Raw genomic sequence first — 144,179 nt, 5'->3', positions numbered from 1 at the left:
CCCTCTTGCCAAACTTTCACAAAAAACTCATCTAGCCAAAACCACTATCAATAATTTCCCCCACACTTTATCTGTGCCTAAACCTAAACGTAGATTCCATGAACAAAGCTTCTTAGAACTGCACGCCTGTGGAACTTTGTTCTGTTTGCCTGCTTTCCAGATGACTGCAGTTTGTCTTCAAGTCCAACGTAAACAAATTCTTGATGAACTGTCCCCCTAAGTAATTCAATTTAAAAAATTTCCACTACTTATGATTACTATGCTATAATCCCATTGACTACTGTACACCCATTAACCCTTATCCTCGAGTGGCCTCCAGGCCTTGATAAGTAGTGACTCCTATGTAAAAAAAAAAAAAAAATTATTAAGGAGTCCCAAGCAAAAGTCAAACTGCAAACTATTTTTGTTTTTTACACCTTGAAAGCAATTTGTTTAAAATGTTCAAATTTTTTTTTTTTTTTTTTTTTTTTGCAGGGAATTTTGTCTTTGTTCTACCTGATATCATCTGATATGTACGCACTCATCAACTACGTGTCATTTGTCAATTGGTTGGCCATTGGCGTCTCCGTTCTCTCACTCCTCTATTTTAGATATACAAGGCCTAATATGAAGCGGCCAATTAAGGTAAACACATTTTTTTGTTGGTTTTTGTTTTATTGTTATGAAAATGCAGTTATGCTAGATTTATTCATTAATTAAATTTCTTTTTAATTAAAAATTAGTACAATTAATGCATTGAGGATTAGGGTCGATAATCGTACTGGTCTTTTGCTATTCCAGATTAGACACAATCACCACAATACCGCATGTACTCTATCACCTAACCTACTGAAAATATACAATGTTTGCAATGATTTTATTTAGGAAAAAAAGGTACATACGAGTTGGTGAAAAAAAAAGATGAGGAATGGAGTAACTAAATGCATTCAACAAAAAGGAAAGAAAACAAAGAAATTAAAGAACAGGTTATTATGATCCTCTCAACCTTTTCTAAAAATAGATCTCCTACGATTTCCTGATATGTTTACAGCTGAAAAGAAGCAAATTCATTTCTAAATGAAGGTGCTGTTTAAGTGATGGAGTTTGGATAATGTCTAATATTACAAATAAAATGGGTCATATAATTTGAATGATAAGGTATGACCTGAGGGTCAAATTAAGCCATGATAATATTTTCCATTAGTGTACAAATTCATAATAATACAAATAAATGATAAATGGTTGCTTATACAATAGCATTTATAAAACTACTTACAAAGGATTGATACATTGATTGATTAATATGATGATGATGATGTTGATGATAAATGATAATTGATAACTGGATTTAGAATAAGCATGTTGAGCTGAGCAGTGTGATCATAGCATCCGTCTTGAGCAATCTGTCTCAATTTAATACGAGAAATGTTGGATATTTTTTAATACTCACAAAGAGTTATTTCCCTTTGAATGCTTGTCGTTTTTTTACTTAACCGAATCATATGAAGACTAGCTTGTTTTCTTTAAGTTTTGTTTTAATATATACTGATTCACTTCTTGTCAAGGTTCAAAGAAATTGTTAATTGAATGATGAACAATACTATGAGAGGACTGAAAATGATAGCTGCAAAATGCAGGAGTAAATTACTTAAAGAATGGCTCAACAAGTATTTGTTAATATTTGCCTTAAAAGATAATCATGTTGTAGTCTGCAGTTCTATGATATTGTGTTCAACAGATGGGAAGTTCTTGGAAAGAAACTTTCTTCTGTGTTGTTTTAAGTACATAGTGGAAGAAAGGAAAGTTCTTCACAGTGCTGATAGATAAATGAGTTCTTGCCATGAGTCTTTAACAGGAAAAACCGGAGATTGTAGCATCTACCATGAAAATAATTATATATTAAGAACAAAATGACAATATAAAAGATTTGAAGTGGGATTTCAGTTGCCGCCAAAATGTTAGCCAAATTTCATTTAAAATATGCTGACTCTTAAAATGTATTTCAAATTGTAGGGTTAAATTTAGTTTTTGAGACTTGTCTTACTAATAAATTATTTTTATAGTGTGACATGTTGAGAATAATAATTTAAAAAAAATGAAATGAATATTAAGTTTGAAACAGTCAGGAGAGAAAGGCAAAACGAAAGATCAGATTTTGAAAATAAACAAATGTGTGTTGGCTAGGAGAGGAGGAGGGCAAGACACACATAATGTATCATGCTGTCTACCTTTTCTCTTTACTTTTCTTAGTTTTACCAAGCAAAAAAAAAAAAGAGAAGAGGAAGAGGATTGGCAAAAAGATGTGGCCTCGATCATATCAGCTGCTGTATTTCCTTCCTTTTTTTTCGCTTGTGTTCATAAGGACATAACAGTAGTAAGAGGAGAAGAGGAGAGTATGTGATGTTATAAAAACGAAAAGAAAGTTAAAAAAAAAAAAAAAAAGAAAGAAATTGGAAGAATAAGCAGATGATAATTTTGCTTAGCAATTTTTACTGATTTTGGACAGTTGAATTTCGAGTTTTGGAGCAAAAAGATTGGAAGGTCAAATTCTGAAGTTTGATTTGCGATGATGTGACAGAAGAGATTGAAAGAAAAGAAAATTGATTTAATAATAAAAATGACAATTGAAGAAAAAAAAAGAGATGTCCCGAAGAGAGAACTTATATGCGTGAACTTTAAAACTTTTTTTTTTGGGGGGGGGGCGATATTTGATCACCCTGGGAAGAAATTATTTGTATTGAATTACATGTTTGTTGCATTATAATATTAACTGTTTTTATTTAATTAATTACTGCTTTGTGTCTATATTTGTTTTGCCAATTGTCTTTATTTTGTATGTTTCACTGTCAAATGTCATAAAATTCTAGAAACTTCATTTCAAGCCAAATTCTGGTAAAAAATATAAATGTTAATTTTGTATAGTGTTGGTATTAATTATTATTCACTATATTACTCTGTAATTACATGTCACATAATTGAAATACTCATCCCAGGTTGTAACATTATTTAGAATACTCATTGGAGGTATTGATATGGATTGTCACTCATCCAGCCATTACAGTCGTAAATAAAGTTTTATAAAGAAATATTATTTATAATTTTCATAGCCTAAAGAAAGTCTGAATAATTATTCTTCTCTTTGCATTTTTATAAATTTTTTGATCCCCCAATTTATGAGAGAAAGACCTATGTTTTCAATGGCATCAGTACGTCCGTGTTTTCTGTGTGTCCGTTAGTCCAAACGATTGCTAGATAATAGTCCATTAATTTTTCCTGAAATTTTGCCACAAATTGTATTTCATTAAATAGATGGGCACAGTAAAAAATATTTTTTGCGAAAATTCCCGTTGCATTCCCAGGGTCTCAAAAGAGGTCAAAAATACCCCAAAAATGGCCAAAAATGACACTTTTTGCCCCAGAGCGTTTGATCTATCCATTAGATTTTCCTGAAACTTGGTCAAAATGTGGAGGCCATTGTTTTTAATATAAATTCAGTATGGGTGACCCTGGCAAAATTCTGGTTTGCATCCCTTTGGGACTTTTAGGGCAAAAAAAACATGCCTTTTTGGATCTCTTTTTTCATATTCCTCTAAAACTTGATATGTATGTCTATATAGTGGTTTTCTATGGTGATGAATTCAAATATACATGTCTTAAGGTGTGAAGCTGCACCGTTTGTCCATTTTCACTGGGATTCAGTATTTCACAAATGCCCCAAAATTGCAAAAAATGACACATTTTTACCCCATAACTTTTGCCCCATCCATTAGATTTTTCTGAAACTTAGTGAAAATGTGAAGGCAACGTTGGCCCTTCACATTTCTCACATTCATCATGTATATGTTACGTTATCGGATGAGTTGGTTTGTCACTATGTTTGTTTCACATTGCTTGACTAATCATCAGCAAAATTTGTTAAAATATCAGTGAGCGTCTAACGTAGAACTGATTTAATATTTGAACATGTGGTCAAAGGTCAAATTCAAAGAAAAGATGAAAGTTATACTTTTGGTGATAACTTCAGTTCTCTTTATCATAGAGTCTAACTATGCGGCTCATATTATAGTCAACAAAGTAATCCCGCATCTTATATGAACTGAACCATGACCATGAAAAAGTTTGATCATGGTTGAAATTTTGAGGCAATTTCAACTTCCGATTCTTGCAAATTTCATTATGGATATGGTGTTCTTGTAACGTTATAGATGGCGTTCTCATTTCGTTCTTCCTCTCATCTGTCGACCCCATTGAAGTCCAAACAAATAAAAGAAATACTTTTAACTCACTTTTTGGAGAGACACTTGTATTTCCTGTCTGTGCTTTCCATTTTACATAACAAATTTTGACAGAGCTGTCACCGGAAATTTATTGTTGTCTGCACTCTTTCCACCTGCTGTTCATGCCATCACGTCTCTCCCTGTCTTACTGTCCCTGCTGCTGCCCCCGCATGACGTCACCAGTTTTGCTACCTCCTACTGTTCCTCTCTCTCTATTTCACTGCAGCGACTGTTGTCTACGCAACGTCACAGCACATTATGGTACATTCTTTTATAACCCTAACCACCATCCAAAATTTCAGTCTGATCAGCATAACTTTCGGAATACTTCATACAATATGGAAAAATAAGTCTAAAATAAGACTTTGGCATATCCTTACATTGTCAGGTGGAAGTATGCAGTTTCACAACAAACTTATGTTCTTGTTATTCATAATTTTATTTGAATTTTTAAGATAAGGAATTTTTATGCTCATTATTTCCAATCCAATCTGAATGTTCTTCTGATCTTGTTTTGCATACAAATGCTTTGTAAGTTTTCAGTTCAACATTCACAGAAACTAATTAATCAATAATATATTTATCCTTTGTTGTTCATGACGTATTCCCAATGTTCAACAAGAGTTTCAATACCTCATTAGTGGAAATTAAAAAATACCAAAAAAAAAAGCAAAAAGAATAGTATTAATAATGATCATTTTTCTTAATATAATGATTTGAATATTAACTTAAAAAAATAGATTACAAAATAAATAGAATTTACAAAAGAAAATCAAATGAAAGATCCAAATTTAAAAACACAATAGATTTCAACATAAAAGATGGTGGGAAGTTACTTTCCAACCCAATAATTCGATTGTCTACAAGAAATGAACATAAAGAATGAACATATAAGAAATAAAATGGCATAACAAATATGTACAATGATTTGACTGAAAACAAACAATCCTAACTTATTTTTATATTTGCTTTTCTGGTACTTGTACAGTTTAATAAAGACATTAAAAAATGAAGATATCGAAAAAAAAAAAAAAAAAAGGTTCTATTGTACATATACGTTTTGGACTGAAGATCTCTGAGAAAAAAATTTCATTTAATTTGATCGAGTAGGTTTTTTTTTTTACAGCGGAAAAACACGTTCTTATAAGAGCGTGTTGAAGTCAGCTATTATGGAATTTCTTAAACATGCCATGGGGAGATAACGCCAGTTAAAGCACCGATACTCCCTCCCCATCTTTAATACTAGCTTTTCTTCCTAAAAATCAAACCTTTTGCTCGGTATCATAACAAATTGTTTTTTCACTGTAAAAAAAAACTACTTGATGAACTTAAGTGAATTTTTTTTTTTCAGAGAACTTTGTTCCATAATGGATACGTGCAATATAACCTTTTTTTTTTTTTTTTTTCGATATTTTCATTTTTTAATGTCTTGATTAAACTGTACAGGTACCACTGTCTTACTTGTAATGAAAAAATTCAGATTATTAAAAGAAAAATAACATTGTTTACACATTTAGTTTGATATGAAACAAATAAATCTGTACTTGTTCAGAATCCCTCCATGAAAAAACGTACCTGTGATAAAAGGGAAATATTGTCCACCAGAAATTAAATAAATTCATTCAGTAGTTTTATTTTTTAATATGAAAATCAAATTTTATCGCTAAACAATAAGCAATGATCTTGTGACACAATCTTGAAAATAGTCTGAAGGAACAAGGGAAATACCTGCAAATCAAGATTTAAAAAAAAAAATTCTTAACGTAGAGAAGGGAGAAAATTTCAAATGTGATGAAAAGTTATTATTTTTCTAAAAAATAAAACTCCTTGGTCAATTTACATGATTTTTAATGTACAATATTTGTTTTTCTTTGTTAGGGTTACATACATCATACAGATTTTTTCTTCATTTTTGTTTCTTCATGGGAGGAAGGAAGTTCAAAACAAGCACCAAAAATTCCCTTAAACAATCTTTTAAATTTTTAAATAAAAAGTAAAATCATTTCTACATTTTATTGATTCTATGATTTTGAAATATTTTTTATGTTTCATCTAATTTTAATAGCATTTTATATTCATGGTTCAATTTATTCTTTTTAGGTTAATTTGATTTGGCCAATCCTTTATACAATTGGATCAATTTTCCTTGTTGTTTTACCTCTATATGCAAAACCTGTCGAAACTGGTAAGTCTGAAATTAATTAAACCACATTTTTTTTTTAATTTTGTTCACGCCATACAAGATAATTTGCCACTGAGGTGTAAGGGGTTACTTTGGTAAGGGTAGGATTTATAGAGGGAAATCGTTGTGGAGAGTTGGGCAGCAAGATATTTGTTAACATTACATTTAAATTTCTGCATGTTAGTACGCTACACAGAAGGGATGAGATTTTACTTCTAGTTAAGAGTATTTTCTTTGAGGAGGTACAAGGGCAGCAAATTCATCAGAATGTTCAACAAGAATGGGAATATTTGTAAGAAATGCACAGAGATGCAACAATGCAATGCAGGACTTGTGAGGTTAGAGACCTTTTTTGCACTTTGTCTAAGATGGAGAGGCTAGTGGTTGATGCACCAACCAAGATGTGACAACAATACTCCATGCACAGGCAAATTCCTAGTCCACACAGTTTCCAGGAGATTTGAAATACCTGCCACTTGACAGAAATATTCCTCGAAATATATTATGATACACTGTCACATATAGTACATCATTGTGTAGAAGTTTGACTTTGCAAGTAAGATTTATTATTGATAAAAAAAATTATATATATATATATATATATATATATATATATATATTTGTTTTTTTTGAGAGACAGAGATAATATCACTTGATTTTGTCTTTCTTTCTCAACTTTATTGTATGAATTGTGTTTTATGTTTTGTGTTTTACTTTGTTACATTATCAAGTCAATAAGGGTTACTGAAAGACAAATACGGGAGAAACTATGGCATTCTGGAGCTAAATGCTTCCTGTCAAAAGACAAGAAAAAGCTGGCATTATACAAATGTAAAGGTAAAAAGATAAAAGACTTTGAAAGCATTCAGATTAGAAATGAAAAAAATTTTTAGGGCGAGGGGTAATTATGATAGGGATAAAAGAGAGAAGAGACAGAAAAAACAGTAAAGGCTAAAATATATAAAAACATATTAGGTACCTCCAACCCCGTCCCTTTATATATAACACGATGTAACTAATTTAATTTAATATAACTTTTATACCATTTAAAAAAAGAAGCTTAAAATAGTAATATTTAAAAAAATTTTTTTACTGCATATGAAAATAATGAGAATGCGAGATCCAAATCATGAATACATTATTGACGTCTTAAACAATGTTCCTATGTTGTGGTCATTTTGAAGCCATAAACGCACCTATGTTTAAAAAATCTAGAAAAATCAACTAATGGTCAGATTTTCATAAAATATTTGATAAATATTCAATTTTAAATTAACTTATATTTTAAAAGCAGTTGTCATTAAATATGTGAGGGGAATTTTTTTTTAGGCGTTCTAACCCCCCCCCCCATATTTTATATTACAAAAACTAATCAAAATAAATTTAAGTTCATAAAAATTGCAACATTTCTTTTTAAATCTGAAGAGTTTAAATAATTAAAAAATAGTTATTTTGTATGTATGTATGTATGTATATATATATATATATATATATATATATATATATATATATAAAAGTGGTTCAATATATATATAGAGACTATATGTTGTTTTTTCAGAATTTAAAATTGAACCACAAAACTTATATATATATATATATATATATATACATACAAAATAACTATTTTTTAATTATTTTTTAGCATGACATATATTCGATTTAAGAATTTATTGCTTGACAAAGGAATATATAGAAGGGGGTTATTTTAATTTCCTTAATCCATGGATTTTCAACAATGGCTCATAGCATCAGAGGAAATGAAATGCAGTTAGCAAAATGTTCAGCTGCGAATGGATGCTATTTTGCTTTTCAGCACAATTATTGAAAATAGATTTTTTGAGTGGTTGTGGATAATTATATGGAGAAAATTATACGAAAAGAGAAGTTGATACAACCTGGGTAGTCCATTATCGGAAGGAGTCCAATGTCATTCGGGGTTATAAATCCGGGTGGGCAGAAAATAGGCCCATGGGAGAAAGTGATATTCCCATATAGCGAAAGCGTACTGCTCCTTATTGATATTTCGAAAAGTATATCGGGCAGCCTTATTCGTTGTTGCTTTGATTGTGTGTTATTTGCTGTGGTCCAAATGCTTTCTCGGTGTTGACAAAGTATATCCGAAATTGGGGGTATATAGCATTCCATTGTAATTATCACCATGAGTAATAGAATTTAAGCATTGAATTAAGTGTCCAATGGACCTCGGAATTAATAGTGTAGTTATCAAAATACCAAATATGGCAAAATAATCCTGGTGATGATATTTGGAAGAGTACGCTGGAACGGCTTGCTTGAGGTATGAGTCTATCTCCTTGAAAGTATTACTTCAAGTAATATCTATCAGGATTTTTCATCTGAATTCTATCGGTGTCTTATCTCGCTTATATATATATATATATATATATATATATATATATATATATATATATATATATATATATATATATATATATATATATATAGACTTATATGTAATATACTGAGTGCGTGTAATTCAGTAAATTTTCATATACCAATAGGTTTTAAGCCAAAAATGGTTGACTTAAGGGTTGAGCTACAAAATTATCACATTTCATAATTGAGCATTAATACACTTTTTGTTGCCATCAACACATTGTCTTGAAGTCTGGATTTTGCACACACAATATATAATATATATATATATATATATATATATATATATATATATATATATATATATATATGTATATACCCATTATTATTTCACTTATGTTGAAGTTGTAAATAAAAAATGGAACAATCAACATTTTTTTTCTTAATAATATATATCATAATTAGTTAAATTATGACAAAAAACAAAAACAAAACAGAATTCTAAAATATAATTAATTTTTTAAAGATTTAAATAGAATAAAATTCTAATATTGGAATAATTTTTTGGGGAAAAAATGGGGATAATTTTTGTATTTTGTTAATTAAACAAGAGAGAAACACATTTATCAACTTTAAATCGGTATTATGTTTAGCATTTGAAAACATTTAGTTAAGAAATTAAAGTTTGGTGATATTTTTTGTTCATCTTTGTTTGTCATTATATATTTTTACACCATTATTCTTCAGGTTTTGGTTGTTTAATTATTGCAAGTGGAATCCCAGTTTATTTAGTCTGTGTTACTTGGAAAAAGAAACCAGCTTCCCTACAGAGATTATTTGGTAAGATTTTATTTTCTAAGCATTTGGTTCAGATTTATAGCAAAGCCAGACATTTGAGAGACAGAAGAAGAGCTTTGAATCAGTGTGGAACTCGATAAATGAAGTACACTTTTTTTGAGAAAATTATTTGGTGCTTCGTTATTGTTAGTCACAATTGAAATTCACATTTCAAGTAATGACACTTTGATGTACTTACATGGCATGCTAAAAAAAATATTGTCAACATAAATTAGGAAAAATAATCAAGTAGAAAATGAATACATTTCTAAATTTTTGAGATGAGGATTAGTTATGTGTATTATTTGGATTCTTCGGACTACTGTTTTCATCTTGAGTGTCAGTTTCACAACGTTTCTGTTGATGTAACCTTCGACCTTCTTCAGGTGTAACTTGTGGTACTCGGAAATGTTTCTGTCACACGGTGCAGTGGTTAGAGCACTTGGAAAAAATAAATTGAAAAAGTTATATTCTCTTAAAGGTTGAAAGCTCAATTTTCAGTGTGGGTGACCCAAAAAAAACAATTGCAAATTACTTAGGAATGAAAGCATGCTACACCTTTGAAGTAAATAATGGTTTCATTCAAGATTCTGTCCTGATTCCCAAATTTGAAAGAAACATTCCCGAGTTAAAAAAGATATACCTGAAGAAGGTCGGAGGTTACATTAACCCAAACATTGTAAAAATGACACTCAATATGAGAACAGTGGTCTGATAATAATATGAATAGTCGATTAATATTAAAAAAGTAATTAATTAAAATAGTCAAGTAAAAGTCAATTTTGTCGTAAATTGTACTTTTATCATATTACGTTGTTCATTTTTATTTGTTTCAATAAAAAACTGATTTATCTCCCTTGCTTTACAACAATTTTTGATATTTCCTCTTTTATCAAAGGTGAATCAAGAAAATACAATAAGACCGATTTTTATTTTTAGCATAAAGTTCTATGTCACCTTCTACTCGACTATTTTTTTCGAATTTTTAGTGAGGATACTTATTTCAGCATGGCACGTGAAATCATCATTTGAAATGTGAACTTCAAATGATGATTTTATAGTAAAGAAGCACCAATTATTTTCACATTTTTTTGATAAATTATTTCAGATTTATCAAATGATAAATAAAATTGTGTATTTTTTATGTCCTTGAAACTTTTTTATCCAGTTTAATTTTTCATTAAAATACGATCTAGTTACAATCAAATTTCAACAAAACTGACTGATAACTTTTTTTTTTATCTTCTCCTTTCAATTAAACAAAAAAGTAAATTCTGTTGCTTTTGGAGCAGTTATTTGTATATTTGTTTGTCTTTTTTCATCAAAAAAGATGAAAAACTCATACCATCACATTTGATTAATCATCTGTTTTACATGCTGACATGTGTTTGACCAATGCAATCTGTATTTAATTCAGATGCAAATAAACCAGCATTCACACTAGGTTGGTTAAATCGACTTGTCTCAGGAATATTAAATTCACAAGCAATACCCAGTCACATGTATATCCCAATACAGAAAATGGCAATGCTAGGTTTTTGAAGTTCTTTGTCGTCGTCCTCCTACATACAGCGCCTGGTATTCCCAAATAATCACCCATCTGGTACTGACTATGCTCAACATTGCTTAACTTCCGTGATCTAATGAGAACCAGTATGTCAACATGATTACACCGTATGTACCATATGAATAATTGAAGAATACATCTTGAGTTGATGTGCTGGTGTCATTCACTACTTTCAAGACTTCTAACATCATACCAGTATAACCAGTTACCAGGCTGTTCAAGTTTTATCAGAAATAATAAAGATACCCCCCTCTTTTCCAAAATAAATAACTATTCAACAAAATGATGCTTTTTTTTTCATGTTTATGTCTAAGATTGTCAGTGTGATCCCTGTCCTCCCACATCCTCTCCTCTGTTGTACCCTAGGAGTGTTTACATACCCATGCTACTCTCAATTCCTTCTTCCTACATATTTTGTCTGGTTCTGGTTGATCTTTAAGTCAAGCATATTTGTGCATGTAATCTCCTGAGGGTAGAATGCCTTGGTGCAATCTTTCACAAATTGTGACAGAAAAACGAAAATCCCCGATAGAATTGGAAACGTATGTCCAGACCATGGAAGTAAGGCAAAAAAAGGTTAAAATGATGTTGTAGGGCTTGAATTTTTTTCAATGCTATTTTGTGTTTGTTTCTCAGGTTGCATACATACTAAATTTAAATGCGTGCATTTTTATGAATACATGCGTCACATTCCACGGAATACAACATATGAATCACAACATATGAATCACAACATATGAATCACCTAATGAATCACAACATATGAATCACCTAATGAATCACAACATATGAATCACCTAATGAATCACACCATATGAATCACAACATATGAATCACCTAATGAATCACAACATATGAATCACCTAATGAATCACAACATATGAATCACCTAATGAATCACAACATATGAATCACCTAATGAATCACAACATATGAATCACCTAATGAATCACAACATGAATCACCTAATGAATCACAACATATGAATCACAACATATGAATCACCTAATGAATCACAACATATGAATCACCTAATGAATCACAACATATGAATCACAACATATGAATCACCTAATGAATCACAACATATGAATCACAACATATGAATCACCTAATGAATCACAACATATGAATCACAACATATGAATCACCTAATGAATCACAACATATGAATCACCTAATGCAAAAAAAAAAAAATTGTTTCATTTAGATAAGACATGTTGAATGAAAAAGTCACAAATTATATAAAATGTAATATTCATTTTTTGAGAAAAATAGATACAAAATCAATGTGAAAAGATATATATTGCTATGGATTTTTTTTTTTTCTGATGACGAATTTTTGGATTTTCTGATGAGTGCATGGAAGAAAAATCTGGGATTGATATCAGTTTTGCTTCTACGAACATAACAGATCTGTAATCATACCAAAGATTTTTATTTTGAAAACAATGATTGGTACAACTAATAAAATTTTTGTCCTTGAAATATAGCAAAATGTTTATTTTATATATGCTCTATTGTTATATGTTAACAATCATTAAGCTTTCGCTTTGGAAAGGTTGGTATATGTAAAGAATAGAAAGTAAATGCAAAACATTTTCACACACACACATATTATATATTACAAAGCAATGTATGAAATGAAGGTATTACTTTATCTGTTACAGTTCTGAATTTTTTGATGAGGTATGAATGTTTTTATTATTTAGATTAATTTGACACTTGTTCTCATCTTAAGTGTTATCTGAACAACGTTTTGGTTAATGTAACCTCCGACTTTCTTCAGATGTGAAAGTCACCATGTTTTTTTGTTTTAAAGAAAAAGAACAATTCTCCATTCGGAAAATAATTATTATAATTGCACATTTGGGATAATTTTAATCAAAATATTGTAAGTGAATTCGTGTTTGAACTTTTATTTTTATTGGAGAAAGTCGAATATTTCATTTTATTTATTTTTTTGTTTACTGCAAAACAAACAATTTTCGGGTTTGTATTACTGTACACATAGATTCGAAAAAGTTGTCAAAAAACGAATGTATAACAAATAAATGTTATCAAAGGCAAGATAAGTTACTTTTCTACCAAACTGGATATATTTTTCGTGTTTTTATTCAATGTAACATGTTTATTCAGCTCGAAAAACATACATTGTTTATCGATGTATCGAAAAATTCAAAATGGCGCCCGACTCTCTCTTTAACACGGTAAGTTCGGGAAAAGGTGTTATAAATAATAAACTAGACAAAATACTATTAAAAACCATTGAATATATGTCAACCTATATCACGGTAACATATATTGAGCGAGTTTCTAACAGTATGTTGTCTAGTTTTATATTTATAGCACCTTTTCCCAAACTTACTGTGTTAAAGAGAGAGTCGGGCGCCATTTTGAATTTTCCCATATATCGGTAAACACAGTATGTTTTTCGAGTTGAATAAACATGTTACATTAAATAAAAACACTGAAAACATATCCAGTTAGGTAGAAAAGTAACTTATCTTGCCTTTGATAACATTTATTTGTTATATATTTGTTTTTTGACAACTTTTTCGAATCTATGTGTACAGTAATACAAACCCCAATTTTTATATAATATTTTTCAGTCCGTTCTTTTAATAATAAATAAAACTTTTCACTGAGTATTTTCAAATATTTTAAAGTAAGCATTTTTCACGGCAGTGTTTTTTTTTGTTTTTTTTTACGATTGGTGAATTATCAATATTTTAGCACGGGGCGTAATTCATTTCTTTGAAATATATTTAAAACTTAAATTTTTTGTTTTTTATAACATTTTAACTGTAAATGATTTGCATAACTAGTTTGTTTTACTGTACACATAGATTCGAAAAAGTTGTCAAAAAACAAATATATAACAAATGTTATCAAAGGCAAGATAAGTTACAAACATGCCAACATTTTTCTTTTTAAAATATATTGATAAACATTGTATGATTTTCGAAGCGATTACACATTTTAAAGTGAGTAAAACCACTAAAAACCTTCCCAGATAGGTAGAAGAGTAACGTATCTTGCCTTTGATAACATTTATTTGTGATATATTTGTTTTTTAACAACTTTTTCGAATCTATGTGTACAGTAATACAAACCTAAAATTTAATTTAACTTGAAAATAATATTTAAAATACACGTGCATACACTGCACAAGCACCCTTATTTATTATAATAATAAAAAAACTGGTGTAGATGACATCGACTGGTGCCACACCACACCAACTAGTTGTGAAGGGTCAGGGGGGATGGAAAGACAAAGGTGAGATAGTACTGACCAAATCTCCACTGGAAGTGTGCAGTTCAAATCTGGTACCTTGGGGAGGCAGTTTGTCACCCAAACCCCAGGAAACCCCAATGGCCGATGCCAACGAGAAATCAGTGACAACGGCTGTTGCGATAACATGCAATCATCTGCACAAGTGGTCAAAAGGTGGAGAACACTGGAAATCTGGGGAGACTTGTTGTCACTTGGTCTCCAGGGAACACCACAGGTTACTGCCAGTGAGCAATCACTGATGATGGCTTGTGAGACAACTAATACGCTACACGTTTTGATGAAAAACATGGGAAAAAAATGGACATAGAAGAACAGAAAACCAAAACTTTAAATATAATTTCTGTATTTAAAGTAATAGTTATTTAAATATTTCAACATATAATCTTGTGGAGAAAATCCAGCTTCCCAATAAGGGGCACTCTGGATAGGAACAAAAATAATCTTAGTCATGAAAGATTTCTGCTCCACCGGCCGAAGACAGAAAAGGTAAAGTGTAGTATCAAAACAGATACTACACTATGATCTTGTTCCGAAGGCCAAAAAATATTTGTTTAATGTTTCTTTAATTGTTTGTTCCCTAAATTCATAATTCAGTTTTATCAGTATTAAATTGTATATTGCTTTAAAATTACTTAATTTTACATAAATAATGTTTATATTTTATATTGAATAAATTCAGTTTAAGTAGGAATCGAACTGTGTTCCTTTTTCTTTTTAAAAATGTTTATTTGCTCTTTTTCAAATGGCCCTCATATAGTACTGACAGTCTGACAAATCTTACCTACATTGCCTGCAGACATTTTTCAGTTAACAGGCCTTCTTCTTACTCTCGGTGGCCGTGGTTTGACAGACCAATAAAAATAATGTTTCAAACTTGGATTCGACAGACCAATGAAAATGATATTTCAAGCTTCAGTGTGGCAGATCAATGAAAATGATATTTTAAACGATAAAAATGACATTGTAATTTTATTGTGATGAATTTCAAAATGTTTATAATTAATGTGATATTTTTTCTTTCTTGCAGATCGGATTACCACAATGTTGCAGAAATTGCTGATGGTTGTTCCAGAAGATAAGAAATTTGGTTAAACTCAATTATCAAGTACCTAATGCTTTGTACATGTCAGATGAGAAGACAAAAAAACAAACAAAAAAAAAAAAATGATCATCGTTTCTATCTTCTGATCTCAGCATTCTTTAAAAAAATTTTTTTTTTTAATATCATTCATTATATACTAATATAATGTATACAATGAATATTCAGTTTGTACACATTTATTTAATCTAAATTATCACCCTTGACTAGACTACATGCGTATACATAATATACATACATATGCCAGAAAAAAAAAAATCTTACATAGGCATTTAAAAGCCTTTACCTTTTCTGTTACAAAAACTTGCATTCCAAAAACATACATCTAACATTCTATACATTTTCATAAATTTGACTAAATCTTTAACTTCTATCACAAATAATTACTTTTTACTTTAAAATAATAAATTTATCATTTACAATGTTTAAAATCTGTTGATAGCTGAAAGATAATTACAGAATTTTATGAATTAAATGTTAAGATTTTTGCAAGAGGAAGGACGATAGATGGGCAGAAAATCAATCTGTAATCATTTTAAATATCTTTTAAGCCAAATGAGTTCTATTTACCTGGCATTGCCCAGGTAGAGACATATCGCTAGTGGAGGGCTTAGATAAAATAATTCAAAATATAATTTTCTTTGGTGATTGTGCATGTGGGGATAGATGAGTAAAAGTATTCAAGATTACCAAATGAAATAAAAATTACTTTTCTACCTACTTATGTCCTTGAAACCGTTTTTTTATCCAGTTTAATTTTTCATTAAAATACGGTCTAGTTACTATCAAATTTCAACAAAACTGACTTCAATTACCAAAAATCGTTTAAATCTGATAACATTTTTTTTCTATCTTCTCTTTTCAATTAAGCAAAAAAGTAAATTCTGTTGCTATTGGATCTGTTTGTATATTTGTTCATCTTTTTTCATCAAAAAAGATGAAAAACTCATCAATCAAGACTTCGGTGATTTCTGGAAACTGGAGTCAGTCATGTTCAAATTTGACCTTGCAGATCGTATTCTAACAAAAAATAAAATTAAATAAAAACAGTTTCAACAAAAAATTGTGCATGTTGGGAGAAAAGCAACTTTTATTGTGTCTGGTAAAAATTATTATTGAATATATTTTTTCACCCTTTTATTCCTAGCATATCGCCAGATATGTTTTTGCTTGTATTTAAAATAATTTTTAAAAATTCATTTTTTTAAATAATAGTAAATTAACAAAAAATAATGTAATCCGTATTTATCAAACGCATACAGAAATAAAATATTTCCAAAAATCCAAGGGAGATAATAAGCGAGATAATTTAAATTCGAACTTCTGCTGCATTTTTTTAAAAAAAATTTTTATTTTTTACTTACCTGTTTTTATGGCTGTAGATTGAAAAGCAAATATAGATTGGAAAACAGTTTTATATATTTAAAACCAGAAAATATTTTGCCTTTCACTGTCTCACAAAAAATCTGTTTGGGAAAATAATTTCATTAATATACATGAAGCCGAAATGATGTTACTGAAGTGCACTTGTATGGCATCAGGAGAGACCATTCAGTTTAATTTTAGATTTTCACTAATTTTTTTTATTTCCATGGTAATTATTAAAATAAATAAAAGGCGCATATGTAGAATAACACTTATTAAAAAAAAAAAAAAAATGGAAAAATCTTTATGGTATACGTACTTGTTACATAATGGAGATATTATATTCCAAAAATCATATCAATTGATCAAGTATTTTTTTTTTTTAAGAAAATCAAATTTTACGCTTGTTAGTGATTTTTTTTGGCAGCCATTGATGATAAATCTCATCAGTCGAATTGAGTTGTCCACCCTTGAATTTTAATGCAACTTAAAAAAATATGGCGTCTACTGCCTGTTCCATCAGGTAGTCATAAAATTTGATTTTCTTAAATACAAAAAAATAAAAAAACTACTTGATCAATGTACATAATTTTTTTAAATATGACATCTATGTTCTTGTGATAAGTACGTACATCATAAAGATGATTCTGTATTTTTTTTGTTTTTTAAAATGTGTAATCCTAAATGAGAACCAAATAAAATATTTTATTTTTTGAAAACATTTTTTAAATTTGAGAAAAAAAATGAAAGCCTCTATATTGGCCTTTGATCGATATGACCAGCCTTTTAAAAAGAATTAAAATACTGTAAAAGAACCCCCCCCCCCAAAAAAAAAAAATCTGTAAAAAATCTCATTTTCTTTGGAACTGAAGATAGATATACAAGCACATTAAAATGCTATTTAACGTAATGTATAAAAAATATTTGGTACTTGTGCAGTTTACAGATCATGCTGAAATAATAATATTATTATTTAGAAAACCATTCTTACAATGGAGAGGTGTGGGCCTTTTAAGTATCCTGTACTTTCACCTAACAATGAAATAAACAAAAGATATGATAAAAATTGAATTTAACTTGAAAATCCGATCTAAAAGAATAAATCTAAAATGCACAATCAACAAATATTCTGATTTCAAATAACTGACACCAAAAGCATAAAAATGTGAACTTTTTTTTTTTTACCAATTGTTTAGGAATGTCTATGTTTATTGTCCAAATTTCTTTAATCTGTTTAATCAACCATTATAATAATGAAAAGATGGTCAACGACTTATTTTTTGTTTTTTAATGTAATTGCATCTAATGAATTTTGATACTTTAATCTTCCAAAGATTTAAAAGTAAAATATTTGGGTTCTTAATTAGAATTCGACTTCATTAAAAAAAAGAATACAGAAGAATCTTTGAGTACATACCTGTCACGGAATGAACACGTCATATTCAAAAGTCAAATTCATTAAGTAGGGTTTTGCTTTCTTTTTTACAAAGGCAAAGTTAAACACAGGTTTTAATTATTTTTAATACAAACAAAATCTCAGTAGTCGAATTGAGTTGTCACCCTTGAATTTTAACATATTCTGAAAGAATATGGCAGCTCCCAGTCTCCATTTCGCTTGACATAAAATTTGATTTTCTTAATTATAAAAAAACAAAAAAACTACTTGATCAATTCACATACTTTTTGGAACATGGCGTTTTCGGTCCGTGACGGGCACATACATCATAAAGATTTGTTTGTATTTTTTTTTTTTTTTTTTATTAAGTTGAATTCTAAATAAGAACCAATATTTGAAAAATGCTATATAGCCAAATAATATTGAACACTTTTTTATTTGATAGTAAATTTTACAAAACATACATTTTTTTTTTTGGAGATTGTAAAATGTCACTATAAATTCATATTTTTTAACATTGATTAATGGAATTTTTTCACTCTATAAACTAATTCACTTGTTCAATTAATATGCACAAAATTTTACATGACATAGTTTTAGGTTTAATGACATTTTTATAGGTTTAATGACATTTTTTATAGGTTTAATAGCATAGATTTTTATAAGTTTAATGGCATTTTTGTGTTCTAAGCATTTTTATCTCATCTAATTAAAATCTAATTTATTCAAATATAAAGTTTGTAATCAATTTTCACTTGAACTAAAAATGCTGTACATGTTATTGTATTTGAATTTAATTTCTTCAATTTTCCTTGTGTGCTTAAACCTATAAAAATGTCATTAAACCTATAAAAAGAACTATGTCTAACCTATAAAAAATGCCATTAAACCTATAAAAATTATGCTATTACTAGTTCGTATTTGCTCTCCTTCTGATACGGGCAAAGTTAAACACAGACATTTTTTTTAATGTGGAGTATATTCAGCTCCCCAAAAAGGAGTACTCTGGATGGGACAAAACTTAAAATTGCTCCATTCAAGAATAATGACTCTGACCAAGAACAAAAGAACAAAACAAATACTACATTTTGGTCTTAGCTCGACATAGAGGAAATTAGTCAACCAAAAAGATTTTAAAAATAGGTTCTTTTATTCAAATTTTTTAGCCATTCTATAAAGCATTCGGTAGTGAAGAAATGCTGAAATTTTCATTATATTTTGTTAGTTTTTTTTGTAAATCAATGTCTTTAGTTGGGCAAATTTGTTAAAACACAATTATTATATTCATGTACTTAGGTTTTACTTGGAGAAATTAAGTATAAAAAAATAACATGCATAGTAGCCTGTCGCAAAACTTGAATATTATTTGAACGTTTTTACATGCACACTAGCAAAATTAATGAAATTATATTCAAATACAACAGTAGGTAAAGCTTTTTTTAGTTCAAGTGAGAATTGATTAGGAAGTTTACATTAAAGTAATTTTGGGGACTTATTGAGCTCTCATTGTCTTATGTGTGAATATGCTATTTGTACAAGTTTGTCTGCTGAAAAGTATGTCAATGTAGTATTCACTTAAGCAAAGGCTTTTTGCAAATGCTTCACACCTAACAGACAAAGCTGTCAAAATTTCCACTTGAATTTATCGGCATGAAATGTCAAAGTTCAAATATCCAGTGGAATTAATTTTACTTTTTTTTTTTATCGATGGAAAATGTTTTGTGATTGGCACAAAATGATGACTCAACAGAAATAAGTAAATGTTACGCATGAAAATTGTAGCACGTTTGAACTCTGAGTAAATCTAATCAGTGCATATAGATGTTTGCTTGTTTAGCTACATTTGAATATTCCAATTTGTATGCACACTTCTCGTATAGTTTGCGTGAAATTTAAGGACCATTAGAGGGCAAATGATTTATTTCCAAATTCATAATCTTTGAGTATCACAACATAAGCCTCATACCCCTCAATATTTTAGCACTCTAGTCCATAACAAGGGCAGAGTTAGACACAAAGCCAGTTTTTAATGTGGAGAAAATCCAGCTCCTGCCCCCCCCCCCATAAACATTGGGTAATAGATTGGGAGAAAAAAATCTCAATTGCCTCAGTCTAAAAGGATTTCTCCCTCATTAATTGAGGATGCTAGTCATTTGAAATATCTCTGCATTTTTATCATATTAAACAGTGCAGTCATATGTGCAATATAGTGTAAGTACTAAATTATATCCATCAAAGGAAATACACTTCATCGTTTAGAGTTAGAATAACCTGCCTTGAAGATGTTATTGCAATAAATTTAAAAGAAAAGGTTTATGTGTGTAGATACTCTTTAAAAGAAGATATATCTTCCGTTCATACATTTTTTTAAAATTAAAATAAACTGGTTCTTGTTTTCAAAAATATACTATTTTAACCGACATTGTATCAAGCCATCAATCAATGTATGAACAAGAATCAGATATCAAATAGCAATAATTGTATGTATCAATACATTGGTGCTTGTCCAGAGTTCCCTCTATTTAAAAAACCCAAAAAATACAGAAAAATATTTATGATGTATGTACCCGTGAAAAGATCATATTACTAAAATCACATAAATTGATCAAGTAGTTTTTTTTTTTTATAAATAAAATCATTTTTTTAGCAATTTTAAGTGATTAATAGGTATTACAAGGCTGATCTCACAAGTTAGAATTATTGTGAAGTTATCTGCCCTTGTTTCTTCAATATGGAGACATGAGAGTCCCTTTTTACTTACTCATAAATTTGATTTTCTTAGTTAGAAATAAAACTACTTCATCAATTCACTTGATTTTTGGAATATGACAGTTTCATGTACATCATACAATTTTTTTTTTAATTTTTAATATAGAGGAAATTCTGGACTCAAACCAATAAATTTTTATTTTTTCAAACAAGCAAAATGTTTTTTTTTATATTATAAAGAAAACCAATGTTGATTCAAAGAAATTCCTTATTTTGTGTTTGGTGATGTATATTGAAAATTGTATACAAACAGCATTACAGAGTCGGCTTCTGCATTTGTAACATATTTGTGTCATTTTTTTCTCTTAGAAATTCAGACACAATAAATAGCTGATCATCTAAATAAAACAAAGATGGTTAAAATAACTTTATTATTTGAATTTTTTTAACGAATTTAATATTTTTGGAAAGTCTTTATTGTTTTCCTTCACGTTACACATGTGAAAAAAAAAATGTTTTCTTCGCAAAATAAATAAAAAAATAAAATAAAATAAAAAATAATCTCATGTATTTTCTACCAGATTAAAACGTTTTTTTTTTTTTTGTTTTTGTTTTTTTTGGTGGGAAAAGAAATTTCACCAAATTGTTTTATCATTTTTTTTTTTATCTGCTAAATTTTAATCCAAACAAAAGTATTTCACTGAATATGAATATTTTCAAAAAAAGTTAACTGAGCTCTCATGCTCTACTGCACGATGAAGATTATTTATATTTTGGTCACTTGTTGATGCTTGATGTGAAAATCAGTCAGTTGCTGTTTGCATGTAATGATTGGACAAACTTTGAAAGCGGCTTTATTCAATTCATACAACGTTTTACTAAAATACATTGGGTACACAAGAAGTGCAGTTGAATTACAGATAGGTGGAGAGATGATAACCAATGTGTGTGTGTGTGTGTGTGTGTCTGTGTGTGCAAGAAGCATGTGACAATGGAGATTGATGAGAACTCCGATGTGAAGAAAGTATATCTGAATGACGAAGCTGTTGATGATGTCAAGATGTTAAAGTGTGATTGCAAGAATTGGAGGCGGATCGAGTAATTTCAGGAAATTACTAACCAGTAGAGTCAACTTGGAATGTGTGTATGCTAGGTACGGGCAAAAATGGGCAGACAACGATAGGGGGACCTAGTTTTGAAAGCCGGTTTATCATATTTTTTTGTAGGTTTCCGACTACTTTTTGATTGTATTTGAAAGATTAAAGACTAAAGTTAATTTCATAAAGGAAAAAAATATTGGTACACTTGAAAAAAAAAAGTTATGAAAAATGTTTTCACGGTGAGAAGATTAAATTTGGTCAGTATAGAGAGATGTGTGTTGAACAGGAGGCTTTGATGGTATGGTCCTGTTTAAAGAATGGTTGAGGGTTTTTAGGTTAGTAGATGTAGAACAGTTGAGGTAGAAGGTTCAGTTTAGAAGAAAATGCCAAGGAAAACATATGGGAGGATGCGATAAGAATGGATTTGAGAGAAAGAGGGATGAAGACCTAATGGGTTAAAGTAGAAATCAATTTCTAAAAGTCATCTAATGCATGTCAACATATAAAACGGACATTAAACCGAATATGATGATATATACCTTGTTTTTCAGATAAATAATGGATGAAACAAATTGGTGACGTTAATTCAATCAAAATATATTGCAATATACATTGAATTAATACCACTAATGTCTTGTCTTTTGTAAACAAACAAATTACACATTTTACCAAAATATCATATGAATTAAATAAAGACTATTTCGCATAAAGAATTTTTAAAGTCATTATTTATGATACTGTCACATATGTCCCCCATCTGTTTTTAAAAAGGGGATAAAATTTTTTGAAAATCCTAAACTATATCCATTTACTGGATATATGTTCACTGGTATTTATGCAGTATAGTTAATACAGCAGAAATCAAAAACAAATAAAATATACATGTAACTTTTATCAAATGCAAAAAAATAATAATTTTTATTCTGACCTGTATAATTTTAAAGTGTGTAAACTGATTTTAAGATTTATTATCTCGAAATTTATCATTGTTATTTTTACTTAGCTAAAAGTGAGTAAATAAAAAATGGCAGTCAAAAGTAACACAAAAAAAGGGCTTACCCTATCACAAAGTCTAAGTCCATGTGGGGTTGCCAGTCAGACTTAGGGTTAAGTGATAAAATAATTCATTTTTTTTTAAAACATTTTTTAAGGAATGAAACCTCAACTCGTGCATCGGCCATATTGACTTTTTTACTGTCTCCAAAAAATGCGATAGCGACAAAATCTTATATTGAAATAAAAACTTTCAGAAGTTTAAAAGTATGCAGGTAGGTAGAAAAGTAAATTTAATTTCGTTTCATAACAGTTATTTGAAGTATATTTCTTTTTAATCCCTGATTTCTGCTCTGTTTACCAGATTACATGATTACCTTTTCATCTTTAGCAGAGTTATAACCCTGAGAAATTTAGATAGTTTTTAAATTCTGAATTTGTCAGTGCTTAAAAAAAAAATAACTGACAAGAAAACTTGATGAAACCAAACAATTACTTTCAAAATGTTAATTTTCTTCTCAAAAAAAAAAAAGATGAGAGGAATAATCACTTATGCTTATTGCAAAACAAGTCTTCTTTAAGGTACAGTTTGCCTTGAAATGCATGGTAACTCCATACACCCTTTAAAAGTAATTAGCATTTCTTATTGCAAACATTGGTTGACAATCTGTTCTCTGTGGAATGCAAATGTTGAGTTTCTATTTATGTGTCACCCCCACAAGCACAGAGATAGACATATGACCCAATTTTAATGTGGGGAGAAAATCCACCTCTCCAGAAAAGGTCAGCGGACAGAAGTATAGTATCAGAACAGATGCTACACTTTGCTTCTAGCCAAAAGGTAAACAAGGTAATGTTGAATTATGTATTTTGTTAACAAAATTTTTCTACTTATCCTCAAATTCACAGTCGATCAGCCAATGCAATAAACGAGGAAACAAAATCTTATATTTAAATGGAGGAAAATAAAAGACACTTATCTAGAATTTCACCCCAGTGATGGAAAAAAAATATCGTACACCAAAAATCATGTAAATTTATCAGGTAGTTTTATTTTTTTAACAAGAAAATCATTTTTAAGCAAATTTGACTTTTCCAATGTTTCCATCCTCTCCATGTTAAAAATGGTTTTAATCTTGATTCAGAGTTATTCCTCAAATTCCTTCAGAAAGTTTTCAAGATGACGTAAGATTGTGAGTGAAAATTTATTTAGTCATAAAATTTCATTTTCTTATTTAAAAATAAAACTACTTGATCAATTTATAGATTTTTGGTGTATAAATTATTTACATCATACAGATTTTTAAACATTTTTGCTCTTTTCATGCAGGGGATTCTGGGAAATTTACTTAAATAATCCTAATTATTTTTATTCATATTAAAGCAAAATACAATTGACAGTAATTTGAATAATATTTAAAAGAAACAAAAAAACTGTTGTCCATAACAGAAGTTAATTTCAGCTATCAATATATGTTAAGTAGATTCGAAAGGACTATTCTAGATGTTTAATTTGATATTAAATATTTATTCAAACATGGGCTAAAATGATGAATTCATATTCAAGATAATCTTGAAATAGATTTATTCAGATATCTGAATTGGATTCAGTACCGCAATCGTATTCACTCCCGTCATTTTGTGCATCAGCCTTACTTTTGTGGTGGAGTACAGCATTCAATTTAAACTAAATCGTTTGATGCTAAAACAGTTTTTTTTTTTCAAATACTGCTTGCAATAAAAGATTTTTTTTACAATTATTTTTCAGACAATGTTTTTATTCACCTCTCCTCTACACACATTAAAAATTATTTTTTTAATGAAAGTTTTATTTCAATCTGCTTGATTGGTTTAGCCAAATATGTTTTGATTTATTATTTCAGCGTGCTTTTGATTGGTTTAGCCAAATATGTTTTTTTTGTTTTAATATTAATGAGTTAACAAAAAAAATGTTTTAAAAGTCAAAATTTTTTTGTTAACACTTGAAAAGTAAACATTTACAGAAGATCGAAAACAAAACTGAAAAAATTCTTCTATTGATCTTGAATAAATTTACTTTCAATTTAATAATTGTATTTGCCTTATTTATTTAGACATTAAAACAAGTTTGACATTTAAACTATTTCCTTAAACATTTTAACAACTGCAGAAGTCAGCAAAAAATAAAAATTAATTGTCATCACATAATTATGACAGGAAGAATTATTTTAATGTGGATTTTCTTTTTATTAAATCAATCACAGCTTATTAAAATAAAGAGTCACTCGAGGATAAGGGTTACTGAGACAGATGGATTGTCAGCTAAATGATAAAGAATATTATGAGAGGATTAAAAATAATGAATCAAATAAACAAAATCTGATTACTTATTTATTTGCAGACTGTTATCCTTATCTTTATAGTTGTTGCTGTTTCACCACGTTTCGGCTAACCACTCCTCTTGCCTTCTTCAGATGATTAACTGCAATGGGATAGGAATGCTGAGTCTCTTAACTTATACACTCATTAATTACTGCCTTCCATAGTTGTTGTCTCACAACGTTTTGACCAACTAATCCTCTGGCCTGCTTTAGGTAGGATTGAAATTGCTATCTTCAGATAATACTCACCTAGAACCGTAGAGAGACTCAACGCCTTTATCCACTGCACCATGTTTTCCTATCCCATCGCATTTAATCACCTGAAGAAGGCCAACGGAATGGTTCGCCGAAACATGGTGAAACAACAACAATGAAGATGTGGATAACAGTCTGTAAATAAATAAATAAATATACAAATTATTCAACTCAAACGATTCCAATAATTAAATAATATATAAAATCTGATTTCTTATGAGGATGGCTTCTGAGAAGTATTTGTTGATATTGGATTTGAAGAACCATGTTTTAGCCTGCAGCAAATGTAATGTGTTTCACAGGTGGAAAGTTCTTGGAAAGAAACTTTGTTCATGTAAATTCTGCCTGACGCTAGGTACATGGAAAGTTCTTTTCAGTTGTGGTATTGAGACGAGTTCATGCAGTTTTATAGGAGCCAATTGCAAAAGAAATTAAGATAATTTTATTTTTTATTCATTTTGATGCTAACGTTATTCTGATACTTTCAATATCAACTATGGTGTGTTCAGGACATCCTTTCATTTCAGAACCATTTGAAGTATGTAACAGTGGTAAAATGTGATGGCTATTTGTTTTGGTGCATCATTGGTGGATTGAAGAGCTGAAGACTGGAATATTGGAAGAAAGTGACTTGCATCATCATGATGAGTTGTGGAAGCAGAGATAGGCATTCTGACAGTTTGTCAAAAAGCTGCAAAATCCAAGCAAGAAAGATGGGCATCAAAATGGTGATTATGGAAAAAACGCTGAACAGGGATCACATAAAAAAGTTACAGGTACTAACTAATCAGCACCAAGGCTCAAGACAACCGTTTTACAAAAACCATGAAATTTCTCAACAAGATTAACACCCAGTTGAGCCGTGACCGCCTTGATTCTTGGACAAGTTACATAATGCACAAAGCAAAAGGTATCTAGCCTACAGTTCACCTAAAGTCCCATACACCATGAAGATCAAGTACCTTTAAACTATGATGGTCTTTGGGTCTATTTTCCCACTCTTCAAAATCAATTCAGTTGCTGTCCATGGAAGTGGAGGGAGTAGATGTGGGAAAGCCACATGCATGGCAAATCTCAACGCTGTCACACCGCCAGGAAAACCCAGGAGTGACTGAGAACATCCATGACTTTACCAGTCCCATGTCCCCTTCCTCTAACTTGCAACATCATGGCCTGATATGTGTGAATTTTGGTTGTAAAAGACCAAGTCTACTACTTGCAACACCAAGGACAAGAAATAATTACCAGGATCAAACTCATGTTCAAGCATCTCTCAGAAGATACCAAAGAATACATGCTCAAGATCCAGCTTGGAGGCTGATGGCAACTTTTTCAAGTGACCAAAAAATCCTCTTAGAGATTCAAAAAGGAAAGAAAAAGTTATTAAAGTAGATATACTAAGACATAATGAGAGAGGCAGCAGAACCAAGGTCAATAAATATTAATCAGAAACTCTAAGTGGTGCATGATGACTATGTCAGTGTGGAATGCAAGTTTACCAGAGCTTGTAAACCAACCAATTCTGCCCAGATAACTTAGAAAGAAAAGTTAAGTTGAAAAAAAAAAAAAAAAATCTCTAGCCATCCAGAAATATTCCTTAATAAAAAAAAATATAAGCTATCCATTCTAACTTTCTTTGTATATGGACTATATATATATATATATATACTTTTGCAATATTTTAACTGAATAATTATTTTCATATTAGTGACTTGTTAATAATTTCTTTTTTTTGTGTGTGTGTCTTGAAAGTGATTCAGTTTTTTCACAGACATCCCCAAAACAAATCTTTCCAGCGATGGGGGGCTTTTAACCGAATAATGATCCTCGGTGAAAGAAGAAACCATTAGCATGGCCGTCAATAAGATGACCAACCTCAGAGAAGTCCTGGAGAATGAAATTAGTACCACTGAAAACCCGTTGGTGTGAAAATCGTGTTGCCACACAGACTTAAGGTCTACACATATTTGTGCACCTCTGAGCTAAATTTGACAATATATGTATGGTTCCAGCGTCCAGCGAATGCCAGAATACTTTTAAAGTTGTCCAAGATTAGATGACATAACATTTATGACCCCACAGTTTGAGATCACATTTAATTTGCAACCTACCACTACTGTGGACAATAGTCTGTGATAGGTATGGTTACATTTATGCAGTACAAGGACTTGAGTGTTGTGGTCAATTTCTCCTTTACTCCCACTGTCCAATGCATTCAGGCAGAAAATAAGAGTTGCAGTATGTTCTTTCTTATCGTGCCTTCACCACCATATCAGCCGATATCTTCCTTCTGCTATACATATCTCTGGTGCAAGCCATGCTGGAATATGGCAGCCAAACTTCATTCTTTTATTTTGTTTGGGATATCCAATGCCTAGACTGGGTTCAGAAAATTGCAACACTGATAGACTGTGGACTCAACATAAAGTCCCATGAACAACAATTGGAGGCCCCCAACCTTTATTCACTGTAGCATAGGTGGCGAACTCATTCTCATCGTTAGCATCATATGCTACAATGTGCCTCATGACTTTTTCATATCAACTTTGCAGAAGGCTTTGTAGAAACTATAAAATACACCTAAGTCACGTCATGACCATTTGAGAGTCAAACAAAATTGAGTTTACAATGATCACATATCCAGCGACTTCTACATTACCATTTAATCTGTGAGTTTTTAAATAAATATGTTAAAAGTAATTTTTTCTTCCAATTTTATTAATATATATATATATATATATATATACACACACACAGGCGGCAAAAAGAAAGTCTGCACTTGTAATTTTTTCAAAAACTGCAAATTAAAGCTAAATTTGATGTAACTGTTTAAACAAACTATACCTCATTTGATCAGCCTTTTATCCTTCTATAATTTTACCTGTTCATATTTGACTTTAAATTGAAATATTCTAGTGTTCACGTCAATTTAAAAAAATAACTTCAAATTGAGGAGGCAAAAAGAAAGTCCGCACAATGAAAAATCGTTATTTAAATGTAATTTTAGGACATTAATGCAACACAAATACAACAGGAACATAATGAACTAGTTAATATTTAGTAGCATAGCCCTCCTGCTAATTGACAGGCTGCAATCTTTTGGGAATTCCTTGAATTAGACTACAGCAATACTCTGGGGAAAGAGCATCCCACTTGAATTTTTGTCCAAAGTTCTTTCAAATTTGAAATGTTATCATTGCGTAGCTGTTGCTTGATGTAATGCCATACGTTTTCGATAGGATTGGGGTCTGGAGATTGTGAAGGCCAATCCAAACACAGAATATCATGCTCTTCCAGGAACCGCTTGACATTGCCAGCTGTGTGAATGGGAGCATTATCCTGCATGAAGCTGGGATTATCATCCAAATTCTGACCAAAGTAGGGTTGAAAATTCTCAGTCAACATATTAATGTACTTGGTCGAATTAATTCGACTTTGCAAGCGAACTATAGACCCTGGATCATTAGTACTAATAATGCCCCACACCAAACCTGAACATCTACCACTTTGCAGAATTGAAACTGAGCACCTAGGATTAAATTCTTCGTCTTTTCTCTGACGGACGTACTACCTACCATCACTGCCTAGCCTATTGAACTTGCTTTCGTCGCTAAAAAGCACTTTTGACCATTATGAAGAGTCATGATCTTCATTGCATCTGACGAAGTTCAAACAGCACTTTTTGTTCTTTACAGAAATCATTGGCTTGCGTCTTGCAACATATCCATGCAAATTAAATTCCTGACAGTAGAAAGAGAGCACTTTTTAATAAGATTGCACTGTTGTTGGATTTGGGGAGCCGTTTCAAGTCTGTTTCTTAGGCTGCGGATCTTGATAGCATTGCTTTCACGGTTAGAAGTAACTCTAGTACGACCAGATTTAGGGGCATCACGAACACTGCCGGTGTTTTGGTGCTTTTGCACAGTATTTCGTACCGTTTTCTCATCAAATTTCAATCTGCGGCTGATTTCTTGATTGGTTAAACCAGCAAGGTGAAGATTAATGAGCTCCTGATGATCACTAAGAGAAAGTCGTGGCATTATGGACTAAATGTTACGTTGTATAACCTGGAACAACAACAATTACAATTAGAGATGCTTTGTTGCCTGTTGGTGGATATTTTAAATTGATTTAGGGGCGATAATTTAAGCTGGTTTCAAGCTTTGTGTAGTTCATTAATAAAAATCTATTTGTTTTACAAAAGGTAAGTTCTATATTGTTTGCTATCCATAGCAAAAAAAAAACAACAAAAAACGTTACTCCCATTAATTATTATATTGCGAATGTCCATCGATAGAAATTGACATAAACACACGAAATGATGACATTGCTATTAATGTGTATAATGCTGACATTTTACATAACGTTGTGGAGATACCTAATGTCAACCCTTTCGATTGGACAGCATGGAGAGCAGTCATAAGTCATGATCTATTTATAGATGGAAGTTGGCTCTTTGGCTGCAACATTATTAGGTGTTTATAAGAATGTCATGTATCAAAGTATACTTGGCATAAAATTAATTTTCCTCTGAAAATAATTTGACAGAAAGTTATTTTCAATAAAAAATTTTTTTAAAAATCACAGAAACAAAAAAAGACTGCAATGAAAATGTGGACGGAATTTTATTTTTGTCAAAATATTTTTTTTTTTTTCATTTTTACAAATTCTCTACTTTTTCTGCTATCCATCAGGATCCATTTGGTGTCGAATATCACATAAAAATAATATCAAGTAATGATATCATCATCGTCATCGTCTTCTACAGTTAATTTTTCAATATAAGGAAGTTCCTCTACTCGATTCCATTTTCTTGAAATAGCACCTGGAAAAATAAAATACTTTTTCAAGAATTTTGAATAATAATAATAAAAAAAAATGTAATTTTTTAGAGGGATTACTAGGCAAAAAGAAGAAAATTTTTTATCTTAATTGTGCATAGAGCTGTTAAGGCTGTATTTATAAGAAAAAAAAATATCAGTGTTGTCCAGAATTGAGTAAGGAACTGTGTCTCCTGAACACAGCACGGAATTGTATTGCCAAAATTTATTCTCTACTCAACAAAATGTTCTCAACCGTGTAAAATTTATTTTTTAATCTTTGTAAAAAAAACATAATAAACAAGTTAATTTCTTTGTTATTGAAATAAAAAACAAAACAAATTGAGTCACAGGCACCACTTTCAGCCGAGAGTTTTTTTTTTTTCCTTTTTCAAATTAAATTTTACAAGTGACCTTTTTTCTTAAAAATTTGAATTCTGTAACACAATAACAAGATAACACTAGAAAATCTTTGTAAAAAGTAAAAATCTTTATCATTATTATTGACTATTGCTTGTTTTTGTTTGTTTGTTTTTTAAATTAAACTTGAAACTGTCAAAGTTATGTTGACTAATTAAACCGTCTGTATTTTTGAGATGAGGTGTTTTCATTGATTGAGATTGTTGGACTGACTTCCTCATCTTGGTTGTTATCGTCACAACGTTTCAGCCATTTTGCCCTCCGGCCTTCGTCAGGTGTTTTGTATCGAACTGGGGAACCGTTTGTTAGGAGTCTCGAACCCAACCCTTTATTATTATTACGGGGGTACCGTGTTTGGACTCGTGGAAAGGGCAGGGCATGCCCTCGTTCGAGAAAGGATCCAACACACCCGCTGGAATAAACAAAAACTAAGGAACAAAATCTCCGACACCATAACATCGTTCCTTGTCAAAGTGACTCAAGAGGAAGACAGGGTGAGAATCCAATCAGATCTGGATAAATCGTACAGACAAGAATATGAGAAGCTCAAAGAACGCCAAATCAAGAAGCTCACAAAGCTCAAAGACCAGAGGAACGTAACATCAAAACACCGCTCACCTGTGAAAGCGGTCATCAACCTCAGCAGCCGCCAACTGAGTCACTCAGAGGAAGCAGTACTAAATAAAGGTCTCAACTTCGCAACAACAACCAAACACGTTCCATTCTTAGATATCATAACCGATGTGATGAAATAAGATGGAAAGTGAGACAAGTACTCGAGAAAGCCAAGCCTCCAAAATCAAACATCTCTCGGGAAGATAGGCTGGCAATAAGAACTCTACAGGGTGACAGCAGTATAATAATTCTGCCAGCAGACAAAGGCAATGCTACTGTGGTGATGGACATGTCGGAGTACTCTGAAAAAATGGCAGGCCTAATCGCAGATGGTAGCTACGGTAAAATAAAGAAGGACCCAACTTTGAAAACCGAAAGAAAGCTGTTACAAATCCTTACCAAAAACAAGGAACACATCGCTCCGATGAGATATAGACAGCTGTTCCAGCATTACAGTAAGCTACCACATATGTACGGTCTTCCCAAGATACACAAAGACGGTATTCCACTCAGACCCATAGTGAGCTACCGAGGCTCAGCATGCCACCCACTGAGCAGGTACCTTGTGGATATAATAAACCCATTAGCAGGCAAGTCAGCAACACATGTAAAGAATTCTGCCCACTTCACGGAACTGATCAAGGGAGCAACCCATCAGTACAAACCAAATGGTAAGCCTAGATGTGGTTAGCCTGTTCACTAAAGTCCCAACTAGTGAGGCACTAGCAGTAATTCAAGACAAACTAGCTGCGGACCTCTCCATAGAAGAGTGCACATGTGTACCATTGTCAAACTTAATGGAAATGCTGACATTCTGCATAGAAACAACCTACTTCAGAATGGGTACTGACCTATATCGACAAGAGGAGGGACTAGCTATGGGCTCGCCATTATCACCAGTGATGGCGAACATATACATGGAATACTTCGAAGACATGGCCTTAGGTTCAGCTCCCTTAAAGCCCACCATGTGGCTAAGATACGTTGATGACACCTTCATACTCTGGCCCCATCAGGAAGACATCCAGGCTCTCCTAGACCATGTGAACTCAATAAGACCATCGATACAGTTCACAATGGAGAAAGAAAAAGATAACCAACTGGCCTTCCTTGATATACTCATATCACTTACAGAGCATGGGTTTAAAACATCCGTATATCGCAAGCCTACCTTCACCGGACAATACCTAAACTTCAACTCCCATCACCCATACAGTATCAAACATGGAATCGCACGCTGCTTACAACATCGAGCAGAGACAATAAGTAGCGACACCATTACATACCACCAAGAAATGGTCAGGTTGAAGAATACCCTCCGTCATAACAACTACCCCGATAGCATACTATCCACCAGACGTGTTAATAGTATAAGAGAGGAGAATGAAACCCAAAAACCTCCATACATACGAGGCATCTCCGAAAAGATTCAGAGAATATGTGCCCCCTACAACATCAGGATGGTATTCAAGAGTGAGTCAACACTCAGACGACACCTGGTATGAGTGAAGCCCCGCATGGAGGAGAACATGACCAAAAACTGCATATACTCCATCCCATGCAGTTGCAGAAAGGTTTACAAGGGTGAAACATGCCGCCCCCTTAAAGTAAGGGTGGAAGAACACCGAAAAGCGGTAACTAAAGGGGAGACGGAAAAATTGGGTATAGCCAACCATGTCTGGATGGAGAGGGGGGACCATCGCCCCCTATGGGATGAAGTAAAAATAATAAACAGACCCACTGGAAAGTGAGAAAACTTAAAGAAACAGCTCACATGCTCGGACATAACAACCTACTGAGCAAACCAAGCATAGAGCTGAATGCAATTTGGACACCTCTGATAGAGAGAGAAAACCTTGAATAACAACATAGGTTTAACATTAACAAAAACCAACTAAGAATTGTCCTAGTGACATATGGCCGAGTGGTCCTAGACGTTGTATCAAAGTTTACAGTTACCCAAAGGTGCTGAGTTCAATCCTGAATGAAGGCAGTGAAAAAGTAACATTCAAAACAGAGAATCAGCAACTATGTCCGAACACGGTACCCCCGTAATAATAATAAACGGATAGAAAAGGTAAAGCTTTCAAAAGAAAAAAATAAACACAACATCGAGAGGAGACAATGAATCAGATCAAAACAACTAATATCTATATGCAATAATGCGGAAAACAACAAACTAAAGGAAATTCTATCTAGCAGACTGCGAGTATATAGAAAATAATAAACATAAGGATGAAGGTTGACACAGGTACTAATAATGGAAACCAGTCAGAATATACAAAAAAATATATCCACGGAAAAATAAACAAACCAGAAAATGGACAAAGGGAGCTAACTCCTGGATTATCAACTACCTTATGGGCTGCAAACGGTACAAAGCTAAATGACTATGGGTCGATCATTTTAAATATAAAATATAAAGACTCTACAACTATCAGAGCAAAGTGTTTTATATGCGATAGTAACATCACAATACACCATGCATCTGACTTGGTTCAGTAATCGTCAAGTGCAGCATGACCAAGGTGCACACACTGAAATAAGTGTAAAACAGAGAACCTCACAAAAGAATACCTTGATAGATTTCAAGGCATAGAGAAATTCCCACGTTTTTAAAAGAGACATCTTGTTGAAGATGCAACATCAGTAATCAAACCGCCAAGAAAATTTCCAGTTCACCTTAGAGAAGAACTTAAAAAAGAATTGGACAAAATGGATCACATAGGAGTCATTAAAAAGATTACAGAGCCTATGGAGTGGGTCAATGTTATTGCATGCAGCAGAAAGAAAAATGGAGATGTACAAATTTGCCTGGACCCCAAACCACTAAATAAATGCATCAAAAGGACGCATTATAAAACTCCAACATTGGAAGAAATCTCACATAGATTAGCAGGTGCAAAACACTTTCAAATTTTCAAATGCAAAACATGGTTACTGGGTGATACAACTTGATGAAGAATCAAGCCTGCTCACGTGTTTCAACACTCCACTTGGGAGATACAGATATTTGAGATGTTCTTTCAACTTAAAGGTGTCACAAAACAGTTTCCAACAGAAAATGGACCAAATATTGGAAACATGTGAGGGAGCCATCGGTATATCTGACGATATCTGCATATACAGTAGAACAATACCTGATAAAATGACCAAAACCTGATAAAAACAATGGAGACAGCCCCAAAATATGGCCTAATCTTTAACAAAGAAAAATGCACCATTAGACAAAAACGGATAAAATTTTAGTCTCATCTGAAATGAGAATGGCTCTCATCCAGAATCTGACAAATGTAATAAAATAAAATCGAAGCCAGCATGAACCAACAAAGAACTCCAACAACTTTTAGCTATGATCTAATACTTAAGCTCCTTAATACTAGATCTCAGCACCAAAATAGTCCCACTACTCAAAAAGGATGTAGAGTTTCAGTTAAACAAGACACACATTAAGACTTTTCAAACATTAAAAGACCACATTCACGAAAAAGTTTGTTTAGCATACTTTGATCCCAACTCACAGTTATCTAAGTCGATTCAAGCATGTTAGGACTAATTGCAGCACTTATCAAGAATAACAAAGTTGTCGCCTTTGCAAGAAAAAGACTAACTGATATGAAATCGCATTATGCAAACATAGAAAGAGAGCTATTAGCAATAGTATTCAGATGTGAGAGATTTCAGACATATTTATGGAAAAAAAAATATGGGTTGAAACAGATCATAAACCTCTAGAAAATATCCAAAACAAGAATATATTGCAGGCAGCCCCATGGCTACAAAGAATTTTATTAAAATTGCAGCCATATGATGCACAAATTGTATATAAACCTGGAAAAGAAATGTGCATCCTGGACTACTTGTCAAGAATCCAACCAACTTCAGGCAAAGAAATCAAACTCGACCTAACCATATACATCGTAGATATAACAGCTTCGAAACAAATAGAACTGCAAAATACAACCGAAGAAGATAAAGGGCGGAGAATACTTAAGCAGGTGATATTGAATAGATGACCAGATGATATAGATGACCAGATGATATACAAAATACACCTAAAATAATTAGAAACTACTGGTCGCTAAAAGAATGCTTTTTGGTACAAGACGGTATGGTCACAAAGGGACAGTTCATAATCATACCAAAAAGTATGCAACTCACAGTACTACGGATAATCCATGATGCACACCAAAGTATCGAGAAATGTCAACTGAAGGCAAAAAACAGTGTGTTCTGGAGATGAACACACAAAGATATAGAAGCACTAGTAAGGACATGTGAGATCTGCAATGAACATCAGAGGAAAAATTCTAAAGAAACAATGATCGTTAAGGAACATGTAACGCGACCGTTTGAGAACGTCACAGCAGACATTTTTTAATTTAATGGTCTATAGTTCCTACTGATCGCTGATTGTTATATAGTTAAGACACTGAAATGCACAACTAGCACCAGTTGTATTGAACATTTCAAAGCAATCTTTGCTGTCCACGGCATACCTGAAAGGCTATACGTGGATAATGCCAAGTACTTTGTATCTAACAAATTCCTCAATTTTGCCACAGTGTAGGAGTTCACTCATGCTATATCAAGCCCAAGGTATCCACAATCAAACGGGTTTATAGAACACACGTTCCAAACTGTAAAGAAAACACTTATGAAAGCCAAACAATCAAAAATGGATTGTCAAATGGGCCTTCTGTGCTTCAGAACAACCCCACTTAACAGCCATCTGCCATTTTCGGCAGAAATCCTATACAATAGGAAAATAAGAACAAGACTTTCAACCTTGTTAAACATGGACACTCGAAAAGATTATGATACCAGAGAAAAGCAAAAAACAGCAACAACACTACAACAAAAATGCAAAGGATCTTCCGAAATTAATTGTTGGTAATTAAGTGTCTGTCCTACAGGAAAATGACAGTTGGCAACTGGTAACAGTGATTGATAAAAGCACTGAGCCACACAGCTACATTGTCAAAATGCACAGTGATGAAAGATTACCAAGGCGCAACAGTGGACAAGTCACTTACAAGAGTTATATAACCCTCAGAGACAAACCACCTCCAACACACCCATTCAAGAGACTAATTGGGATGACATAACACCACTGTCCTAACAACACACTGACCCACTAGAAGTCAGCACTCCGTCTAATAACAATGATGGATACATCTCATCAGACAACCCAGGGCAGCCAGTCGAGTCGAACCAACAGCTAGAAATACTGACCCAAGACCGATCAAAAAAAAAACATGGCGAGCCCCTCATCCCCCAAATACAAGGACTTTATATTATTCAAGTAGATAATGAATAAATAAACAAACAAAATAATAATTTAAAAAAACAAAAACAAAAAAAAACAAATATAAACATCTTTAAAAGACATAATAAACACTTTTTTCTCAACAAAAGAGATGTAACAGTCTAAGGAACTCTTTAATGTATTGAGTTACTTCCCCTTGATCATTCCTTGTATCAGTAGTAGTCAGCTTATGAAAATAAACATTGTAATCAATCGTGTCTCTAGTGTCTTCATATTACACTTTCTCCATTCATTAGAGGTAGGAAGCAAATTTCCAAAACACTCTTTTACAGTTAAAACCCAAGAGAAGTAGAACGGACTAACTTATTTGCCACATCTCACTCAAGATTTCTGTAAGTGACGTCACTTCATCTGTTAACTTAAATTCCTAACTTGAACTTCGAGTAGAAATTTTCTATTCTTATAGAATTTATTTCCATTTTTTATGCAATCTAACAACCCACATATCATTACTTCATTAAATTGTGATCCAAAGAAATAAAATCCAAGTCCATTGTTCCTTTTTTTTTTTTTTAAATAAAAATATATTTTTTTATGGAAATTACTCCAGACAAGACGTAAAGCAACTTGATGTATGAAGCTAAAAATAACAAAAAAAAATGATTTATGCAAAAACAAGAAATGCCTCGGGATCTTAGTTTTTAAAAGATAGATAGGAGGAAAACAGTCAGCAGGAAAAGAGTTCCACAAGATTGCAGTTCTGAGAAAGAAGCTACTGGAATAAAACGATGCATTATAACCAAGTACTTGAACAGCAAATTGATGAAAATCATTAAACAAATGAATTAAGCTGGAACAAAGCAGGCGAAGAATAAATCAGACAATTGTTATTATTAGGCATCGGTTTTCAAAAAGTAATAAACCTAAAACACTATGAGGAATCAAAAAATAAAAATCAACAAAGTTTTTTTTAGATTTTTGTCAATTAATTTGCATACAATATGAACATGGCTCATCAACTTTTAACCCATGAATAGTTTTCTTTACGGCATATCTTACATATTGCTGGTAGTAATATGCTCTACGAGTCAAATATTGATATAAGATTTTTCATGCTACTTAGCGATAGGAAAACAAAAGCTGTGGGTATTACAGTTCTGAACTTTTGAGATGAGGACTGCCTATTCGTATTATTTGGATTCTTCTGACAGAAGATTAAATAAAGGGTTTCGTTTGGAATTCTGTGCAAATTCTCAAGTTTGACAGAAAAATTCCAAAGTTCGACAAGATAAAAAGATACACCTGAAGAAGGTTGGAGGTTACATTAATCAAAACGTTGTGTAAATAACACTCAAGATGAGAACAGTAGTTCAAAGAATCAAAACAATAATAAAAAAAACTGTTGGTTATTCATGAATGATACTTGGTGGACAAGTCATACTCAGACTGAAGTTCATTTGAACCATACATGGTTGGATTGCAGAAAAGATTGTGAATTTTATTAGCAATTCTATGGGTGGCATTTTTGGGGGAGGAGGGGGTCACCTTATAGAAAAGAATCTGAGAAATTAATGCCTACAGAATCAAACAAGCCAAAAAGTTGTAATATGCTATACAAATTATGCAAATTATTTTATATCCGCTTCTCGAGTGGGGTTACTAGAGAACCTAAGTATGTCGATTTCCATTTTTACTTAGCTTTTACTACTTACAAGGAAAAATATTTGTGAAGTTTTATGGAAAATCTATGCAATTTAGTGTTTGCATGAGAAAGTTGGAAGCAACAACGAATGTAGTTACTCATTGTTTTTATTAGCAAAAAATGTTAGAAATGGTTTTCAGCTTTCAACTTAGATCAAATATCTTTTCTGCCTGTTTTTTGTAAATTATAAAAAATATATCACTTATTTAAAAAAAAAAAAAGTAATTCTTTTTAATGTTATTATCTTCTTTTGCATTAATTCCAAGCTACAGCAGAGTTCACAATGATGAATTTTTGTCTGCATGTAGCACAATGGCAGGCTTTGTCTGTATGAAAACCAGTTTTACAGAGACCATTGTGCAGAGTATCTTCCCATCACATCATTTGCCTTCCTCTCACTTACTTTTTGGTGACTTTTAATGTGAGAGGAATGTTATGTTAATTTTTCTTTAATTTATAAAACACATATTTAGTTATACAATTCAAACTCAAATGATATCAATTTATAAAACCCATATTTAGTTATACAATTCAAACTCAAATGATATCAATTTATAAAACCCATATTTAGTTATACAATTCAAACTCAAATGATATCAATTTATAAAACCCATATTTAGTTATACAATTCAAACTCAAATGATATCAATTTATAAAACCCATATTTAGTTATACAATTCAAACTCAAATGATATCAATTTATAAAACACATTTAGTTATACAATTCAAACTCAAATATTGACATCATAAAAACCATTCTGCCTATTCCTTATTTGTCAATTAATCACATATTCCTTTTACAGACTAGCAATCTCTAAATGCACTGTAACTTTTTTATAGTATATAGATTGCTCCAAAATTAATGATAAAACCAAAATTAATATTGTTTTATTTATTTTTTATTTTACTCACGTGAATCCGTAAGGTCATTTCCTGATGTCTGCTCACTGGTCTGTGTACGAGTATCGTTGCTGCTAAAAGGTTGATTTACAAAACTAAGATGTGTTGCATTTTTGACCGTTGTTGCATCCAAATTAATCTTTTCATCCGGTTCATTTTTAATGGGAGCCACATGGTTTTTCTTCAATTTCTTTTTCTTCTTTTTAACTGGATTCGTTTGAGGTACGCAATCTAAAATAGAAACAGAAGGCAGTTGTAACACTAACCAAAGGCAAGAATAAAACATCTGCTTTTTTCAAACATCATAATCAAATTTTGCTTTTGTATTATTTTTTTTTTTTTTTTTTCTCCTTTTTATGTTATCAATGGAATATTTTCAAAGTTACAGTCAAAAAATATAAAAAAATAAAAACAACACAAATTTTATTTGCTTGAGCTCAGTGTGGATGGAGAAGCAATGAATTTTGTGTGGCATCAGTGAAATAATAAAAGAAATGAATTCTGTAACTATTTACGCATTAATTCGGAATTCTCTTAATTTGATTAGATGAGATTACAAGAGAAAAGCTAGAAAGAAGGGATTGTTTGTTCCCTAAGCAGAGTGAAAAAAAAAAAATCACACTGATGTGAGTATTTTGTTTTAGCGAAACCCTTGCTTATGTCTACAAGAAAGGATTATTTGCTAGTAAACAGCGGACCAATTAATTTCAACTGAATTATAGATGTGAAGGAACTGGTATGTATGTTATTTTTTTTTCGTTCATATCAGGTTCAGATTGTTTTTTTTCTTAGAGTTGCCAAACCCATCCTTCCTTTCTTTCCGTTATGTCAGAAAATTCAATAATAATGTTTGTGTCATCACATCATAACGCATTAGGTCACAGTTTCAATAACAGAGTTCTTACGTACTGCAGCATTTACCCTGGGCAGATTGAGTTTCTTCATTCAAGGATTTAGTTTCTTGGAAATACTAAATTCACAAACAATCTCCAGTCGCATGTACATCTTGATCAAGGAAGACGATTTTTGACAAAATTAGTTTTTCGTATTTATTTTTTATTTTTTTGCAAGATTTTGATATTTTCATTGAAATAACATAATTGTTTTACATATACAATGCCTGGTATACCAAAATAGTCACCCATATGGTACTGATCAAACTTAATGTCATGTAACTTCAGTGATCTAACATAAATTGGTGTGTCAACCTTCTTATAGATATGGATCAAGGGAAAAATGTGTGTTTGTGTGTCTTGCAAAAACTTTCAACAGAGGCAACGGAACCTGACAAAGCCGTTTAAACCATGACCCTTCAGACGACAAATATCAAAAAATTGGCCCAAAACATTAATTCCTTCACCCTCAACTGGGCAGTTTTCTACAAGGAGAGGTCGACATTTTTTTTGCATCGCAATTTTTGCAAGTCATCGTGTTGGTTGGAGTGACTTCACTTAATTTCAACATTCCGAATTTCTGGTCGGAAGATGGAGATATCGACAAAGATATCACTTTTTTTTTTCTCCTTCACGTTACGTGTTCAAGCCTGCCTGCCTACTACCACTTTTTTTTCTCTCCACCTAAAGTGCCTACTATTGTTTTGCCCCACGCGCTACTACCAATTTTTTTTTTTTTTATCTCCCCCTTTGGGGTTCCTTACTCAACCCAAGCAATGCCAGGGAACCCCATGACACTACCACTTTTTTTTTAACACCTCTCTTCAACCCCCCCCCCTCCCCCCCCAAAAAACAGGTCCTTAATACACCTCCACACACTCGGGCATTATAATAAGTACGACTAACAGACATAGTCAGTTATAGAGATGTGACATGCATCAGATATAGTTAATTGATTACTTAATAATAATGGAATAAAAATGTCTTGAATACATTTATAATAAAAGTAGAGGTATGTGTGATTGGTTCACTTCTATAATCATGTAAACAAATTTAATTTTTATGAACAAAGAAATGGAGGCTTGATCTCAATAACTGATAATAATAATAATAATAATAATAGAAAAAGGAAAGAATTTATTTCACTTTAATACTGATACAAAAACATGCCCTTATTATTAGTAGTAGTATTTTTAGTAATATTATTATTATTAGTAGTAATAGTGTTAGTCATTTAATTTTGTTTTCCTTTTTGATTAGTTTCGTTTTAATAATTTCAAGTAGTGAATAGTTTTAATTGCAAAAGTATAACGAGCAAATGAAGTTAATTCCAAATATTCTTGTAAGAATATGTAAGACACTGAGATCTCATCTTATATTAAAGTAGAGTCAATTTTTTTTTTTTTTACCAAAACAACTTTTTAATACCAGATATACACTTAAATCTGTTTTGACATTCATAGCAAGTATTGGTTTGTATTTAAAAAAAAATTGTTTTTCCAATCCATTTTAATATTTTCATTTTGACCAGTATTTTATTTTACATTAGTAATAATTAAAGGAAATGAGTGGAGGAGTGTACTCTCCCATTCACATTTACTACAACTGCCACTCATAAACGCCAGAAACAAATTTAGTAAGAGATATTTTAAAAAATTCACCAATAGTAATATAGAACATTGTAGTCAATTATGGCCATCAGTTTGCTGAAATTATGATATTAAAATTAGAAGGTGTACAAAGAAAATTAAATAAACAAAGGAATAAGAGATTTAATAATAAAAACAAATAAAAAATTTAGGTTTAACTACTTTACTTGAGAGAAAGATGAAAGGATGATTTAATTAAGAAAATTTCTAAATATGGAACAGTTATATGTTTGGGAATTTTTAGATAAAGATTGATAATTTGGATATTATTCTTACGTTTATGTTGCTGCAACCTCTGAACTTCTTCAGGTGCATCTTGTCAAACTTGAGAATTTGTACAGAATTTAGAATGGAGCCATTTATTTAATCCGGTCAAGAATCTGTTGCGTAACAGATAAAAGTGTTAAGTATTTATCAGTTCTAAGTCATAGTCTTCTGTAAGTTGAAGGTTCAGTCTTCAGTGTGAGTAATACTAAGAATACAATTATGAATTACTTAGGACTTCTGTACAGTCATGGCTGATTTCATTTGAAATACTGTACAAATTACAGAGTTCAACAAAAAATACCCGAGGAAGATTGGAGGTTACATAAGTTGAAAAGTTATAAGAAAATCCAAGATGAAAACAGTAGTCCTGAACTATCCAAATAATACATAGAACAGTGTTTTTATTTTTAACATTCTTGAACAGTAATTTATTGGCAAAGCAAGATTTCAAGAACAAAATCTACACTTAAAATAATTTCAATGATTAATATTTTTTTCTAACAAAAAGAAGCAAATCTAATAAAATTTTAAATAGCACTAATGTAGAAAATGTGTAAACTTAACTGAATGAATTTAAAAATTGAAGAAAAAATTTACTAGGATTATTTTGGGGTCTATCTGATGAGATATTTAAGATAGTTTGATCAGTATGTTCTAGGGATGAGCAATGAAAGTGAAAGTACTTTTTTTTAAACTAAATCAGCACCTTGATAGTAAATATGAAAAAAAAAAAAAAAATAAGACAACTTTCAGTAGAAAATGATACTCAAAAAATCGGAAATTTAAGAATAAAAAAACGTCCTAAGAGTTTTGAAAACTGATTGTTTTAATTTATTTTTTAGGTGCTTCTACAGAATTGGGACAAGATTTTATGGCCGATAAATGAAGTTTCCAGATAAGAAACAATGATTTCAACTGATTTTTTTGTCAATTCTAATAAGTTACAATGGTAGTTTCCAAATTATGCAGTCGGAATTACCTCAATATTACTGAATCATTAAACAAAACAACTTTAATCGTGTTAGTAAGTGAAAAATTATGACATCTTGTAAAATTACCTCCTTTTTTGAACTCTTACAACCGTTTTCATCAAATTCTATTTTGTATTTTCTTGAATAAACAATTTTCTACCTTATCGATTTTCGTCATTTTTTGGATATAATCATCTTAAAAATATGAGGAATACGTAGATACCATTGTTTTCATGTGAAATTCAGTTTACGATTTCCGAAATTTCGTCCCAATAGTGTAGAAGCGCCGATTTTTGTTATAATGCCTATAAATTCCCATTAATTATTTAAAAATTATTTTATTCATAAAAATAAAACTAGATCAATTTACGTGATTTTTAGAATATAATATTTTCTTTCTGTCATGTATGTACATTATGCAGATTTTTCTATATTTTTTTCTTTTTTATATATTCTAGACAAGTACTCATGAAACATGGAACATGCTTTAAAGTTGGTAAGTGCTTGTTTTCGTCTCTTTTGCTACAAAAAATAAAATACTTTTACTTTAATTCCTTTTACCTATTCTTTAAGTAATTGCGTATATGCATTTGTTTTCTTGGAATTGGATTACTATTGAATAAAATAAGAGATGGACAAATAAACAGAACAGAAAAATTGGTACAAAAACAAGAACCGATCTTGAAAATTCAATTCTAACTCACCAATCATGTCTAATGGTTGCAAGAAATTTTTCTTTAAAAATGCATTTTTTTTCATTGGCGTCTGACTAGGATCCTCAATTGCTGCCAATAAAGGTTTGCTGTTTGCTGAATTATTTTCAGACAAGTCTGGTAACGGCCTATTGGGCCATTGACTAGATTTCTTGGAGTCTAAATCCTTTGGTGGTGCTAAAGTGTCTTGTCTGGAACTAACTACAGAAATTGATTTTGTTAAAAATACAGAGTTATTTTGATTAGCATTGGACGGCAAAAGACGTTCAGTGTCTCTGACTGGACTGGAATAGAAATGAGATGGTGACGGTACTGATTCTACTGCTGGAAGATTGGTCGGGGTGTTTTCTCGGATACTGTTTTCTTTCTCCTGCTGAAAAAAGACATAAGAAAATATTTGTATATAAAATAAAAGTTTTACTTACAAATTTGTTTTCACATGTAATCTGATAAACTGGCAAAATTCATGCAATTTTATCAAAATTTAAAAAGTTTTGCCACTTTTGCGACAATATTATCAATCCCAAACAAAGTCAACCTACCTTACAAGTGGATTCTCACAAATTATCATTGAAAAAAGCAAAACTAATTCTCAACACTAGCTCGAAAAACCAGCTGGTAAAAATAGAAGATTAGCTGAGGTGTTTCTGATGAATTCGTGAAAGATAAGTTTCACAAGTGAGCCTGGCATTCTCTATTACATGGGAAAAGTTGGTTTAATGATGAGAAGAGAGAAGGGAGGAAGAGAAATGAAATTGATTTTTTGGAGAGGAGAAAAAGAAAGAAGAAAGCAAAGTTATTAGATATACTGGTCGTAATAAGAGAGGAGAGCAAATGATGACTGAATAAAAGAAAAGTTTTTTGATGATTAAACAGTCTCCTTGTCCCAGCCTGAGGAATCCACGTTGGTGTGGGCGTATGTTACTGGGGCTTGCAAGCAAACCAACTTTGTTCAGACAAGCTTAGAAAAAAAGTGTTTGATTAAAAACAGACTCTAACCATCCATAATGTATTTCTTAAATCATAATCAAATATTTAATTCGAATATTTAACTAAATAATTTTCTTTATAAGAAAACAATTACCAATGACTTGTTAATCATTTTTTTTTTGTTGCTTTTTTTTGTGTTTTGAAAGTGATTCAGTTTTTTCAGATGAGGGTTTTTAACTGAATGGTGACTTTTGGTGAGAGAAGAAACTACTAGAAACGATCAGTGACCAGACAACCAACTTTGGAGACAAACTGGAAAGCAAAAGTACTGTTTTAATATCTCTGAAAACCCGTTGATGTGGAAATTGTGTTGCCACATGGACTTAGAGTTTGTGCATTTTTGTGCACCTTTGAACTAAAATTAATGATGGTTCCAGTGTTCAGTGAATGCTTGAATATATTTAAGGTGTCTGAGACTAGACAATGTTACATTTATGATTGCACAGTTGGGGATCGCATTTAACTTGTAATCCACTGTCACTGTGGACAATACACTTTACCAAAGTATCTTCTCGATTTATAAATTTATACACTTTATCACACTGAAAGTGACATTAAAATCCTAATCACATATACAAAATAAAAGAAATTTAACTACTGAGTATTTCCACATGATTGACATATCTCTAACTATCAAGCTAGAAAACTAATCACACCTGAGAGTATCTTATATCTCTACAAAGCCAGCATTCGCTCTTGCATGGAGTATTGTTGCCACATTTCAGTTGGTGAATCTAGAGTCTAAAAAGAGTCTACAACCTAATAAGTCTAAAAAGAGTCTACAACCTAATAAGTCTAAAAAGAGTCTACAACCTAATAAGTCTAAAAAGAGTCTACAACCTAATAAGTCTAAAAAGAGTCTACAACCTAATAAGTCTAAAAAGAGTCTACCAACCTAATAAGTCTAAAAAGAGTCTACCAACCTAATAAGTCTAAAAAGAGTCTACCAACCTAATATAATAACATAATATGAACCAAGCTCAAACCCATGTCCCATCAACGCAATGTTGCATTCCTGTGTTTTACAAGTAATTTTGTTGAATGTGCCCTGATGAACTTGTAGCACTAATGATTCCTTGGTAGAAATGCTCCTGACGAACCTGACATGTAGCAAAATATGCTGTAAAATTTTCTACTCCGAAAGTTTCTTCCCTCAATCTTCTAGACTTTGGAGTTCCTTCCCTGTCTCCTGCTCCCCTGACTATACTAACATACAGAAATTTAAATGTAATGTGAACAGACATCTCTCTGTGCAACTCCATACATATTGTCCCTATAGACATGGTCTCAAATACTAGCCCTTTACATGCAAGTGGCAATATGCTATGTTTGGGGTGAATAAGAGTTTTAAAAAAACAAATCTAATTTGCATATCGATTTGAAAAATTACATCTCATTAATTTACTATTACTTATTAGTGTTTTCTAATTCAATGACTGCAGAGATTCTATTCAAGCATATTTTTCAGATTGTTGATATAAAATTTGCATTTTGCATGGAAGAAGTTGAAAAAACTCTGAGGGTTGTGATTCTATTAGACATAAACTCACAACACTTCTCCAACTCCAAAAGATAAAAACACACACAGAAACTGTAACAAATGAGTTGGTGAGTATCTCTCTTCCCACGTTAATTTCAGTACAAAATTAAATTCTACCATAATGCCTTTCACTTCATTTGAAGGTATGATTCATGGCTTAATGCAAAGGCAATTTACGGACAACTTTTACTTGAGAAAACACAATCTTATTAACCAACTGTACTAACCCAATGTTGCCCGGGAGTCGTTTTATCTTTAAATCTTGTTTCACTCAGTGGCTTACATTCAAATTTTTTACTCTTTATTTTGCAATAAAATCAATTTGAACATCTTTAAATTACATGAATATTTTAGATTTTTTTTGTAACTTTTTTTTTTACCAAATTATTTTCTTTAAATAGAATTTTTAACAGATTTAATTATTACTGTATGATTGTTTGGTTCTTATTTAGAATTTGACTTAATTAAATAAACAAAAATACACAAAAATCATGATGTACATAGTCATCACAGAACAAAGATGTCATATTCTAAAAATTATGTAGATTGATCAAGTAGTTTTTCTTTTTAACTAAGAAAATCAAATTTCATGACAAGGCAGCCAGGAGCCAACATGTTGTTTTAGAATATGTTAAAATTCAATAACGATGGCTCAATACGACTACTGATATTTTGTTTGCATTCAAAAAAATTAATTACTAAAAAATTGTAAAAAATTATTTTCTATATTAAAAAAGACTACTTCGTCCATTTACATGATTTTTGAAATATGACATCCTTGTTTCATGACGAGTTTGTATATCATAACGATTATTTCTATAGTTTTTTTGTTTTTTTTAATGAAGTCAAATTGTAAATAAGGACTAATAGGTGGCTGGATTATCAGTTGAATGATGAAAAATATTATAAACAGATTGAAAAATCATGAATGGAATGAACAAAATTTGATTACTTTAAGAGGACAAGGAATAATATTTGTTGACATTTTCTTAACATAAATTTTTGAATGAAATCAAAGTGAAAAAAATGGTGGTTCTGACCCAACGGGTCGCAAGTATGTCTAGTCTGAATAGAAATATGTCTATAAATGGAAGCTCACCTTGGAGAAATAATCAGAGTTAAGTCTCTGAAAAGGATTGCCGTTGCCATTTTTCAGATTTTCATCTTCCTTTGTATTCACTTCTTCTGCATTCTGACCGCATTCAAGTCTTTGTCTTTCTCTGGTAATAAAAACAATATAGAAAAATAACTCTTTGTATTGTTTGATTAGTTGAAGATCGAGGTGATATTTTTATCAATTGAGATCAGTGAACCTGAATATAGTTTTTCAAAAATAACCTTTCAGTAATGTTACTTAAAAAAATTCAAAATAAAACTATTTTTTTATTATCATTATTGTGGCGATGGTGTAGAGAGTCTGAGGGATAAATGACCATGACTAGCATGTGCCTGCTGTAAGGTAACAATGACCGCACAGACACGAACCTAAACCCATTTGATTATGCGAAATAGATGCTGTTGGCTGTTAGCTTTTTTTAAAGTGAGTAAGCTTTATCTTGAGAATCAGTTTGGATGCCATATCATTCAAATGTGTTTTGAATGGATAATGATTATCTCCTGTTGTTTTGGTTATAGTCAGCTAAGTACTTCCTAATTTCTGTAATGTTACCAAAAGTGGTGACAAAGCAAATCAGTTCCTTCACTTTGTTCTCTCATGCCGATATCTCTCTTGTGCATGTATTCTTTTTTTTATTACATTTTTTTTTCAATCGTTTTTTATTTTTATAGTTTCATAAACATGTATTTATGATATAAATTCAAATAAAAAAAACTTTTATTTTAAAATTCAAAAGAAAATTTTTATTTTTTATAATTCCATAAACATATATGGCTTATAAAATTTCTAATAAAATAAAAACTTATTTTTACTTTTTTTTTATTAAAAGTGCAAATAAAGACAAATTGTGTTATTTTTATCTTTTTATAATTTTGTTAATTTTTATTGTATACTTTTCAATAATATCCTTTTCTTATATATTTTATTTCAACAAATCGCTTCACAATAGAAATATTAAAGAAGAATAAAACTAAAGAAACTGATTTGCCTTGTGACCGTTTCCAATAGCGCTATGCCAGAAAGTTAGGTATGTTAGCTGACTATAACCTCTGTTTTTGGGCTGTTGTTTGTGAAGAGAAAGAAGAAATACTACAGCTAGTGTTAAGAGTGAACAAGGAAAGTAGAACTACTACTGCTGCTGCTGATATCAAGAGCGAATGCTGTCTCTGTTGTTGGTGAAAGGAAACATCGCACATGAATACTAGCATTCTGCATTCTTTTAACATGTAAATAATTTATGTGACTTAAATAGGAATTAATTAACCAAACACATCTTTCAATTATGCTGTTGCTATGAGAAGTTTTTCACCCAAACATGGTTATTTTTATTTGTTTGTTGGTTTTCTGTCAAATCAAATGAAACAAATAAAAATTAGCGACTGTATCTTGCTCAGACTTGCGCACCCATTTTAACAATATAATATGAAAAAAAAAAGAGCATTTTATGCTAACTTTGTGCATCTGATGCCCGAAGATGCTTAGAATGCTTGAGTGGCATGGGTGGAGTGAGCAGGAGCATGGTCATGCATAAAAACAAAGTTTCTTAGTAGAGCAACATTTATGTCATCTAGCCAAGGCACCAAAGATTCTCTCAAGAAATTGCAATGGGCAGCAGATGTCACTTTTATTCCTTCGGATACTTTTATAGGACCAATAAGTCCATCTCCAATGATACTTGCTCATATCATAACTCCTCCACCCTGTTTTTGTCTCAAGTAATGGTGACTCATCTCTGGAATAAACCCATCCTTTTGTCCAGTCATCAAGTCCATCAAGGGTTGCCCATTTTCCGCAGTAAAAAAACTTTACTCATAACCATCTTCATATATTTCTTTTTCTATTCCACCAGCAGTTCAGCCCGGCTTTGCTCGGGCCTTATGTACTGTTCATAACTTGCCCTATGTATGAATACACTTTATGTAAGATTTCAAATGTTTAGACCAAAATTTGTCTGAGTAATTTCATAGAGAATGCAGAGGTAAATATTTTAAACTTTGACCCCAATTTTGACTTGTTAACATTTATTATTTTGGTCTCAAATCAAAATAAAAAGTTTTACCCATGTCCAAGTTACTTACATCTAAAATTTCAAATCTTTACACCCAAAATTGGCAGAGGAATTTGGTAGAATCTGCAAAGGTCAACTCTTTCAACTTTGACTTTTTGGCAGCCAAATTTTCACCCAAAAACTGATTAAAATGCACGTCTGAATACCCGTTATGTATAAATTTAAAATGTTTAGACCCAAAATTGGCTGAATAGTTTGCTAGACCTCACAACGGTCAAATCTTTTGAACTTTGACCCCTTGGCAGCTCAAATTTTTGATCCAAGCCAAATAAAAAGCTTGCCCTATCTCTGAATACTCTTTATGTAAAATTTCAAATGTTTAGACCAGAAATTGGCTGAGTAATTTGATAGAGATCGCAGAGGTCAATTTTTTAAAACTTTGATGCCGATTTTGACTCCTTAACATTTATTTTTGGAGGCTCAAATCAAATTAAAAAGTTTAATTCATGTCCAAGTAACCTACATTTAAAATTTCAAGTGTTTAGACCCGAGTTTGGTAGAATTTTCAAAGGTCAAAACCGATTACAAAGATTTTCCCAAATCTCAAGACTCTTTATGTCAAATCTCGAGTTTCTAGACCGAAAATTGACAGAGTTAATTGGTAGGGAAATATACACAGACACACACACGCACACAGACAGAAATTTTCACTTTTATAGATGTATAGATTGTCACATTTTTGTGTCTTAGTGTAAAAGAAGGCTTTGTAAGTCATTGTTTGAGGAGTTGCATTTCTTACTTATTTTTAGTACACTAAGAGATTCAGTTGCTGTGAAGATTGATCTGCTTGAATATCCAGATTTTCTAAGGAGTAGAATTTCTATAAAAATTACTAAAATTGGTTAACAAATAGATAAGTAAATTTAATTTTTATTAAAAAGCTATTATCACAAGTCATGGTGTAGATTATTATTGCAAAATGTTTCTTTCAAAAATATACTTTCAATTAGCCAATGAAAACACTCAAAATATAAATTACTAATGGTGACTATTGAAAAATTGTCTATTAATAAATGTGTTCCTGGTGTTATGGTTGGCAAAGTTAGTAGATCCAGTGTGAGGGTAAAAACTTCTCTTCCCCATGGTTATGACTAACCAATTAACATATCAATCAGAATTAAATATTAAAATCAACTAGAAATACAATTATTAAAAAATAAAACACAAATCTCTGTATATATATATATATATATATATATATATATATATATATATATATATATATATATATATATATATATATACCTCAATAACTAATAGAACATGATATTTATTTGAAGAGCTAAATCTGATAATGGTAAGTTCAATCATGGAAACATTGGAAATTAAAAATCTTGACATTTTTATGATGAAAGTTGAAAGCAGAATTTCTTTATGCAGTATTATATATGGCATATATCTAAACTTCCATTTCAATTCAAGATCCAATAAACATAAAGACAAATATACAAATCTTTGTTATTATTTTACTAGAAACAAAGTTTAGATTGGCATACCAATTTAATTCATAGTTGAATATCTCTAAGACTCCGAATGTCTTAAAGGTTTCAGACTATGTAAGATGCTGCATATCTTCAATATTAGAAGATGAAATATGGTACTCCATGATGACAGTCCAAAATCATCAGATAATCTTCACATTAATTTGTTTTCGGAAACAAAACCCACTCTCTTCACCAGGTAAATGACAACCGATCATAGCTACAATATATGCCATGCTGCAGATATTATATCAGTTTTTCTTCTCCTATACTAGTTTGTCTATCAAGATTTCACCTAAAGCTGGATGGAGATGTAGCAAGATTAGAAATGGGTTTGTAAAGATGTTAAAAAATGTTAATTTTCCACATAAAGCTAGAGTAAGCATAAAATTTAATATTAGAAGTTAATAGACTAGAGTCATGATTATATCACAAGATATGATGGTGTGGGAGGAAGTATGTGGCAATTCTGCTTTTTGAGCACATGATGTCAAAGTGAACAGACATCTTTTTCAAGATTCACTATCCCTACGAAGGGGGTGAGGATCAGGAAATTGCAGCTCATCTAGATGTACATTGTTGTAAATTGCTCAAGGAAATAAACTGAATCACAGAACCAAATAATGGTGTTATTTGTTGTTCTTTTAAATTGCCTTGATATCTGACCAGCCCATTTAGCATAATGATAAAAGTGTTTGCTAATGGGCCGACAGACTAGGATTCAATCATCTGTCAAGTTATATCAAAGACTTAAAAAAAACAATGGTACTTGATACACTATTGCTAAATACTCCGCATTATAAGAGGAGGATCAAGTGCGAGTCGAGTAATCTTGGAAATGGAGTGGTACCCTCTCTTACCGCTGGATGTAGCAGCTAATGAAAAGGAAGCCTTTGGGTTACCCTCAACTATAGTTAGCCACTTAGTTTTTAATTGCCTCTATTATTTCAAAGAGAAGAAAGATCGCCATCAACTACTTTAGAGGTGAATAGCTGCTTTTTGTCCACAACCATTTATTCACAATGGAGATTGTAAAACAATCTATATTACTATGCAATAGAGAAATGGGTTCATACCTTCCCAAGTGTATTAATGAAAGTGTGATAACATTAACAAAAGCTAAACAGTTTATGCTAGGCACCATTCTATATCAATAACCATTGTGAAAATATCGGAAACAATTAGACAAACCTTTCCTTTCGAATCTGACGAACTCTTTCTTTTCGCTCAGCAGATTCTTTTTCCTTCTGCAGGTTCAGCTCTTTCAACTCCTTGGTCATACGTGCAGAGACAGTATCATAATTTTCATCTATCACAGTACACAGCCACATAAGACCATCAACAATATTGGGATCCATTTTTTTTCCTGTACCAAAAGATGCTGAACAAGATTCCTATATATAAATAAAAAAAGATATATAGCCAATCTCTACTGCTTACTGTTAAGTAATACATATCAAAGGAGTTGATTCTCTAAAAATAAGTGGATTATATTTTATGTATCTAAAATATTTACAATGATTATTCAAATGTATTTGTTAAATCAATTTAATCAAATTCGAGAAAAAATTTTTTCTGCAAGTGATTAAAGCAAAATAAAACAAAAGTAACAAAAACAAAACAAATAAAAACACAAAAATAATTCCTACAAATAACAAAAGGAAAAATGTTTGTTACCACTCGGCATGGACAACGGTTTTTATTGACCAATGTCTCAATGGTGAGAACTTCACAGACTTCCAGTTCATCCAAAGCCCCCATTTTGTCTTGTTTATTGGCAAGTCTAAAATAAGAATAAAGATACTTAACAAGGATTCGCCTTTTATATACACAGGGAGATATTAAATTGTGATGTTATCAATTCATACATAAATTAAATTTTTCTTAAAAAAATAACATTTTTGCATGCAAAAAACTAAAAAAAACTAACATTTTTGCATGAAAAAAATTTAAGTAAATCAACAATTTTAAATCATCATCACTTTAACATGTTAGCAAGTTATAAATTGTCTTCCAAACTAACTCATCTCTGGCCAGGTCTTCATTTATCACTTATTTTCTTAAGACTGCACAAGCAAGTTTGGGGCCAAGGTGGAAAGTCATGTGGTGATGGAGTGAGACTATGCCAACACCGAGGGATAAAGCACTGAGGCCCCAACTAGTCATCGTCAAGATTGACGGACTGCATGATGATGATGATGATGATGATGATGATGATGATTTTATTTAGTGCATCCTTATCATATCTTCTTTGCTGACCCATCTACCTTGATTAACCTAAGAACTCTCATCCATTCTATCAATGCATCTTGTAAAACTGTTTTGTAAAAATCACGCTTATTGTAGCATATTTACACATTTCAAACGTGTTTTTCTTAGATTACATGTATTGTACTAAATAGTTTTGAAGTCAGAATGGTTCAGCAGCATTAAATATTTAAAAAGAAACAACATAAAATTATTTTTAGTGCTTACTAGCTCTATATATATATATATATATATATATATATATATATATCCCATTGTCCGGTTGAAACATATTGCCGAGCAAGGGATTAATCACAAAATATTTAAGATACACCGAATATCCTAAGTTGTTATGAAAAGTGACACGTGGGATTTAGGGAAGCATAAAACACATTCATTTTGGTCTACGAAAATCAAACGTGAAGTAACTTTCATAGCTTTAATAAATAAGTCTACTTCTTGCTTTAAGCGCCAACGTTATCAGTCAGCTTTTAATAATTGAAAATAAATTAAATATAAATTAAATTAAAATAAATTAAAATAAATCAAATTTAAATAATATTTCTAAATAGAACAATTGAAACGATTCTATTACGACAAATAATTAATAACATCGAGCTAATTATTAAAATAGTTTTTTTTAATGTAATATGCAGATGAGGGTACTCATTAAAAGTAGATTTCTTTTGAATACAGAGTATATATATATAGAAATCATGTTGAAATGAATTTCTTTTGAATACAGAGTATATATATAGAAATCATGTTGAAATGAATTTCTTTTGAATACAGAGTATATATATAGAAATCATGTTGAAATGAATTTCTTTTGAATACAGAGTATATATATAGAAATCATGTTGAAATGAATTTCTTTTGAATACAGAGTATATATATAGAAATCATGTTGAAATGAATTTCTTTTGAATACAGAGTATATATATAGAAATCATGTTGAAATGAATTTCTTTTGACTACAGAGTATATATATAGAAATCATGTTGAAATGAATTTCTTTTGAATACAGAGTATATATATAGAAATCATGTTGAAATGAATTTCTTTTGAATACAGAGTATATATATATAGAAATCATGTTGAAATGAATTTCTTTTGAATACAGAGTATATATATATATAGAAATCATGTTGAAATGAATTTCTTTTGACTACAGAGTATATATATAGAAATCATGTTGAAATGAATTTCTTTTGACTACAGAGTATATATATAGAAATCATGTTGAAATGAATTTCTTTTGAATACAGAGTATATATATAGAAATCATGTTGAAATGAATTTCTTTTGAATACAGAGTATATATATAGAAATCATGTTGAAATGAATTTCTTTTGAATACAGAGTATATATATAGAAATCATGTTGAAATGAATTTCTTTTGAATACAGAGTATATATATAGAAATCATGTTGAAATGAATTTCTTTTGAATACAGAGTATATATATAGAAATCATGTTGAAATGAATTTCTTTTGAATACAGAGTATATATATAGAAATCATGTTGAAATGAATTTCTTTTGAATACAGAGTATATATATAGAAATCATGTTGAAATGAATTTCTTTTGAATACAGAGTATATATATAGAAATCATGTTGAAATGAATTTCTTTTGACTACAGAGTATATATATAGAAATCATGTTGAAATGAATTTCTTTTGAATACAGAGTATATATATAGAAATCATGTTGAAATGAATTTCTTTTGAATACAGAGTATATATATATAGAAATCATGTTGAAATGAATTTCTTTTGAATACAGAGTATATATATATATAGAAATCATGTTGAAATGAATTTCTTTTGACTACAGAGTATATATATAGAAATCATGTTGAAATGAATTTCTTTTGACTACAGAGTATATATATAGAAATCATGTTGAAATGAATTTCTTTTGAATACAGAGTATATATATAGAAATCATGTTGAAATGAATTTCTTTTGAATACAGAGTATATATATAGAAATCATGTTGAAATGAATTTCTTTTGAATACAGAGTATATATATAGAAATCATGTTGAAATGAATTTCTTTTGAATACAGAGTATATATATAGAAATCATGTTGAAATGAATTTCTTTTGACTACAGAGTATATATATAGAAATCATGTTGAAATGAATTTCTTTTGAATACAGAGTATATATATAGAAATCATGTTGAAATGAATTTCTTTTGAATACAGAGTATATATATAGAAATCATGTTGAAATGAATTTCTTTTGAATACAGAGTATATATATAGAAATCATGTTGAAATGAATTTCTTTTGAATACAGAGTATATATATAGAAATCATGTTGAAATGAATTTCTTTTGAATACAGAGTATATATATAGAAATCATGTTGAAATGAATTTCTTTTGAATACAGAGTATATATATAGAAATCATATTGAAATGAATTTCTTTTGAATACAGAGTATATATATAGAAATCATGTTGAGATGAATTTCTTTTGAATACAGAGTATATATATAGAAATCATGTTGAAATGAATTTCTTTTGAATACAGAGTATATATATAGAAATCATGTTGAAATGAATTTCTTTTGAATACAGAGTATATATATAGAAATCATGTTGAAATGAATTTCTTTTGAATACAGAGTATATATATAGAAATCATGTTGAAATGAATTTCTTTTGAATACAGAGTATATATATAGAAAACATGTTGAAATGAATTTCTTTTGAATACAGAGTATATATATAGAAATCATATTGAAATGAATTTCTTTTGAATACAGAGTATATATATATAGAAATCATGTTGAAATGAATTTCTTTTGAATACAGAGTATATATATAGAAATCATGTTGAAATGAATTTCTTTTGAATACAGAGTATATATATAGAAATCATGTTGAAATGAATTTCTTTTGAATACAGAGTATATATATAGAAATCATGTTGAAATGAATTTCTTTTTAATACAGAGTATATATATAGAAATCATGTTGAAATGAATTTCTTTTCACTACAGAGTATATATATAGAAATCATGTTGAAATGAATTTCTTTTGAATACAGAGTATATATATAGAAATCATGTTGAAATGAATTTCTTTTGAATACAGAGTATATATATAGAAATCATGTTGAAATGAATTTCTTTTGAATACAGAGTATATATATAGAAATCATGTTGAAATGAATTTCTTTTGAATACAGAGTATATATATAGAAATCATGTTGAAATGAATTTCTTTTGAATACAGAGTATATATATAGAAATCATGTTGAAATGAATTTCTTTTGAATACAGAGTATATATATAGAAATCATATTGAAATGAATTTCTTTTGAATACAGAGTATATATATATAGAAATCATGTTGAAATGAATTTCTTTTGAATACAGAGTATATATATAGAAATCATGTTGAAATGAATTTCTTTTGAATACAGAGTATATATATAGAAATCATGTTGAAATGAATTTCTTTTGAATACAGAGTATATATATAGAAATCATGTTGAAATGAATTTCTTTTGAATACAGAGTATATATATAGAAATCATGTTGAAATGAATTTCTTTTGAATACAGAGTATATATATAGAAATCATGTTGAAATGAATTTCTTTTCACTACAGAGTATATATATAGAAATCATGTTGAAATGAATTTCTTTTGAATACAGAGTATATATATAGAAATCATGTTGAAATGAATTTCTTTTGAATACAGAGTATATATATAGAAATCATGTTGAAATGAATTTCTTTTGAATACAGAGTATATATATAGAAATCATGTTGAAATGAATTTCTTTTGAATACAGAGTATATATATAGAAATCATGTTGAAATGAATTTCTTTTGAATACAGAGTATATATATAGAAATCATGTTGAAATGAATTTCTTTTGAATACAGAGTATATATATATAGAAATCATGTTGAAATGAATTTCTTTTGAATACAGAGTATATATATATAGAAATCATGTTGAAATGAATTTCTTTTGAATACAGAGTATATATATAGAAATCATGTTGAAATGAATTTCTTTTGAATACAGAGTATATATATAGAAATCATGTTGAAATGAATTTCTTTTGAATACAGAGTATATATATAGAAATCATGTTGAAATGAATTTCTTTTGAATACAGAGTATATATATATAGAAATCATGTTGAAATGAATTTCTTTTGAATACAGAGTATATATATAGAAATCATGTTGAAATGAATTTCTTTTGAATACAGAGTATATATATAGAAATCATGTTGAAATGAATTTCTTTTGAATACAGAGTATATATATAGAAATCATGTTGAAATGAATTTCTTTTGAATACAGAGTATATATATAGAAATCATGTTGAAATGAATTTCTTTTGAATACAGAGTATATATATAGAAATCATGTTGAAATGAATTTCTTTTCACTACAGAGTATATATATAGAAATCATGTTGAAATGAATTTCTTTTGAATACAGAGTATATATATAGAAATCATGTTGAAATGAATTTCTTTTGAATACAGAGTATATATATAGAAATCATGTTGAAATGAATTTCTTTTGAATACAGAGTATATATATAGAAATCATGTTGAAATGAATTTCTTTTGAATACAGAGTATATATATAGAAATCATGTTGAAATGAATTTCTTTTGAATACAGAGTATATATATAGAAATCATGTTGAAATGAATTTCTTTTGAATACAGAGTATATATATAGAAATCATGTTGAAATGAATTTCTTTTGAATACAGAGTATATATATAGAAATCATGTTGAAATGAATTTCTTTTGAATACAGAGTATATATATAGAAATCATGTTGAAATGAATTTCTTTTGAATACAGAGTATATATATAGAAATCATGTTGAAATGAATTTCTTTTGAATACAGAGTATATATATAGAAATCATGTTGAAATGAATTTCTTTTCACTACAGAGTATATATATAGAAATCATGTTGAAATGAATTTCTTTTGAATACAGAGTATATATATAGAAATCATGTTGAAATGAATTTCTTTTGAATACAGAGTATATATATAGAAATCATGTTGAAATGAATTTCTTTTGAATACAGAGTATATATATAGAAATCATGTTGAAATGAATTTCTTTTGAATACAGAGTATATATATAGAAATCATGTTGAAATGAATTTCTTTTGAATACAGAGTATATATATAGAAATCATGTTGAAATGAATTTCTTTTGAATACAGAGTATATATATATAGAAATCATGTTGAAATGAATTTCTTTTGAATACAGAGTATATATATATAGAAATCATGTTGAAATGAATTTCTTTTGAATACAGAGTATATATATAGAAATCATGTTGAAATGAATTTCTTTTGAATACAGAGTATATATATAGAAATCATGTTGAAATGAATTTCTTTTGAATACAGAGTATATATATAGAAATCATGTTGAAATGAATTTCTTTTGAATACAGAGTATATATATAGAAATCATGTTGAAATGAATTTCTTTTGAATACAGAGTATATATATAGAAATCATGTTGAAATGAATTTCTTTTGAATACAGAGTATATATATAGAAATCATGTTGAAATGAATTTCTTTTGAATACAGAGTATATATATAGAAATCATGTTGAAATGAATTTCTTTTGACTACAGAGTATATATATAGAAATCATGTTGAAATGAATTTCTTTTGAATACAGAGTATATATATAGAAATCATATTGAAATGAATTTCTTTTGACTACAGAGTATATATATAGAAATCATGTTGAAATGAATTTCTTTTGACTACAGAGTATATATATAGAAATCATGTTGAAATGAATTTCTTTTGAATACAGAGTATATATATAGAAATCATGTTGAAATGAATTTCTTTTGAATACAGAGTATATATATAGAAATCATATTGAAATGAATTTCTTTTGAATACAGAATATATATATAGAAATCATATTGAAATGAATTTCTTTTGAATACAGAGTATATATATAGAAATCATGTTGAAATGAATTTCTTTTGAATACAGAGTATATATATAGAAATCATATTGAAATGAATTTCTTTTGAATACAGAGTATATATATAGAAATCATGTTGAAATGAATTTCTTTTGAATACAGAGTATATATATAGAAATCATGTTGAAATGAATTTCTTTTGAATACAGAGTATATATATAGAAATCATATTGAAATGAATTTCTTTTGAATACAGAGTATATATATATATAGAAATCATGTTGAAATGAATTTCTTTTGAATACAGAGTATATATATAGAAATCATATTGAAATGAATTTCTTTTGAATACAGAGTATATATATATATAGAAATCATATTGAAATGAATTTCTTTTGAATACAGAGTATATATATAGAAATCATATTGAAATGAATTTCTTTTGAATACAGAGTATATATATAGAAATCATGTTGAAATGAATTTCTTTTGAATACAGAGTATATATATAGAAATCATATTGAAATGAATTTCTTTTGAATACAGAGTATATATATATAGAAATCATGTTGAAATGAATTTCTTTTGAATACAGAGTATATATATAGAAATCATATTGAAATGAATTTCTTTTGAATACAGAGTATATATATATATAGAAATCATGTTGAAATGAATTTCTTTTGAATACAGAGTATATATATAGAAATCATATTGAAATGAATTTCTTTTGAATACAGAGTATATATATAGAAATCATATTGAAATGAATTTCTTTTGAATACAGAGTATATATATAGAAATCATGTTGAAATGAATTTCTTTTGAATACAGAGTATATATATAGAAATCATATTGAAATGAATTTCTTTTGAATACAGAGTATATATATATATAGAAATCATGTTGAAATGAATTTCTTTTGAATACAGAGTATATATATAGAAATCATATTGAAATGAATTTCTTTTGAATACAGAGTATATATATATATAGAAATCATATTGAAATGAATTTCTTTTGAATACAGAGTATATATATAGAAATCATATTGAAATGAATTTCTTTTGAATACAGAGTATATATATAGAAATCATGTTGAAATGAATTTCTTTTGAATACAGAGTATATATATAGAAATCATATTGAAATGAATTTCTTTTGAATACAGAGTATATATATATAGAAATCATGTTGAAATGAATTTCTTTTGAATACAGAGTATATATATAGAAATCATGTTGAAATGAATTTCTTTTGAATACAGAGTATATATATAGAAATCATATTGAAATGAATTTCTTTTGAATACAGAGTATATATATATAGAAATCATGTTGAAATGAATTTCTTTTGAATACAGAGTATATATATAGAAATCATGTTGAAATGAAATCATATACAAGTTTGTTTTCAGTATGAAAATTAATTTGTGAAACAGTGCACCTTTTGTACTTATTAATTACATTGTGAACAAACAAACAAACAAACAGGTAGGAATACAACTTTATTATAATACAAGAAGCAAGAAAGGATGCCCGCACGATCCACAGAGTTTTATAATTTTATAGATAAGCATTTTTTTTTATTACATTATATTTACCCCTTTGAACTCATCGTTTACCAAAATGCGTTTTTATTTTTAAAAAATAGATTTTATTCTTTGATATTTTTTTTTATCATAATCAAGCAGATACTACTTGCAACAATTGAATTTACTGGTATACTTTTTAAATTAAACAAATAAAAAAATATATATCTTCTTTGAATTCTGCTGGCTGATTTTTTAAATAAGCATTCTACTATAAAGAAGTTAAAGGTGAAGAGTTGACCTCTTTCCAGCAAGCAATCTGTGTTCTATGATGAACCAGAATCAACAATAACCTAAGAATAAAAAAGGAAATATAAAAGACAAAAAAAAAAAAAAAAGCAAAGACTCACAGCAACATTGGTTTTCCAGACATAGACGGATGCTCTAGAAGAGTTTCAAGAACTTCTTTTGTCTCTTCCATTCTAGTAAATGTACTGGCATCAACAACAAAGATTATTCCATGTACTTCAGCTAAGTAATTCTTCCAAATGTCTCGGATCTTTTTGCCTCCACCCAAATCAAACAGGGTGATCCCATATTTGCCCAATCTGATGTCATCTTTATCAAAGCCGATAGTAACAGTTGTGTCTGCGTGGTCAGCCTCTACAAACATAAACAAACTTTAGGAAACAAAAAAACTCTTACTTTAAACAATTGCTTACAAATAAACTTTTAAAACAGGGTTTTAACCTTCTAAGCAGGGTTGTGTACGTATATATTTGGGCTGTCAAAAGAATCAATACTTCTATATTTTTCAATACTACGTCTGTTAAAACAATACATGTTATTTATACGTTTGATACTGAAAGAGTAAAGAATATGATACCGATTTTGCATAGCTTAATTTTTAACTTTTTAAATATTTTTCCTATTTGGTTACTTTCACAACAATTTAATTTCTCTCCCTCTCTCCTGAGATCAGATTTTTGATCTAGGGGTGTTGTTATGTAGCCGGTGAATGTGTGTGCGTATATATATATATATATATATATATATATATATACACACACACACACATATCTGTATTTCTTACTTGTGTTAATCATCTAGTGGTGTATATCACAGTGTCTTTGATATCTAATGAATGTTTGTATACATAGTATAGAAATATTCATTGTTCTGCATGTATATATATAATGTTCATTAAAAAATTATAAATACACCAAGCCTCAAAGGAAAAGAAAACAACAACAATTGCTCCTGACGATAATTGGATGCACCGATAGAAAGCGCTTGAGAAAAAAATATGGCCGAACAACAACCTTTGGGTGCCATTCTATAGAATATGCTTGCCGAAATTAAAAAGACTGCTCAGCAAATGGAAAAGATATCCAGAAAAATCGGAAAAAGGAATAACTCTGTCATGTTCAATCAGCCGTATCTAAATAATGTTCACTGTGTGTGCGTCCACTTCTCCACAAATACATACTGTGTTGCAATATTTTGGATGTGTAATGGGGTATGATCCCACACAGTCGGACAATTCTATTTATAAACGATGCTGCTAGGAACTGACGAATCGAATTAATTCACGTTCTGCTACCAACCAATCAGAAACCAGAATTGCTCCATAAATATTAAACCTTTTCTGTAGCAATTTTGCATGTTTTTTCCGTCTCGACACGGTAAGAATATTTTGCTCTGTGGAACTGTCTACTGCAAACCAGTCACCTCTCAGGACTTGTGTGTAACAACGAACCATCAGAAACTGTTCTGTCTACTACAAAACAGTCACCTCTCAAGACTTGTTTAGAACAACAAACCATCGGAAACTGTTCTGAAACTAAACATGGCTTCTAGAAGTTATGTGCCCATCGTGCGTCTTTATTTCGATGGATCCGAATCAAAATTAGAATTGTGGCAAGTTAAATTTCTAGGATATCTACGAATCCAAAAGGTACACAAAGTACTTCAAACACAACCTGAAAACAGAAACGACCCCGACTGCATTGAAAAGAACGCAACTGTCTTTATGGAATTAATACAGTGTTTAGATGACCGAAGTCCATCACTGGTAATGAGAGAAGCCCTGGATGATGGCTGCAAATCATTGAACATATTGAGAGAGCATTAGTTATCAAAAGGAAAACCCAAAATTATTTCTTTATACACTGAACTGACCTCTCTTAAACGAATGGAAGCCGAAACTATTACTGATTATATTATAAGAGCCGAAACGACTGCAAATTCTTTAAAAATGTCTGGTGAAGTTATAAGTGACAGTCTGTTAATTTCCATGGTCCTTAAGGGATTACCAAGTGATTTCAAGCCATTTACCACCGTGATAACCCAAAAAGAAAAACCCATGACTTTTAGCCAATTCAAGGTAGCACTCAGAAGTTACGAAGAAACTGAAAAAATGATCACAGAAAAAAACGAATCCACAAATATCATGAAATTTAAAAATACACACATAAAAACACCAAAATTAAATTATACCCATGCCAGGAATAAAAACCGCAACTTTGCCAAAAACAATTTTTCTCCTAAGAAAAGTAAAAAAATTATTTGCTATAATTGTGGACGACCTAATCACAAGAGTTTCTCGCTAAAGAACAATAAAGGTGAACTGTGTTTCTGTATTATAGAAAATGCTCTTCTAATCCCAAAATTTAAACAAAATATATTTTCTGTACAAGCTGCCACAAAACAAGGTGCAAATATAAACTTTAGCCCCAATAAATCAAAACTGGTATACTCGAATGGAACTGTATTCGACATTAAAGAAAATAGAAGACTATATTATTTAAATAGCGTAGTCCCATCGAAAACCGCCTGCCATGATCTATAGACATGGCATAAAATTCTTGGACACTGCAATATTCCTGATATCAAAAAAGTTGCCGACTGTAGTTGATGGAATGAAAATACAAACATCAAAATTATTCAACTGCAACGTCTGTACGCAAGGGAAAATGACAAACTATCAAAGCAAGATACCAGACAAGAAGGCCAAAAAAATCCTATCAATGGTGCATTGTGACTTGAATGGTCCTGTGGAACCGATGGTCAGAGAACATTATAGATATGTGTTGAATTTCGTAGATGACCATTCAGGTTTAATAATGGTTTACTTTTTAAAGAACAAATCTGATACCCTGCTAGCAACTAAAAAATATCTAGCCGACATGACTTCCTACGGTGAAGTCAAGTGTATTCGCTCTGACAACAGTACGGAATTCACCAATAAAGACTTTGAACTTTTACTAATTAACCATCATATCAGGCATGAAAAATCAGCTCCTAGATCGCCACACCAAAACGGGACTGCTGAACGTGCGTGGCGGACACTTTTTTGAAATGGCAAGATGCCTACTCATTGAATCAAAACTCCCTAAAAACCTCTGAACGTATGCACTTATGGCGGCAGCCTATATACGCAACAGGTGCTTTAACAAAACACTATCTAAAACTCCATATGAATCTTTCTGTGGTAAAAAAACAAATTTAAGCAGAATGCATATATTTGGTTCAACTTGCTTCGCATACATAGATAAAACGAGTAAATTGAATATTAAAGCTGACAGAGGTATATTTCTTGGATACGATAAAAACAGTCCAGTCAATTTAGTATTTTTTCCAGAAAAAATAAAATAAAAAGAATCCGATGTGTAAAATTCACAGACACGTTTAAGTTTACAGACGAAAACCCGTCATATGAAGAAGATGAAATTATATTCCCTCAAATAATTAAAACAAACGAAGACAATAAAAATGACGGAGACAAGAGTATCCATGATGATGATGATGATGATGATGATGATGATAAAGACGAAAGATATCCCAAAAGAAATAGAAGGCGACCCGATTTTTTGTGGTCGACAATATAAAAGATTATCAAATCGACTATTGCTATTCAATGGAAAATGCGCCAAAAAGCTTTAATGAAGCAATTAATTCAGAACATCGTGATGAATGGAAAATTGCCATGAAAAAAGAAATAGATGCCTTAACCGAAAATGATACCTATACGGTAGTGCTTCTCCCAAAAGATAAACATGTTATTTCTACAAGATGGGTCTTTACAAAAAGACTACAGTATCAGGCGTAGAACAGTACAAAGCTAGATTTGTTGCTAGAGGGTAATCTCAGATTTACGGTATAGAATATTTTTCTACATTTTCACCGACCACAAACCTAACGAAAATCAGAATTTTACTGCAAATCGCATCACAAAATGACCTAAACATCCATCAAATGGACGTAAAAAATGCTTATTTGAATGCCCCAATAGACTGTGAAATTTATATTACTCCTCTAGAGGGATTTATAATGAAAAATAAAAATAGCGTGTAGCAACTTAACAAGTCATTATATGGTCTAAAGCAGAGTGCTCAGTGTTGGAATACAGTATTTCATGATTATATTATTAAACAACAATTTAGACAATGTGCTGTAGACCCTGTTTATATACCCAACACGAAGACGATAAACTACTGATTTTGGTTTTGTGGGTCGATGATATATTAATCGTACCAAATTGTGACATAATGTTAACCGATGTTAAGAACAAATTAAGTAAAAGATTAAAAATGACAGATCTTGGCAAAATATCATGGTTTTTGGGGATAGAATTTACTCAAAGCAAAGGACTTGTTACGATGAATCAATCGAGATACATCGACAAAATACTATTAAAATTTGGAATGGGAGAGTGCAAGAAATGCTCTACACCGGTCGGAAATTATATTAATAAAAATATACACACAGAATCTAAAATAATAAATGACAAACAATACTGTGAAATTATAGGTAGTCTTGTATACTTAATGACTGCGACCAGGCCCGACATATGCTATACAGTAACAAAACTGTCACAAAAATTATCACGACCGACAATGAAGGATTTAAACAGAGCTAAGCAAGTCCTGCGTTATTTAAAAGGAACTAAAGAACAGAAGTTAGTATTTAGAAAATCAAGAAATCCCCTAAAATTAGAAGGTTTTTTGAATTCAGGTTGGGGAAACGATGAAGATCAAAAAAGTATATCTGGATATTATTTCAGGCTCTCAGAAAATGGGCCTATTCTTTCATGGAAATCTAAAAAGCAACAGATTGTATCTCTCTCTACGTGTAAAGCAGAATTTATCGCGATCACACACACAACCCAGGAAAAAAATATCCTGAAGACTATTTTAGAGCCAGAATTGATTACAAGCCCCGTAGTAATTAATTGTGATAATCAAGCCAGTATAGTCTTAGCACAGAACACGATAGTCAACCAAAGATCTAAACATATAGATATAAAATACTATTTCATAAAAACGAAGTGAAAAAGGAATCCATTATTTTGAATTACATATCATCAGAACAAAATATCGCTGATGTATTCACGAAACCCGCAACAAGAATAAAGTTTAAGCGTTTTTTCTCAAAACTTGTTGGGGGATTCGACTGAATAATTTTTTTTTTTCACGGTCCTGTATGTACATAAATTTCTAATAAAAAAAAAAAAAAAAAATTGGTCCTGGACAAGACGTTAAACTGTATCCATTTTATTTGTATTATTAACACTTTAACCTACTAATGTGTAACTAATACTTTTGCTGAAATAAAACAAAAAAAAAAGAAAAAAACTAAAAAAAAAAGAAAAAAAGTCACTTTTTTTTAAAAACACCTTTTTAATTTTCCTTTTCAACAAAATACTTTTTGTATGCTTATTTTAAGGCGCGCAGAAATTACAATTGACTTTTATTTATTTCTTTTGTGCCCATTAGTTTTCTTTCTTATTTTTCAAAAATATCCTATCTTTTTTTTACATTGTTTTAATTAACAAAAAAAACAAAAAAACAAAACAAAAAAAAACTCTTTAAATGGGTACATATTGCATGTATGTTTATTTTTATGTATATTTATTTATATGTATGCGTTTTTTTTTCTTTTCATTTTTTTTTACAAAACTGCATAATCAAATTTAAGAAATGGCTTCTTTTTCACATACCCACCCCTTTTTAAGGTAAAAATACCTTCCATTTCTTTTATTTCTCTTCTCTGTACACATATATCTGTTTTGACATTTGAACACAATTAAAAATGGCATCTTTTTACATGCTAAAATTCTAAGATCCAAATGATTTCTAATTTTTGTTATGTATAATTGAATATAAAAATATATATTTATTTTTGAGCAGAACGAACACAAGGGACTTCCCCATTATAAAAAAAAGGGGGGGAATGTTGCAATATTTTGGATGTGTAATGGGGTATGATCCCACACAGTCGGACAATTCTATTTATAAACGATGCTGCTAGGAACTGACGAATCGAATTAATTCACGTTCTGCTACCAACCAATCAGAAACCAGAATTGCTCCATAAATATTAAACCTTTTCTGTAGCAATTTTGCATGTTTTTTCCGTCTCGACACGGTAAGAATATTTTGCTTTGTGGAACTGTCTACTGCAAAACAGTCACTTTTCAGGACTTGTGTATAACAACGAACCATCAGAAACTGTTCTGTCTACTGCAAACTAGTCACCTCTCAAGACTTGTTTAGAACAACGAACCATCGGAAGCTGTTCTGAAACTAAACACGGCTTACACTTCTAGATACTGTTAACAAATGTGACACATAAACTTTTACAGACAGCTTTACATACAATCAAATGATAACAATATGTCTGCTTGTCTCAGACCAAAAGAACCGCATACCTTCTTATATGTCCAAACCCTAAAAGAACGCCATAACAAGTTTTTACGTTTTACATGCGTTCTATTCGTCTTATGGATTCCTTTGTCAGAGTTTGACACATTGGGTCTCTTTTTACATTCTCACTCATTGTCCGTTCGATTTAAAATAGGATCGTTCACATGCCTGTTCGCTAACGCATTTCTCACCAACGCATTAGTTTGATCTCTACTAACTATTACGTCAGCAAAACAGACCAAATCACATGTCGTTCACATAAGCTAAAATCTTGTTTACTTAACCAAATTCCAATTTATATCAAAATTTCTAAATCGATTTTTTATTTTTTATTTTTATTTCTGAGTTAAATTCCTGACTAAACATTCCAGGTTGTAAATACACATTTTCCAAAATCTAATTGTTTTATTTTTCTAATAATAATATTAATAATAATCGACCAGGTTACCTGGCGTTGTCTGATCTGTGCTATCACTCACACACACACACACACACACACACACTCGCGCACAAATAAACAAATGTTCATTGATTTTAATTTCCCTACGCATTTGCACAGCAACATAATTTCAAATACGCCCACGTGCTTTTCTCACAACAGCAAAAGCAAAATGGACATATTTCTGGCAGACGTAGGCGAAGACAATACCACGCAACAATATCAACCAATGAGAAATTTTAGAAGATTGTTTTTTAATGCTTTTCCAAACCAAATATCAGCAGCAGCAATCTTGTGCTGGAATCTGATTAAAAAAGTATTTAAACGCAATAAATATTCTTTCTCTCTCTCTTTTTGCTCCAACTTGACATGAGAACAAGTCTCTTGTTTTCATCTCATCGTTGTTTTCAAATCTGTTGAAACCATAATTGCACACACCACGCGGGCATCCATTTTTGTTGAAAAATAATGTGGCGCATTTTAAATGAGAAGGAGGTGTCATTGTGTTTTATTTCTTTTTTTATTATTATTTTGTTTGGGGCAGAGGAATTTAATTTCTCTAAAATTTCTTTTACCCTACTGGTCAATATCTAACAATGTTAACGTTCTCCTGTTATACCAAACTGTTTGATAATTTCTGAGAAGTGGAATGATGTAAATAATTAGAAGAGAGGAAAGGGAAATGAGGATTTTTTAAAAATCAACCTCAATATTATTGTATTATTTAGACTACTGTTCTCACCGTGAAGGTTATTCTCAAAACATGTCAGCTAATGTAATCTCAACGTCTTCATGTACATTTTTTGAGTTCAGGAATCTACACAGAATTTCTAACAGAACCCTTTATGACAATAACACTCAAGATGAAAACAACAGTCAGAACAATTCAAATAATCCAAATTATTAATCCTCATCTAAAAAATTCAGAAACTCATTATTATTTATAAGTTTTTCAAAAAATTATTTTGAAAGTTACAAATTCAAAATGTGTTTACTTATTTATATTTTTTTGAAAATAAAGTTTTGGGTTTTCATACCAATTGAACAGCAAAAACTCATTATTATTTATAAGTTTTTCAAAAAATTATTTTGAAAGTTACAAATTCAAAATGTGTTTACTTATTTATATTTTTTGGAAAATAAATTTTTGGGTTTTCATACCAATTGAACAGCAAAAACTCATTATTATTTATAAGTTTTTCAAAAAATTATTTTGAAAGTTACAAATTCAAAATGTGTTTACTTATTTATATTTTTTGGAAAATAAATTTTTGGGTTTTCATACCAATTGAACAGCAAATACTATTAGTAAAGGCATTTTTTTTAATAAAAATTTACTGTTCAATTTTTAGAAAGCAGATCATTTTGCTATGTAAATTTAATGTAACGTTTCACTCCAGTGAATTTTTTATGTTCTTAAAACTAACTCAAATTTACAAACCTTTTATCAGAATTTCAGTCAAAATAATTACACTTACATGGCCAACTGATCTCCCCTCCAAAAATTGAAAAGTTTTAAAATGAAATCCTCCTGAAAGTCTTTGATTTGATTTGTTCTAGTATGCATGCCATTTTTAAAAATAATTACTTCCACTTTTTAAGTAAATATATTTATTGCTAATTAAACATTTTGAAGATTATTTAAGCATTATTTTTGACTAGAATATTGATTTTTCAAGCCCACAACCCTTTTAATGGCATTTTTGATAACAAGAAACGCCTATATTATATTTATCCCTCATTTTCTCAAATCCAACTTTATAACTTCTACTCCTGTTTTCCTTTGCTCTTCTTTACCAACTGACCCTGCTACCTCAACTGTACTACATCTTTTCACCCAAAAGCTATTATCCGCTCTTTCAATGTGATCAAACTAATAAAGTCTTCTGTTCTACACACATCTCTCTAGAAATGTTAAGATTTAATCTATCTTTGAGAGCTAAGCCTATCTTTAAAACTCATTAATTTCCTCTCATTTCTATCCATGCAAAACATATCCTCAACCATCATTGGACAAGCTTTACGTCCATACATCTAATAATAATATATAGTGACACAAATTTGAATGTGAAATTAATAAATTGTAATGCAATTTCACATTCAAATCGAGGCAATATACATATATATACATCATATGTTTGTTATATTTTATAGCTTTTATTATTTACTCATTAAAATTTGATTTATTATTTCGAGTACCAAAAGATGTTTATTCATTTGTATTATTTGGAATACACGAATTACTGTTCCCATCTTGAGTACCATTCTCACATTTCAGCCAATGTAACCTACAACCTTCTTCAAATGTATCTTGTCAAACTCAGAAATCTCTCTGCTGAATTTGAAAATCTATACAGAATTTCAAACAAAACCCTTTACTTAATCCACAAGGGTAGCATGTATTTGTTCGAGCAGTCATGGCTGGGTAGAAATCCGCAAGGACCACTGTCATAACAAAAAAGATACTAAGTAAAATTCAATTCTAAGCAACAGTCTTCTGGAGGTTGAAGGTTCAATCCTCAGTGCAGAATACACTTGTGAATTACTTAAGACTTATACCTAGTTATGGCTGATGGAACTAAGGCATGCTACAACTGTGGATTAAATAAAGTTTCATTTGAAATTCCATTTCAAAAATTCAGAAACATGCTTATTCGTATTATTTCCCAATAAATTAGTGTAACATAATGTCTTTGTCAAGCAAACAAAAATTTTATATTCTAGCTTTTATGTCTTGGTATGGGTATATCTTTCTTGAAAATGGCGGCACCATTTTGTGTGTTGTGTTATCCTTGGTAAGACACACGTGCGTTCAAATAAAGATGAAAAAAGCTAATCATTAAGAAACACTTGGATTTGCATATCTACATACATATGCTCAAATAAACAGTTTGTTGACGACAAACAGAAGAGGTTATAAAAACACGTAAAGTGATGTGCAAAGGGAGAAATGACACTAAATAAAGAGTACATCAATGTCCCACTACAATAAAAAAGACATATGTTGCCAACGGCAAAGATAGAAAACATGTATGCATAGAGAGCGTAAACAACTGCTACCAGAACCTGACAAACACGACATCAGGATTTGTGAAAGATGTCAAACTGATCAAAGCATATCCGATGGGTTTAAAGGTCCAATCAGAGAAAGGATATATCATTCTAAATTTCCCACATGATTGGAATGATTTTCAGATGGGAGTCCACCTTCTCTTTGATGTTGCAAGAAAAATTCAGCAGATATAACTTGGATAAAATATAAGGGAAATCACTCAGATAATTTTACCATCAAACCCTGACCCGACAACCATTTGGATACCCTTGAGGTAGACTTAATAGAAAATACACATGCAAGTAATTAGAAACCAGTAACCTTTAAAATATGTTTAAGAGCTGGGGACTGAATGGTTGATAAAGAAAATAAAGAAATAAAACCACAACTCCAGTTTTCAAAAGTCCCTATTGCATAATACCATAGAAAACTGCAGACACAAAAGAGTTGAAAGCAGTTGAATAATGATTCACCAACTAAGAGAGGAACACTAGCCTTTTCTCTCCAACAGAGTACAGTCCTAGTATCACATACCAGCTATAATAAAGAAACTCTTGATAGTATACATCTTCTATAATATAAATCTCAACTGTCTGTTTAAATGTATGTATGTATGTATGCCTTGCAAAAACTTTCGACAGTGGTGATGGATTTTCAGGAGATGGTATCATTTTGAAGTCCAACCCTTCGGACAACATTTATCAAAAAAATTGGCCAAAAACATTTTCTTCGCCCTCAACTGGGCACTTTTCTACAGGGAGGGGGAGGGGTCGCTTTTTTTCGACGATATTTTCGAAAGTACTCCGCTCTTTTCGGTTATCTAGCCTTACTTTAAACCTACGCCATTTCCGGTTTGGCGATGGGCATAACAGCAAACATGTGCTTTTTTTTTTTCACATTTTTCCTCCTTCGTGGTACGAGTCCGAGCCTGCCTGCCTATTGCAATTTTTTAATTTTTTTTTTGTTTCTCAACACACACCTCCAAACACCCGGGCAAAGCTGGGCACCTAGGCTAGTCTATTATATAAATCTCACCTGTCCGTTTGTATGTATGTATGTATGTATGTATGTATGTTTGTATGTATGTATGCATGTCTGTTTGTATGCATGTCTGTATGTATGTATGTTTGTATGTATGCATGTTTGTATGTATGCATGTTTGTTTGTATGTATGGTTGTATGTATGTATGGTTGTATGTATGTATGGTTGTATGTATGTATGGTTGTATGTATGTATGTATGGTTGTATGTATGCATGTTTGTATGTATGTATGTTTGTATGTATGTATGTTTGTATGTATGTATGTATGTTTGTATGTATGTATGTTTGTATGTATGTTTGTATGTATGTCTGTTTGTATGTATGTTTGTATGTATGCATGTTTGTATGTGTGCATGTTTGTATGCGTGCATGTTTGTATGTATGTTTGTATGTATGTCTGTTTGTATGTGTGCATGTTTGTATGTATGTCTGAATGTATGCATGTTTGTATGTATGCATGTTTGTATGTATGCATGTTTGTATGTATGCATGAATGTTTGTATGTATGTATGTTTGTATGTATGTATGTTTGTATGTATGCATGTTTGTATGTATGCATGTATGCATGTTTGTATGCATGTATGTTTGTATGTATGTATGTTTGTATGTATGTTTGTATTTATGCATGTCTGTATATATGCATGTTTGTATGTATGTATGTTTGTATGTATGCATGTTTGTATGTATGCATGTTTGTATGTATGCATGTTTGTATGTATGTATGTTTGTATGTATGCATGTATGTATGTATGTTTGTATGTTTGTATGTATGCATGTTTGTATGTTTGTATGTATGCATGTTTGGATGTATGTATGTTTGTATGTATGTATGTTTGTATTTATGCATGTTTGTATGTTTGTATGTATGTATGTTTGTATGTGTGCATGTTTGTATGTATGTATATCTGCCTAAAACTTTCAACAGAGGCGACAGATTTTCATGAGATCGGTATCATTTTGAAGCTTGACGTCTCGGACGACAAATATAAAAAAATTGGCTAAAAACATTAATTCCTTCACCCTCAACTGGGCAATTTTCTACAAAGAGGGATTAATTTTTTGCGAGCCATTTTTGTAAGTCATCGTATCGGTTGGATTTTTTTTTTTTGATCAACACACACTTCCAAACACCTGGGCAATGCCGGGCACACATGCTAGTCTATTATATAAATCTCACCTGTCTGTTTAAATGTATTTATGTATGTATGTTTGCATGTCTGCCTAAAACTTTTGACAGAGGCGACAGATTTTCACAAGATCGGTAGTGTTTTGAAGCTCAACCCTTCGGGTGACAAATATAAAAAAAAATTGGCTAAAAACATTAATTCCTTCACTCTCAACTGAGCATTTTTCTACAAGGAGAGGTCGCTTTTTCTGCCGATATTTTTGAAAGTCACCCTATCTTTTCGGTTGACAAGCCTTAATTTAAACCTTCACCACTTCTGGTTTGGCAATGGATGCAATGGCCAAGATGACACGTTTTTTTTTCACATTCTTTTCCTCCTTCATGGTACGGGTTCGAGCCTGCCTGCCTATCTACCTACTACCACTATTTTTTTTTTTTTTTTGCTCAACACACATCCCCAAACACCTGTTGTGTTCTACGAAAGACTAGCGGGGGATACCTGGCGTTGCCCGGGTGTTTGGAGGTGTGTGTAGTTTGGGGGGGGGTAAAATAAATAAAAATTTTGGTAGGTAAGTATAAGGATCGAACCCGAACCCTTGAGGCTGAGTTGAAAATTAAAGTGTGAAAAAAAAACATGCGACGTTAAACATTAGGCCACCGCGAAATACTAACGGAAACATGTTTGAATTTATTTATTTAAGTATTAAAAACATGTGGCCGCAATAAAAGTTAACTCTGCTGCTTCTATTTGACCTAATTAATGAGGTCAAATAGAAGTCACGCAGTTAACTCTTGCTGCGGGGCAGCATTTGGGTTTGTTTACCCAACTTTGACTGGATTTTTTTCCCAAGATGTTAGGGAGGGGGAAACCAGCTCCCCATTATCCAGATTGAATAGCAATTATCTGATATTAGGAGCTTGGCCTCACATTGATCAAAGCTGATTGCTTCTGGACGTTGTTCCCAGCGCGATGCAGAGAAGTCTGTTAGCTTTGAATTAGTTTCGCTTTTTATACGAAAAAGCTGAACGAACCCAAGACGGGCTGAAATAGCAATAATTTTGTAAAAATCTATACGCTACATGTGTTCCCAAATCCTAGATATTATTATCTAGGGGGTATATAAACAGTTCTAAGCGATAGTACCCCCCCCCCCGACCGTCGGCGAGAAAAGCCTTTTCGAGACATACACGAAATGTTCACACACATTTTACCTTTTATATATATATATATATAGATTATTTTTGTAACTGAACCAAATTAGAAGAATCTTATATTTAATAATAGAATGGAAGAGTAACTTTAATTTCAAAAGTCAAAGAATTGTGTTCTAAAAACTCAATGTTTCAATTTTTTAAATTATTACCACATTCAATTCTATGAAAATCTCAACTGATAAACTCACCTCCACAAAGACCTTTGGCAGTTGTTGTTTTCCCAGCATCATCTAAACCCAATAGAGCAAAAGTCAACTTTCTGTAAAATAGAAAAAGAAGAAATTAGAATAATTATCAATTTCATCATATGCGATTTAATGTGCGTCTTGTATGTTGGATGGCTTTTAGAAATTGATATGCAAACTAAATTATCACTGGCTAGATCTTTATTACCTCTAATTATTATTACTTTATTGCATCTACCTAGTGGATTCCATGAACTAAGTTTATTTCCTAGAACTGCCTACTTGTGCAACTCTGTTCCACTGATCTACTTTCCAGCTGACTACAATATCGTCTATTGTCATCTTCAAGTCCAACTTAAATAAGTTCTTATTGAACCGGCCTCATAAATAATCTAATTATACCAAATTTACACCACAAACAATTACTATGCTACTGTCCCAATGATGACCATACACACATTAACCCTTATCCTCGAGTGACCTCCAGACATTGATATGTGGTGACCTCTCTTTGAAAAAAAAAACCCAAAAAAACTTCAAACTATATATAAATATATATTTTTTCTTTTTCCGTATCTTACACTTTTCTTACTTCTTTGTACTTAATTTGTCCTTCTTTATTTATCATTTAAATCTTTTTTTTACCAGAACTTTATTGCAAGTTTTTGTTTGAAGTTTTGATATTTAAAATTTTTTTTTAATTTTTTAAATATTTCTATAAATTAAAAAATTTTTTTTTCTTAGTACTTTATATATCTATAAAAGTGAACGTGTCTGTGTGTCTGTCTGTGTGTACATTTCACTACGCAATAACTCTGTCAATTTTAGTCTACAGACTCGAAATTTGATATACAGGGTACTGAGATTTGGGAAAATCTATGTGATCGGTTTTCGGCCAGAAATTTGGCTGTTAAGAGGTCAAAGTTCAACGATTTGACCTTTGAGAACTCTACCAAACTCCTCTGACAATTTTGGGTGTAAACATTTGAAATTTTAGATATAGGTTCCTTGAACATGGATCTAATTTAAAAACTTGATTTAGGCTCAAAACAACAAATGTTAAGGGGTCATAATAAGGGTCAAAGTTTAAAAAATTGACCGTTTTTTTTTTTTTTGCTCAGCATTCATCTCCAAACACCTGGGCAACGCCGGGCACCCATGCTAGTATATATATAAAATGAACGTGTCTGTGTATATGTCCATTTTCCAATGCAATAACTCTGTCAATTTTTAGTCTACAGACTCGAAATTTGATATACAGGGTACTGAGATTTGGGAAAATCTTTGTAATCCGTTTTCAGCGAAAAATTTGACTGTTAACGAGTTGACCTTTGAGAACTCTACCAAACTCCTGACAATTTTGGGTCTAAACACTTGAAATTTTAGATATAGGTTCCTTAGACATGGATCTAACTTTATAACTTGATTAGAGCCCAAAACAATAAATGTTAAGGGGTCATAATAGGGGTCAAAGTTTAAAAAAAAATTGACCTCTGCAGTCTCTACAAAATTACTCAGACAATTTCTGGTTTAAACATTTGAAATTTTACATAAAGGGTATTCAGAGATAGGGCAAGCTTTTTCATCAGTTTGGGGCCAAAATTTTTAGTTACCAATATATAAATGTATGTATGTATGTATGTTTGCATGTCTGCCTAAAATTTTCGACAGAGGCAACAGATTTTTACAAGAACAGTTCCACCTTTCAGACGAGAAATATAGAAAAATTGGCTAAAAGCATTAATATCTTCATCTTCAACTGGGCACTTTTCTATAAGGGGGGGGGTCGCTTTTTTCGCCGATATTTTTGAAAGTCATCCTCTCCTTTCGATTGTCCAGCCTTAATTAAAACCTACATCACTTCCGGATGTGCAGTGGTCATAACGGCAAAGACGTCAGGTTTTTTTCCCCCGTTCTTTTCCTCCTTTGGGGTACGGGTTCGAGCCTACCTTCCTACTACCACTTTTTTTTTTTTTTGCTCTCCTTTCTCTCTTTTATCCTTCCCCCATCATATCGCCCCCACCCCCCTAATTTTTTACAATTCTAATCAGAATGTTTTCAAATCGTGTTGTCTTTTTACCATTACATTTATATAATTCCGGCTTTTTCTCTTTTTCTGATAAGAAGCATTTAGCTTGGAAATGCCATGGCCTAAAGGTTTTTCCCTTATTCCTCTTTCTGTAACTTGATAATGTAATAAAGTTCTTATGCAACTTTACTTTTTATCTTCTTATTCTAATATATATGGGGACATTAGACACTACCTTTTCCATTGAATATGTCTTCTAGATATATAAAAGGCAAAATGTGTGCACATTTTGCGTATGTCCAGCAAAGGCTTTTTTGGGAGGGCGCTCGGTGGTGGTGGGGGGGACTGTTTCTTAGAACTCTTTATATACTACCTAGATTATAATATCTACGATTCATGAAACGAGGTCGTGTGTATCTTTTATTTGGCCAACTTTTACACGCTATTTTCGCGATATTTTTTACTCTCCACATGTTTTCACATTTTTTCAGTATAAAACCGAAATTGAATCCGTATCAAACAAAGCTCCCTGGCACTAGTGCCCGGAAGGTCCAGAAAAGCAATAAGCTTTGATCAATGCAGGAGAAACCACTTATATCAGACAATTGCTATTCATTTGGACACTCCCCTTTTTATGGGGAGATGGTTTTCCCCAACATCTTAGGAAAACTGGCTTGCAGCCAAAGTCAAGTGTGGGATTTCATTCCCCTTGTTAAATTCACACACATGTCACTTAACTTTTTATTCATTAAATTAGAACTCTTTTCAGTTCCTGTCCCGTTGTGGCAGAGCAGTAAGATGTCAGGTCTTTTCACACTTTCTTTTCCACCTTCACGTCAAGGGTTCGGGTTCGAGTCTACCTGCCTACCAAAATTTTTTCTTTTTCTTTTACACCAACAAACACTCGGGCAACGCTGGGCACCCATGCTGGTATCTTCATAAAAGTTAGTTTTCAAAGTTTTTAGGACTATCATGGGAAAAATATATTTGTGACATTTTGTTTAAACAAATAACAATTGATTTGTGATACATTTTGTTGAATATTTTGAAAACTCATATTAGTATCTGCCTTTTTTTCCAATCATTCATTTTTTTTATTTACTAATCACTGAAAACTTTGTTTTTTGGTATTATTTTAATTAAGGACCATTAACATTCTTCTTTTTTTTTAAAGAATTATTGAAAACACTTTTAAAAATATTTTTAACTATTTTTGGATACGATTTATTATGTTTGAAATTTTGTTATTTTGAATGATATTAATTTCATTTTTATACTTTCATAAACATATTTCTTATATAAATTCAAATAAAAAACTTACTTTTAAATTAAAAAAAGTATTTTTATAATTTCATAAATATATTTATTAAATATAAATTCAAATAAAAAACTTACTTTTAAATTAAAAAAGGTATTTTTATAATTTCATAAACATATTTATTATATAAATTAAAAAAAAACTTACTTTTAAATTTAAAAAAAGTATTTTTATAATTTCATAAACATTTTTCTTTTCAAAAAATTTCAAATAAAATAAAAACTTTATTTTTTAATTAAAAGTGCAAATAAAGATTGTGTTACTTTTATCTGTATAATTTTGCTAATTTTTATTGTATCTTTTTAAACAATGTCGTTTTCTTATATTTTATTTCAATAAATTGATTCACAATGGAAATACTGAAGAACAATAAAAATGGAGGAACTGATTTGCCCAGTAGCATCCAAGTATGTTAGCTGACTATGACCCGATGTCCCCTGTCCTTGTGTACTTTTACCCCTACTTTTCTCTTCCCTCTGCCGCATCCTCTAGATGCTGTAGCAATTTCCTTAACAGCAAACATCACCATGAGTTTGTTGATATTTCCATCTGCTCTGAGGCTTATTATTCTGTATTGGAATCGATCTTTCTCTTGTTTCTTGTTGCAGATTGAAACTGGGAGTCAGTTGTTTGGAGAAGAAATCTTTTCAATAAGTCAGATGAAGTCAGCAAGGAAACAGGCATGTCTGAGGATGAATATCCTGGAAAAAAAGGACTGAAGATGAGGGTCCTGGAGAGGGGGATGAAGACGAGGATCCCAGAATGGGGACAGTGCAATCACTGGAGAAGCTGGTGAAGGAAGATGTGGAAGACTCTATTTAGGCTGTGACACAAAGCCGACTTTTCCCAGTGACAATTTCGGCATTGAAAGGGTAGATGCTTGTGTAACTGAATCCTACTTTGACGATCTCTGGCTTGAAGGATTTACATACGTAGGCCATAAGCATCACGAGGAAGGTCCGTCTTTTCTACTAGTCCTACATATGGGTTTGGGAAAATTTAATAAGGAGACGCCATCACAGACGTGCATCCCCATTCTGTATCAATTTGATGCACTCAGGAAGCTCACTTGGGTTTGTATTACTGTACACATAGATTCGAAAAAGTTGTCAAAAAACAAATATATAACAAATAAATATTATCAAAGGCAAGATAAGTTACTTTTCTACCAAACTGGATACATTTTTTTTTTGTTTTTATTCAATGTAACACGTTTATTCAGCTCGAAAAACATGCAGTGTTTACCGATGTATTGGAAAATTCAAAATGGCGCCCGACACTCTCTTTAACACGGTAAGTTCAGGAAAAGATGTTATAAATAATAAACTAGACCAAATACTGTTAGAAATTCGCTCATTATATGTTACCGTGACATAAGTTGACATATATTCGGCGTTTTTTAAATAGTATTTTATCTAGTTTATTATTTATAACACCTTTTCCCAAACTTACCATGTTAAAGAGAGTGTCGGGCGCCATTTTGAATTTTCCAATACATCGGTAAACACTGCATGTTTTTCGAGCTGAATAAACATGTTACATTGAATAAAAACAAAAAAAAATGTATCCAGTTTGGTAGAAAAGTAACTTATCTTGCCTTTGATAATATTTATTTGTTATATGTTTGTTTTTTGACAACTTTTTCGAATCTATGTGTACAGTAATACAAACCCGCTCACTTTTATGAGCAAAGACAGCACTGTTAGCTTCCCAACATGTTCATACATACCAGGGGTTTGTATTACTGTACACATAGATTCGAAAAAGTTGTCAAAAAACAAATATATAACAAATAAATGCTATCATTGGCAAGATAAGTTACTTTTCTACCTAACTGGATAATTTAAGGAGTTAAAAATAAAAAATTAGACAAATACTGTTAGAAACTCGCTCAATATGTTACCGCGACATAGGCTGACATATATTCGGTGGGGTTTTAACAGTATTTTGTATATTTTTTAATTTTTAACCCATTTTAATGTATGTTTTTCGAACTGAATAAATATGTTACATTGAATAAAAACACTAAAAACAAACCAGTTAGGTAGAAAAGTTATTTATCTTACCTTTGATAACATTTATTTGTTATATAGGATAACCTTTACGGAGATGGTCCCAACGTCCGCCTCGTTCTGTGCTCGGGGAGAGGCCGTCTGACGTAGGCGGTGTCGAGGCAGAAAATTACCCCTTCAATAAAGTGCCCAGTTGTTAACTTAAGGAGAAAAAAACCCGTTCCAATAATTAGAATTTTTATTTTTTATTTTATTTTAAACAGTTCAAATAATTAGAATTTAAAAAAATAAACAGTTCAAATAATTAGAATTTTACAAAATAAACACTTCAAATTTTTGATGATTCAACAGTTCAAATAATTGGAATTTTACAAAATAAACAGTTCAAATTTTTGATAATTCAACAGTTCAAATAATTAAAATTTAAAAACAAAAAAACAGTCCACATGATTAGAATAGTTCCACGTAGTTAGTTAACCCTGTAAAATTCTGTGATTTGTTTCACAATATTTGTAAAAGCATCTGTCTGTGACATATCGCAAATTTTAGGGTTAGGGTAATTTTCTGCCTCGACACCGCCTACGTCAGACGGCCTCTCCCCAAACTCAGAACGAGGCGGACGTCGGGACCATCTCCGTAAAGGATAACGGTTATATATTTGTTTTTTTGACAACTTTTTCGAATCTATGTGTACAGGAATACAAACCCACAAAAAGAAAAAACACCTCGTTTTTTATTAAAAATAAAATTAACATTGTCTTAAAACATTTGAAAAAAAAATCTCATTTTCAAAAATGCTGGTCGGAATAAACCTTCAATTGAACTAATTTCCCCTCAACACCGTCATGTTTACAGGCTCGCAGAAACGATGGAAAAGCGAAGCATGAATTTAACCCCCCCCCCCCCAGAATAGGCAATAAAATAAAAAAGATGTGAATAAAATAAATATACAGCAAATTATTGTTACCAATGGCCAGCTAAGTTACTTTTCTATCTACATAAGATTTTTGGGTGCTTACGCATTTGTGTTATCGTGATTTTTTTTTAAATAGTATTTGTAATTGTTAGGTGAAAGCACAGAATAGGTACAAAACATCCTCCACGCCTCATGTTAAGAATGGCTGTCTAAATGATAACGTTATTATTTCAATAACATAACATAAGTGGCACTTTAAAATTTAATTATGTCTCTTAGCTATTGACCTTAAACTAAAGTAAGCAGACGGGATATTTCGGTATGAAAGTGTATTTTTTTTTCTTGTTTAAAAGAGTACATGGTGGAACGATAAATTTGTCGTCCAAACGCAAACAACACTAAAGCTTTATTTTACTGTTAACATTTTTAACACTATGTGCTCTGTTATTACACCAACTGGAGATGCGTCACCATTTTCCTATAATCTGAAACTTAAGTCTGTACTCGATGATATTAACGAGGAAAAAGTTTTTAAACAAATAAAGTGAAAATTGTGGAATTTAGAAAGGGGGGTGGCATACTCGACAACGTCCACACACAAAAAAAACAACAACAAAAAACACCTCGTTTTTTATTAAAAATCAAATTAATATTGACTTACAGCATAAAAATAATCTCATTTCCAAAAAAAAGCCTGTCGGATTAAACCTTTAATTAGATTAATTTTCCGTCAACGCCGTCATTTTTACAGGCTCGCAGAAACGATCAGGTGCGAAGCTTGAATTTGTCCAGTATATTTATTTAGTGCTTTTTAAAATTGGCACTTAGCGGCAATTAAAAAGTAAATAAAATAGATAAAAGTCGGTAAATTATTACCTTACGCTACAACAGAATACTGACCACTCAAATTTTTTTTTTTTTTTTTACTGATAACGAATCTGATAATCTAACCGTTGCAAATTTACCGTTTGTATAGTATTAACCCCTGGACTATTTTCCGACATTTAAGAGCCTTCCTTTAAGATACACGCGATAGCACAAACGGAGGCTGTTAAATGTGCCTTCGCATGCGCGTAACAAACTGCCTTCTCACATGGCGTACGAATTTTTGGCGGACAATTTAAAATTAGATAAAAAAGAAGAAAAAAGAAAAGCACGGAGAGGACTACTTTTGGCCATTTCAATTTCCTAATCAACCTTGTGAAGATGGCATCTTGCGAGTCATCATACACGTCTTGCGAGTCATGCACGTACACTTATTATGACGCAATAGCCAGATTTTACAATAATGACACAGAAGCTCATGAATTTTTGAGAGGACATGGTATATTACCACAACAAGTATCATGTCCGAAGTGTGATAGACCATGTTCACCTGGAAACCTTCAAGCTCTGTGGCGCTGCACGGGTAGTTTCGTGCTTCCAAAAAAGAAGAAACGAAGATTTTGTGGCTTCACAGTAAGTGACAAAACAGGTACATTTCTGGAAAAGACACGCGTTCCTGCGTGGAAAATTGTGTTATTCGCCAATATTTTTTTAAACCATTCATGGAGCCATAAGACGGTTATACATAATTTGGACCTAACGAGGAGCACATCAATACACTGGATGTTATTATGTTGTGGGATCACCGAGGAGTGGTTAAAAAGCCAAACACCGATAGGAGGTGTCGGTGTAGAAGTTGAAATAGATGAGACCCTCCTCGTTCGTCGGAAATACAACAAACGCGTTCTTAAACAAATTTGGCTGTTCGGAGGAATTGAACGCGTTTCTAAACGTCGTTTTATCGTCCCACTGTCAGAAGCAGAAGATAGAACGAACGAGGAAACGTTAATTCCATTGATTAAAAAATACATTCTGCCTGGCTCTATCATATATAGCGATTCATGGAAAGAGGAAAATAATATCGAACATTATACAATTAACCCTTCTGAGGATTTTGAGTCTTTTGTAAATCCACAAGACCAGGAAATACATACCGAAAATATCGAACTGCTGTGGCGCGACGTAAAGAAGTGGGTCAAGAAACCTGGTATGCGTGCAATATATTTACGACAATATCTGTCTAGATATCTTTTTATAAAAAGCCAGAAGGACGAGCCTGATATGATTTTACACAATTTTTTCATGGAAGTTTCTAAAATGTATCCGCATCCGTATGCACAGAAGTAAATATTATAAAGTTTCTTTTTAATTTGATTAAAATTGGTTTTTGTTATTGTTTATTTTATTTTACTTCACTCGTGCAGTCGTGCAGTCGTGCACGCTTTTCGGGTTTGTATCACACAGATTCGAAAAAGTTGTCAAAAATATATATAAACAAAATGCAAGATAAGTTACTTTTCTAACTGGATAATATTTTAGTGTTTTTTTTATTTAATGCAACAGGTTTATTCAGCTCGAAAACGTATTTTCCGATGTATTTGAAAATTCAAAATGGCGCCGGACTGTTGAACACGGTAAGTTTGGGAAAATGAGTTAAAAGTAAAAATACTGTTAGAAACTCGCTTAATATGTTATCGTAACATAGGCTGACATATATTCGGTGGGTTTTTTAACTGTGTTTTGTATATTTTTTAGTTTTAACTCATTTTCCCTAACTTACCGTGTTCAACAGAGTCCCCGCCATTTGCAGTTTTCAAATACATCGGTAAAGTTTTTTCGAGTCGAATAAACATTTACGGGTTTGTATTACTGTACACAGATTCGAAAAAGTAGTCAAAAAACAAATATATAACAAATAAATGTTATCAAAGGCAAGATAAGTTACTTTTCTGCCAAACTGGATATATTTTTTGTGTTTTTATTCAATGTAACATATTTATTCAGCTCGAAAAACGTACAGTGTTTACCGATGTATTCGAAAATTCAAAATGGCGTCTCATACCCTCTTTAACACCGTAAGTTTGGGAAAAGGTGTTATAAATAAAAAAAACTATACAAAATACTATTAAAAACCCGCCGAATATCTATGTCACGGTAACATATATTGAGCGAGTTTTTGAAAGTATTTTATCCGGTTTTTTTATTTATAACATCTTATCCCACACTTACCGTGTTAAAGAGAGAATCAGATGCCATCTTGAATGTTCCAATACATCGGTAAACACTGTATGGTTTTCGAGCTGAATAAACATGTTACATTGAATAAAAACACGAAAAATATATCCAGTTTGGTAGAAAAGTAACTTATCTTGTCTTTGATAACATTTATTTGTTATATATTTGTTTTTGACAACTTTTTCGAATCTGTGTGTACAGTAATACAAACCGCATTTATTTGTTATATATATATTTTTTTTGTATTTTTTACATTAGGTCCACCTCCACAATTTTCTTTAAAATGACGACTTTTATAGGTTTTCGACTATGCTGAATGCGTAAATGGGCCTGTTTATCGCGCGTAAAAACATGGCCGCCAGGGAATTACAATGCATAATACAGGTCTTTACTCTAACTACTTGTCTCTGCAAAATTTAATTAGAAACTCACTCATGTTACCGTGACATAGGCGGACATATATTCGGTGGGTTTCTAAAAGTATTTTGTATAATGTGTTTGCTTGAACTAATTTTCCCACACTTACCGTGTTCTACAGAGAGCATGCCGCCATCTTTTTTTTTTTTTTTTAATAAACATTGTATGATTTTCGAAGCGATTACACGTTTTAAAGTGAGTAAAACCACTAAAAACTTTTCCAGATATGTAGAAGAGTAACTTATCTTGCCTTTGTTGAAATTTATTTGTTATATATTTAGTTTTTAACCACTTTTTCGAATTTGTTTGTATTACTGTACTGTACACAGATTCGAAAAAGTTGTCAAAAAACAAATATATAACAAAAAAATGTTATCAAAGGCAAGATAAGTTACTTTTCTAACTAACTGGATATGTTTTTAGTGTTTATATTTAATGTAACATGTTTATTTAGCTCGAAAAACAGTGTTTACCGATGTATTCGAAAATTCAAAATGGCGGCCGACTCTCTCTCGGAGACGGTAAGTTTGGGAAAAGGGGTTATAAATAAAAAAAAAAAGTCAAAATACTGTTAAAAACCCGCCGAATATATGTCAGCCAATGTCATGGTAACATATATTGAGCAAGTTTCTAATAATGTCACGGTAACATATATTGAGCGAGTTTCTGTCTGCTTTTTTATTTATAACTCATTTTTCCAAACTTACCGCCTCAAAGACAGTCGGCTGCCATTTTAAATTTTCGAACACATCGGTAAACACTGTTTTTCGAGCTGAATAAACCTGTTACATTAAATATAAACAGTGTTTACTGATGCATTCGAAAATTTAAAATAGTGGCCGCCGACTCTCTCTTTGAAGCGGTAAGTTTGGGAAAATGAGTTATAAATATAAATAAAAAAACAGACAAAATACTGTTAGAAACTCGCTTAATATGTTACTGTGATATAGGCGGATATATATTCGGCGGGTTTTTAACAGTATTTTGTCTAGTTTTTTATTTTTAACTCATTTTCCCAAACTTACTGTGTGAAAGAGATAATCGACCGCCATTTTTAACTTTCCAATACATCGGTAAGCACTGGTGTGCGACAAGTGGAGTTAGCCTGAAGTGAAGCAAGATGGAGTGTTCATGGCAGTGGTTGGGAAAAGGTACTTGGTTATCGGTACTATCCTCTCTCCGACACCCTTCGATTGGCTGCGGTTAAGTGCAACCCTGATGCTTCTACTAAAAGACAAATTCTCGGGGAGACCGCAAGAGTCTATGATTCTTTATCATTGTGCTTGCCCGTTTCGTTGCAAGGTCGAATTCTGCTAAGCAAGCTTTGGGAAAAAGGATTAGGGTGGGATGTGCTGGTTCCACCTGAATTGTTTTCCTTATGGAAGAAACTTTCAGATCTTTCTGGATTGGGGACCATTTCCTTTCCCCGTAAGGCACTCAGTGAGAGTGAACCTGGCGAATTCTTCCTATTTTGTGATGCCTCCCCGGAAGCCTGTGGGTTTGCGACATATGTGGTTCAGAAGTGTCGATCTTGTTTGGTATTTGCCAAAGCTAGGGTGGCTCCTTTGAAAAAGAAAACACTTCCTACTCTGGAGCTCATGGCTGTGTTCCTGGCCATGAAGTGGATGCCTACGATTTTAAGAAACTTTGGAGGATTCACTCCTGAGATTCACGTGGCCACAGATTCTCAAGTGGTCCTCTCTTGGCTTATCTCAGGGACCATCACGAGCAAGAACCTGTTTGCCCGAAATAGGCTAAAGGATATCCAGCAGATGAGCATTGAATTAGAAGCAACACTCAACTTGTATCCCTCATTTCGGTACATTCCAACGGCAGAGAACCCCGCTTTGATCACAAGGGGAATGACGCTGGAAAGGTTCAAAACCTGCTTCCAATTCTGGTGCTTTGGTCCAGGTTGGTTGAGTGGCGGCACCACTCCTTAGGCTACTCAAGACTTGCCGTGCCTCAACAAACGCAGCCAAGGTATAGCTCGTGCATCTTGGAATGCTGCGATCCTCCATGGAGAGGAAACACCTACTGTTCTGCCCCTAAAAAGGTTTTCTTCATTTAATAAACTCTTAAGAGTGACTTTCTTAGTCCTGAAATTTATCAATCACTTGCGTCGGTTAGAAGTTGACAGTGAAAAACTGGCAGCAGTTTTGTTTATGCAGACGATGCAATGCAAGGTATATGCTGAGGAACTGGATTTTTTGCTAGATGGGTTGGTGCGGGACCTTGATTTGTTTATTGATGATGAAGGTCTAATCAGGTCAGGTGGCAGAATTGGTAGATCTCTCCACTTCAGCAGGGAGGTTAAACACCCTATTCTGTTGCCAAAGAGTCACCCGATTACCAAGCTTATCATAATGGATGCGCATGCTAGGTGCCAGCACTTAGGGATTGCGTCCTCTTTAGCGGAACTGAGATGTTGTGGCTACTGGGTGCCAAAAGGCAGACAGGCAGTGAAGACGATCCTTACTTCGTGAGCACTGTGCCGAAGGTACAATGCCAGACAAGTTTTGTCACCCAATTGCCCGTTCCCTTCAAGCATACAGGAGTGGATTTCACCGGTCACCTTTGGGTTAGGCAAGGGGTAAGGAGGTGAAAATGTATCTACTGATCTTCACGTGTCTCAGTGTCAGAGCTATACACATCGAAGTGCTACCTGACATGAGTGTGTTGGCCTTTCTGCAGGCATTGGTGCGGTTCACGAACCTGTATGGCATCCCGTCTACCATCTACAGTGATAATGCTAAAACTTTCGTAGGAGGCGGTCGATTGTTTAAAAGGTTGATGCTAAACCATGATTATCAACAGAAGTTTTGCTCCTGTTCTATCAAGTTCTGTCCTATTCCACTTTACTCACCTTGGGTGGGAGGTGTTTGGGAGAGGAGTATCCAGACAATTAAGAATTGTCTTTACAAGGTGGTTGGTAGAGGTGAGATGGATTATTTTTCTTTACTTACCATCATATCGGATATCCAAAGAGCTATCAATAACCGCCCTCTGACTTATCGAGAATCTACAGAGAAAGAGTTAGAGGCAGTAACTCCTAACATGTTTTTGTGGCCTAACAAGAGTCCTGGGTTGCTTTTAGATCTAAACGATGAGGATTTTGCCTCCCACCTCCCACCCAGCCGAGAAAGGCTGCTCAGGACCATGCAGTTTCGGGACCAGTGCCTGGAGAGTTTCCGCACTCTGTGGTATAATGAGTACCTGTTGAGCCTCCGGGAGAAACTCCAGGGGCGTTCTAGAGTGCACTTCCAAAACATTAAAGGTTGGAGATGTGGTATTGGTGAGGAGCCCACATAAGCCTAGGCCGTTTTGGGTTCTTGGGATTATTTTGGAGATGTTTTACGGAGACGATGGGGTAGTCAGGTCAGCAAGGATAAAAGAGGGGGGTGATGCGGTGCGTATCCACTCGTTAAAAAACCTATTCCCCCTTGAATTATCCTTAAGTGGAGAGGATCAAGATTGCAAGATGGATCCATACCTGCATCTGTTGATAGGCCTGAGGACGGGATTAACGCTATTCCTTCTCAATCAACACCTGCCAACAAAGTAATTTGGCTTTGTCCTATATGCGGTTCTCCACAGGGTGATCAGGACATGATTTGTTGCAACGGATGTGATGACTGGTGTCACTTCCAGTGTGTGGGAATCGAGTCTCCACCTCCTGCCAGACAGAAATGGTATTGTCCAAGTTGTGCACCCCGGAGATGGCAGCGAGGTAGACCTAGCCTCCTTCCTGAATAATTAGTAACCAACAAAAAAAAAAAAAATAACCAAAAAATTATACTAACAAGTGAACTTCCTTGAGTAAGTGCATGCCTTATATTTTTTGTTTTCCTTCATTTTCTTTTTTTTCTTTCCTGGGGAATGTGTGAAAAAAAAAAGGGCGGGGATTAATGATTGCTCAAGAGAGGGAGAGCGGTGTGCACTTACCTTGCTTACTAACAAAAAGAGATTGCCTTGCCTTCTCTGCCTTTTTAAAGCTTTTTTTTTTTCACAGGTCAGGTGACAGTTAATCACATTAATATCATTTTTAATTATCTTTCTTTATTTGTCATTTTATTTATACAATTATGCGGGAGTGATTCAATAAAAAAGGTCTAAACTGCTAAAAATCATTTTTTGGGTTTGTATTACTGTACTGTTGCGGACTAGAGTATAAATACCCTAACTCGCTTCAAGAAAATATAATGAAACGAATGGAATTGAAGTAAACAAAAACTCAATTGATGGATAAGATAAACGTGTCATTTATTTACTGTTGAAAGAATGAATGTTTTAGATATAACATGTGTTCATGTCCGCGTTCGGGTGTAACCATCGTTTGTTGCGGGACTGGTGGTGTATAAAGAAAAAGGAAATGTGTGTTCATCTCACGTTCGGGTCACTATCGTTTGTGCGTGGGAAGAGAAGTGAGTAATGTAATGGAACGAGAAATGGCAATCCATCATGTAGACAAAGAAAAGGATAGACGGTTGACATCAGTTAAATTGTGCGCCATGTTAGCAGTCAGCTACGTGATGGTGTTCTCTGGGACAAGTAGTAGATAGAGAGAGAAAGAGTGAGAATGTCAATCCAGTTCATGGAGAGAGAAAGCGTATTAAGTGTACGTACGGTCTGTTAGCTTTTTGTCCCACGTAGTAGCAAGTGGTGTGAGGTACACGCGTGCATGCCGAAAAGGCACGCTGTCGGTCCGTAGACCGACCAGCTAGGAGGCTGGTCTGAAAAAGACTGGAAATAGCTTGTCTCTTGCTTTTGTGGTCTTTTGCGCATATGTGGATTTCCTTTGAAAGGTGAAGTGACGTTGTCCTTGTGTGCGTACGTGTACGCATGTGTGAGTACATGTGTGTATGTTAGCGTGTGTGTATATACACGTGAATGTGAGTGTATGTATGTGAACGTGAATATATGTAAGTGTGTGGACGTGGGCGCGTATGTATATGACAAGTAATATGGCTTGAAATGTGAACGCGTGTTTTTGTGTGAGACTAGAAAAGGCTCGCGCAATACTCCCCTTCCTAGGAAAAAAAAATATATATGCAGTGTGTGTGTGTGTGTATATATATATATATATATATATATATATATATATATATATATATATATATATATATATTTTTTTTTTTTTTTGTAAGTAATGTTTTCAGCAATAGACTTTCCGTCCTGTTTTTTGCTGTTGGTGTGGTTCTTTAAAACAAAACGTCAAAAATAGTGTGTTCGTAAAAGTATTTACTTACGCGTGAAAAAATGTTTACTCTTTTTTAGGCTAACATTTGTTTGTTTGGTTTTTGTTGTGTGCTGACATGTGCAACGAGTTGCTTGGGCAGAGAAATTAATTGTTCGTTTGGAAGGAAAATTTTTTGTTTCGTGTTGACGGTGTCTTCGCAAGTGATTCTGCGGGAGAATGTATATACATTGTTTGGACGAGTGCTAGTTGCACATTCGTTCGCGTCGAACGAGTTTCCAGTTGCCGTTGTCTTCGCATGTGCATCTGCGGTAGTGTGTATACATTGTCTGTACGGGCGTTTGTTGTGCATTCATTCGTGGTTGTCGGCTGTCAATGAAACTTCCAAGTTGTGAGTTTATCAGCGTGCATGGTGCATCTCAACTCGTATTGTTGATTCAACTTCTTTCTATGTGTTGATAGGGATGTCCTGTAATTGTTTCTTTGTTGTTGCGTCTGCTGTGCGGGAGGGAATGTGTATAGGCCTATGAGATTTTGCTCCTCGCGTTTGTTGCAGGGTAATGTCAGGAAACCGTGAAAAATGTTTGTCGAGCTCGAATTTTTCTTTAAATACGGTATGAAGTCGAGAGTTCCGTGTTTGTTTTTCTGCTGAGTCTGACAAGGGGTCTGGTCATTGTTGTTTGTAGTAGTTATTTCTGTCGGTGGTAGTTCACTTGTTTTTCTTTGTTGAAAAGTTCGTTTTTTTCTTTATCAAATAAAACGCGCGTCTCGCTCAAAACAATTAATTTCAAAAAGGTAGGGTCACCATGCTTGTTCGTTTCACGTCAGTCGGGCGCCAGTTTGTTGTGGTGGTGAAAATTAGGACTAATGAATTGAATTGAGAAAGAGACGAAGTATGTGTTAAATTGAATTAAACGAACTAGGATTTATTTTGTGAAAAAACAAATGAAAGAAAAAGGTACAACACGTGTTTAGTTTGGTGTGCGTCTCTCGTTAACTGGTGAGAAAGAAAGTTTATAGCTTGGCGTGCCTCTCGCTGTTAGCTGGTGAGAGGGAAAGTGTATTGATGTGGAGAGAGAGAGTGTGTGTATATGAGTGTTTTGTTCAAACTCATCCATTTCATTTTTAAATAATGGGGTCACCATTTCATGTTGCGGATCAGAGTATAAATACCCTAACTTGCTACAAGAAAATATAATGAAACGAATGGAATTGAATTAAACAAAATCTCAATTGATGGATAAGATAAACGTGTCATTTATTTACTATTGAAAGAATGAATGTTTTAGATATAACATGTGTTCATGTCCGCGTTCGGGTGTAACCATCGTTTGTTGCGGGACTGGTGGTGTATAAAGAAAAAGGAAATGGTGTGTTCATCTCACGTTCGGGTCACTATCGTTTGTGCGTGGGAAGAGAAGTGAGTAATGTAATGGAACGAGAAATGGCAATCCATCATGTAGACAAAGAAAAGGATAGACGGTTGACATCAGTTAAATTGTGCGCCATGTTAGCAGTCAGCTACGTGATGGTGTTCTCTGGGACAAGTAGTAGATAGAGAAAGAGTGAGAATGTCAATCCAGTTCATGGAGAGAGAAAGCGTATTAAGTGTACGTACGGTCTGTTAGCTTTTTGTCCCACATAGTAGCAAGTGGTGTGAGGTACACGCGTGCATGCCGAAAAGGCACGCTGTCGGTCCGTAGACCGACCAGCTAGGAGGCTGGTCTGAAAAAGACTGGAAACAGCTTGTCTCTTGCTTTTGTGGTCTTTTGCGCATGTGTGGATTTCCTTTGAAAGGTGAAGTGACGTTGTCCTTGTGTGCGTACGTGTACGCATGTGTGAGTACATGTGTGTATGTTAGCGTGTGTGTATATACACGTGAATGTGAGTGTATGTACGCGAACGTGAATATATGTACGTGTGTGGATACCTTCTTTAACACGGAGAGTTCGGGAAAAGGTGTTATAAATAATAAACTAGATAAAATACTATTAAAAACCACCGAATATATGTCAACCTATGTCACGGTAATATATATTGAGCGAGTTTCTAACAGTATTACTGTGTTAAAGAGAGAGTCGGGCGCCATTTTGAATTTTCCAATACATCGGTAAACACAGTATGTTTTTTTAGCTGAATAAACATGTTGCATTAAATAAATAAAAACACTGAAAACATATCCAGTTAAGTTAGGTAGAAAAGTAACTTATCTTGCTTTTGATAACATTTATTTGTTATATATTTGTTTTTTGACAACTTTTTCGAATCTGTGTACAGTAATACAAACCCCATTTTTTTTTTTTTTAAATTCCTGTATTTAATAAAAAAGATTGTTTTCTAATATTGTCAATTTCAATATTTCATTTTATTTATAAAATGACGCCAATTTCTCTATCCGATAGGTGGCATTCTTATTACCGGTGTAACAGTAACACTGTAACAACACGACTTATGTCCCATTTTCTTCATATTTTAGATTTCTTAAACTGCAAGAGGGCTCCAACATTGTTCTGTCACATCATACAGACTTTTCTGTATTTTCTTTACTTTTAATTGTCGCCATAAGTGCCAATCTGAATAAGCACTATTTTTCGTATTATAACACGAATTAAAGGCATGTTTTTTTTATTTATTTATTTTTTTGCAAAAAAATAAATAAATAAAATAAAAATAATAATGCATTCACTAACCCAAATAATAACCCTAAAAATAACACATATTAAAGTAACTACCAAGTATGGACTCAAATACGATAATTATAAACTGCAAAAAAATGAAGTGTTCCTATTTACAATGCCTCCACACGGGACAGAGTTAGACACCAGGGTCGTTTTTTAACGTGGAGAAAAGGAATAAAAATAAAAATTGTCTCAGTCGTGAAGGATTTCTCCTCCACTTACAGAGAACAAGAAATTGAAGTGCAGTAATATCTGAAGAACAGATACTACATTGTGATCTTGTCCCGAAGGCCACAAGATGTTATTAAAAAAATGAAGTGTTACTGAATCAACTGTTGTCGTTTTTTCGTGAAAACTTTTAATCCTTACCTTTTTATTCGACGTTTCTGAATGAAGCTTTGTGCACACTCTCGGAATATGGCAAACATTGAATTCCAATACAATTTTCGGTCTTATAATTGAAAATGTTTTTTTTTTTAAATGAAGTTATAAAAATATGAACGATTTGGGAAAAGCCGTTGTTTTTGTTTTCATCTTCTTGGTAACAAGCGAGACAAACAGCTTGACAACGGATTTTTTTTTTTTTTTTTTTTTTTTAGTAAATTGTACAAATGACAGTTCGAGTGCCTCTTGGTCTCATAGTTAAGATAATATAATAAATGAAAATCCGATCAATAATTAATGTGAAAATCGATAAGTTGAGATATATAACGGGACGGAGAAATTAGAAGGCAAAATACGCAATCATAAAAATAATTTTCTTTTAAATAAAATCGCGTTAAAAATGTTGATTATTTCCATTCATTCGTAGTACTGTGACTGTGCTTGTTTTTTTTTAAATTTTGTATTTCGGTGGATCAACAAAAAGATAACATTTGGCGGGTGGTACATCAACTGAACGCATGTTTATGTTTTTGTTATCAAGCTAACACAGTTATAAGACAAATTCTTCAAAACATTCAAAATAGAACAAATATGATGTGCGTAGGCGCCGCCATTTTGAATGTTGTACTGTTGTTAACCGGAAGTGGGGGGAGGAAGGGGAGCAGACTATTTCTAGAACAGGTGTAAAAAGAAATTAAAATTTTTTTATATCGATGAAGAAATAAAAATACGGTTATGCAGAATTTAACCTCTCTCTCACTCTCTATCTCTCACACACACACACACACACACACACACACACACACACACACACACACACACAATTTAACTCTGTAAATTAGAATTTACAACGATTTATGGTAAAGTTTGTCAAAAGTGCTGTTAAATTTTAATTTCATCCCGTTTAAATCTTTTCTTTTCCAATCGCGTATGCGCCATTGAACGAAATCGAAAATAATTGAAAAATCAAAATCAAAAACAAAACAATTTTTATTAACAATGAAAATGTAACAGACGAAAGTGCAACAAACATAAACAGGAGCAAATTCCCACGGACGAGGATTTTGAATGCGCTTCCTTCCTACCTTGTCCAATCAGAAGCCAGCTCTGTCACGTGACCGAGTTTATAAAAGGTTAAATCGGCAGCACACTCTCTCTTTCTTCCTGGGTATGATAAAACTTGTTCGTAAAAGCAAAACTGGTGGGGATGAGTTAGGTAATTTCCGGCCCTTAATGATGCTTAATGCTGAGTTAAAGATTTTGGCTAAAATCCTCGCAAATCGTCTGCAGCTTGTCCTGGCCCGTCTTATTAGCCCCGAGCAAACGTGTGCCGTGAAGGGCAGGACAATTCAGGATAACTTGCACACGATATGCCTGATGATAGAAAAAGTCGACACTGAGGCCGCGCTGATCAATTTAGATCAGTCCAAAGCCTTCGATAGGGTTGACCATCGGTACTTGGGAGCTGTTTTTCCGCGGCCAGTTTTGGCCCACAATTTCGTTCGTAGTTTCATTTTCTCTCTGCTAACCCTGCGGTGATGGTAGAAGTGAATGGGAAAAGGTCGAGACCCTTCAGTTTGTCACGTTCAATTCTTCAAGGGTGCCCGTTATCACCCATGCTATATGTGCTTGCGATCGAGCCATTTTTGCACAGGCTAAGGGTGAATTCGGTCCTACGCGGAATTGCTTTGCCAGGTCCGGATGCCCAGGTAAAGTACTCCGCCTCTGCCGACGACGTAACTGTGCTTGTAATGAGCAGTTCTGAGATTAGTGTCGTCAGTGTAGAAATCAGATTGTACGAAACAGTAACAGAGGCCAAAATCAACTGCAACAAGTCTTCGGGTTTGCGCATCAGTGCCTGGAAGGGTATGCCCCTTCAGGGGCCCTTTAGTTGGAGTGACGGGCCTTGCAAGATACTCGGCATCTGGTTTGGTCCTGACCTCCAGCTGGAGAAAAATTGGTTGGAGGTTCTGAAAGCGGTTCGGTCCACAGCTGGGCTGTGGATCAGTAGAAACCTTTCATTAAAGGGAGAGCGGAGGTGTGTAATACCCATATCTATCCAATCTTTATTTATCGTCTATCAGTGCTTCCAATCCTGTCAGATACACTGCTATATTTGCAGAGGACTCTTTTCAACTTTTTATGGTCTGTCGCGATATCTGCTATCTACATCCTTCTGAAGGCGGTCTAGGTTTGCCAAACGTGGAGATTCGGCTCCACACACTACGGCTCTACTACCTAGATCGAATGTGCACACAAGATAGGGAAAACGGTGGCCTCTGGATGGAGGACACCAAGAAAGCCTTTCCGGCTTTGAGAGGGGTGCACGACTCCAAGGGGGAGGCACACAGGTTGCCCCGAGGTGAATGCCCCTTCTACCGCGAGTGCCGACGTGCACTGAAGTTCCTTTTAAGAGTTAAGGAAAGCCTCTCCAATGCTCTGCTGTTGTCCCGAAAGGCATTATATCAGGTTTTAGTGAGGGGATCCGTAAAGGATGTTATTGTTGAGGGGCTCTCTTTGACGAAGGGCCAGCTCCGTTCAATCTGGCCTTGGGCGCCTGGGTCGAGATGCCTCACTAACGATGGCTGGTAATTCGGGATGCTCTCTGGTTCGGTAAGAGACTTCACGCAGCTGGCTTGGTGGATTCGCATATTTGTAAACAGTGCGGAGATGAGGTCGAGACTTTATGTCACGCCTTTGTATATTGTCGCATCGTGGTGCCACTGATTGAGTTTGTTACAGGTCTCATGGTTTGCATGCTGAACACATCGTCATTAACTTTGGTTCCTATCAATATCTGTAGCAATTGGTTTCCGACAACGGATAGGCTTAGAAAAGAATTGTGTTTGACCTTGCTAGCAGTGATGAGAAGTGTTGTCTGGAACACATGCATAAGAGTGGTCTACGGATCTGAGGACTTCGCTCCCATCGATCTTATACGACTCTTCCGCTATCATTTGAAGGGTCGTATCAAGGCCAAGAGAGTTAGACTCTCTTTGTCAGACTTTGTTGAAAGGTGGGTATCAGTTGCGCATGTGTGTCTGGTGAGAGAAGCAAGTCTTTACTGGTTCTTGGATGTTCATTAGGAAGAAGAATTTTTGGGAAGCAGAAACCAACGTTAGCTCTGACTCGTTTTTAGTCCAGAGTAGGTCATGATTAAGGCAAGAGTAGGACCATTTTTTAGGCTTCTGTGTTCATAACCTAACTAGTGTGTGATAGCGATCATTAGGCCCCGTTTTAAGTTTGTCCCAGTTTTTTTTTTTTTTAATCCCATTCCCCTCCTCAATTAGGTTACAGATCACTTGATTCGCCAGAGATGCGAGTTCCCTTTCGAAGTTTTTGTAAGAGGTGTTTAAAATAAAGCGTTCAGACCCGCATCACCCTTTTGACTGGCGAATCGGCACATCTGCCACAGTTTAGCAACAGGGGGTCTTTTGTTACTAACATTGTAAATATTTCATCTTTATTTTGTACATAAAATTTTTATTTTCCCAAACCCCCCTTTTCTTATGGATTTTAATTAGGTTATCATGGTATGATGTTCTTATGGTGATTGACGAAGGATTTATATGCTGATGGATGTATAGTATGAATGTGGTATTGTGGTGGAAGTAGAGTGAAAGTAGGAACTAGTTAGGTTAGATTAGTTAGCATTAGACAGCAAAGACCATCCTTCCCCCACCCCCATGTTCGGCCTTGTGCTAAATTTTTCTATTTTTTACTTTTGTAAAATTTTGAAAATAAATTACTTCTTCCTGGGTATGAGGGTTGTTTGCATTTGGTTAAGGAATTAGAGCTGAAGTTTTAAGCAGTTTTATTTCAGAGAGTCAACGGCTGGAAGGGTTACATCCGATTCCAGGTGATTCGCAGCAAACAGTACCCCCCCCCCATTTAGTTGAATGGTTAAGTCTTTGTATCGCAAGTGTGTTCTTAGAATTCTACCCAACTTAGTTCAAAGTGGGCCATATTTATTGTTGTGTAATAGTCTTGGTAATGTTGGGTTTGTCAATGTCGCATCCGATGTGGTATCAAGTTTAGGGATATCGAAGTAAATCTTTTTCTCCGAAGTTGGTATAGTGCGCAAATGGGTGCAGTTGCAATGGATTCTAGTTCCATTAGATGATTCAACTGTGTAGCTTCTAGGTCCTTTGTCATACTTGACGATAGTTCCAGGGTGTCAAGTGTTGTTGAGCTTATTTAGTACTTGTATATACTGACCTAGCAATAGTGATTGCAATTTTCTGATGCCACCATAATGATCATGATGGGCTTTCATGCTTGCAGATCTCTCCTATAATTGTTTGCAATGTTCTTCCTATCCTGGTTCAGATTGGCTGGGTAAGATGGTTAGTATGGGTCTTCCAAAAAGCATTTCAAACGTTGATGGCAGTTTCCTGCCTATTAGTATTGCCTTAATCTGTAGCAAGTTGGTTGTCAGTTCTCTCTCTTTTTGCATTTTTTTTACAATGATTGAATATTTTGAATACTAATCGATGGTGAGCAGGAATTGCACCCCATCAATTTTGAATATGTCTGATGCAGTAAACGCCCAGACATTTTATTGTGAAAATTTTTATTTTATTGTGGGCTATTATCCTCATCTTTTCTTAGTGAAACAACTAAGAAAAGATGAGGATAATCGCTTGCAATAAAATAAAAATTAATATACATAATACTCATCTCAATAATTAAATAATATATATACCAATCAGTACGAACCCGACTATGGAAGATCAGATAATAAATAAATATGAATTTATAAGACCAAAAAATTCAAACTTGATTGCCCTTCGGGGCCTGTGGCGCAGTTGATAGACGTTGAATCTCTGTGGTTCCAAGTGAGAATTGTCTGAAGATAGAGGTTTCAATCCTACCCCAAACCGGCCAGAGGCTTACTTGGCCAAAACGTGGTGAGACGACAAGAACTACGGAAAGGCAGTAATTGCAGTGGATGGAGTTAGGAGATTCGGAGTTCCTATCCCATCGTGGTTATCACCTGATGAAGACCAGAGGAATAGTTGACTGAAACGTTGTGAAACAACTAAGAAAAGATGAGGATAATAGTTCGCAATACAATAAAAACTAATAAAATAGAGGTTATATTTTATTCCATAGTTTCGAAAATTTACTTTTGTCATCAGAGTAAGTAAATAGTCCAGTAATGGAAAACGAAAAGAAAACATTTCTGGGAGTGTATGAAAATTGAGACTTTAGAAATTGAGGATTTGGAATCTGGTTGTAGGAATATTGTTAAAGCCTATAATTAGTTACTAGTATAGTATAATCATAATTTTTAACTCCCTATGACATGTGGCACTCCAGGGATCCTTCTTGCTAAATTTGGTACAATTTTGCGAATTAGCTTTTCAACTAATAAATAATCCCCTCCCTCTAAAAAAATAATACATGAAACGGAACGAGGGGTAGAGAAGAAAGGTTAAATTATTCTACACTCTTATAATAAAGACAAATGTATGTGTATATATATATATATATATATATATATATATATATATATATATATATATATATATATACGAGCAAACAGTTAATAAAACATGTTAAAAAAACACCTTGAAATGAGTTAAAAACATATTTAATCTGATTTATATATATATATATATATATATATTAATTGAAAGAGACTGTGGTTAGATAATTATTGTTTGGTATGTGTTTTTTAACATATTTTATTAACTGTTTGCTCATATTATAAACTCTATTTCCTATTTGGTTTTATCGAGCTTTAATGTCTGGCTGAGATAATTTTATAAATATTAATTCTTTAATATTTATAATTTACTTTAATTTTACCATCTTTGATTATTTTGGTAAATTCAATTGTAATTTTCATTTTATATATATATATATATATATATATATATATATATATATATATATATATATATATATATATATATATATATAGATCTATCCCATCACACAAAAATTAGCGAGTAAAACACATTTTTTTTTTTCTAGCTCTTGGACAAACCCATTTCAAGTGGTAAAAGAAAACAAGAAGATAAAAAGCAAGTCAGACAATCATCTCAGACTAACCTCACCATTAGGAGTATCAGAAGCCGCCATTGAAAACTTGAATAAACATCTGATTATATAGACTGTCTCTGTTTCGAAGCTTATAATCAATATTAAAATGTAATTTCAAACCGTAATTTTTTTTTTTTCAATAAAATGAGGAAAGACCAAATTTTAAAATAATGAAAGGTTTAATCGAAAAAAATACAATATATATATATTTTTTTCATTGGTTTTCTTAAAAATTTCACGAAATTCAACAAATTATAACTTATACCAACATCTATAAAATATATATATAAATGCCAAAAACTCACTTACCTGTAAAAAAAAAAATAAGCAATGGCTGCTTCAATTCTTCATCTATAAGAATTGTCCATATTTATATTTTATATTCCATATATTTTTTAAATAAAAGGATTTTTTAAAGCAAGGGTCGCATTTTCGTAACTCGTTTTGCGCCATTAGCTTAAAGTGGTGTTGCTTCTAATTTGCAACTTATCAAATATGGATTCGTCAAAGGGACATAATTAATGTGTCTTTCTATTGCATACTGTAACCCAAAATTAGTATTTTTAGGCCTGCGTAGGTAAAAAATACACACATTCACTTATAAGTTTTTGCCGTGAAACAAAAAACCCAGTCAACTGATTTTTTTTTTAATTCTCTAATGAAATACAGGAGTTTTTGATTAATATATTTATTTCTACTTTATCGAGTGAATTTTTTTTTTTTTAATATCTTAAAAAAAGAAAACATTGAATGAAATAGAAAAAATTGTTGTCAGTGTCCGGTATTTACTTGATGATATAAGCATAACATGAGCTTTCATTTAAAAAAAAAAAAGAAAAGTTTTGATAGATTTTTTAAGTTTAAATATTGAAAAAAATTTCACTCGTAAAATTCAATTGATTTCATACGTAAAAAAAAAATAGCTGGTTGAACGCGTGCCGACACTTTGTAAACATTTTGTAAAACACTGTTTTTTAAAAAATAAAATATGATATTTCTATTATTTTTTAAACAACTTTAATAGTTTATTTTGGAAGTATATTCCAAACACAAAATAAACAACCCACTTTAAAAAGAGAAATTACGAGTTTTTTTATATTTTATTGGTAGTTTTCTGTTAGGGGTGTCAAAAATTTCCCAAAAATTCTAATACACCTACCTCACCATTTGATATAAAGTCAGAAGAAAATCATCTATCCTATAATAAACAGTTAGCAATAAGTTAATATTAACCCTCAGCTGCATTTTGAAAAAGTTTCACAGGTGTTCAGGCGACTTTTTTCGTTGCCTGGTGAGGCCACTAGCATTTAGGCATCTTAGGCCGTGATCTCCTATGCCACAGCATATTTTTCTGGCTTGTTTTGTCTCGTCTACTATCTCTTTGTCTCCTATATATAAGTTCATTTTTTTGCTTAAAAAGCTCCATGGTTTCACTAAGATCTGGGTCAAACCAGTTCATTGTTGGCAGAAGATGTGACATAACATATGTTTGTTTTATATTTATTTTTGGGTTTGTTTTACTGTACACATAGATTCGAAAAAGTTGTCACAAAACAAATATAGAACGAATAAATTTTATCAAAGGCAAGATAAGTTACTTTTCTACCTAACTGGATATGTTTTTAGTGTTTATATTTAATGTAACATGTTTATTCAGCTCGAAATACATACAGCCCCCCCCCCCCGACTTCTCTCTTGGGATAAAACCTAGCTTTCAGGTTCGGGGTTCAACAATGATGTGAATACAAACATGCCAACATGGCTACTTCCTCACACAAACTTCAATGTGGTACACACAAACTTTAATGTGGTACACACAAACTTTAATGTGGTACACACAAACTTCAATGTGGTACACACAAACTTTAATGTGGTACACACAAACTTTAATGTGGTACACACAAACTTTAATGTGGTACACACAAACTTCAATGTGGTACACACAAACTTTAATGTGGTACACACAAACTTTAATGTGGTACACACAAACTAATGTGGTACACACAAACTTCAATGTGGTACACACAAACTTTAATGTGGTACACACAAACTTCGATGTGTTACGTTGTTGCTCTATAATAAAGGGTTGAGTGTTTGTTGTATTATCTCTAATAATGGATTGATTTAATGTATATTCTGTTGCACTTTTAAAAAAATCATTGAAAATTTTATATCTATATCATTAATTGCTTGATGAAAGATAATGTTTTTAAATTGCAACAAAATGTACATTACATAAAATAAATCCAAGGTAATTTTTTGATTCAATTTAAATTAAATTTTTATACCTTACTTTGTAAAATTTATAAAAGTGCACTTTGAAGATAAATACATTTCAAATTGAATCTTGTACCTTTATTTTTAAAGCCTATAGTAAAAACATTTTATTTAACAATTTTCATGCCTTGAATGAAATGCTTTTCTAACTTGTATCTTATCTTTTTAAGATTATATTTTAAAACTCTCCTTCTCTCTATTTCAGTTTGTATTTCTCCTCACATCACATCTCATTTTTGCAACCCCCTCTTTGTATTATTACAGGTCTGAATATTCTGTTTCAGTTTGTATTTCTCCTCACACCACAACTTTTTTGCAACTCCCTATTTGTCATACATGTCTGAATAATGAGAAAATCTGAATATTTTTAACAAAAACTTTAAAATAACTTTTTTAGATTAAATTTTTTAAAACTTCTTTCAGAATAGAAAATCTTTAGAATTTAATAAGGAACATATTTCATATAAGTTTCATTAAAAATATTCAGTACATAATGAGAAAAATAGAGATGAAAATTTCAAAAGGATTGTATAACTGGTTACGGTCAATAGTAGTCCTCGCCAGCGAAAGTCTTTGTTATTGTTATTCTATCATTATTATTATTTAAAACATTTTGTGTCCTGCTCTTTTGCGCGAGGACTAATTTCCCCAGAACCTCTGGCCTTGATAGAGGGGAGACTAAAACTTGCTGCTGTGGTTTCAAATGATCTGAAATGAAAACCAAAGAAGGGGGGGGGGATATAAAATATGAGAAATACTTGGAATTAAGTCTCCCCTTGCTGTTATTTCCGATCATTTGAAACTATTACAGCAAGTTTTAATCTCCCTTCCATCAAGGCCAGAGGTTTTAGGGAAATATTGTGTAATTCATATGTAAAACTAGGAAAACAAATGACTATGATTGAACATTTTATGGCTGTAAAAAAAGTGCCAAAAATAGGCTCTGGATGACGGAGGATCCCCTTAATGTGCGACCTTAAGGGCAAATGTCATATAGCCCACTACACAGTTCATTCCTTTCCAACGAGCCTTCATTTTGTTAAATTTTGATCAATAGTCACTGATATTTAGAAACTACATGAAAATTTGCAGGCTTTTTGAAGATTATAATGCTATTCTATGGTTAAAATTTTATGACAATTGGTAAAAAAGAACCTATATTTTCAAGCCAATAAAATATGCCCAAATTTGCATACATTTGTATATATAGTGTCCTGGCAGACAGCTTGAGTTTTGCTGCTTCGGTTGTCTCCCCAATGGCCTTGCCAGAAATATCGGAAAAAAGAATAACTCTGTCGTGTTCAATCAGACGTGCTTGAATAATGACTTGCTGCCAAAATATACAAGTATATATATATATATATATATATATATATATATATATATATATATACACACACACACACACGCACACACATATATATGAGTGGATATAAGTATGCATGTATAACTATATATATTTGTTAAGTTTCTTATCAGTTTGTTTCAGCTTAGGACGGAGCATCCTACTGGATGCCAAACGTTCACCCACTAACTCAGATATTCCAACCAAGAGATCTTTTTAAGATTCTGACCGTCTCTTTAAGTGTAATTGTTTGAATCTTTCTTGTATTGGTTCAAGATATTTTCAGGTAGTTTTTGAAATTCTTTTTCATGAGTCCAGTTGCCCTATAATAACTGGAATGATAGAGATCTTCCTAAGATTCCAGTTTCTTTTCATGTCATGCATAAGTCCTTGATATATATATATATATATATATATATATATATATATATATATATATATATATACACACATGTTTAAAAGTGTCTAGGTATATGTATTTTTCTTTGTAAGCATGTGAGTACTTATCTCTGTTTATATATGAATGTGTAGAGGTGTACACGTGTGTGTGTGTGTGCGTGTGTGTGTGTGTATTTTATTTTCACTTTGTTTTTGCTGGTGATGGGGCATTCTACCGGATGCCAAACATTCTACCATTAGCTTAGTTACTCCAACCGAGAGATCTTTTTAAGATTCTAACCGTTCCTTTAAGAGCTATTGTTTTTATTTCTCTTGCACTTGGTTCACCGGGTATATTCGCCAGATAGTTTTTGAAATTTTTTTCATTAGCTCGGTTGTTTCTATAATGACTGGTATGATTGATACCTTCTTAAGAGTCCAGTTTCCTTCATGTCGTATATAAGTCCTTGATATTTTATTATTTTCTCCCTCTCTGCTCCATTAAGGCCAGCATCATTAGGGACGCTTACTTCAACTAGGATTACCACATTCTCCTTCTTGTCCCATATCACTATGTCAGGCTTAATAGCCTCGTTTTCTAGGTATGTAGCTGTAGGAATTTTGTAGTCATATATGTATATATGTATATATATATGTGGTTATGAATGTGTTGTATAATATGCGTGGAAATGAGCATCTATTTACTGACTAAACCAGAAATTACAGTATATAATTATACCTCATGATTTGTAAATATGAATTTGTATTGATAACTACCGAAATAATTATCATTCGAAAAAAAAAAAAATATTATTAAAAACTAGCAGAAAGACCCAACGTTGCTTGGGATTAAATGAGGATCAGTATGCTCAATGCTCATAGGTCCTGGACATGACCTTAAACTATATCCGATGGTGAAGCCCCAGCTTGCGGGTTTGGAGAGTGTGGAGCCACCCTTTAATTGCCATTGCTCCCAGGTCCATTCTGACCCGGACTGGTAGTACCTGTTAGGGTCACAACTATGGGTTAAATAGAAACCGATATGAAAAAAATAAATATATTCTATTAAAAACTTTTTCTTCAAAATCACTGGATTCGGCATTAAATAACCTGAAAAGGGTTGATATGCCATAAAACAAAACAACCAACCAACTATGCTCATAACACCATATCATTTTCTATAGTTTTATTGACACCATCTCAACTCTGTTTTACTCCTAACTGGATGAAATTCAAATGTTGGAAAACTCTGAATTAGTGTCTTATACATATGATTTAAATGTCATTAAAATTTGATATACATATTTGAAGTTTTAAGAGGGCTACTCTCTATCAGAGGTAAAGGCACATAGATAATTTCATTATGCCTTATCCTTCAGTGGCCTTTTGGGCTTGATAAAAGGTAACTTAGTAAAGACAAAAACCAAAAAAATATTCAGAATATCAAAATTCCCTTTTTACAAATATGTACCTATATGGCGTGAGTGAGAGAGAAAACAGAATGACACAAAAAAATACAGGGGAAAAAATTATATATATTTTTTTTTTTTTACCTGTGATGGTATACATTAGGCCAGTCAAGCACTCAGAACTGAGTTGAAGTAAGTAAAAGGAAAAATGGCAATCATGTAATATCGTTAACAGAACAAAAATCGGAAGTAGGGGAAGAACAAGATATACACATTAAAATTTTATCTTATATCAACCTGTATAGTTTTAAAATTCTAATAACTGTTTGTAAATTTTATTGAAAAATTTGTTACAGTACTTTCACGAGTCAGAGATGGTGGCTGATTTTTTCTGAAGTAATCAGTAGTTTAATGCTTAAAAGATAGTAAATAAAATAGACTTATGATGGCACTAGCCCTAAGTGCAGGGGTGGTTGCCAGTCGGATTAGGATAAGCTTTTATTATTATTTTTTTAAACGTAAAATTAGCGATTACCACAGAAAAAAAAAAAAAATTCCACCACCATTTTTGATTGAGGAATTTGACTAAGTGAAAATAACAAAAGAAATTTTAAAATTACAAGACTCACAGTTTTATAAGTTTAAAACTATGCAGATTGATAGAAAATTAAATGGTAACATGTTTGGTAAAAATTATTTATTATGTTATATAGTTTGCTTATTTTCGATTTCTGGGCTGTTAATTATACTGTGCATGTGTTAGAAAAACAAAAAGTCAATTTCATTTGTTTAAATTAGTTTTATTTCACAAAGTAGTTGCTAACCTTGAAAGCATGAGTCGTGATGACATGGACTGTTGCACTGTAGCAACAATATCAACAACAACAGTTTTTTTTTATTTTTGAGAGCGGGAGTAAGGGAGGCGCTTTCATCAAATGAAAGCTTTCATTTTATTAGTATTTTTTCTTTTTTTCTTCTTTTTCTTGTTTATCTATAAAAAACATTAAACTCTCATCACAGTGTCAACATGAAAAAATAGGGAATTTCTGTCGAAAATTCTATTTACAAAAGTTTTTTTTGTCTTTTTATTTAAGGCGATCTGCTTTCTTTTTTTCTTTGTACAAATGAGAATCAACGCTTGGTATGATGTACAAATGAATTAATTATTTAAAGTAATTATATTCTACAGACGACAATAGCAAAAATCATATTTCTTGGTACCCAAATCATTTTTTTTGTTCTTATGATAATAAAAGTCCCTTTTTTTTTTTCATATGATGTCGAATATTAACAGTTTTCTTATACAATTGTTGATTGTAAAATATTTCAAATAATAACCAAAAAGTAGATAATTAAAAATTTTTAACAGAAAATTAAATTTTACCCCCTCCCTCCAAAAAAATTCATCAAAGTTAAAATTAAAAGGATTTTTTTTAAATCTTTACTAAAAATGAGGTAAACGTTATTATTGGCCACATAAATTATTTTAAAAGAAAATGAAGTTAGAAAATTAGTAAAAACAAATAAATAACAATATATTTTAGTTTACTTATTCGTTTGTGACCTATTACTATTAATATTTAATAGAAGATATAAGCATGTTAAATTACTGCAAGTATTGTTGCTGAGCAAAGTAACCCATCAATAGCCAGTAAGGTGCCTTACAGCCTGTGACTAAACAAGATGTCTGACCCCTTAATACTTTACTCACAAGTAATATTTATAATAATTTCACAGGCTTATAGCTTTTATTTTTTTAATGCAAATGTGTACCAGATGAGTAGGTAAACAAAAATAAATTGTTTTTGGATTAATTTTCTGACTGAATTTCCTTTAAAATAAATTATGTCAATAAGAGTAACGTATATTGAAACGAAATTTAAAAAAAACTGTTCAAAACTGAATTAAAACCAAAAAATGGCATAAAATGAATTAAAACAAACAAAAAAACTTTGAAAAATTGTTCAATTTGATCAAACTTTCCTTCTTCTTTTTCTATTTTACAATATTGAGAAAAAAAACCCAACAACTTTTCAACAAATATTTTTATAAAACAAATTCCTTATAACATTTCTGGATCAGAATAATTTTTACTTTAAAAGTAAGTTTTAAATATTAAATATTATATTATAATCATTATTTGGGAGTTATTAGAATTTTTATGTAAATTTTAATTTTCCATATTAATGTGCATGCATTTAATTTGCATGTTTAATAATCGAACAAAATGTCTGAAAATGTATTAGTTTTCTGTTTGATAAATTTCCAAACGTTTTGCTGAAAAAAAAAAGAAATCCCAAGTACTAAATATATTATGATTGAAGTTGACTGCTATATTATTTGCAGAAGAAAAAAATGTTTTGTCTGCCTTAAAATGTGTATTTTTATTTTCATGGCTTCAAAATCAGCAGCAATAGCAGCAGTAGTAGTTTTATATTTTTTTATTAATATTTGGTAAAAGATAACTGCACATCAAACTTTTAAAAAATAAACTCCAATTCAATCCCATTTGTAATGTTACAGGCATATGTTCCAATTATGTGTGACCTACTATAATTAGTAGCTGCAAGTTTTCACAGAATTGTTAGCCTCCTTTATGGAAACTTTTCAACGCCTGCAGTTGTTTGCCTTTATCGATTCTCAAAAAGAAATATCTCGAAGATATGCAGCTTGTTTTTCTCTCACAGACAGTCATCTAAAAGTTAGGCAGAGGCACAGAAAAAAAAAGAAGCCAAATTTGTTTGCAAATATGAAGATAAAGTTATAACAATCACATATTTTTTTAAAATACTTCCTATGGTAAAAACAACAACAAAACAGTAAATAAAACAATCTATGGCCAAGGGAAACAATTATCAGGATCAAATCTGCCAACAACTGACGTCATTTTAATCAGTTACCCCTTAAAAATCAATTGTGATAGGTTTTTTTTTTTTTTTTTTTTCACACAAGTGACCAGATTTAATTGCTTCTTTCTGCAGTATAAAATACAGTGGTGTAAATCAGCTCCCCTAAAGGAGGCACTCTGATCAGTTTACAAAAATAGGCAAGAATGAACCTATCGGCATTCCCTGGAGGGGAGAGGCGTAGATCTTTTCCGTTTAATGCCTGCCATTAGTGGAAATTTTGTTACTACAATAAACTTAACTATAGCTGCCCCCCAAAGGAGGATGTAATACCTATGTGGATGGTCTAATGGCAACAAAAAAAACTATATTACCCACCTCATAAGAAGGGAGTAATGCTTGGGAACATGATCTCATAACAACAAAACAGATACTACACTACCTCCAACAATCGAAGGAGGAGGTATTGCCTTGGAGGATGGTATTATGATGAACGAACAAATGAACAGATAATATGGGGAAAATATCATGTGGTGGGGATTAAACGGAAAAGACCCAAGGTGCGCTTTAGGCAACTTGTAATAATCAAGAAAAAGATAATGCCTGGGAGGGTATACCTTATCTGACAAAATAAATGGATCAAGCTAGATCCGACAATACTAGAATTATTCCAAAGTGAACCCCGGTTGATATGAACGTTTGGGCCAAGGCTTGAAATCTGAAACTACTTTAAACTGAAATGACAAGTTAGTTTACAAACGATCCGTCCTCATTCATAATAAACTGTGTTTATTCGTCTGGCATACAAGAAGTTGAATGAATATTGATCAGATAAAAAGAATGGTAATATCTAGCACTTAAACGTCTTACTATTGATTTACAGAGCAGCATCATTAACTAGAGAAAAAAAGTTTTGTATTTATTTCTTGTTATATTATAAAGTTTATATTAGTTTTAATGCTAGAGTATTTTTAGTTTTCAATTCTCATTGGAGATACATAAAATCTCAATTACAATTACATAAACAATAAAGAAATATTTTCCAATCAAAAAAATAACTACTTTTATAGAAATTACTGAAAATAACAGAATATATATAAAATTTCCAAATGAATTCAATATATTAAATCATTCATTTTTATTATTTATTTGGGAACGATTGCTTTAGTTTGATAACTTTGGCTGTAGAAATAAGGTATTAGAAATCTGTATATTCTAAAATTCTATTTATATATAAGATACAATTGAATTAAATACTTTACAGTTCATCATCATCATCATTAGCAGCAGCATCACATTCGGTTTGTGAAACAATGATGATGAACTGTTGGATGTTAAAAACAAAAAAATCTGATTATTACATTAATTTTATAGCAGACATTTCAGTACTTAAAAAATTGACATTTATATTTTTCAGATGACTAGTCTTTCATCAAATTGAGTTAATTGAAAAACGTCTCAAATAACTGAAATCTAGTCTATATACGCTATTAAAATAAATGTAATATATATATATATATATATATATATACGTACATATCTACTTATAAATATATACATATATATGCATATATGTGTACATGTATATATGCATATATATACATATATATACATATATATATATATATATATATATATATATATATAACTGTTAATCTCTTTATTGCAGATTAGTAAAATATCAATATTTCACTAAATATACGTCACAACTAAATGAATATATATATATATATATATATATATATATATATATATATATATATATATATATATATTAGAGGTTCTTTTTGTTTAAGAAAACTTGACCAGACTAGTTACCAGACTAAGAATCAAAATAAACAAAGCTGTTTTAGAAACTAACTTTGAGTTTCATAATCATATTGTTTCCATATCTAAGGAATCATACCTACACATATTTTTAGCATCATTAGCAAGAATTTGGAAGACTATAAACTCAGTGAATTTCCAAATCATATTCCAGGCAAAAATATCTAGACTGGAACCATGTTCATTTCCGGATTAAATCTTTTTTGACTGGGATATATGCCAGAATTTTTAACTTTCTTTCTAAATTCTAGCCAATAACATTGAAGATTACCTAAATGCATCTGCTCAGATTCTTATGAATCCGGAAGTAGCATGGGTTCGTTTCTAAAAACATTTTTGTCCGTACTCTGTGTGTGTGTGTGTGTATTTCATGATTCTTCGGGGGGGGGGGGATACAAAATTAAAATATTGCAATCATGAAGGGAAGACTTTTATTATTCATGATTTAAAGTAAAACAGATGTCCCCCCCCCTTTATTTTTCTTTCCTCTCCATCACGCCTTTTTTTATAAGTGGGTTTTACATATTTTACTTTTAATCATGAATAATAAGTCTTCCCTTCATGATTGCAATATATATATATATATATATATATATATATATATATATATATATATAATGAGAATAAAGGAAATCACATTCCAATGAGAGTTAATCATCCTGAGGAAGTCTTGAAATAAAGCTGAAATGTTGATGAACATATAACTTGGATTGTTCCTTTTCATTACTCCTTATATATATATATATAATCAATAAATAGATAGACAACTTCTGCCTGTATATTTTTGTTTTTATCCATTCTAATTTCCTAATGTGTTTTCTTATTTCTAGCAGGAACTGGCCGATGTATAAGGCACACATGCTTTTAACTCAAGTACATTCTGGTCCCTCAGGACCCATCATCAGTAGTTATCAGTAAAGGTCATGGTTTTGAGATGTTTGTAGGTGATAAACAAAAACAATCGCCTATAAATATTTTAACACTATGACCTTTACTGATAACAACCCCTGATAATGGATCATGAAGATTAGAAAGTACTTGGGTAAAGAGTGAATAAGGTCTATACATCAGCCAGTTCCTACAAGAAAAAAGGAAACACATTAGGAAATTGGAACAGATCAGGACAAAAGTATGCTGATGGAAGTTGTCTACTGTATTTAATTTATGCACACACACACACACACACACACACACACACACACACACACATATATTCTTGTTCTGATTCTGCATCATGCATTCTTTCTTTTTACTTATTATTTTTCAAATAACAATAGTAGTTTCAACATCTGTGTTTACAATACATATGATTTTGAGAAACAGTTCCTGCAGATTTGTAAGTGACTGCTCATTTACTTGCTGTCTTGTTGAGCCAAACACACATAGGACAGGCATAATGATGATGATGGAGAAATTGAGATGTGGAAACATTCTCAGAGATTTTTTTTTTTTTTTTTTGAAATAACATAAAAAAGGCCTCTATGGAAGATGTATAGAAACTATTTTTCCTGAACAGACAACATATTTCTTTTTAAGCTTCAATCAAACTTCTACGCCCGTTTCTTTTATTGTTTTCACACATCACTAAACAAAGCACACTCTGTATCGTTGCACCAATCTAGCATAAGAGACATAAACTCACTGGTAGCTGCACCACAAACACCCGGATATATACAAGTAATCATTTTTCTTTATACAAATATCAGCTTAAATTTCCAATGATGTTTTTTCTATAAATCTCTCAGCAATGATAATCTTTCCTTTTTTTATGTACAAATGTATATACATTAGATGAATATATCTACTATAAAGACGAAAAGGCAGTTTCTTTTATAGTGTGGTATGATTATAACATACGATGTAGATCGGGCATGCCAAACATGCGGCCATTTGCAAGCACAGTTGTCTCCCCTTGCAAGCTACTGAATATTTAAATCTCCCTCCCACGGTGGAAAGATGTGATTCAAAGGTCGCAAAAATGAGATTTGAAACCAGCATGCTAAATGAAGAGCACTCTGGTTGAACAAAGATTGCTTAGGACGCCCCGTCGGCATTCTCCAGTAGATGCACCTCAAGCGATTAGTAATAAAATAACACCAAGAAGATAAAACCTGGGAAGATGGACCTCCTAGAACTGCACAGAACCATACCTTACACTGACAGAGAACTAAGCACACCAGAATGCTAAGTCTGATTTTAGTATGACCCCCTCCCTTCCCCCAAAGGGTCAGCTATTGCATCTCATAATTTAACAGCCAAAGTTCCTCCTTGGCCTTTTGGTTAGAAACAAAGTGTTTTTGTTTTTTTATTAAACTCTTATTACACCAAACTAAGACATAAAGGGCTACTATTAGGGACCATGTCTACAGGAACACTTTAAGTAGGGAGTTGAGCAGCAAGATGGCTGTTTGCATTTCATTTAAATTTCAACATTCTCACTCAGGGAAGCGGGAAAGAAAGAGCGAATTTCAAAATCTAGCAATTAAAAGGAAAAAACTTTCTGCATCGAGACCTCAACAGTGAAATGGTGGGATTTTGATGGGAGTATTTACGTCAAGGAGGCACAAGTGCTACAAGTTGGTCAGAGCACATTCCATGCTTCACTTAATTTATTCTATCCTCAATCAGTGAAGAAGTCCTTCCAGACTGAGGTAATTTTTATTTGTTTCAATCCAGTGCCTTTTTTGGAGAGCTGGATTTTCTCCAGATTAAAAAAACAATCTTGTATTTAATTCTGCCTGTCATAGGGAAGACAAGTAAATAGGATATAGCCAAAAATGGCAGTTTTTATAATTTCAGCTGGATAAATGTGCTGTTCACTGAAAAACAACATGCTTTCCTTTCTTTAGAGTGTTGCTTTACAGTTAAAAGCGATATTGATCACATTTTATTGATTTCAAAATTCATACAAATCGTTTCATGTTTTTTATATTGGAAATTTATTTCCTGCAACATACAGTATATTATCGATAAAGTTGCTATTTTCTGTTGGATTAGAGTTTTTTATGATGATGTTTTCATGGATAATATTACTAAACAAGCTATTATTTAGTCAGCAGGGATGGAAATAAACAAAAAAATGTCTCATTTTTCATTTTGTGGTATTTTTGGCTTATTTCCTGCCTTGCAGACTGCATGATTGTTTTTTTAGTAAGCAATAAAACTAAGTAGTCGATTATAGTTTAGGGCAATCCACTAGAAAAAAGGAAATCCGAAGGCTCCCTTTTCATTCCTAGGATTTCTCCACTTGCTTTTGATCCTCACTTTATAATGCTGAGCATTTAGCAAGAGGGTATCAAGTACCATTCTTTTAAGTCTTTGGTAAGACTAGACCAAGGATTGAACCCCGGTCACACTCTTACCATTATGCCAAATATGTATGTCAAACAATAGCATCAACAAATTAAAAACAAAGGCAGTTTAATACATAAAAGACTCTATACAAATCATTACTGTAATTTTTTTTTTTTTCTGGTTAAATTACTTTGTCATTCGTGAATATAGTTAAGTCATTTATGTACATATTGCATGTTACTAGGTTTAAGTATTTTTATTTTTATCGAACGACTTCAATTAGTTGAGTACGTCCATCATGGCGACACAAATGAATTTCCATGGCCTTCGGATGAGGGGGATGGGATTCTGAGATTAACATATCTGCTTTAGAGATACTATAGAGATTTCCTTATTAAAATGGTGATGGTTTAAGCAGTTCACATCTTTAAATGTTGATGGGTACACACTTTTAAAATAACTAATAAAAACAGATTTATTTTTAATAAATCGTTTTCTAAGAAGATATTGCTGCTAGCATCAAGTATGAGTAGAATTTAAGTTCAATTAAATAACAAAAGTATACATTTTATGCAATCTTTACAATGTAACAGATTTAGGGAATAAATACAGTTCTTTCTGTTTACACAATATATTTTTCCAACAGAAATTGTAAATGTCTCCAAATATTTTCAATGAAAAGGTGACCGAGTAAAACTCAAGATTTTAAAGACGATGTATATCTGTATATATGTGGTAGATATACATCATCTTCAGGGATCCCATTATATACGAGAGCAGCACCATACAACGTACGTGTCTGACTTGAATGACTATGAGACATGGTTGACAATGAAACATCAGAAACAACACATTCTTGGCTGCATATGTTCCCACCACCCTGTAAAACATTCACAATAAAAACTCGTCTACCTACAACCATTGTCAATAGTTCCCCTTTCTCTCTATCTATCTAAAACTAAACTTCCATGAGCAAAGGTTTTTTTTCTAGAACTGTCCGTCTGTGGAACACAATACTGCAGGGTTGCTTTCCAGCATGTTTTTTTTTCAAGTCTAGCATAAACAAATCTTGTTGAGCTGCTCTTTAAAATAATCAAATTCTGCCCAATCACCACCATTACCAATCATCATGGTGTTATCTCACCATCCGACTCTCATTTAACTGTTATTCTCAAGTGGATTTTGGAACTTGGTAAGTGGTGACCCTCTAATAAAAAAAACATGGTCTCATTGCAAAGGCATCAGGAATTGTGTCATCCAACAGGATATCAACTGTTGCAGCCACATCACTTGCTGTGAGTCATTTAGGATGCTGCAAAATGTATCCCACATTGATGTTAATGACTTAATAAAACATGCAAGGGATTAGTTGATGACAACCTGATGCTTACTGATGCTTGATGGGAAGTGGCAACTGACAAGAGAAATTATAAGTCATGAATGAAAAACTTAACCTTAGCAAACGACAAGAAGACAGAAAAATTAAAAGAAAAATTGCAATAAAAAAATAATTAAAACATACTTGTTTTTCAATTTTATTTTTGTTTTTCCTGGGTATGGGGCATCCTACCTGATACCAGATATTTACTCACTATTTCAAAGACTCCAAGTGAAAGATCGTTTCAGGATTCTAACTACCATTAAGTGCAATTGTTTGGATCACATTGGCACTTGGTTTCAAGTTTTTAAGTTCTTTTTCATGATCCCAGTGGCTCGCATGATTATTGGAATGATTGTAATTGTCCTAAAGTTCCAATTTCTTTTTATATTACATCTAAGATCATGATATATATTATATTACATCTAAGATCATGATATATATTATATTACATATAAGATCAATTTCTTTTTATATTACATATAAGATCATGATATATAGTTCTCGACTCTGTTTAAGCCAACATCATTAGGAACATTGACTTCAACTAGAATTGCTACTCTCTTACTCTTATCCCATATCAAGTCAGGTTTAATAGCTCCATTTTCTAAGCATGTAGCTATAGTGATTTCATAGTCATAATGGACGTAACTTGTTTGCAACTGTTCTCACTGGAATTACTATTATAGCATGTGTTCTACAGAATTGCCTGATCTATTCCTTGCTTCCTTTGTCCCAGCTCAATTGACTCGTTGGTCTAGTCCATCAATTTGCCATTTTGATACCTCATTGTAATACAGCTTCCTATTCCAATAGATTCTTTCCAAGAACTGTAGGCTTGTGGAACTCTCTTCCTGCTGACTGTTTTCCTCCTACTTATAGCCTTGGTCTTTTTAAAACTAAAGCTAATAGGCATCTCTTGTCTTTGTGTTAATCATCTTTTGTCGTTGCTAGCTCCTTATAATAAGTGGCTTTACACCTTGTTTGGAGCAATTTCCATAAAAAAATATGTGCCCAGGAATTGCTGCTACACTGGATGTTCAGTTTTTTACAGATGGTTTAGTAGAAGTATTTACACACTCCATTATATCGCACTGTATAGTAACTGTTTCCATCCTTGATTTTCTCTTTGCACTGAGCAATACACGAATAAACATTTTGAGATCATCAGTTATACTTGATCACTTTTTTATTTAAAAGTTTTGGAGGTGATTTGCATTTCCTGTTAACAAGTTTTGTTGAATAAACAGAAGCAGTGATTTACAGACATTAAAATGATTTCGCAGAATATCTAATGTTGTTGCCAAATTGCTTGTAAGATATTTAAAAATTCATTAATGATCTGCTCGGCTGATAGGTCAAACTCTTTACTACGAAATTGACATTAACATGTTCCATTAGTTTTTACTTATAAATCACACCACCTCCACCATTTTTAACATATTAAAAAACTATACAGTATAATCACGTTGATACATCAGTTCTCATTTAATCACCAAAGTTAAGCAACGTTCAGCTTGGCCAGTACCAGATGGGTGGCCATTTAGGAATACTAAGTGCTGTATGTGGGAGAAGGACGAGGAAGATGATGAGAAAGGGGAAAAAAAATCTAAGATAAAAAAATTTCATGAAAATTGTAAATTTAGAGAAAAGAAATGCTTGGAATTTCTCTAAAATAATACTCCACTAGTTTCTCTGAAAATTTTCTGGGAAATAATACTCTGATATTCTGGAAGGCTACCATGCAAGGGGTAGATGGAATTTCTCAGTCATGGTAAAGGCAATGCATCGAGGAAAAGGGGGGGGGGGTTCTGTTGAAAAACCAAACCGATGAGAGGGAGCTTGTTGGCCTTGTACGGCAATCTTCTAATGATTATGTCACAAACAAATTCGCTTCTAATTTTTCATGAATCAGCACAGAAGTAGTAGGGCTCAGAAAACTGTTATATCAGTGTGCAATATGTTCTAATTAAAGATAGTGAAACATACAATACTCTACTAATACATAGTTATTGACATTGATTATTTAAACTACTGAGCCACTTAATTCAAGTAAACATTAGTGATTTCCTCTTTTGGAATCATGAAAACATGGGGAGTGATAATTTACATTATTTGTATTATTTGAACTACTGTTCCCATCTTGGATGTTCTTTTCACAAAGTTTAATTTATTTCTTGCCGTAAAGTCAATTTTATCGGAATATGAATGATAAAGATTCTCGAGAGATCTGAAGAAGGTCGTAGGTTTCATGTGCCAAAACATTTTGAGAATAACAACCAAGATGAGAATAATGGTCCAAATAATACAAATTGATGATTTCTGATTCAGATTAATTTAGAGCGTAACTTGTTCAAAATGTCTCTGAACTGAAATCTACAACAGTCTTGTAGAGACATCTCTAAAACATTGTTTTGAATGATGGAGATTTAGAATGGAAGTTTTTCATCAGTTTTTAAGGATGGGCATTTCTGGTCCAGTTTGAAATCTTCAGAAGCTGACCACATGAGGGCAAGCAAACAGTGCGCATGTGCGCACACACACACACACAGAAATTGTTGTAACTTTATCAATCAATACCAATGCTAAGGGTTCATCCCACCATCCCAAAATTTTCCAGTAGCTTACAGCAGATGGCAAGAGATACATGAAGGCAGCCATGATGGGGAATAACAACCGAACTGGTGTGAATATATCTATCCAGTGCTTGTGCTAATGGCTCATGCTCTTGTTTCAAATCTGTGATATGGGTAGGGGCTACTTTAGAACTATATTTTGTAAAAAGAAATACAATGTGCTATTTTTTTAATCATCAAAAATCAAAGAATTATCCAATTTTCATGAAAGTTTCAGCATTTATTGAATAAATGCTATATTTTATAAGTACGAGTTTTTAAATTTAAGATCATAGTGATTTTTGAAAGAGTAAAAGTCTGATAGAATTTAAGTTTTGGCCAAATTAATCCATATGTACAATAATGTTTTTTTTTTTTTTAAATTTGTTACTGTTAAAAGTTACTTTTTCTGACAACTAAGAAGTCAGGAAAAGCAAAAAATAAGAAGGCCCCCAGAGTATTGTTGAAACCATCCTTTCCCGGTGGGAAGTAGAGAGTTCCAGATTTGATACTAATTAAGACAAATCCATCAACCAGTTTGATTGCAAATAATGCCAATTCACATTTAGTAAAAACCTGTACGTTTTTTTTGTTTTGTTTTTTTAATATTATTAATTACAATGATTAAACTCATAACTAATCTATGATTTTAGGAATCCTTTCCGATACAGAATTTCTATTGAAACAAAATTAAATAGAAACATTTAAAGTGCAGAATTGTTTTATGTGAGAGTTGATAATTTGTATTGGACTACTAGTCTTAAGTTCAACATAAAGATCCTTGTGTCTGAAAAGATTCATCTGAAGAAGGCTGGAGATTACATCGGCCAAAATGTTATAAGAATAACATCTGAGAATAGTTGTTTGAATTATATAAATACAGAAACATTTATTTCGCTTACTTATTCCTCTTTATTTGTTCTTATATTTATCCTTTTAATATGCTTATGAATTTTTGAGACGAGGATTGATAATTCGTATAAATTGGATTATTTGGACTACTGTTCTCATCTTCAGTGTTATTGTTCACAACGTTTCAACTAACATAATTTCTGGCCTTCTTCAGGTGTATCTTGTTGCAAGGACGCATAGTGTAACAGATGAAGGACTCAGTAAAATTAAGTTGTAAGTGACACTCTTTTGGGGGTTGAAGGTTTAATCCACAGTATGGGCAATACTCAAAAATACAATTATGAATTACTTGGGACTTCTATTCAGTTATAACTGACAGAAACGAGAGCATCCTACCCTGGTGGATTAAATAAGAGGTTCTGTTAGAAATTATGTGCAAATGTTTTAGTTTGACAAAAAAGATTTCCGATTTCAACAGGATATTCCTAAAAAAGGTTGGAGGTTACATCGGCTGAACTGTTGTGAAAAGAACACTTAGATGAGAACAGTAGTTCAAATAATACAAACTATCCCAATGTTTTCCAGAATAATTATTTTCACTTTGATAGACAATATACTCACATAAAAGTAGTTAGAATAGTTCTCATTGTTAGATTTTTCGACATTTTCTTTAATCAATCATTGTGATCAGTAAGTCCTTTGTCACTGGAAATAAATATTGATTTCTTATTCATTATCAGTTTTGTTTTTATTACTAAATTAGGCTTAAAAATGTAGACGTGTATAATAGGTATAGTTTTTTAAAAAAATTTTTTATTATTCTACATTCCTATATTCCAATATTTAAAAAATGAAAGATCAGCACGTCTGCATTTTAGGAGTTTTGTTTTCATTTTTGAAGAGTTCAACTCAGGACAAGGGGAGACAATCAGAAAGTTTATTGAAACTTAACCTAGAATTTCACTGGAAAAAGGGCTTGTTAAAAAAACACTTAAACACATTCAAATAATGAGTAATTTCATTCATTTCAGAATGTTATGTTAAAGAAATGGTTCGTTTAAAAACAAACACATTTTCAAATAATTAATACATGTAGTCATTTACAGTTTCTTAAAGAAACTGTTTGTTAAAAGAATTCACATAATTTCAAGTAATAATTATTTTTATAAATGTCGGATTATTCCAAATTGTCTGTTTTAATTTATTTCGAAAATTAACACAAAATATTGCAAACTGTTTTAATTTATTTTGAATAAAAGAATGTGTTCATGAAAAAAATCATTTAATTCAATACATTAGTAATTAATGTGTTCTATTGTATTACTGCATTATTTTAATGTGTTTGTTTTAATTTATCAACTTTTACAAAAGTTCAATGAATTTTGTAATTTTCTCCACATGTACAAAGTCTAGCTCTTCAAAAATGAAAACAATAAAAAAAAAAACTATAAAACAGAATTGCAAAAAGAAAACCTCAAAAACATTGCTACCAGACAATTAAAATTGTGTACTTATTTTAGCAAGATCAGTTTAAAATTTCCCTCCCACCTGCTTATTAGTCTTCATTAACATTTTCAGCTTCTTCTTAAAAAATAAATAAAAATAGACCTTTTTTATATATATATCAAGAGAATTTACAAAAATGTTTCATCGGATTTCATCACCAATATTTTTTTCTCAGAAAGAAATAAACAAAAATTGAAGGCTTCTTTTTTTTGTGATAAAACAGTGGAAGATAAAATAAACATTCATTTATGTTTTTCGGTTTAGTTAAAATGTTATTTTTTTAAATAAAATAATTTAAATTGCATTTATTGTTAAAGCAATTGTTTTTATTTTATTATAAAAAAAATGAATGTTTTATTGTTTATGAGTTCATGAATAGAAAAGAGAAAAAATATTTTTCTATTATAAAAAAAAACTGTGTTTAAACATTTCTTCATTCAAACACTTTTGCTTCATGTTTATATATTAAAAAAAATGTGTTATGTTAAGTTCTCTTTGGAGACATTAGGGTTATATTATTTGGAGAAGTGAGGCAGCCATCAAATGTCGAAGTGTTTTTGTTTTGTTTTGCTTTATTTAGAAAAAAAAAAACACTTTTTTTTCTTTTTTGGTATTTAACAATGACAAGAAGAAATCTGGGTGCGAGTAAAGGAAGTAGGTCTAGCAGACGAGCCTCGTTCTGAAAAATCTGAAAAGTTGGGTCACATAACATCTGACACCGGTGTTTCACCAATTTTTACTCTCTGAAGACTATGTTTTCAGTAGCCATTGTTGCCGTTTTTTCCGTAAGCACTGGACACCAATAAAAGCATTACAATGCATTAAAACTCTGAAGAATTTCCGCCATGCACCCTTGTTGTTCTAAGTTAACAACGAGACACTACTTGCGTGTTCGAACTTTAAAAAAGTGCTTTAAAATAAGTAAAAACACTAAAATCTTTTTTCAGTTTGCTGTCTCTTTTTGGGAATGGGGGGTTCGGAGGCGCCCCTATTATTCCAAAGAACCAGGTATGTACACAAACTTTGCAATATTTTTCAATAATTATTTTCAAAAAATTTTCTATATTTTTACAATCTAATTTTAATTAAAATTTAGAATTATTTTCTAAAAATGTGTTGCTTATATGTTGTTTGCATTTTGTTTTTAAGTAAAATTAAGAAATTAATTTTAAAAATATTGTTTATATCCACCTTCATTCAAAGGATTACTTTTTGGTAGCTTTACTGGTTTTTTACCTAAATTTTCGAAATTTCAGAACGAGGTTCTGCTAGACATACTTCCTTTACTTGCACCGAAATCTGTACCTTCCATGTGGATTTATCAAACATGGAGGAATGGGAGTATTATAAAGCAGATAGGAAATAAAGAGGAGAAAAAACTGATTATTTTTCACCATTCATGGCTATTTTAGATTGTCTCTAAAATGAACAAATGCAAGATATTAACCAAAGAAACCAAAAAGAAAACATATATAAAGGCAATATAATGATGTATCCTCAATGAGCACCAAATATGTTTCTATGAAGTGCTATGGGTTATCTTTAAAGAAATGTATGATACTAAATTATATTTAAGAAACAAAATCAAAATAAAAATGAAAATGAAAGCAAGATGAGATTTAAAAAGTAAAATGTTGCAATCTCAAATGTAAAATATCTGAAAAGCTTACAAAATCTAATCAAAGGGATTCAAATAAATTGGTTAAACTTTTAGGGGGAGGTTGATACCGAGTTTGGTTAGTAGTCACTTGAGCACCAATGTCGTTTCAACAGGCATTTAAGTTTAATCAAATCAATTCACCATTTTCTTTTTTAACACGCTAGCCAATAAAATTGGTTTTAATAAATTAAAACAAAAATGTAAAGAATATGGCCTTGAAGCAGTGAGCGGATATACATTTTGTTTTGTTGCTTTGTTCCCTCCCTCTTTCACATGTATATTTATTTTTTTAGTTTGTGTGTAGATGTCTTTTTGGTTTGAAGAAACCATTCCAGTTGCACAAGAGTCATAAGTATTTTTAACGGTTTATTGTGCATTTTAGAGGCAACTTCAACAGATATTTTCTCGTAATAAGCAGTTTCGTCATAAAGCATCTTGAATGAAAGGCTTTATTTTATGTCCCTGATTTATGTGCAAATGTCCATATATATATATATGCATATAGAGAGAGGGAGAGAAGGAAAGCAGATGGTGTAGCAAAGATGATCATAGATTCTTCTCTTTTTTATCCTTATTTTTATAACTGCACAAGTGAGTAACACTGAGTCTTGTCTTTTCATTCCCCGAACAATTCCATGCAGGGGGGTTGAGGTTGTAGGTGACATTGTTTTCCTTTTCCTTATCTCGGCATGAGATTCTGTTCAGTTGTTTCCTTCTGCTTTCAGGTTACGAGGCATTTTCTTCTTCATTTTCTTCTCATGTACGCTGAATTGTTGAAGACAGAATACCTGTGAGAAGTAAAACAAAATGTAAAAACGAATAAAAATTATCAAGATTGCCACAGAGCAAAGTCATTAGCTTATCACTATAAAAGTACTTCAAATAAAAGCATTATTATGTAAAACTAATCAAAACAGAATTTATAGGATGACCCCTCTAAAAAATACCACCCATGGAATCTTCTACTATATTAAGGAAAGTTGTCTGTACGTGCAGCTAAAAGTTAAAACAGAGCAAACTAGCATATCGCAGACGCGCGGATGCAAATGCATGCGAAATGACATCACCGGTGAAGAAAAAATAAAGACTTTAAAAAGGAGATAAAAAAAAAGATTTTAAAAGTGGTGCATCCGAACACGGTATTGCCAGTGTGGTCAGGCCTCAACGATAGTACCCGATTTGAGTCGCTTGGCTTTCTTCTTGTGCTCTTGAACCCTACTGTGGGATCTGACTTCCAAGGGCGGCAAACATCGTACATTGGCATTGTATCGATTTCTCAAGACCTGATCACAGACGGCAAATTTCTTCTTGCATTGTTCAGCAGAAATGATCCATTCACGATGGACGTGGTAATGTTGGGGGTTTGAGGGGATGCTGTCTCAGTTTTCGATGAAACAGAATCTGTGCAGAACTTAATCCCAGCCACTACGGGTGTGTTTTTGTATTGAAGGATCGCATGAGCCACTTTGTCATTATTGAGGCTGCCGTTGGCTGATATATTGTTGTGGATGATATGTTTGCAGCAGATTATGTTTTGTGTTGAACGCCCTCAACAGCAAGAACTCATCAAAAGTGGTGGACTGGAATTGGGGTTCTTTGTCAGTACTGAGTTCTTTTGTCGTGCCATAGGCTATGAAAAGCTCTCTGAAAATTTTGATGAGATAGGCCGAATTCATCTCTGATTTTCTGCAATGGTCGATGCAGGGCCAGCAATTGAATCTGTCCACAGCAACAAGGTAACTGAAGTCTTCAATTTCAAAATAGTTGCCGCAATTTTTTCAAATGGGAATGTATGACGATCATAGAGAGAAAGTGGTTCTGGTGGCTGAGTAGGCGCATTTTTTGTGCAATCCTTGCAACTGTTGTGATCGTGCTGAATATTTTTGGTGATTCCTGGCTAATAAAAAGAAGGTTGTGCACGATTCTGCATGATACTGCCTCCCTGATTTGCTGAATGAAGATTTACCAAAACTCGGTTGCAAAGAGCACAAAGAATAACAACACAGACATCAAAAAGGACGAAGTCATCTATGATGGACAATTTATCACGAACGACCCAGTATTCCTGAAGGTGAGAAGGTTCAACCAATGCCCATTTCCTGGGAAACCCCTGCTGAATAATGTCAATGAAGTCTTTGTACTGTGGGCTAGCTTGCACCGTGATGCTGACTTGTTCCACGGTGACATGTGGCAGATTCTTGACAGCCATAACTGTCATGGACTTTGCCAGACTCTGCAAATGTTTTGATGTGCTGAGTTCTTGATTGGTAGGCTGTCGCATGAAGATTGATGACATTGCGGGATGTTCGGAAGAAAAATGGGGAAAGTGCATCTGGTGTGCGATTCCATTTGCTGGGGGAATGTATCACATTGAATCTCCATGGAAAGGTCGACTCCTTTAATGATTGAAGTTGTGGGTTTAAGATGTTTGAAAGTTCCCTGTCTTTAAAAATTCTGAGTGGTCAACACTTACCATTAATTCCTTGCATCCCAGTCTGAATATTCTAGAGTGTTGAGAGGCTCTAAGAAAGGGCCAGTGCTTTGCCTTTTGTTGGGGTGCAATGTGACTATGTGGGAATGGTAAAACATGATCCAGCAAAAACAAGCCTCCAGCTGTCGTTACAGCAAACAGGAGATATCAGCTGGCATGTGCAATATTTCTGCAACAACATGTACCCGATCCCGGTCTTGCTCCAATTCGATTGGATACAAGTTTTTCATGAAACATCGAATGAACATACACCAAAAGTTGAATAATTTTGTACTTGGATTTTTCAAACAATTGTGAAAGGTTGTTGCCCAAATAGAACATTTGGTGGGGCTTTATTAAATCGCGAAACGGTTGCAAAATGTCGCTAACAGAGAACGCCCAGGCTACTTGGTTAATCAAACCAAACCAAGATCGCGCCCCAGTAATGTCAGTTGGAGTTGGAAAATTTACAATTGCTGACGTTTTTTGCTGCCGGGGCAATCGAGAGGACAGCAAAATCGACAGTGTGGCATCAACAATGGTTTTTCAGTAGTCAGAGAAAGTGAGAAAGGGTGAGAGAGAAGAAAGATAGAGAGAGGGGTGTGATACATATATATATATATAGAGAGAGAGAGAGTGGGGTAATAGAGAGAGGGAGGAATGATAGAGAGAGATGAGGTGATAGGGAGAGACGGTGTGAGAGAGAATGGGTGATATATATATGCATATATGTATTCATCCACAGACAAACTGTTTAACTGTATCATAGCTCCTCAGTGCAGCTAGACTAGCACCCATGCCAAACCAGAGTTTGAACCTAGGATCATTAAATTGATAGTAGTTCTACTCTCTGGCTCATAGGATTGGTGCCTGTGCAATCTTCTTCTCAACTGCCCATTTATATAAAATATTTGGCTGCTACTTCTTTACAGTACTCATTTTGTTTGTTTGCAAGCAAAGAGCTTTGCAAGCAGCAGGTAAAATCGCTCATGACAGTGCCCTACCCAAGGATGGTGGCGGTACTTAAAGAGAAGGGGTGATCTACGGTGTGGGGTTAATATAAATATATAGAGAGGGGCGTGATAGATACAAGGAGGTGATAAAAAGAGACAGAGAGAGAAAAGGGGATGATGAGAGGGAGAGATGGATTAAGAGGATGAAATAGAGATTTAGAAAGGGAGAAATCAAAAAAAAGTTGTTAGACATACTTTTTAATGCTTCTATATTGTTGTCCATGCCCTCAGGCAATACCAGGTTAGTCATTAATAAAATTTAAAATACTTTATACACTCCAGTCATGAATTCTGTCTATGTATGACTTGTCCATCAAGTTTCATTCATGAATGTCCAACAGTCTTTGTTTTATTGTCATTCAACACTAAACGCACATGCAAAATTATCAATAAGTTTTTTTCTAACTAATAAGTCATCTCTTATCAAGGTGAAAAAACCACCCAAGGATAAGTCTTAATGAGATTGATTGATTAGCAGTTAGATGGTGAATTGTCAGAGGATTAAAAATTACTTACCACACACTCAAAACAACGACTCAGAAAACAACAATTCTTACCCTTTTGTTAGAAACATCACTTATGGAATTTGAGGACTATTTGAGGAAAAATACGGAGAAGCAAGAGTTATGAGGTTTCCGAAAGTAATACTAAAGTCTACTTTTTATTCTTGATAGAAACAGAGTAGGCAGGGGAAAAATGTAGAAAAGTCTGTGAAAAATGGATTTTGGGGTGGTGAGGTTGGGTAGGGGCTAAGTGTATCAAAAAACAGTTTCATGCTATGGTGGAAAGCAGAAAATTTGAGAACCCGGTACTTACATATTTCCCACATTGTATAATATGGCACAAGGCCAGAAGGTGGGAAGAGTAAGTCAGCTCTCCTAAAGAAGGAGCACTCTGACCTCTTAAAAATTGCCTGGCCAGTCCTATTGGCATTCACTGGTTGAGGCGTCTCAGGCAGTTAGTAATAAACTAATTTCTCCCAAAGAGAAGTTGTTAGACTAATCTAATATTTCTGAGTACCTTTGAAAGAAGCAAGATCCTAGAGTAGACTAATACTTGTGCTAATATATATATATATATATATATATATATATATATATATATATAGATAAGCGATTCTGTAGTATTTTCTTCTTTCCGCTCCCTGAGCACTTTTTATAAGAATGGAGTTATCTGTCCTTTGTTTACATTTTTTTCACCCCACATTTTTTAGGACGTATTATTTGTTTATTATTTTAAAAAATTATTTTTTTATTAAATATTATTACGTATATATATATATATATATATATATATATATATATATATGCATATATATATATGCATATATATATATGCATATATATATATGCATATATATATATATATATGCATATATATATATGCATATATATATGCATATATATATATATATATATGCATATATATATATGCATATATATATGCATATATATATATATATATGCATATATATATGCATATATATATATAAGCATATGTATATATATGCATATATATATATGCATATATATATGCATATATGCATATATATATGTGCATATATATATGCATATATATATATGCATATATATATATGCATATATATATATGCATATATGCATATATACATGCATATATATACATTCATATATATATATGCATATATATATATATATGCATATATATACATGCATATATATATGCATATATATATATATATGCATATATATATGCATATATATATATGCATATATATATATATGCATATATATATATGCATATATATATATATGCATATATATATATATATATATATATATATATATGCATATATATATATATGCATATATATATATATATATATATATATATATATATATATATATATATATGCATATATATATATACTAAACGGGTTCAATCACCAGACTTGTTTGGTGAGGACAGTGGCTAATTAAGGATTAAAAACAAGACCTTCCAAAGGGGTCAACGGCCAACTACCACTATGTGTGTTTGTGTGTATGTATGTGTGTGTTGGGATGGAGAGGGCTCCCGTAAGTCGTGGTAAAGGCAACTTTTCTAGGAAAAGCTAATCTCTGATTAAAAAAACCCATAAAACAGGAGACCAGTACCCGCATTAAGCTGGTCTGCAGTTTAACTGCTGGCTATCTTGCTATTGCTTGTTGCTGGATCTCAACATTTTGAACAGAGAGAGAGAGACTTAGCTGTCGTACAAAGCTAAGACTCTGTAACATCATCTGTGTATAGATACTCCCTCAGGCATTTGTCTATTAAAATGGTCCTGTGGCAATGGAAGTCATTTTTGGGCTCATGGACTAAGTGTCTGAGGGAGTGGCGCTCGTCTGACAAGACGTTGCAATCATCATCATCATATATATGTATATATATATGTATATGTATGTATATATATATGTGTATATATATATATGTATACGAGGGGCGTGCAATAAATAATGCCCCTGACCCACTTCCCATGGCAGTAGAGCAAGAAAACTTGGCACAGTTATTAGTCTTTCTTTACAGAGGAACTATCCAGAGTTATGCATTTCTCCCATCGTTTGATGTAGCTCTCGAGACCGTTTTTGTAGAACACCCCAATTTGGTCTCCAACCACGATGTGACTTCAGAAATCAAGGCTGCATCATCTGGGAAACGCTTTCCTTTCAAAAACAACTTCATGGCTGGGAAGAGGTGAAAGTCAGAGGGTGCAAAGTCAGGAGAGTAGGGAGGATGGAAGAGGATTTCATAACCACATGCCCGTGCTTCTGATCTGGCGACATGTGAGTTATGAACCAGAGCGTTGTCCTGCAGGAAGAGGGTACCTTTGCTGATCTTGCCCTGCCTCTTGATTTTGATAGCTTCTCTTAATTTCCTCAAAAGTGAAGCATAATAGGCTCCTGTAATTGTGGTACCCTTTGCCAGAAAATTTGTCATCACTACTCTGTCCTGGTCCCAGAAGACTGTGAGCATGACCTTGCCAGTGGAGGGCTACACCCTTGCCTTCTTTGGAGGTAGTGAGTCCAAGTGCTTCCACTGCATTGACTGGGCTTTGGTCTCTGGATTATAGTGATGGACCTAGATTTCATCCTGTGTAATCAGTCTTTTGAAAAACTTTGACTCATCTTCTTGGCACATCTCCAAATTCATCCTCGAGCACTCAACGCGTTCTCGCTTCTAGAATGGTGTGAGCAACCTGGGAATCCATCTGGCAGACACCTTATGCATATGCAAATGGTCATGAATGATAGTTTTCACAGACCCTGTACTAATCTTGACATCTTGGGCTATTTGGCGAATAGTAATGCGCCGATCTTCCAAAATGGCAGTCTCAACTTGAGGGAAAAATGCCTCATCAATGGCAGAAGGGGGGGGGCGACCCGGTTTTGGAGCTGTTTCCACAGACTTCCGGCCATGTTTGAATTCACGATGCCAGCATTTTACAAGGTCATATGATGGGGCATTATCACCATAAGTTTCTTTCATTTCATCAAAAGTCTCCTGTGGTGTGCGTTTTTTCAAATACATAAACCGGATCATTCCTCGACATTTCACACCTGACTCAATTCAAACACCTGTAAAACAGAAACCACAATTAGTTCAGAGCTGTAATTTGCCACATAAACCGTATTGCACATGCAAAACTTCAGCTAGATCAGACAACTGGAAGTGGGTCAGGGGCATTACTTATTGCACGCCTCTCGTGTATATATATATATATATATATATATATATATATATATATATATATATATATGCATATATACATATATATATGGTGGTCAAGGTCTGGTGTGAACGTGTGTTAAAAGCACACAGATGTCTTAGCGTCATACTGTGCTTCTTCCAGACAAATCAACCCCACGTGCACGTCGTGACCACTGCCACACAAACGTGGCTCTGATGAATGGCGAATGTCCTGCACTGTATAACTGGACCTCCACTGCCTTGTGGGCAAAGTTTCTTTTAACCAAAGGCTAAGGGTGAAGTAGCCCTGAAGAGCTTAGGCCCTGTCAGCTGCGGCATACATGACCCACCGGCATGTGGATTATTCTCTGGTGCCCAGTAACCTAAGTCCCAGTCATAAATCAAATGGCATGGTGGGTGGAGAGGGCTTCCCTAAGCCGTGGTGAAGGCAGCCTCTCTAGGAGAAGGAAAACTCTGATATAAAAGCTGCGGCGACTGCTGCTTCCAATGACATTGACTTGCTCTTCTTTTTGGTTCAATGTGGCAGTTGTTTAGAGAGTGGGATTGTCCCAGTGCAAAGTCTTTCCTCATATAAAAAGCTTCAAGCACAGACATTACTTGATATGCAATGGAATACACATTTTACAATCAGTGTGTATCTCGATAACAAAAAGGTTGGCATTAGCCTAAAATAGCAAACGAACATTCAATGAGGATTGATGCAAATATGGGCGTCAATGAGAATGAGGGCTCTGGAATTTCCAGGGTCTGGCCTGGTAGGTGTTCGGGGCACCACAGCTTGGACCCGGTCATCAGTGAATGTGCAGGACTATACAAAGTTCATAGAAGTGACCTGGCACGTGCTGCTAGTTCAGAGCTGTAATTTGCCACATAACCCGTAGAGATATAAGAGTCATGATCTTCATTGCATGGAGGGTCATCGTTTGCATCATTTGAGCCAGAGATATATTAATGGCAACTCGTTCTCGAGTTACTACCATCATATATATATATATATGTATATATATATATATATGCATATACATATATATATGCATATGCATACACATATATATATGCATATACATATATATATATGCATATACATATATATATATGCATATACATATATATATATGCATATATATATATGCATATACATATATGCATATACATATATATATGTACATACATATATGCATGTACATACATATATGCATGTACATACATATATATATATATATATATATATATATATATATACACACTACTGATCAAAAATTTAAGACCACTTAAAAATCTTTAAAAAGAAACCTTTTTTTTAAGGATAGATTTTAAACTCTTCCGACTTAAGGTTACCAATACTACAATCTAAAAGGTTATGGAAACAAAAAGGTACATTCCAAAAATTTTATTAAAAAATTTGTATTTTTTAATAAATTAGGCTTTTTACACATGATCAAAATTATAAGACCAAGGGTATAAATTTTTTATTTTTTTTTTATTTTTTTTTTTTACACAGTGATCACCACTTATCAAGGCCCGGAAGCCACTCAGGGATAAGGGTTATTGCAAGTACATTACGTTAGTGAGGAGATTTTATGAAGTGTTTAATTAGGGGGGGCGGTTCATTAGGAATTTGTTAACATTAGACTTGAAGACATCCAAGTTGTAGTCCGGAGGGAAGCAGGCAGACGGAACAGAGTTCCACAGGCGTGCAGTTCTAAGAAAGAAGCTTTGCTCATGAAATCCGCGTTTTGATTTAGGCACAGATATAGAGTGGGGGAAATTTTTCACAGTGGATTCAGCTAGATGGGTGTTTTTCGTGAAAGTTTGGCGAGGGGGGACCAGGGATTGGAGTTCAGACGAGCACCTGCCATGAAAATAACGATAAAACAAGGATAGGCTCGCAACGTCTCTTCTGTGGGAGAGGGGTTGCAGGGTAGAGAAAAGGGCATCCCCCACTAAGCCACGAAGTCTATTTTGTACTCTGTCAAGGCATGATAGGCTGTTTTTGGCAGCTCCTGCCCAGATATGGCAACAGTATTCCATCCTTGGCCGTACTTGTTAGATTTATGGTAATTCTAATATTTTTAGTTCAGTTAGAGATTAGCAATCAATGTGTAAAGGTGTTACCATGCCTAAAGCAAGAAAACTAACCGAAGTTGAGCGCTCTCGAATTCTAGGATTTCATAAGCAAGGTTTGTCACAGCGAGTGATAGCAAGTAAGGTAAATTGCAGTAAAACTGTTATTTGCAACTTTCTAAAGAACACTGAGAATTATGGAAAAGCAAAATGCTTTGGTAGGCCCCCCCCCCCAATTTCTCCTGCATTGAGTAGGAGAATCAGAAGGGTGGTTATGAATTACAGAGGACTTTCTTCTAGTCAAATTAAGGCGGTTACAGATGCTGATTGCAGTCCAATAACCATCAGACGACACAACAAAAAGACATGGTAAATAAAAAGCGTAAACAAATTCCTCGATTGCTTCCATGTCACAAAGTGAACCGCTTAAGATTTGGTCATGAATACCAAACCTGGGACGTTGAGAAGTGGAAGAAAATCCTGTTTTCTGACAAGAAAAAATTCAATTTAGATGATCCTGATGGCTTCCAGCGGTATCGGCATGAAAAAAACATGCCCCCTGAAATTTTTCCACACATCATAGTGTTGGAGGATCCATAATGATATGGGGTGCCTTTTCTTACAGAGGGACGATGGTGCTCCAAGTAGTGCAGGGTCGTCAGACAGCAGCTGGTTATGTTAGCATGCTACAAAAAGCATCTTTGATGATGGAGGGTCACCATTTTTGTGGGGATGGATAGTTATTCCAACAGGATAATGCTGCAATCCACACTGCAAGACGGACCTTGAGCTTTTTACAAGAAAATTGAGTCCATCTCTTGGGACATCGTGCAAGCTCACCAGACTTGAACCCAATTGAAAATGTTTGGGGATGGATGACAAGAGGGGTTTATCGAAATGGCAAACAACATTAAACAAAAAATAAACTTTGTGAGGCCATCTTTAGAAACTGGAGCAGGATCCCCTGCACCTTAATGGAAACCCTTATTTCTAGCATGCCCCAAAGAATTTTTGAAGTCATCAAAAGCAGTGGAGGTAGAACTCATTATTAAGTTTGATTGTTGAATGTTTTCATACATTTTTGTACAATTTAATAGAATTTTTGTCTCTGGTCTTATAATTTTGATCATGTGTAAAAAGCCTAATTTAATAAAAATGTAAATTTTAAAAATAAATCTTTGGAATGTACCTTTTTGTTTCCATAACCTTTTAGATTGTAGTATTGGTAACCTTAAGCCAGAAGAGTTTAAAATCTATCCTCAAAAAAAAGTTGTTTTTTTTTTAATTTTTAAGTGGTCTTAAATTTTTGATCAGCAGTGTGTATGTATGTGTGTATATATATATATATATATAATATATATATATGTATATGAATGTATTTATGTATGTATATGTATTTATGTATGTATATATATATATATATGAATGTATGTATGTATATATATATACATATATATATATATGTATGTATGTATATATATATATATATATGTATATATATATGTATGTATATATATATGTATATGTATGTATATATATATGTATATATATATGTGTATATATGTATGTATATGTATATATATGTGTATATATGTATGTATATGTATATATATGTGTATATATGTATGTATATGTATATATATGTGTATGTATGTATATGTATATATATGTGTATGTATGTATATATATATATGTATATATGTATATATATACACAGGCAGCAAAAAGAAGTCCGCACTTGTAATTTTTTTTAAAAACTGCAAATTTAAGCTAAACTTAATGTTGCAGTTTAAACAAACTATACCTCATTTGAATGGCCTTTTATTCTTCTATAATTTTACCTGTTCATATTTGACTTTTAATTGAAATATTCATGTGTTCACGTCAATTTAAAACAATAACTTCAAATTGAGGAGACAAAAAGAAAGTCCGCACAATGGAAAATTGTTATTTAAATGTAATTTTAGGACATTAATGCAACACAAATACAACAGGAACACAATGAACTAGGTAATATTTAGTAGCATAGCCCTTCTGCAATTTAACAGCCTGCAATTTATTGAGAATTCCTTGAATTAGATTGCAGCAATACTCCGGGGAAAGGTCATCCCACTTTTCTATAATTTTTGTCCAAAGTTCTTCTAAATTTGAAATTTTATCATTGCGAAGCTGTTGCTTGATGTAATGCCATACGTTTTTGATAGGATTGAGGTCTGGAGATTGTGCAGGCCAATCCAAACACAGAATATCATGCCTTTCCAGGAAACTATTGACATTGCCAGCTGTGTGAATGGGAGTATTATCCTGCATGAATTCCGACCAAAGTAAGATGAAAAATGCTCAGTCAACATATTAATGTATTTGGTCGAATTAATTTGACCTTGCAAGCGAACTATAGGCCCTGAACCATTAATACTATAATAATGCCCCACACCAAAACTGAATCTCCACCACCTTTCAGCATTGAAACTGAGCACCTAGGATTAAATTCTTTATCTTTCCTCCAACAGACGTTCTGCCTACCATCATTGCCTAGCCTATTGAACTTGTTTTCATCGCTAAAAAGCACTTTTGATCAATATGAAGAGTCATGATCTTCATTGCATCTGACGAAGTCCAGATGGTGCTTTCTGTTCTTTACAGAAATCATTGGCTTGCATTTTATCTTGCAAAATATCCTTGCAAATTAAATTTTTTAAATCTGTTCTTGACAGTAGAAAGAGAGCACTTTTTCACAAGACAGCACTGTTGTTGGATTTGAAGAGCTGTTTTAAATCTGTTTCTTAGGCTGTGGATCTTGATAGCATTGTCTTTCCTGTTAGAAGTAACTCTAGTACAACAAGATTTAGGGGCATCACAAACACTGCCTGTGTTTTGGTGCTTTTGTACAGTCTTTCGTACTGTTTTCTCATCACATTTCAATCTGCAGCCGATTTATCGATTGGATAAACCAGAAAGGTAGAGATTAATGAGCTCCTGACAATCACTAAGAGAAAGTCGTGGCATATGGACTAAATGTTACGTTGTATAACCTGGAACAACAACAATTACGATTAGAGATGCTTGGTTGCCTGTTGGTGAATATTTTTAACTGATTTAGGGTGATAATTTAAGCTGATTTTAAGCTAATTTGTTGCTATATATGTGTGTGTATATATATGTATATAATTATATATATGTTTATATATATGTATATATATGTATATATATATATGTATATTTATGTATATATATATGTATATATATGTGTATGTATATATATTTATGTATATATATATTTATGTATATATATATTTATGTATATATATATATTTATGTATATATATATATATATATATATATATGTATATATATGTGTATATGTATGTGTGTGTGTGTCTCTGTATATATATTTAATAATAATTAAATAATAATTACTTTTCATACCTACAGACAATTGTGTTTCATGCTTATGCAATCATCAATGTAGAATAATAATTCCTGCTAAACAGGTGATTTAAACCGAGTCACGAAGCCACTGCATTTGCTAAGTCTCTACCTCTGGACCACCAAACTAAGAGCTAATAAACGCTCAATTCGAGTGCAGACATTAGATAATCCATAGTGTTTGAACGACAGGAAGTCGTAACTCTTCTCTTAGAATTGCCCATGTTTTGACTGTGGCGATCCTCTTCAGTTCAGGGGGAGACTGTGAATTGTATTAATAGATATTATCTTAACACAGCTGAGGGTGAGAAGGGGATATTAACGATTCCATGGTTGGCATTTTTTTTGAGGTCACACTGTATTCTTACAACTGCTGAGTACAACGGAAAATATTCATTTCAAACACTGAAAAAGAACAAAAACATACAGAAACTTTATTGCAAAATTCTGTTCTTTTCTAAATGAGATGGACAGATTGAATGATGATGAATATTGTGAAAGGAATGAAAATCACGCACCAGCTATTCTAAACAACAGCCAACCTGGAAAACAGCAATTTTTTACCCTTTTGTCAAAAATATAGTAATGTCAAAACATGGCTAAATCTTATGGCCATCTTATGGACATTTTGGCATTGATTATGCCATATTAACAAAGACAGAATAAGCTAATTAGAAAACAATATTCTATTCAGTTGTACCAGTCAAAAATATTTCCTTGCCATTTTGAAACTTGTGTGGCATTTTTTTTCTGTCAGACTGAAGTTCTGTGCAGTCCTAGGAGACCCACATTCTCAGGATTTACCTTCTTTTATTTGAGAAGAGTTTATTACTAATTATCCAAGATGTATTTTTTTATATAGGCCAGAGTAAACTTCCTCTTGCATACTGGCATTTTGTAATGGTCACCTACCAAACGTGTCACACGTTCCTGCGGTATGAAGGTGATAAATAAAAGCTCCGGAAACATTAAAGATAAGTTTGCATAAAATCTTTCAAGTTTTTTAGACTCATTACTTTTTATCTTTTCTAAATTATCAGATAACTTATCTATTGATATTTTCTCCTGAACAACATCTGATAATTATTTCTAGTTGCCACTCAGAAAAATCACTCGCAAATGTGACTGTTTCATTCGCAATGTAAAGCCCTGCTCACTAAACTTTATCTTCAAGTACTTGTTGACCTTGATAAATGGTGAGCTAATAATAAAAAAAAGTTTCTCTGGGGATACGTGGAAGCAATATAGTCTTCTGAGTACATCTTTGATGCGTATCTCGTAAGTTGTCATGAGAAAAGCATTACAGCCACCACAAAAGAATCAAACAACATCCATAGTATTTGCTTGTTGCCTCTTCAAACGACTACATTAAACTATAAGATGCATTAAAGTATGAAACATTTCTACTTCTTTATAGGTTTTGGTATTCAGAATAGTACAAGTGTCCTATACTCCAGGACGAGCAACACCAGGCTTGCTCTGTTGTGTTTCGACCAGACGCTTAGGACTCAGGCAAAAAAGAAACACGAATATACAAGTCGGAGAACAATAAAAGTGTATTTAACTTCAAATAAATAGAAATATAAAATAAGCAGGTTGCAAACAATTGCGTTTGCAGCTTTTTAAGAAGTCCAAAAAGTTCTTATTTTAACATCTTCAGTTTAACGGTCCCATTCAAGTTCGGAAAGAAGAGAGATGAAATAAGTCTTTCCTCCACAGAGGTTTGAACGAAAGAGAGCGTTTAAAGGGAATCTCTAGTCGCGCTTAATAAATAGGTTGCCGTGATTGGTCGATGAGCGGCACCTTTGGCCAATGAGACAGGGCCTTATTTAAAGTGTAAGGAAAAGAAATGAGAAGACGAAAAGGGAGGTAACTCTAATTTTTTTATAGCTCTACATGCAGTTCGATCTAAAAGTTCGACATCAATCAAGTTGCATGTAATTATATCGTTTCTTATGCATTCAAGCCAGGTCTTCTTTGGTCTACCATGCTCCCATGGCTACCATGCCTGGGATATCCAAAATCCAAATACATTATGAAGTTGATGCAAGAAGTTGCATGATGTACATGCCTTAACTACCTGAGGCACTGAGTGCATAAGGCATCTGAAACCTTGCTAATAGATTTTCTGCAAGAGCACAATTGGTGTGATCACTTCTTATTTTCAGTTCGTAAACAGACATTCACATGATCATATGATTATAAATACTAAAGATCAAAAGTGTTTAGAGTCCATGTGTAACTGCCATGCAAAGTAGCAGATTGACTACAGACTGAAATAACTTTGCCTCAATTCTTAACAGAAATATTCCTAGATGCTATGCCAGTAAGTAGTGATTAAGTTAGCTAGTATGAATTTTAATGAGAGTTACTTTAGTGCATGTCACAATAACCTATCTGCAAACAGAATTGTACCCAGAGACGGATGACATAAGGAATCAGGGTGTGGGGCAACAGTTCAAACTACCTAGACAAATCAGGAGTCAAACGACATCAGAATATGACGAATGAGTCATGTTTTTGAATGAGAGAAAACTAAAGTTTTTCAGCTTAGTCTCTCTGTTGGAAGTCAAGCAAACGAACGCATAAATGATGTAGAAATAATCTAAGATGAATGTTACCTCGAGGCTCTGTCTGTTGCATTGCTCATTTCTTGAAAGTAAGTTAAGAAATTAAGAAGTAAATAATTTTAGTTATGTAGTCTCTCTCTTTATCTGTCTATTCTCTCCAATAAAACCTTAAAGGAAACTTTTTTTTTCAAAGTGTTTTTCAAGTATGAAGTTTATTCATCTAAGTTGACAATCGCAAACAACTAGACGATGTGGCCACTTATGAAACGGCGATCCTGAAACACGACAAAGATGGAAAGAAGCAATGATAAAAAGAATAAAAAGAGCAGCACATGTCGACACGCGCGCACTTATGTATAAAAAGACTTTTAATTTATTTGGTTTATTAATCGTTCATCGATGAGATCATAATAATGATTTACAGCATCTTTTTAAACTTTCTCCAGGCAACACAAAGTGATCAGTGATGGCGTATTTGCAACTACCACCATCATTCAACATGTTCTACTCAAAACTGGAAAAAAAAGTGTTGATTAACAAATATTCATACGACACAAAATACTTATTTAAAAACTTATTATACAATAAATCTTAGATAAAGCTTATAGATTAAAATAATTCTTCACGCACACACAAAAAATAAAATAGATAAATATATGGACATAAGTTAACGACACAAGAAAACAAAAACATAAAATGAATCATAAACCAACTGTAAAATAAATTTTGTTTGAATTTTTTTTTGGATGAGAAGTTATGATCATTTAAATGTTTTTTCTTCAGATTATTTTCTTCATCATTGTTGATATTTATAATCAAAAAAACGTTTCAGCCGTTGTGCCCTCCACTTTTCTTCCAGTGTTATTTAGGCATGGCGATGTTTTTCCCATATTCAAATATAATCGGCTTTGATTATTTGTGTTAGCTAATATTTCTTACCTACCTACAACCGGTAGAATGACAATTTCAGTATTTTTAAATGAAGGAACATTCATGATTAGCATGACATAAGCACATTATCCTTTTAGTGTTACCCCTCTTTAATCCTTTGGTGTTCAAAAAACGAATTACACTCTCTCTCTCTCTCTCTCTCTCTCTCTCTCTCTCTCTCTCTCTCTCTCTCTCTCTCTCTCTTTAAAATTAATTTGTAAAAGTTACACTTTTCTAGAGGTTGAAGGTCCAATCCTCAGTGTGGACAACACCTAAGATACAATTGCGAATTACTTAAGATTTCTACCCAGTTGTGGCTGATGGAACGAGAACATGCTACTCCCATGGATTAATTAAAAGGTTCCATTTGAAATTCCATGTAGATTCCTGAGTTCGACAGAAAGATTCGCCAAAGAAGATCAGAGGTTAGAAAACGTTGTGAAAATAACACTCTAGATAGGAACAGTAGATTCAAGCATTCAAATAATACGAATAATCAATCCTCATCTAAAAGATTCAGAACTGTGCGTTTTTTGCGAATACTCATCATGTCACTCATTCAGTCTTGAGAGACAATGAAGGGTGCCTGCTTAGAGACTATTGTAAAGCAATAGTTGCACAACTGCCAACCATATCTCTTCTGAATCGGCATTCTGTGATTCCAGAAGAAATTCAAGATGTCTGGAAATAATATTGAGATAAGTAGAGAGCATATACAACTCCTGGCATTATCAAATGGTTACCCATTTAATACTGGCCAGGTTCAACGTCTCTTAACTTCAGTAATCCAATGATATGATCAAGCCGTCCTTTCGTGACCTCTGTATGAATTCCTATATATGCTAGGTCTACTAACAATATCTACCATATTGGCCGATTCCTTCAAACGACTCCAGTGTTGCTATGCACAAATAAGCATACATAATCTTTAAATACCAGAAAAACATAACAATACACAAAAGTAACTATACACCTGATGAACAAAAAATAATATAATTATAAATATCAACATTGATGACAGACAAGCTGTGCTTAATCTATATGGGATCCCATTTGAGGACTACTATTTATAAGTACACCAATGTGTTAATTCTTTTATTTACAAAAAATAAAAATGAGAAAAATATCCAAGTTTGATGCTATTAAATAAATAAATTATATATTTTACAAATAATACAATTTTTTTTAAAATAACCGATTTTCAAAGGAATGGAAGATTGGCAGAATTTTAAGTTTGGACCAGATCAATGCAAATAAGTAATAATGTGTAGTAACGTTGTTGTTGTTGTTGTTATTATTATTATTATTATTATTGTAAGGACTCTATAATTTTTTTCTTTATGATTTTAAAGGGACAATAATGAAATTATGGAGGCCTTCCAAACCGAGGCATGTAGGCAGTGCCGGTCCTGATGAGGACCATAGTCCAAAAGAAAAACAAAAACAGAAAAAATCACACCATGTAAATAACAATAAAAGAAAATAAAAATCAGATAATTTTTATGACATAAAAATTGCATTTAATTAATTTTTTTTTATAATGGCATACTTGGCAGAGAATGTCCTATAAAGCATGCACGTACACATCACACGGTAATACTACACTCATAATAAGATTTGAAAGAGAGAAAGAGAGAGAACAGGCAAAGAAAGAAAAAAAAATCAATTTAAAAAAAGCAGCCATTTTGTTTCAAAAAATAATTTCTTTCATTCTTAAACTGTCTTATCAAGTTTGAGAAATCGGATCACAAATGAATAAAGCAAGTCAAAGCCTTGCTAAAAGCAATTCCCGCATAGAGTCACATCATTATATCCAATTGTATCATGTCAAAAACTTTTTTTAAAAATTCAAAAAAATATCAGATCACACTGCAAACAAAGCCGGTTTATTTTTTTGCCTCTCCCTTGACATGTCTTCTTTATTTATCAGCAAAAGCCGGAAGTAGAACTTAATCAACCATCTTTAAAATGACAACATCGTTGTCATACATTATTGGCTATTATTTGTCAAAAATCCAGTTAGTAAAAGAAACAGCAGTATCACACATTTATATAATTCAAAACCTCAACTTACCTTAAACGTTTGATAAGTGTTCTAACTTAAAAAAAATACAAAAGTCCATCTTACCCTGACATGAAACTATAAAACAATAACATGAAGAAAGTGCACATATATTTAATAAGGTTCACACAAAAGATTTTGTAGTAGGTCAATAGTGTACGAATAGAGCTTTTAATTTAATATATAACCATAGTCATTCAGAAAAACATTCCATATTTCATCCAAAAACATTTTATTAGCAGACAATTGTTTCTAGCCATTTCATAAATTTACATTTTCCATAGGTACAAAATACCATGCATACTATTATATAATACAGTTCTTAATTATATATATATATATTAAAAACACACATTAACATCATCGAAATAGATGATCAGTGTAGGATTTTCCTGATGTCTATATAATTTTACTTATAATAGCTCTACACTTGTATTGAGTATTTCTGAAAAAAAATATTGTTATTTTAGTGTTACCTCCCTTGCTTTATGTTAAAAAACATTAAAAAAAATATGCATGGGTATCGATTTTTTTTTTTCACTAATATTAACAATTAGTATGGATATCCCAAAGATTAAGTCATAGGAAAGCCTTTAAAAAATATCTTAGTGACCCCTAATGATTAAACTTTCTTTATGATCTACGACCCCCTTCCCTCAAACCTACGGTTCGAATTCTTGTAATGCAGAGCCAACCCTTTTTTCTTTAGTAGAGAAAAAGAAGCATGTTTTCAACACCCAAAGAAGGTCGCAGGTTGCAGCGACCGAAACGTTGTGCTAATAACACCCAAGATGAGAATTATAGTTCGATTAATCAACATAACACAAGCATTCATATCTCATCTCCAAAATTTAGAATTGCATTGTTATTTTAGTTCAATACATTTGAACATGTTTAATATATATATATATATATATATATATATATATATATATATATATATATATATATATATATATATATATATATATATATATATATATATAACTGATGGGCATAATACATCATAAACTTGTGAATACAAGTAACCAGGGCTAAATAAGGAAATAAGGATTCCTTTTGGTTTGGATAAAAAAAATAGAAAAGGACATACACAAAAAATCCTCCAGAAAGCAGAACATAAAATTAAATTAATATGGATGTATTATATTGAAAAGCCTGATTTGTAGCAAATAAATATACACTGAAGATAATTATTCGTGATTGTTTATGATATTTTGTATGTCAAAAATGGACAGAAACAACTGTTTGATAGTAAAGTGTTTTGGGATAAAATAGGGAATGTTTTTCTGGATAACTATGATGATGATATATATATATATATATATATATATATATATATATATATATATATATATATATATATATATATAGCATCAAGTGAACATAATAATAGAATGAGTAACATATCAACAAGTCTAAGTTTTACAGAAAAAAAAAGTGAATAGGTAAATCCAAATAAATGACATTTTCAATGCAATTTCACATGAATACATACATGCACACATGGAGATGCACACACACACACACGCACAATATCTAACTATTGACATATGCACATACAAATATTGACAAACACACGCATACATATATATATATATATATATATATATATATATATATATATATATATATATATGAGAGAGAGAGAGAGAGAGATAGGGAACAACAATTATTATAGATTCGTATATATTTGAAAATGGACTGATGTAAACGTCTGAAAATTATATATATTTTTAGATTTGTTGTTGTTTTTTTTTTTACGATAAATACGGTTTAATAGTGGGTTCACCTCAAAGCTCATTTTTATTTACTTAGAAAATCGCCCGTAATTTATTTGGAAGTATATAACATTTTATTTATTTTTATTTTTAAAATAGTAATCTACGTACATGCATGTTTCAAGGTAACTACCTCACGTCAGCGTAGCTTGACTGTTTCTTGATTGTTTCTAGGAATCGAACTCCAGACCAATATTGTTTCGTATTGCGACTAACAAGTCTGCAAAATTATGTTATTGCTGTATATTTAGTTACATACTCATCAGATGTTTATCTTAAAAAACTTAAAAAAACATTATTTTAGACAATTTACATGGTTCATCAAGACTATGCTCATACTGTCAGTATTGATGCTCTACATATATATATATACATATATTTTAAGCCCCCCTACTGAATTGGCTGAAAATGCGAAGCTCGTTGTTTGTTTGTTTATGAACAGGCGATTTGAGCACTATAAAAGTGGTGGCGGGTGCTTATTTAAATAGACATTCTGACGAGTTATTTACGGGCGTCAATTCCATGGTCGAGTGGGAGAACTGCCGACTGTCAACATGACGGTTCTAGGTTCAATCCTTGGCTTGGGAGAGATGCTAGTCTAGCGGCACTGATGAGTTGTGATACAACAAAACAGGACTGTATGTCGATGACTACAAATTATATATATATATATATATATATATATATATATATAATGTGCATTATTTTGTTTTTATGTGTTTATAGTCATTTAACAATTCCATTGTTTATCTAGATTTATAACGAAATGATAAGGACTTTTTCTTTTGTCATTTTTTGATGAAAAACATTTCTTTTTTTTTTTTTAATTTCCTGAGATGTACGTATACATAAATTTTAGATGATTTTTAATTTTTGAAATTGTTTACATAATACTGATTAAGTATTCTCTGAGATATAATGAGATTTGTGGAATCTTAAATGCTTACCGTTAAGCTAAATTTACACCTGCATTATTCGCTAATATATTAGAGAGTTAAATTGCTTCGCTTTTTGTTGTATTTGTGAAATTGAGGTGTCATATTATGATACAACTAAAGTTAAAACGTTTGACTTTCTTTAAATAGATATATATTTCAAAATTTCAAAATACCTGGTGAACAAAGTACAAGAGAAATACAAACAATGGTACTTAAAGGAACAGTTAGAATTTTGAAAAAAGATCTCTTAGTTGGAGTGACTAAAATAGTGGGCGAATGGCTGGCATTCGGTAGAATGCCCCATCTCCATCAAAAGCACAATGATAACAAAATTGAAACAAAGTGAGACAAATGTATAATTATTTTAGGCTATTATCGTCATCTGGTTCTCATATTCTATGGTGAAATGAAAGTATTTTGGGTAGAAAATTAAAGTGTGGTCAAATAAAAATCGTCTCAGATAGAAGTAAAAAAAAGTGTTGGTAAAACAAAAGTCATTTCAGGAGAAAAAAAAAAAATGAGGGTAAAATAAAACCCGTCTCAAGTAGAGGTAAAAAAGATGTTGGTAAAAAAAATTCATCTTAGATAAAGGAAAAAAGAAATTGCAAACAAAAAGAAAACCAAGTGTCCCTCTAAATGAAGGTTTACAAGTAATTCACACAGAAACAAAAAAACAGAGTGGCACAAATCCTTCCAAGACACTGACACAATGCTACCAGAGACTGAAACTATGATTTACTTAAGACAAATTCTCATTAAACATCAGTTTCTTATGAATTTAGTTTTCGAAGTAAAAAAACACAACTCTTGACATTCAAAGTTTGCCAGTTTGTAGTGTGAAAATCAACATAGAAGAAAGACAAGTTTAAAAACCGGCTCGAAACGACTATGTTTTTCTTTTACAAAGATTACTGCACACCTATTTGGGTTGGAGGTAAGACATTTTTATCTCTTAAAAATTAAAAAAAAAAATTCTTTCTAATTCTAATGTTTGAAATCATGTGCATTATTTGACAGATGATTTCATGCTCTCTTTTGAACGGATGAAATCAGTTATAAATTTTTATTATTTTAATATTATTTGCAAGTAAATATTTGAAGCTGATTATCATTTTATTATTTCTGAAAGAGAACATTTTTTTTAATCCTGGATTTAAATGAGGTACATGAACTCAGTTTTGAATTTTTTCTTAAATATCATGGAAGTATGATAATAAATATGTAACTTAAATATTTATACATTTGCCATTATCTTCATTCCATTTCAATCATTCTAATCCCAATATGAAATTTATTGTATTAGGAACTTTTTCATCATACTTTTAAAAATATATTTATAAAATACTATTTTACAATATACTCGAAAATATATATATATATATATATATATATATATATATATATATATAAAATGAAATAAGCAAAACCTTTTTCTAAAATACTTACTCCTGATGATGATCACGAAGATCAAAACAAAAACACTTGGAGTCACATTTTATAGTCTACCAACCTAAACCAGAAAAATTGCTTGCTGTATCAAGAAAATTAAAAAAAAAAAAAAAAGTGTAAACTCTGTTGTATTCAGTCAAACCTGCTTAAATAACAACTTGTTGCATCCTGGTGGTAGAACTGCCATATGGTTGTAGGTTTTATCCCTGGCTTGGAATGCATGAAACTGTCTGCCTGCGGATGACTATATATAAGCTCCCCACCTTCTTGTGTTGATCACTTTCATTAAATTATATTGCCTGCTACTTACTTAGCATAATGCAAAGCTCTTTATTTTTAAACAAGCAACCGGAATACTTCAAAAGTAGTGGCCAATGCTTATTTAAAGACATTGGAGATATAATTTATGAGTGCTAATTCCATGGCCTGGTGATGGAACTGCCAACTACTAACAATGATTACAGATTCCATCCTTGGCTTGGAATGGGCACTAGTTTAGCCGCATTTAAGATCTCTGATACAGTGAAACAGTGTCTGTGGATGACTATATATATATATATATATATATATATATATATATATATATATATATATATATATATATGAATATGACTATCTGCATAATACACATTCATATAAAATGATTTGATTCTAAATAAACAATACTATATCTTTGTATTATTTGTATTCTATGTTGAGGATAGCCATGAAGGAATGATAGTGTGTCCAAAAAGCTACAAGGGTTTTGAACTTAGTCTTTATTCTTGAGTGACTTTTTGGACACCCTGTACATTGAAGTGAAAACACAATAATAAAAGTATATATAATGTGTACAAAAGCAATTCTTCATATAGATAGGTTTGATTCAAGTTCATACAAGGGGTATTCAATAATTAATGCCCCCAACCCACTTACAATTGTCTGTTCTAGTTGAAATTTTGCATGTGCAATGATTTATATCTCTATGGGTTATGTGGCAAATTACAGCTCTGAACTAATTGTCGTCTCTGGTGTTTGAATTAAATCAGATGTAAAATGGAGCTTGTTGAGTGAAATGAAAGAAACGTATGGTAACACTGCGCCATCATATGACCTTGTAAAACGCTGGGATTGTGAATTCAAACATGGTCAGAAATCTGTAGAAACAACTCCAAGACTTGGTTGTCCTACGTTCTGCTATTGATTAGACAACTGTCAATCAAGTTGAGACTGCCATTTTGGAAGATTGATGTATGACTATTCACCAAATAGCTCGATTAGATGGAAACTATCATTCATGACTATTTGCATAAGGTACCTGCCAGATGGATTTTCAGATTGCTGACAGCTTTCCAGAAGTGAGAACATATTGAGCACTTCAGGATGGATTTGGAGATGTGTCAAGAAGACGAGTCAAAGTTTTTCAAGAAACTGATTGCACCTAGGTCTGTCTTTATGATCCAGTTATGAAATCCCAGTCAATGCAGTGGAAGCACTTATCCTCTATTGGCAAGGTCTTCTGAGACCAGGATAGAATACTGATGACAGATTTCCTGGCAAAGGGTACCACAATTAAAGGAGCATATTATGCTTTACTTAGCCCAATCTCATAAATTTATTTTATCTGCAAGGGCTTTGTCAAATG

At 32.1% G+C, this 144,179-nt stretch overlaps 3 protein-coding genes across 17 annotated transcripts in view; 1 reads left to right on the top strand and 2 right to left on the bottom strand.

The window, feature by feature from the left end:
- Positions 1 to 25,206, top strand: part of LOC145286103 (large neutral amino acids transporter small subunit 1-like) — a 111,320-nt gene extending 86,114 nt beyond the window's left edge. The window contains exons 8-11 of the mRNA XM_080134795.1: positions 475 to 624; positions 6,357 to 6,441; positions 9,520 to 9,612; positions 15,502 to 25,206. Coding sequence (XP_079990921.1) covers positions 475 to 624; positions 6,357 to 6,441; positions 9,520 to 9,612; positions 15,502 to 15,566 — 393 coding nt within the window. The 3' untranslated portion in view covers positions 15,567 to 25,206. The remainder of the gene's footprint in view (positions 1 to 474; positions 625 to 6,356; positions 6,442 to 9,519; positions 9,613 to 15,501) is intronic.
- Positions 25,207 to 30,357: 5,151 nt separating this feature from the next.
- On the bottom strand, positions 30,358 to 93,323 carry LOC145286102 (ADP-ribosylation factor-like protein 13B). Of its 3 annotated transcripts, none has more exons than XM_080134792.1 (9): positions 92,674 to 93,323; positions 74,681 to 74,751; positions 61,322 to 61,574; positions 52,844 to 52,949; positions 52,358 to 52,560; positions 47,600 to 47,720; positions 43,962 to 44,343; positions 39,490 to 39,708; positions 30,358 to 30,576 (listed from the first exon to the last, which is right to left on the bottom strand). In XM_080134792.1, exons 1-9 carry the CDS (start codon positions 92,730 to 92,732, stop codon positions 30,482 to 30,484), a joined length of 1,509 nt encoding a protein of 502 aa, XP_079990918.1. In that variant the 5' UTR covers positions 92,733 to 93,323; the 3' UTR covers positions 30,358 to 30,481. The 3 variants fall into 3 exon arrangements, with proteins under 3 accessions (XP_079990918.1, XP_079990919.1, XP_079990920.1); XM_080134793.1 differs by having other exon boundaries at positions 43,962 to 44,340; positions 92,674 to 93,317; XM_080134794.1 differs by lacking the exon at positions 30,358 to 30,576 and adding an exon at positions 42,032 to 42,076 and having other exon boundaries at positions 39,665 to 39,708; positions 92,674 to 93,317.
- A 26,756-nt stretch (positions 93,324 to 120,079) lies between these two features.
- The window catches only part of LOC145286100 (calcium-activated potassium channel slowpoke-like), a 561,744-nt gene continuing 537,644 nt past the window's right edge, over positions 120,080 to 144,179 (bottom strand). For 9 of the 13 annotated variants that reach the window (XM_080134779.1, XM_080134782.1, XM_080134785.1 and 6 more), the window contains one exon: positions 120,080 to 120,914. In XM_080134779.1, coding sequence (XP_079990905.1) covers positions 120,828 to 120,914 — 87 coding nt within the window. In that variant the 3' untranslated portion in view covers positions 120,080 to 120,827. The remainder of the gene's footprint in view (positions 120,915 to 144,179) is intronic. The other 4 variants (XM_080134783.1, XM_080134788.1, XM_080134790.1 and 1 more) reach the window with 1 other exon arrangement.

The sequence above is a fragment of the Euprymna scolopes genome, chromosome 10, assembly GCF_053919585.1.
Source record: "Euprymna scolopes isolate OS-2025 chromosome 10, ASM5391958v1, whole genome shotgun sequence".
NCBI lineage: Eukaryota > Metazoa > Mollusca > Cephalopoda > Sepiida > Sepiolidae > Euprymna > Euprymna scolopes.
The sequence above is the reverse complement of the archived record's forward strand: the minus strand, read 5'-3'. Positions and strand labels throughout refer to the sequence as shown.

Coding starts and splice junctions, on each gene's coding strand:
- LOC145286102 (XM_080134792.1), bottom strand. CDS start 92,732: ATGTTTGCCATATTCCGAGAGTGTGCACAAAGCTTCATTCAGAAACGT. Junction 47,721..52,357: donor CGTCAGATTCGAAAGGAAAG/GTTTGTCTAATT, acceptor TTTTATTACCAG/AGAAAGACAAAGACTTGAAT. Junction 39,709..43,961: donor GCAACCATTAGACATGATTG/GTGAGTTAGAAT, acceptor TTTCTATTTTAG/ATTGCGTACCTCAAACGAAT.